Raw genomic sequence first — 144179 nt, forward strand, 5'->3', positions numbered from 1 at the left:
GAGTGTTTCTTTCTGCTTGGGTCGCACGTTTCGGCTCCCCTTCCGACATTACTTCTGACAGGGGACCTCAGTTTGTCTCAGAACTCTGTTCATCTATGGCTAGATCGTTGGGCACACAGGTTCATCATACTACCGCGTACCATCCTCAGGCTAACGGGCTATATGAACGCTTTCACCGTTCACTCAAGGCTGCATTGTGTGCCGCGCTCTCGGATGACAGCTTGGTAGATCGTTTACCTTGGGTGATGCTCGGTTTGCGTTCAGCTCCTAAAGAGGATTTGGATGCTTTGCCTTCGGAATTGGTCTTGGGTCAACTGCTTCGTGTTCCTGGGGAATTTTTGCCGGAAAGTGCACCCCCTTGTACCTTTCCTGCCAGAAGTTCCTTTTCGGCTGGGTCCGCTCTGTCTCCATCCCCCATGCTCCACTGTTTTCCGCGGTCGTTTGTGCCGATGGAATTGGCAACGGCTCGTTTTGTTTTCCGCATGACGCCCACCGGTCACCCCTTCGCCCTCCGTACGATGGCCCATTCCGGGTACTCGAGGCGGGGGCAAAGAGATTCGTGTTCGATATGGGTGGTCGGTCGGAGCGGGTCACATTGGATAGGCTGAAGCCTGCGCATTTGCTGGCTGGACAGGATGTGTTGCCGGCTCAGACCCCCCGTCGGGGCCCTCGTCCTTCTAAGGTCCAGAATGTCCTGTCTGATGATCTTTGTTCTAATTTACAGCCTGCTGTGGACTTTGTTTCTCCTGCCTGTGACTCATCTGCGTTCCCAGAAGAGGGACGCTGCAGCTATTATGGCAGGCTGATTAAACTCCCTGTCAGAGACTGATATATAAACTTCCCCCCCCCCATCTTTCTGCTGTTTCCCTTCTAGGTGTGTGTGTGTGGGGGGGGGGTTGTGGCGGACACATAGGGGTGTATCTCACACCCAGGTGATGCATGGGGTGATGGGCGTGGTTAGCCCTGGAGTTAATGCGCTGTTCGACGCGCCATATTGTATTGTCTGGTGGATGCAGAATAAAGACGTCCAAACCATCTGCTCTGTCCGAGTCGTTCCTTGTCCTGCCACATTGGTAACCCCTTTTGAACATGTTCGAGGCAGCAGACGACTGCCACAATAGTAGATTTGAACTATTCTGGAAATCCATGTTTGTTAACAAAGACGAAGACCTTAATGCACGCATGCTAACTTGACAAGCGCTACCGTATTTTCGCGACCATAAGGCGCACTGTAATAAAAGGCACAGTCTCAGTTACGGGTGCTATATCTGTATTTAACACATACATAAGACGCACCGTATTATTAGGCACATGCTAAAACATACAGTAAAAAATGACAACGGAAGTAAAACAGTGAGTTTCGACACATTTATTGAACAAAATATTCATTCTTCCGCCACAAAACCATCAAAGTTTTTATCTTCTGTATCTGAATTAAACAGCTGCGCTATTTCAATGTCCAACATCCCAAATTCCTCTTCTTCATCATCTGAATCAGACTCACCGACCGGTTTCGCTTCAGCGTTGATGCCGGCTTTTGTGAAAGCTCTTACAATACGATAATGACGGTATCATAGCCCATGTGTCTACAATCCACCTGCATATAGTGGCATAACTTGCCTGCCGCTGCCTCATAGACTTTGTGAAGGAGTGTTCGACTTCCGTCATCCAGCGCTCCCATGCAGTTCGCAACTTGACTTTAAAAGCCCAGTTCACACCAAAAGCAGTTGGAGTTCCTTTGTAAGTCCTCCCTGGATGATCGCGAGCTCTGAATTCACCTGCTTACTGTGTTGTTTGACGCTGTCTGTGAGGTGGGCGTGCATGGAATCAAATAGAAGCAGCATACACTTCCCTCAGCCACTCTTTCATTTTTCTTCGTCCATCCAGCTCTTTTGATTTGCAATGACCACAACTCCGGCAGGAAACGCTTCTTTCGGCAATGTTTCTCTCTTGAAAATCACCATTGGTGGCAATTTCTGTCCGTTTCCGTGGCAGCCGAGGAACCACGGTGAACGACGACTTCTCGTACCCCGTTGTGCGTAACGCCACCGTGCTGGTCCCTTTTTTATCCACTGTGTGGGTCAAAGGGATGTCAAAAGTCAGAGGGATCTCATCCATGTTGGTGATGTGGCTGGGCGCGGCTATCTTGTTGCGGCAGTAGGTGTGGAAGATGGCCACTTTCTCCTGGTAATCTGCGCAACAGTTGTCCTTGTGCGTATGGAAAGATGCCGCCTCCTCGTAAAGCGAAAACACCAATACGGACATCCTTGGAAGTGCTCAATGTCCATTTCTTCAGCAATCGCTTTGGCCTTTTCTCGAATGGTGACAGTAGAGACGCCCCTTCCAGTTGTTCGCTGTTCCACAACCAACTGTTCCACTCAGTCTCACCGCTCGGGCCACCTTGCTTTGTTCCTGTAGAAACTCAGCTTCGTCTTCCTCACTTTCGTTCACTTTCTTGTTTTCTCTACTTTCTGACCATGGACTCATTTACATTAAAATGTCTTGCAGCTGCTCGATTGGCCATTTTCAGGCGCATGTGTTTTAGATCCACGTATTCCTTCTTCCCTTAGTGGTGAAGACTTCATGAGCTTCTTCACTGATAAAGTTCTAGCTAGCAGAGAAAAAGCTAACCAGGCCATCCCAACAACTGGACCATCACCAGATGTGCTGACTGTGGGAACATACAGGTTCTCCAACGAGCCCTTAAACTTCTTCAATCAATCAATCAATCAATCAATCTTTATTTACATAGCGTCTTATACAATCAAAATTGTTTCAAGGCGCTTTCCAGAATCCCAGGGCCTAACCCCAGACAAGCAACAGTGGCAAGGAAAAACTCCCCTTTAACAGGAAGAAACCTTGAGCAGGACCAGGCTCATGTAGGGGGACCCTGCTGCTGATGGCCGGCTGGGTAGAGAGAGAGAGAGGAGAGGGAGAAGGAGAGGAGAGGAGAGGAGAGGAGAGGAGAGGAGAGGAGAGGAGAAGGAGAAGGAGAAGGAGAAGGAAAAGGAAAAGGAGGGGGAAGAGGAGAGGACAGGAGAGGAGAGGAGAGGCACAGAGCACAGAAACACACACAAAAATACACTATACAACTGGTCAGCGGGGCCGGAGGTCATCATGCAGCTCCGGAAGGCGGCGATACCTGTAAATAAACAGAGAGGGAAGTGGGGGGAGAAGCAGAAAAACTACACAGGAATCATCATAACTAGTCTGCTTCATGAGGAGGAGGAAAGGAGAGGAAAGGAGAGGAGAGGAAACCATGACCCAGTGGGGTGACAGAGGCCTGTCAGGTGATCATGTTTCCGGACCCCGGCAGCCTTGGCTAGTAACTGGAACTACAAAATTAACAACAATAAGCTTTTTCAAAGAGGTAGGTTTTAAGTCTGATCTTAAAACTAGCAATGGAGTCAGCCTCCCGTACCTGGACAGGGAGCTGGTTCCATAGCAGGGGGGCCTGGTAGCTAAATGCTCGGCCCCCCATTCTACTCCTAGAAACTCTGGGAACCACAAGTAGACCAGCATTCTGAGAGCGGAGCGGTCTATTGGGCTGGTAAGGTATCACTAGCTCCTCCAGGTAGGACGGAGCTAGGCCTCTGAGGACCTTGTAGGTCAGAAGAAGGGTTTTAAAAATTATTCTAAATTTAACGCAGCCAATGAAGCGATGCCATTAGAGGAGTTATGTGATCTCTTTTGTCAATACCTGTCAGAACTCTGGCTGCACCATTTTGGATCAACTGGAGGCCTCTTAAAGAGTTGTTTGGACACCCTGATAATAAAGAATTACAATAGTCCAGCCTGGAAGTAACAAAAGCATGAATTAACTTTTCAGCATCATGCCACGTCAGTAGCTTCCTGATCTTTGAGATGTTCCTCAGGTGAAAAAAGGCACTTCTAGAGACTAATTTAATGTGTGAGTTGAAGGAGAGATTTTGATCAAAAGTTACTCCTAGATTCCTCGCAGAGAGACTAGATGTTAATGAGATACCATCTAGAGTGATCATGTGATCTAATCCATCCCTGAGAGGTTCAGGACCAAACACCATGACCTCAGTTTTTCCTGAGTGAAGGAGGAGGAAATTTGAAGACATCCAGGACTTTATGTCTTTAAGACAGGTCTGGAGCTTCACTAACTTCTCTGTCTCCTCTGGTTTCATGGATAAATAAAGCTGAGTGTCATCACCATAACAATGAAAATTTATCCCATGCTGCCGAATAATGTTCCCTAAGGGAAGCATGTACAAGGTGAAGAGGATTGGTCCAAGTACAGAACCTTGAGGAACCCCATGGCTAACCCTACTGTATGAAGAGGGAGTACCATGGACATGAGCAAACTGGTATCGATCAGATGAATATGATCTAAACCAGTCTAGTGCTGTCCCTTTAATCCCAATCACATGTTCCAGTCTATGTAGCAGGATGCTGTGATCCACTGTATCAAAAGCAGCACTGAGGTCCAGCAGAAGCAGCATAGAGACCAGTCCATGATCTGAAGCTATGAGAAGATCATTAGTAACTTTAAGAAGTGCTGTTTCTGTGCTGTGATGAGCTCTAAAGCCTGACTGAAACATCTCAAACAGGCTATTCCTCTGCAGGAGCTCCATTAACTGAGTCACCACCACCTTCTCAAGAACTTTAGAGATAAAAGGAAGGTTCGATATTGGCCTATAATTTGCTAATACATCAGGATCCAGTGATGGTTTGTTAAGCAACGGCTTAATCACTGCCACCTTGTAGGACCGGGGTACATAACCTGACACTAAAGAACCATTGATCTGGTCCAGGATAGAACTGCCTATCACTGGTAAAACATCCTTTAACAGGTGTGTTGGGATTGGATCTAAAAGACACGTGGTGGTCTTGGATTTCTGAATTAGCGAAGACGCCTCAAAAAAAAATATAGGGCTGAAGGAGTTAAAGGGCTCATTGGAGAACCTGTATGTTCCCACAGTCAGCACATCTGGTGATGGCCCTGAGAGCATCCATCTGAGTATTCACTCAGATTTCTGCTGGTAACGTCACCCCTATATATTTTTCTGAGGCGTCATCGCTAATTCAGAAATCCAAGACCACCAAGTGTCTTTTAGATAGATTTACCATTGATAGGCAGTTCTATCCTGGACCAGATCAATGGTTCTTTAGTGTCAGGTTATGTACCCGGGTCCTACAAGGTGGCAGTGATTAAGCCGTGGCTTAAAAAAACATCACTAGATCCTGATGTATTAGCAAATTATAGGCCAATACCCAACCTTCCTTTTATCTCTAAAGTTCTTGAGAAGGTGGTGGTGACTCAGTTACTGGAGCACCTGCAGAGGAACAGCCTGTTTGAGATGTTTCAGTCAGGCTTTAGAGCTCATCACAGCACAGAAACAGCACTTCTGAAAGTTACTAATGATCTTCTCATAGCTTCAGATCATGGACTGGTCTCTATGTTGGTTCTGCTGGACTTCAGTGCTGCTTTTGATCACAGCATCCTGTTACAGAGACTGGAACATGTGATTGGGATCAAAGGGACAGCACTAGATTGGTTTAGATCATATTTATCTGATAGATACCAGTTTGCTCATGTCCATGGCATTCCCTCTTCATTGAGTAGGGTTAGCCATGGAGTTCCTCAAGGTTCTGTACTTGGACCAGTCCTTTTCACCGTGTACATGCTTCCCTTAGGGAACATTATTCGGCAGCATGGGATACATTTTCATTGTTATGGTGATGACACTCAGCTTGATCTATCCATGAAACCAGAGGAGACAGAGAAGTTAGTGAAGCTCCAGACCTTCAGGCCGAGCATTTAGCTACCAGGCCCCCCTGCTATGGAACCAGCTCCCTGTCCAGGTACGGGAGGCTGACTCCATCGCTACTTTTAAGATTAGGCTTAAAACCTACCTCTTTGAAAAAGCTTATTGTTACTAATTCTGTAGTTCCAGTTATTATCATAGACAGACAAATTATCATACTTAGGGGGTCGTCTAATCATTAGGTTAACATCTTAGCTATGCTGCTATAGGCCAAGGCTGCCGGGGTCCAGAAACACGATCACCTGACAGGCCTCTGTCACCCCACTAGGTCATGGTTTCCTCTCCTCTGCTCTCCTCTCCTCTCCTCTCCTCTCCTCTCCTCTCCTCTCCTCTCCTCTCCTCTCCTCTCCTCTCTCTCTACCCAGCCGGCCATCAGCAGGAGGGTCCCCCTACATGAGCCTGGTCCTGCTCAAGGTTTCTTCCTGTTAAAGCAGAGTTTTTCCTTGCCACTGTTGCTTGTCTGGGGTTAGGCCCTGGGATTCTGGAAAGCGCCTTGAAACAATTCTGATTGTAAAAGACACTATATAAATAAATAAAGATTGATTGATTGATTGATTGGCATATTTGATGGCCTGCAGTTTAAAGTAAACCTCATACGCGTGTCGCTTGACGGTTCCATTTTAGTAGGTCCTTACGCATAGGTGTGCCGCTAATCGATGGGCGGAGTGTTTACCGTAGTGCACCCACCAAAGGAACACAGCAGATTTTGCAACTCAGTCCACACACAAGGCGCACCATGTTATAAGGTGCACCGTCGTTTTTTGAGAAAATCTCAGTGTTTTAGGTGCACCTTATAGTTGTGAAAATACAGTAATTAGCAGAACCCAACTGTGATTAGTTCTCCAAATTCCACACAGCTGCATTCGGACAGACCGGAAACACACAAATGACAACAGACAAGAATCAACACATTCTGATTCATTTTGAAACTTCCCACTCACCCACTCATTCACAGCAACCTCCTCAACACTGTGTTGGGTGAAATAGTGGAACAGAAGGAACGTGGTTCTGATATAATCTGCTAGGTCAAACACTTCCTCAACAGTGGACATGGAAGATATATTACATTTGTCCGGCCGAGGCTGTGTCCATGAACATCTCTTTGGTCCCAGTCATGTGTCACCTGCTGCGTAAACACTGGAAGGACTGATGAAGAAGGGCTCAAGGCGTAATGTGGTAAAAAACATATATCTGGGAAAGGAAGGAAAAACTTGCACACAAAGACAAAAGAAAGGAATAGTGAGATGAGAGATGATGGAGAGAGAGAAAGATTGAGCAGGGATAGCTGATGGAGAGAAGAAGAGCAAACTTCAAGGTCTGTATTGAGTTGGTGGTAGCAGCACCAGAAGTCCTGAACAGAACAGCCTTGGCATCGCCTCCTTGGCCAATTAATATGGAGCTGTCTGGGTCCAGGGATGCTATTAGAGTCTGGGAGAGAAAAACACATTAAAAAGGAAGAAAGTTCAGCACAGCTTCCCCACAGCTGCCTCTATGTAAAGCTCCTTGTTTTTCTTGACTGAATAATAGTCTTCATCCTTCCATACCCTCCCTTTTCAAAGCCTGTGGATGTGGGCAGAACATCTCCGCTTTATTAACCGTCTCACTAGAGACGGGGGCGCCCCCGCCGACGAGCAGCCGCCTTTATTAAAGATGCCGCCATGGAGAGGCCTGAACATTGAGATTCAAATGGAGGGAGACGGGAAAACAGCGCGGCTGAAGCTTTAGTTAGTGAGATGAGAGGAGAATTTGTATAGCTGCTAATCAAACTAGCAACTGTTTTTTTTACCTTCACGTTTAATGAGCAGCCCGGTCTCACCAGAGTGTGTGTGCACATCTGCAGAGGATTATTGGGTACACACAGTACAGTGTGTGTGCATGCGTGTCTGTGTGAGTATGTGTGCGCCTGTGTTTGTGAGTGTGTGTGCACACAGACACTAGTTAAGAAGAAGAAAGAAACCAAAATATTTGCATACCCCAGTTAGTGACAGTGAATTTGACCTGTGCATTTGACCGCCCATGACTTCTCACCTCAAAGCTGAGAGGAATCATCTCCTCTCACAGATCCTGCAATGAGTTTGGATTCTTGTGATGTTTCCACTTCAGTGGAATTGATTTAGTTTCAGTCTGAAATTCAAAAACTCTCTAATGAAACTAAGGTTTCGCTTCTGTCGGTTTTCATTGTATACTTTTAAACCTGATTGCTTTAGCTTTATGGAATTCAGGACTTCAGCCAAAGTTCAGATCAAAGTTGATGGAGCTTCCCCTGATCTGAAGATGATCTGACAGATGAGAAGATCTTTATAGTTGCTAAATGTTAAAAGACACCAGGAGGTAATGTTGATGGACAGTCTGGAAAAAATGCTGGATTTTCTTTAATTACTGTTTATTTACTGTCAGATTCAGCAGTTCAGCCTGTACAGAACATTCATTCATGCATGCATGCATTCATTCATTCATTCATTCATTCATTCATTCATTCATTCATCATTCATTCATTCATTCATTCATTCATTCATTCATTTTACCCAGGTTGCAGCTGTGATTTCCAGCCTTTTGGGTTGTTAAACTAGCGTCCCTCCTGTAGCTGCACCATCTCAGAAGGGTGAACCGCAGATAAAAGCTGAGCCTTCATCCAGGATCACTGCTCACATGTGATCCCAGTGCTGGGCTTCAAGGCAAATACTGGTGGGAATCCACTCAGTACTGCAAACGATACTCTCCAACTACTTTTATTCCCTGAGTTGCGGTAAATTCAGTCAGTTAAGTATCTTAATGCACCTGCATGGTCCTTCATCAAGAGGCTCTCCCAGCACCAGTGAAGGGATACCTTTCAGAGGTGTTTGTGTGTGTGCATGTGTGTGTGTGTGTGTCTTTGTGTGTGTGTGGTGGGGTTATTACAGAGAGCCTGGCATGGCTGACAGCCTGATGAGGAGCAGTGATTAAGGTCTCAACAGCGTCTCAGCTCTGGACCTGCCAGCTGGGCTCAGACGTGACGGTCGTGCTGCAGTGAGGAGCCGTCGGTGTTACTGAGACAATTCTATAAAAAGATGTATCACATCTGAGTCAACCACAGATTGTCTCTCAGCAGAGGTTCGCCAGCAAATACACTCATGTGTCTGAGGAGTTGTTAAGAAAATGGATGGACGATAAATGAGTGTCTCAGCAGGAGCATCCCTGGAACCTGTTGACTCACGCTTCATCCAAATTGAAGCAGTCTTTGATTGAGTCTTCATCTCCCTGGTTTGTTAAAGACAATGATGCACAGAAATAAGCTAGAAGACCTGCTGGTTCAGTCAGATGGCTCGAGCTGCACGTCCTCATCATCTGTACCCGTTTGACAGCAGGAGAGTTTTGCCATCTCTCCCACTGCAGGACTACGACGAAGAAAAGAACCGTGGTGAAGACAAGAGTGATGAGATGAGGGAAGAAAACAGCAAAGACAAGTAAAGACAACAGTGAGGACCAGTGAGGACAATGTTGAAGACAACATTGAGAGAAGGGGGGAGCAGAGGAAACCATCAACCACAAAGTCCATCCTGATGCAGATGAGGACACAATGTGACCCAATCCTCACTGGTTTTGGAGCTTTGGTCCTGTCCAATATGAGCAGCTGTGGTTGTTATTGTCTCATAGACACTAAGTTTGTGTGGTTTAATACATCATTGAGCTTCTGCAGACTAACATGTCCTGCTTCATCGTTGTGCTCTTAGTTTAAAAGATTTGATTGGACACAAAAAATTCAAGCTCTTATGGTTAAAGCTGTCCTGTACGAGTCTGAGAACAGCTCATTTTATGTCTTCTCGGAATATTATAACAAAAGGTGTCCATTCATGCTGCTTTTAACCATCCATCTGACCGACAACTGTAGTCAGAATGTGGACTCAAACAGTCAGCAACATTGTTGTAATGTTAATCTTAGAGGTAATGTGTGTGTATATGTGTGTGTGAGCGTGTGTGTCGGAGGTTACTTTATTTAGACTATATGACGGTTGCTGGAGAGACAGAGTAGAATGTGTTTAATAAATACCTTGAACATTTGAATCTGATTATACAGTTTTAATAGCACTGCCAAGGAGGAAAACCAGCCTGGGATGATAGATGGGCCTTATTGTTCAGGAAATTAAACAATAAAACAGCCCGCTAGGGAAGCTGATGTTTTCCAGCAGCTTTTGGTGAAACCACAGCCCACCATTACAGTTCTGCTTACACTTTTACCAAGCTCTGGTTTTCTCCTGAACACATGATGGCCTGAGCTGTAGGAAAGAAGCAGCAGATGTTCTCCTGTGTAACTGCTCGGGTATTTATTAACTCATACTTATCAACACTATATAACACTTTCTAAGCATTTAGAGTTATTACAAATGTTTCAGGCTCCAGGATCAGCAGGTTGGTTAGAGATAGTAAGTAAGTAAGTGAGTGAGTGAGTGAGTGAGTGAGTGAGTGAGTGAGTCAGTCAGTCAGTCAGTCAGTCAGTCAGTCAGTCAGTAAGATGCTGTTGTGTGCTACTCCATCACTAACACCTCAATTTCAGCACGGCTTTTTTTCTTTTTTATTAAAATGCTTTATTTTGTCACAAAGTCTGGAGCACTCAGGCTCTGAGGGACTAACATCTAAGGAAAATAATATTCTATGAGTTAGGCGTCAGCACAAAGAGACTTAAGATCAGAGGATCAAAGCTCCTTTGGATGATATTTCATCAAACATCAAAGGAGTTCATTTTCACCATCACCATTGAATGCAGTAAGACAGAAACGAGGTTGTGCACGTGGGCAAGCTTCATCTGGTTGATCTTGCTGTAGGTAAAATACAATCTTTCACAGGAGAAGCTATAGATGGCTCCTCAGCAAAAGCTCTGACTTCTGCAGTTAGCGTTCAGGGGTCGGAGCGACAGAGCAAGAGTGGAGCCACCAGTCACCGTCTGAAGGAAGTAACAAAGATCAACCTCTTGCTGTTCACGCTGGGTAGCGTCATCACTGCCTTGGCAGACGGCAAGAGCACATAAATACCATATCTGTCACTGATAGTAAGAACAAAATGGAAGCTGCTCATATTTGCGCTTCTCCTGTGTAGCAGATGACAGAGAATTATGTGCACTGGAATGAAGACTCGGGAGAATGGCACCTGGTGAGCTGAGTCTGCAGCATCACTCTGGTTTCCATAGTTCTACAGGCCCTACAGAGCTCCGCACTAAATCTGCTTGAATATGTTTATTAGAAATGTGCAGCATACACCTGCAACTTACGGAAACAAACACCTGTTCCAGACCAGAATTTACACAATGTGAGTTATTAGTTCATCGTCTTGAAGAGAATTGTCTTTATTTTATTATCATGTGTTGTACCATATGTTTCTGTTTTCTGTTAGAAGCACTTTAGAAGTTAGGAATGGTAAAATGTTTAGTAAGTGGAATAAAGATAAGCAGTCAGTTGACTCTTCCTTGACATGAATGTTGTTTAGACAGTTGGAGGCAGGAGGAGACAGTCAGATGGAAAGAGTTAAACCCCCATCATAAAACGTGACAGAATAGTTTACTGGTGTTGATAAATTCCTCTGCAAGAAGGTGAACTTTGAACTGGCCATTTGGGAGGCAATGGAGAACAAGGACTGTGTAAGAAGAAGACGAGGTCATCCAAGAAGAAGGGCTGGATTGGACTGAATTAGCATCAATCATTTACATATGTGTTTCTATAAAAGATTGGGTCAAGGGATAGTTAGGTGGTCAGACTTCATGCAATGGACTCTGTTATTGTAGGGTTATGAAGTGGCCCAGGGCTCTGTAATATTTGTATCTTGAATTCATTCTATTGTTAAGTACATTTTGAAATTGGCATTTCTTGAAGTCTTCATTCAAAGAACACGTGGATTGGCAGTGACACACGAGAGGTATCGCAATCCAACAGTCTCTGTCATTTTCTCTTTTCATTACGGTTTTTAACTGAACTTCTATCTTGTTTCCTGGAGCCTTTTGAGATGGATTTATTGAGTGTGTATCTGAGCTACTCTGAGGAGATCAAGTGTAAGTTCAGATGAACAAGAGACACCCAGAACAGCACAGAGCAGCAATAGTGGTCTGAGACAGGAAGAGAAACAGGAAGAAGAACAGGGACAGGGAATGGAACAAGAACAGGAACAGGAACAAGGACAAGGACATTGACAGGAACAAGAACAGGGACAGGAACAGAAATAGGAACAGGAATAAGAACAAGAACAGGAACAAGGACAGGGACAAGGATGGGAACAAGAACAGGAACGAGGACAGGGACAGGAACAACAACAGGGACAGGGATGGGAACAAGAGCAGGAACAATAACATGAACATGAAAAAGAACAGGGACAAAGAGAGGGACAGGAGCTGTGCCATGCTACCATGATTCAACAAACTTTTAGTTATGTAGACTCTCCACTGTGTTTCTGGTTTTTATACGTGAATCTACACATGAACCCGACCACACACAGTGCACACAATCCAACAATAATTAATAAGCAATTATCGTAAATTCCACACTATAAGTTGCTACTTTTTTCTGACGATTTGACCCCTGTGTCTTACAGAGCAATGTGACTTATTTATTGATTTCCTCAATTGCCCCACAGGCATAAAGTTTTTTAAATTTGAATGGATATTTACGGCCAAGCGGCCACTAGCGGGCGCACATAACAGCATAAAAGCACAAAAGCAAGACAGATGGGTTGAAGAAATATGGTAATGCACTGACGTTAAGTTAATGAACAGTCTTTTTGTGCTTCATGTACACACCCTTGTCATGGATAACAGGAAGAAATGCTGATGATACAGCTTTTAAGTTAAAGGCTAACAATCAACACCTAGTACGCTCCTTATTTTTTTTCAACTGACATGTTACTGTGTAGTCATTTTACAGTTGTGTTACTGTTGTTTTTAGTAATTATAGTCAGGTGCGGCTTATGTGTATTTTGCCTTAAATTTTCTGAATTTTTGGTGGTGTGGCTTATTGTCAGGTGTGCTGTATAGTGTGGAATTTACAATATATTTCAAAGAAAAAGCTCCATGATGTGTTTGGTGACTTCTGCTCATTTCACCAAGGAACCAGTCTGCAAACCCCAATGTTGTAATGGAACCCCTTCTTCAGTGACGACAATCAGCGTTTATGTTGTCTATGGAGGACATAAAATTGATAAGATGATGATGTAAATAATCGCATGTGTTGGAAATGAGAAGTCATTTGTCCTTATTTGAGTGATTGAAGTTACTGTACTCTAAATACACTTTAATAGTGAATGTAAATCTAAATAAATCTGTCCGATTCCACATTAATCATAATAAATATCCTCGTCTTGAGTTACCTTTGAGTTATTATTACTTTTTAACTGAATTTAACTCAAATATGCGGACATCCTGGCCCAGAAATCATTTGTGGTCACAACATTTTATAACTAATTATAAACCTGTTTGGAACTTGTCCCACACACTTATCATACAGGCACCAAAGCACATTGTGCGATATGACTTTTGTGCCCAAATGTGATCCTATGTGAAGTTATCGTATCCTCCACCAGCTCATGAATTGGCCCCTGTTCAAGGACTCACTAGTCCACCACGCTTTTACCTGGTAACACAACTCGTAGCTTTGGGAGCCACCCTGGCTGTCGCACCAGTAAAGGTTTCCATGGAAACATGGACGTCTGTTAAGCAGTGGGGAGTCGAGCAAAAATTATGATACATGCACAATGTTTAAACACGCATGTGTTCCTGTCCCTGTCCAAACCTTCTGAAGAGTTATTTATCTGAATGTTATCTTGCTATCTCTAGACTGGAGTTTAACTGCAGCCCTTCAAGGTTTGAAGCCAGTGCCACAGGTGTAAATCTTCCCTTTTTGAGGCACTATTGACATAATCTTCTCACCGAAGGGCCTTTATCCTCACAAATCTCTGAGACAGACAGACAGACAGACAGACAGACAGACAGACAGACAGACAGACAGACAGACAGTAGGAACCCAGTAGGAACTCACAGCGTGTACTCCGCCTCCATTGAATGGTGGGTGATAACCGCTGGTTTCCTTTACCGCTGTTCACAAAGGTGCCTGACTCGGTGCTTTACACTCCCACAGCAATATTTTCGTGGTACATCTCCAGCCAGCCCACAAGCTAATTAATCCAACTTGCCTTACAACCAACTGTCAAGCACTTCATCAGCGCCGGTCAGGAGCTGCAGCAAAGGGTCAGTGCTTCTCAGCCAGCTGGGGCGCAGACGCGTGAACAGAGTGTGCTGAAAACAATTTACAAGCTCTCTCTCTCACTCTCTCTCTCTCTCTCTCACACACACACACACACACACACACACCACACACACACACACACACACACACACCACACACACACACACACATCCTTGTACTTCAATCTTTGTGAGGACGTTCATAGCTATAATACATTAGGCATGCAGCTTCAGTACATTTCATGCAAAAGTTAATTGAATGTGCTTTACATAGTATTAGAATATTCAACAAAACACTATGACCAACCAAAGATGTAACTCTAGCCATTCCAAACTGACCCCCCAACCCTAACCGAACCCTGGCCCCAAAGCCCGGTCTTAACCCTCAAAAAGTCCTTTAAAGGTGTGAGCACCAACCAAAGTGTCCGATCTTCTCAAAAATGTTCTCACTTTGATGGTGAATAAGTATTTTGGTACTCAAGTGTAGCATGTATGAAACACACACACAGAACCACACACACCTACTTTCAAAGTGAACTGAATCTTTTAATAACTTGATTAATTTTGCTGGGTAGAGAAACATTTGAGGCCTGCTGCAGTGTAATTTTTTTAAAAAAAATAAAAAAACATATACACACAAACTGTGTAGACTTTTATTTATTTTTTAATGTGTGCCTAAAGTTCTGCTGGACTAATTTGGAGCTAAAGATAGTGTGCAGGTGAAGTGCAGTGTTAAGGCTCAAGTAGACTTCCTTAATACTCACATGTAGCATCAGAGCAGGGGACTCTGACTCTAACCTGTGTTTTTTGGCCTTTGAGTATTTTCGCTGAAAAGGGAATTTAGTAAAAGTTTGCATTCTCTATTGCTTCTCAGTTGAACAAATAAGCATCTGGAAACATGTGCATTGTCTTCCTCAAATGTTTTGTTTTTCAACAGCACAAAAATATTTCAGAATTTTAAATAAAAGCATACATCATTTTAAATGTCAGTGTTTCCCCCTGAAATTTGCAAATATCTCAATAAACATTATTTCTAGCTGGTAATTGGCCTGATTACTGAGACCGTGGTCTCTCTTTTACTCTGCTCTGACTGGTAAATACAGTAATGACATGATGCATTCATGCAGCCTGGGTACCCCCTAGCTCTGGGAAACATTATGCATGAGTTCTGCCTCCTGCTGAACACAGGTGGGATGTGAGACCTACTTATTACAGTCCAGATGTGCCTGTAATCCATCACTGTCTCCCATGCCCCCATCGTGCTCTGAAGGATGTCTGGAACACAGGCACCTAAAGTGTGTGTTTGTATGTGTGTGTGTGTGTGTTTATACATGCCTGCTTGCTTGTATGTCCATTTGTCTCTATTTTTCTCTAATGTTGGTATTGAAACCATAATGTTGCATACCTTTTTGTCTCTAAGCTAGTTTGAATGTAATATTAATGACTCATTAAGGCTGTGCACATATTAATGACTGCTAATATTGATAATCTTCTGTCCACCTCTCCTTTCTAAGGTCTATAAAATGTAAATCATTTATGTGGAGATGACAGGATGTTAGAAGAAGTGCAGGAAGTTCTGCTCCCATGGAATGGGAGTCCTCTGCACTGATCACTTACCAACAGTCACACAGTATTTATCACAAGTATATTGACAATGAATATTAACAAACATTAAAACTATCAGAGAAATGATTGTCACCCTGGGTGATGCCTCATTCTTACCCCATCATGGTAAGAATGAGGAACAAGTCACATGTAACAATATACAGCTGGATAGATGGATGGATGATGAATGGATGGGTGGATGGATGGATGGATGAATGATGGATGGATGATGAATGATGGGTGGATGGTAATGGATTGATGATGAATGGATGGATGGATGGATGGATGGATGGATGGATGGATGGATGGGTGGGTGGGCGGGTGGAGGGATCGATGATGGGTGGGTGGATGATGAATGATGGGTGGATGGATGATGGGTGGATGGATGATGGGTGGATGGATGATGAATAGATGGGTGGATGGATGGATGGACAGACAATGGATGATGGATGGCTGATATAGATGGATGGACGATGCTTGATCATGGATGGATGATGGATGCATAATGGATGGGCGGGTGGAGGGATAATGGGTGGATGGATGAATGGGTGGATGACGTGAAACCCCCTGTTCCAGGTTAACTCAGATAATAAATTGATCCAATATTCCGTTTTCAGAATTCCAGTCTGACCATTTCTGGATTCTTGCCCTTGACTGCGGATCCGATCTGAGTTCTTCTCTCATTGATCCGGTTCCTAAATGCCATCATCTCTGTCTTCAGAGAGTGCTAGTTCAGCTCAAGTGAAGCTGAGTTAAAACTGTTGTTTACTCCCGCTTCACCCCCCAGTAGGAGTGACATATTGATTTCGGAATCCATTTAGAGTGAGCTGGTGACCAACTAAGAGTTTGCATCTCCTGGAGAGCCTGTCTGTTGGAGCTGAAGAGTCTCCAGGAGAGCAACACCAACCAATTAAGGCCCGACTATAGAGTCATCTCTTATGCTCCTCTGTGTTGGTTTACACTCTTCATTTCTGTCCCGGACTTGGCTCTGCTCCAGTCAAAGATGAACCAATAGATCTGCTCACACTAATGAACAAATAGTTACGGTGAAGAGGAAGTGGGATCAGTTTCATCACATTCCCAGCAAACTCTGGAGTGAGGTGACGTTCCCAGAGAGGGTGGGTGCTTGTTCCCTGTGTAATGAAGCTTCCTGGTAAGAGTTGGAACAGTTCCCCTTCAACACAGAATCATTTTCATGTTGCAACAACATCATATGCACATGTGTTTGCCACCCCGACCCCTCTGACCTGAGCTGTCTCATGTGTTGCAGTAATTGCCAGATCAATACCCGCTCCATCAATAGCGACATGCCAAGAGAGCAGGCAGACAAAACAAGCCCCCCCGGGTCTAATCTGTCACCAAATCAATAAGAATGATAACTCCAAATGACAATGGACCCGTGTGATATCATCTTTCATCTGGAGCCACCAAAGGAGCCCCTGATGTGTGTTGGGCTGTTCTCACCGTTGCAGCCAACATTGGTCAGTGTGTGAGGCTGTGGAGAATCTCCTTTAGAGGGCCTTTAGAGAGCAGCAAAGAAGGGGAACTGGCTGAATGACTTCGAAACATAAAATCTATTGGAGCTGAATAAGAGATGCAAGAAGTTAATTCTTCTGTTTAGATATTTGGGTAAAAAGTAAAAGAAAGTAACAAAGATCACAGACAGTCAGTGTGGATCCCCATAGATCCACAGTTCTCCTCCATTGGGGCCTTTACTATTCACATAGTTGGAGTCACTGCATCCACATGTAATGTTTAGTCCCAGTGTAGCCCAGTTCCACCAGTTCTACAAACTATGACCGAAAAAAGTTTCCTTGAAAGGTTCTGATGGCGAATCAAAGTGTGTGTGTGTGTGTGTGTGTGTGTTTGTGTTTGTGTTTGCAGCTAGGTTACTGATGACATCGTGGTGTATTTAATGGCCTCAGATTTGGGTTGTTTTTGTAAGTCTCAGCGGATAAAAGCTGTTGTGCATTTTCAGTTGAGTTGAGCATTTAGTTTTTTTAGTTGAGCTTTTTTTCAACCTTTATTAAAATGTGGGCGTAAAGCTGCACCAGTGATGTTCTGATGAAAACCATCAGACCCGTTGTGGATAAACAGAATCCTCTTGGTGAGATGGGTGATGATCAGATGATTAGAAAGTCAGATGATTAGATGATTAGAAGATCAGATGATTAGAAGATCAGATGATTAGAAGATCTGGTGACTAGATGATCAGATGATTAAATGACCAGATGATTAGAAGATTAGATGATCAGATGATTAGAAGATCAGATGATCAAATTATTAGGTGTGTTGAGGATCGGGAACCTGCGTGGTTTCCTCCACCAGAGCTGAAATGAAGACCTGCTTACACAGGCAGTCACTCGGGGTTCTGCCAGTGTTCTTTGATGTTGCGTCAGAAGGTCCGGTGTGAATGATGATGCTCCTGCTGCTCTGATGTGGCCTGATTGCTCCCTGACTGATGGGTCACCCACAGCTGCATTCTGTGCCTTCACCATCTGTTCACCTTTGGGTGAGGAGCCCTCTGGTCAATCTCAGAGAGGTTACCAATGTGTTTTATGGTCTTGCCTGACTGGAGTCTACTGAAGAACCCTGGAAGGAGGATGCTCTTTGAAGAGGTTGGTAAAGACGCCAAACTTTTTTATTTTATTGATTTTCTCAGAAATATTAAGGTTTTGGGAGGAAATATTTGTATGTGAAGCACTCAGAGCTGAGACACAACCTGCGCTCTTCCTGCTGGGGGCAGTTAAACATCATGACCCGCAGGGTTCAGCCTGCACATACGAGTCATTGGTATGTAACCCTCAGACCCACATCACCGAAGCCTGTGGCGACACTACCGTGTATCTGCCTGGTCTCATTTGCTGGGAGCGTCATGCACACAGCAGATTGAGTTGTGTCGGATGTCAGACACGCACTCACTGAGCAAACCCAGGATTTTATAACACGAGCAGTTTTAAAAGTGTTTCAGGGATGCAAGAAAAAGACATATCAATTTATCTATAAACTATAGAAGCATTAAAGCTTCCTCTTTGCTCACCTTTGACGCTGCTCTCCTCCTGCTGGAATCTTGGCTAACAAATGATGAATTTACTACAGCACAGCCGATAGCTCCACTCTCAGGAGCCATGTGCTACCTTTGCAATTTGCAATTGAGACATCCATCAGCCTTTGTTTGACTAGTTTATTACTGAACTGGCTGGAATTGGATTAAGGGAACCCTTTGTCCACCTTAATCTTCACAGTCTAGCAGAGTCAGCACATGCAGCTGATCAGAGGGATCTGGGATGTCACGGAAAAGGAGGGAGGAAAAACAGAGCTGGGGAGTTGCCTCCATTGTTTGTGTCTCCATCTGCTGTGTGGATTTCTTATTGATTGTGACTGTTACACACTTTACACATTTGCACATTATAGTTAACTTGTGATGACAACCTGTTGGTTTCAGTGTTCTTTACTCATTTAGGTTTGAGTGAATCAACACGGGTTTCTTTCCTGACTGACTGGTTAGCTGGAAGGCTTGTTGGCTTTTAGCATTTAAATGAGTTCTCCTATGTGACTGATGGTCCTGTGTCAACATCACAACAGAGCTAAACAACACAAGTCATGCTGGCTCATCAAAGTCTGAAAACATTAAAATGAAGAAACACAGTGCCTGCTGTCGTCAGTGAAACGCAGTCCTGTAGAGTTTGCCAGTGACTGAATGTTTAATGTCCCTGGAGGAATTAGTGTTGCTCATTTATTCAGGCACCATTAGCTTCTCCACTATTCACCAATATGACATGAATCACTCAAACAATGTCAATTAAACATTAAAGTTTAATCTACAGATGTTTCAAATGTCCAACTATTATCTTAATTTAGAATAATCTGACAGTTCATCAAATAAACAAACACTGGTTGTCATAATATTAAAGATTTGGAAATGATGATCATCCATATGAAGAATTGACACTGACATGGCATTGCTGCTGTTTGATGTAAATGCAGCATGTTCTCTTGTGGACAGTGAAAGACTCCAATCTGCATCCAAAGGTCATGAGTGCTTCTGAAAAACCAATACTGATACAACAACATTCAACTTGTAGAGCATAAGCGTACATTTTGGTAATTCTTTCCTTAAGGGTGCTTAAGGTATAATTTAAAAAAATGCATCATATGTTAGCGGCTCAATGTTTACATGACTTTCTATAATTCCACTTCACTATTTGACATCAGTTCATCAGTCACTTCAGCTTTTATACTGAACATAAACACTGAAACGTTTACTATTTAGAATTACTGTAATCTGATCAAATTCAACATTGAGAAACACCCCCGAAAGTGCTAGAGAACAAGCAGGCCAAGATCCTGGACTTCCAGATCCAGACTGACTGCTAATCAGCCTGACATAGCGTTGGTAGATAAACACCAGAAGACTGTGGTGGTGATAAATGTGGCAATCCCAAAAGCAATAGCAACATCAGGAAGAAAGAACATGAGAAGCTGGAGAAATACCATGGGCTGAAAGAGGAAATAGAGAGAATGTGGGGTGTGAAGGCAACAGTGGTCTCAGTAGTGATTGGGATACTATGGACAGTAACCCCAAGCTGAGTAGATGGCTCCAACAGATACCAGGATCCACATCAGAGATCTCTGTCCAGAAGAGCACAGCCCTAGGAACAGCTAAGATCCTGCGCAGAACCCTCCGACTCCCAGGCCTCTGGTAGAGGACCCAAGTCTGAAGGAGGCACCACCTGGGAGGGCGAGGAAGCGACTTTTTATTTACTGACTGGTTAACAAGAACAGTTTTGGATGGTTTTAAGTAAAATTTCACTGCAGGAAAGAAGGACTGAGATAACCAGGAACAGAATCACACACACCCTCATATTTCTATCTTTGTGAGGACTAGCAGCTAGAAACAGTATAAAATAACAGTGAAGTAACAGTAAGCTGATTTAAAGGGGTGAGTTCTGAGTTGGGATTTGAACAGACGACAATGAGGACCAAGGTTATGGTTGGCCTTAAAGGTATACAGAAATTTGAATTCTATTCTGAATTTGACTGGCAGCCAAAGTAAGTGCTTTCATTCCCAGCCCCTGACCCTCCCAACGAACACCCCAACCCTGACCTCTGACCCCTGTCCTAAACCCAGTTCAACCATAAAGCCCTGTCTTAACCCGCATACAGTCCTTTGAAGTTGTCAGGATCAGCTAAAATGTCCCCACTTTGCTAAAAGAATGACTATTTTGGTACTCAATCTTTAACAAATTCAAACACACTGTACATATAAAACCACTGCACATGTAAACAAGTACATGATAACAGGGGACACTGGTCTCTCTCACACACACACACAAACACACACACACACACATTTGTTCTTCATCTTTGTGCCTTCACAGGGAGCCGTCGAGGAGGGCTCCAGCTTGGATGCTTGATGGATGCGCTGAATCTCAGTGATGGAGTCATATTTTGCCTTCCAGCTCATCTGTCTGCCCCTGAGGGTGACCTCAGATGCACCACAGAGGAATCATGTCAGAGAGTAGTCTGAACCACTCTATGTCAGTTTCTATTGAAAGACAGTAGCCACAGTGTTAAACATAGTGTAAATCACTGTTCACTCTTCACCTCTCATGCACATGAGCTGGTTCACGAGAAGGTAGCACAATAATTTAGGCATGCATTTTACTAGTATCCATTATTTTATCATCAATGGCCAATGCTGAATGAATCAACACACACTATTCTGTACAGCGATAGAATGTTAAAGTACAAGTTAGTAATTTAAGCTGTAAATATAAAAAAATAAAGAATCCTAGGCCATTATTTAGAGCTCATTATGAATAATTAGGGTCAACAAGCTCCTACCTAGTAGAATAATCCACAAATCTTTACAGCTGCAGATACAAATTTATGTTTTTTGGCCAATTATGGGTCCATCTCCAAATAGGAATAATTGAGCCCAGAGGGAGAAAGCATTAAAATCTGCTCTGCATTTGAAAAAGGAAAACTTTAGATCAGTGAGGAATTTCCTTGTGGCTGTGCACCACTCAAGTCAGACTTGGTCAAATACATTAACACAGGATGACCGGACCAGAACACAATATTCCCCAGCCCTTCTCCTCATTGTCCACAGGCCTCTGGTCACATTTTATTCCACTGCTTCTATCCACAATCAATAATCTGAGCACAGTGATGCAACAAACTGCAATTATTTGTGTTAAAGGTGCAACAAAATGGAGTTTTGCGATGTATTGAGAACATTTAGAGATCGGTCCTGCCTGGTTAATCATTAAAAGGCAGTCATGTCACTGACATGAGCACTTTGATAATAATAACAATAATCATAATAATAACAATAACAATTATTATTATTATTATTATTATTATTATTATTATTGACTTTTGTCTGGGCGCATGCGAGTAACCTCAGCTGCTGAAATGTTTGTGGTCCGTGTCTGATTTTTCATATTGGGGGCTCAAAATGTGCACGGCCACAGACACACAAACACAGCATCTGTATCCACAGTGCACACAGACAGGACGGAAGGATAAAACCCTGAAGATGAGCAGCTGCAAACAGACAGTTGATGCATCCCACCATTACGCTTTTTGTCAATAGTTCACCAGACTAAATCAAACAAAGCTGAATTCAAGGAAAGTCATGCATCAATAAACAGTGAATATTCAGAACTTTAGCTTCTTACTGTCTCCACCTCCCAAAGAGTTTAGAACAAGATCATAAAGATGATGACACAAGTGGAGTAAAAACAAAGACTGAGAACACTTCAGGCATGACAAGGGATTACATTGAGGACTGGATGTATTTCAGCACCACATAAAAGACAACAGGTTTGTGATGTAAGGCTTAAAAGGAGTAGCTGATTTTAGAAAGTTGGAGAAGAGACGGAGGATTCGAGGGCACCGGGAGCTACAATAATGGCCACTTGGGTACTCACCCAACACCACACACAACTGGATCCACCAGAAATGAATAGATTTTCCACAAAAAAATGTCTAACCAAGGAAAGACTCTCATTTATGACACACAAGCAAGCACATGGCAAGCTCATTCATGCTCATGTTTATTATTATCAGCAGACAGAAAGCCAGCCTAAATTTATCTCCTCCAAATCTATCATCGTTGTCTGAGTCTCAGGTGTTTATCGAGCTGTCGCTGTGTCGCTTCATCCCTCCTCACTTCTCTGCTGCTCACTCACTCTGCTGCTTATTTTGATCCATTCTTACATTAGTTACTCTGATGTGACATTTGCTTTTCTGCTCATGAACCAGTTTGACCTAAGTCAAGATCCCATCCTCATTTCTCATCATGGCCATCATGCTAACAATCTTATATTACCGTATTTTCACGACTATAAGGCACACCTAAAACAATGAGATTTTCTCAAAAATCGACGGTGCGCCTTATAATATGGAGCGCCTTGTGTGTGGACTGCTGTGCGTCTTTGGTGGGTGCACTACGGTAAACGCTCCGCCAATCGATTAGCGACACACCTCCGCGTAAGGATCCATTAAAATGGTGCCGGTCAAGCAAGACGCGTATGAATGAGGCTTACTTTAAACTGCAGGTCATCGAATATGCGGCTGAAAAAAGGCAATCGAGCAATCTTAGTGTTTTCGCTTTATGAGGAGGCGGCATCTCTCCATACGCGCGTGGACAACTGTTGCGCAGCGGCTGCCTGCGGATTACCAGGAGAGGGTGGCCATCTTCCGCACCTACTGCCGCGACAAGATAACCGCGCCCAGCCACATCACCAACATGGATGAGATCCCTCTGACTTTTGACATCCCTTTGACCCACAAATTGGAGAAAAAGGGACCAGCACGGTGGCGATACGCACAACGGGGCACGAGAAGTCGTTGTTCACCGTGGTTCTCGGCTGCCACGGAAACGGACAGAGCGCTGGATGACGGAAGGCGAACACTCCTTCACAAAGACTATGAGGCAGCGGCGGGCAAGTTATGCCACCATATGCGGGTGGATTGTAGACGCATGGGCTATGATACCCTCTTCATGTATTGGAAGAGCTTTCACAAAATCAACGCTGAATCAATCAACGGTCGGTGAGTCCGATTCAGATGATTAAGAAGAGGAATTCGGGATGTTGGACATTGAATTAGTGCAGCTGTTTAATTCAGATACAGAAGATGAAAACTTTGATGGTTTTGTGGCGGAAGAATGAATATTTTGTTCAATAAATGTGTCGAAACTCACTGTTTTACTTCCGTTGTAATATTTTACTGTATGTTTCAGCATGCGCCTAATAATACGGTGCGCCTTGTTTGTTTTAAATACAGAAATAGCACACATAAATGAGACTGCACCTTTTGATACAGTGCGCCTTATGGTCGTGAAAATACGGTACAAGAATTTAAGTGTGTCATAAACAACTTACTTGCAGTTTCAAATCAGCAAATTTGGTGATTTAATTACAGCATTCTGATTCTGGCAACTATTACATAGGTTACCATATAGTCTACTATATAGCAGTTATATAGGCTACTATATAGGCAATTATAAAAGCTACTACATTGGCTACTATATAGGCAGTTATGTAGGCTACTACATTGGCTACTGCACTTTTTGGGGAAAACCTGGTCTGATTAGGAGAGACAGTGTCCATCCCACACGGGATGGTGCCTCTCTCATTTCTAGTAATTTGGCTAATTTTATTAGACCCAAAGTGACCTGACAATCCAGGGTCCAGACCAGGATGCAGAGTTGTAGTCTTACACACCTCTCTGCTGCTTCCATAGAACCCTCATCCACCAACAATAACATATTTAACACTATAGAGGTAGTCTCTGTTCCACGGTTAAAAGTTCACCAAGCACAGAGCAGGGGAGCGGTCACTCACCATAATCTTATTAAAATTAATACTAAAGCACAAGTTGGAGAAACTGATAATCACAATTAAGTGTGGACTGTTAAATATTAGATCTCTTTTGTGTAAATCCCTGTTAGTACACGACCTGATAGAGGATCATCACATTGATTTATTTTGTCTTACTGGCTTCAGGAGGAGGAGTATGTTAGCTTAAATGAATGGTGATTAAATGAATCTACTCCTCCTACCCATCTTAATTATCACATTCCTCGTGTTACTGGTCGAGGAGGGGGAGTGGCAGCAATCTATCACTCCAAGTTATTAATTAATCCTAGACCAAAATATGGCTCCAGTTCATTTGAAAGCCTGACTCTTGGCATCACCCATCTGAACTGGAAGACAGAAAAGCTGCTTCTGTTTGTAGTTGAGTTTGTAGCCCCTGCTGGGCCATATTCAGAGTTCCTGTCTGAGTTCTCTGATTTCTTATCTGACTTGGTCCTTAGAACGGACAAAGTCATTATCATTGGAGATTTTAATATCCATGTAGACGTGTGAGGGTGATGTTTGGTCACCCGCGCTGTTCGTTTACTAGACTCAGATCAACCACACAGACAACCGGAGGCCTTGCAAGGGAGAGCCGACGAGCAGTTCAAGCTTCCTCTCTCAACTCCGTCAGTCTGCTGCTCGCTCTCCTCTTTTATTTGGTTCACACAACATTGGTATCAAAACAACTTCATGATTCCTTCTCCTCCTATCTCTACGACTTCCTCGTGTCCTTGAACATGATACCTCCCAGTGCTGGGAACATAACAGCTACAATACTTGAGTCAAACACTCATACATTCTTTTTGATTAAACATTCTAAATCTACTTACTATACTTACTATAGCATTGAAACGATAATAGTAATAACAACAATAATTCTTCTCACATTTCCCTCCTGTTTATCGTTAAATGCGTCTAGATTCTCATTGTCAGTATTACATCATTTCATTTCATGAAATTTAAATGCATTACGTCATTTTCCTAGAAACACATTTCTTACACTCAGAGTTCAACATGGGTACAGCTTAAGACATCTTAAACATTTCATTTACATCTTGCATCACATTTGTCCATTCTTCTTCTGATTCCTCTTCATCGTTGTCCAGTAGAGATCGTTCTTCCACCTGCAGCAAAGTACTAGTAACAGCTGATCCCACGAGTCGGCCAATGCAACCCCGAACAAGAGGTACTACACAGCAAGCTAGTATGGCTAATACTAGCAGCACTATCCCTATCATCATTCCTATCTTGAACAACAGTTCCCTCCACCTTGACAACATTCCTGTAAGCCAGTCTGGTGGGGGACTACCATCATCAATCATAGCTCTCTGTAGTTTAGTTAAATTTCTCAATGCGCTATCTATCAGGTGACCGTCCGCATCATTCTCTGGGATGAACGTACAACAGTAATCTCCTACCATTGCACAAACTCCTCCCTGGGGGGCCGTTATGAGATCTAAGGCCATCCTATTCTGCATGGTCATCAGTCTTAGCGCTGTCATTTCTTCCTTGACTCCTGTGAGAGCAACTTTTGTCAAATTAGTAAATACTTTCAACCTGTAATCAACTGTTTCCAATCTCAATATGTTCTTTCCTATTCCTAGCCACGGAAAGAGTGTCATGATCACTTTATTTCCGGTTGGCCAATGCTTAAACTCTCGTGGTACATCTGTGCCCCACACTGAGTCATGTGGTTTGAACTCGTCATTCAAATCTCTCCTGGAACGCAACTGTGGTGCAGATCTAGCATTAGCAGCATAAATTATGACTGTGTGATCCTTGAGATGTACTGGAGCACACACTCCTGACCAGTTTGCTGGTAGGTCTGCATACGCATTGTGTCCACATAACCACCATCCCTTATCCACTAATTGCGTGCCTTTGTCTCCTGGCGCGAAAGCGGGATAGTTACATGTACAGTTATAACCTTCTGGACACCTCTGTGTTGCTTCATCTAAGGTATATGCACCACATAAGTGCCGGGGATCATCAATACACTCCTGTTCACACTGTTCGGAACTTTTATTTTGCTGTAGACACGTTCTCCGATAAGGCCGACCAGTTGGAGTGTTAAACCTCACATCACGATTGACTCCCAGTGCGCATGACGTATAAACAACTTTACAGACATCCTTGTGTAATGACCCTAAGTCTCTACCACCACTCCGTGCATAACAGTATGTGTGATTTATTGCACCTAGCACAGGGAATCTGAATCTGTTGGCTTTCCCTGCCATTGTCCGTAGTGGCTCTTGGGTGCAGTTGCTGCGAGTGAACCACGTTCCGTCCAACAACTTGAGTGTGAAGTTCGTGTCACGGCTTAGCCCTATGTGGACAAAGCACTGTCCTACACTCCCTGTCATCGGTTCAGCAGTTACTCGCGGTGTATGCACGGAAACTGGTAGCATAGAACAAACATAACAACGAGAATGATTCTGTGTCCGAGCTGTGAAATTAGCATAGCGCCACCATGTATTCAAACTGTAAGTGTGTGAGGACTCTGGATCTTGTTCTAACCATGAATGTTCTAAGTGGCTAACTACGGTGCGTTTAGCGCGCGCGTAGCTCTCATCCTGTCTCAGAGCATCTTTCTGTTCCTGATTACCTCCCTCCTGTCGGAAGTTCCAAAGACCAAAACTCACGAGCCCTGCCGTCACAGCACTCACCACAATTAGGAAGAACAACTTCATTTCCTTTTAGATCCTCTTCACAGGTTCCGACGGGGTTCAGCCGTTGCTGGACCTATACAGGCCGTCAGCCGTTTACGGAGAGTCCGCCACTGCTCCCTCGCCTTCACCTGGAAGAATTTTCTGTTTTTTACAATGGGAAAGGTGTATCCACGACAGTTTCCCGTCCACTCGAACTGCAGTCTTTGTGGTCAGCTGTACTTGATAAGGACCTTCCCATCTAGGCGTGTTCCACCTCTTCCGCACAAACTTCTTCACCCACACGTAGTCGCCCGGTTGAATGGGTTCCTGGGGGGTGGAATCTGTGGAAGACACAGGACTAGGCAGAACATTTACTGTATTCACACATCGGTTAAGTAACACTTTTTTCAGATAATCTGCTATTGTTTCTTCAACATGTTTTAGCTCATTTGTTGTTGCAAAGTATGGTAGGCAATAAGGCCGCCCATATAATGCTTCAAAGGGTGTGATGCCTGTTTTCTTGTGTGGTGTTATGTGCATCCATAATTTCACCAGGTCGAGACAAAACATCCAGTTCTTTCCTGTCTCGTCCATACATTTCTTCAGTCTGTTCTTAATAGTACCGTTGACTCTTTCAACCAACCCTGCACTCTGAGGGTGGTATGCGCAGTGATTCTTCAAATCAATGTCCAAAGTTACTCCTACAGTTTTCACTATCTCATTTACAAAATGGCTTCCATTGTCGCTCCAGATGACCTTCGGGATGCCAAACCTGGGAATGATTTCTCTACATAAAACTTTTGCTACTGTCAGTGCATCTGCTTTTGCTGTGGGGAAAATTTCTACCCACCTAGTAAATCCATCTAACACTACTAGACAATATTGTTTACCTTCACATGGTGTTAGCTGAATAAAATCTAGAAAAACTGTGTGAAATGGATGATTTGGTAATGGTGTAGTGCCTGCAGGGGCCTTAAGGGCTCCCTGTGGGCTGTGTTTTACACAAATAGCACATTGTGAACAAAAATTTTTTGAGTAGGTATGAAATCCTATAGTGTAATAATGTTCATTAACCATCTGTACCATCCCTCCTGTTGAGACATGGCATGGCCCATGGCTCACTAATGCTGCCCATTTATGCATATTCCGGGGAAGGATTGGCTTGTTTCCTATGGTTAACAGTCCTTTATCATCCAGTTTGGCTCCTCGCTTCTTCCACGTGGCCTTTTCTTTTTCTGGAGCACTTTGTTGCATTTCTTTTAGAATATCATTATCTGCAGGTTCTAAGGTAAATGATTCCTCATTATCAAGAAGTGTGTTGTTATTTGCTGCAGCCTTTGCGGCTCTGTCAGCAAAGGCATTGCCTTGTGAGACTGCGTCTGTGTTGTTAGTATGTGCAGTGCATTTACATACAGCTATTTTACGTGGCTGCTGTACTGCAGCTAATAACTTTTTTAACAGTTCTGCATGCATGACCGGTTTGCCGGTCGACGTTTTCATCCCTCTTAAATTCCATTGTTGAGCAAACACAAACAGCGTGGAAAAAGCATATTGACTATCTGTGTAAATGGTAACATCTTGTCCTTTGCTTAGTTCACAGGCACGTGTGAGTGCGACGAGTTCTGCAGCTTGAGCAGAATAGGAGGAGGGAAGTGATTTCGCCTCCACCACCTCAGTTGCTGTGACTACTGCATAGGCAGTTCTAGTGCGTCCACAGTCATCCTTTCTTGATGATCCATCCACAAAGAGTATCCGTCCTGTAGTCAACGCGACATCACTAAGATCTGGTCGCGGCAGGACCTTGGTGGAGACCTCATCCAGCAGTTGTGCTGGTGTCCCTCTTCTGCGGTGGGTAGCAGCGTTGCTGGGTTTAAGGTCGTGCAGCGTCGAATCGTCAGATTCGGCTGAGACAGCAACACTGCCATGCAGGAAAGATGACGTGCTGGCGACAGGAATGCTATCTTACTTTGTAGCAGCAGTATTGACACTGCATGTGGAACTAGCAAAGTTAGCTCATGATATAGCACCACTCCTGCGGAGGCTTTTACTGCCTCTGATGCTGCCACCACTGCTTTAACGCATGGTGGGAGTGCACAAACTACGGGATCTAGCTTGTGGGAGTAGTAGGCCACTGGCTGCCTCTTATCTCCGTGTTTTTGCAACAAAACTGAAGTCATAAAATTACCTTTGCAATCTACGACCTGCTCAAAAGGCTTCTGATAGTCTGGCAGCTTTAACACTCCAGCACTTACAAGGGCCTGCTTTGTGTGTGTAAATGCTTCTTCAGCTTCAGGGGTCCAAGTTAACACATCAGTCATTGCTAAGGGATTATCATACATCAATGCTTGTAAAGGGGCAGTTATTTTCGCATAATCTAAGATCCATGATCTGCAAAAATTCACTAGTCCTAAGAATGACATCATCTGCTTCTCTTACCCACAGATTAACCATTCTATCTACAGACCAAATCCCTTCGGCTGTGGTACGAATCATCAACTGAAGCTGAGAGATAAGATCTCTTCCTAACAGATTTACGGGACATGTGGTGGAGATCACGAAAGGGGCTTTAAGTGTGATTCCACTTACAGGGTCGCAAACATCTACAGGAACTGACATTCTTTCTTTAGTTATGAGACCATTTGCTGATCTCACAAAAATCTGTGTAGAAGTTGGTGCCAGGGCTATTGGATCTCTAATTACTGATTTACCTGCACCCGTGTCTACTAAGAATGTTAAAGAATTACCTAACACGGTCAGTTGTATTTCTGGTTTGCCTTCAGCAAACAGGAAGATGGTTTCTAAGTCTAAAACATCTTCTAAGTCATCTTTTTCAAATTGGTCAAATTTTGTGCCCTGATTTGTTTTAATTTTTGTGACATCTTTTTCCGGTTCTAGTCATTGTTGAGGTGGATTAGAACCTTGCTGCTGTCCTCTATTGTATCCCTGGTCACGTTGTTTCTTTTTGCAATCACGTTCCCAGTGTCCATAATTTTTACAATAATGACACCGATCATTTTCACGGGAGTTGCCTCCTCCTCCCCTTCCGCCTCGGCCTCGCCCACGTCCGCGGCCTCGGCTTGGGAGAGGGTTGGCATTGAAAAACATGCCTGTTGATTGGTTCTTACTTTTTTGGCATTGTCTTTCAGCATGCATAGCATGTTGTTCATAGCGGTTTAGGTTACTAGTTCCGAAATCAACTAATTGTCTCTCTACCCAGGTTTTTATCTCTGATTTTGATCCCCCATGTATAGCTTGCTTTAACTGCTGTTGGTAGGGACCTTCTGGTTCTTCCGCATACGGAATTCCACTATTTTTTCGGAACACATCTTTCATTCTCATACTATAGTCTTCAAAACTTTCGTCAGTCTTTTGTCTCGTGGCCGTAATGGCGCTGTAGTCAGCTCGTCTGGTAAAAGTAGTTCGCATGCGCTCGTACAGTCTGTCAAGTCTGTCATTTAGTTCTTGGCTGCCAGGCTGCCATGGTTGTTGAGTGGCTGGATCCACTGGGACCCAATCTCCTCTAACAGTGCCCCATTTCTTGCCATTAACGCACATGAGGACTTGCTGGTTTCAGTACCGTTAGTATGGTAACTTCTTTTAATTTTGTAATATTGCCTGGCCTGTCTAAGTTACCATCCCAATCGAACTTAGTCATCCACAGCTGAACATATGAGCATGAACCTGGATATTTGTCTTCCATGTGTTTACATGATGCTGGGTTTTTGAATTCAGCACCTTTTGTGGAATGTTGGTTGCCCATGTTTGCACTTTATTTCATCAGTTTTTATGTATTTGAATGGAGACGCCTGATCTCCCGACTGAACAACCCTCAATCCATACAGGATATCTAGTTCAGTCCCTCCGCCGTGGCCTTATAACCCCTCTTTTTTAATCAGGAGAGTATACACCAAGCTTCTACCTCCGAGGAGGCGGGTGTATCTTGCCTCTGCTTCTCTCCTGATGACCAGGCAGGTAATACCGCGGTATTTCTGTGTAGCGCTTTTTGTGTCTTATACTCACTCCGTTGTCGCTATGGTTTCTTTCTGAGTTGTTTTAGTGCCTTCTTCCCGTCACTGGAGATGGTCGCCCTGGGAGGGACGAAGACCGGCCTTCCGTCAACTCGTGATGAAAGGTCTTTCACTTCGGACGTCCTTTTGACTCCGGCTGTGCACAGACTTCGGCGTTCGGTCGTCCCACGGCGCTCCTCTCCAGGTCTTGGGATCCGGCTCGAAGGACCAATTTTTGTGAGGGTGATGTTTGGTCACCCGCGCTGTTCGTTTACTAGACTCAGATCAACCACACAGACAACCGGAGGCCTTGCAAGGGAGAGCCGACGAGCAGTTCAAGCTTCCTCTCTCAACTCCGTCAGTCTGCTGCTCGCTCTCCTCTTTTATTTGGTTCACACAACATTGGTATCAAAACAACTTCATGATTCCTTCTCCTCCTATCTCTACGACTTCCTCGTGTCCTTGAACATGATACCTCCCAGTGCTGGGAACATAACAGCTACAATACTTGAGTCAAACACTCATACATTCTTTTTGATTAAACATTCTAAATCTACTTACTATACTTACTATAGCATTGAAACGATAATAGTAATAACAACAATAATTCTTCTCACAGACGTTGTAAATGACAGCTTTAGAAATGGCTTCATTTCATTACTTGAGTCAGTTGGTTTCCTCCAGCAGATAAACCAACCAACTCATAGCTTCAACCACACCTTAGATCTAGTCATGATTTATGGTGTTGAGGTAGAACATGTGTCAGTGTTCCCTCAGAACCCACTCCTGTCAGACCATTCTTTGATCACTTTCACATTTATGATTAAGGATTCTTCTATTCTCAGAACAAAGTCTTACTATAGCAGATGTCTTTCAGATAATGCTGTAGCTAAGTTTAAGGAAGTGATCCCTGTGCTAATCCCAGGACCACCGTGTGTTTCCCCAGGGATAAATCATTATAATCTTAGCCCTGCTGAGGTTGACTCTATTGCTGAAGGTGCAGCAACCTCACTGAGAATCACGCTTGATTCTGTTGCCCCCCTGAAAAAGAAAATAGTAAATCAGAGGAGGTGTGCCCCCTGGTATAATTCACATATTAGGACCCTCAAGCAGAAAGTGCAAAGACTGGAAAGGAAGTGGCATTCTTGTAAAATAGACAGCTATCATGTAGCCTGGAAAGACTGTCTATTAGTTTACAAAAAGGCCCTCCGTAAGGCTAGAACAGCTTATTTTTCTTCTTTAATTGAGGAAAATAAGAACAACCCCAGGTTTCTTTTCAGCACTGTGGCCAAATTAACCAAGAGTCACAGTGTTTTAGATCCACGTATCCCTTCTTCCCTTCGTGGTGATGACTTCATGAGCTTCTTCACTGATAAAGTTCTAGACATCAGAGAAAAAGCTAACCAGGCCATCCCAAAAACTGGACCATCACCAGATGTGCTGACTGTGGGAATAGTCAGGTTCTCCAGCGAGCCCTTAAACTCCTTCAGCCCTATATATTTTTCTGAGGCGTCATCGCTAATTCAGAAATCCAAGACCACCACGTGTCTTTTAGATCCCATCCCAACACACCTGTTGAAGGATGTTTTACCATTGATAGGCAGTTCTATCCTGGACCAGAACAATGGTTCTTTAGTGTCAGGTTATGTACCCTGGTCCTGCAAGGTGGCAGTGATTAAGCCGTTGCTTAAAAAAACATCACTGGATCCTGACGTATTAGCAAATTATAGGCCAATATCGAACCTTCCTTTTATCTCTAAAGTTCTTGAGAAGGTGGTGGTGACTCAGTTAATGGAGCTCCTGCAGAGGAATAGCCTGTTTGAGATGTTTCAGTCAGGCTTTAGAGCTCATCACAGCACAGAAACAGCACTTCTTAAAGTTACTAATGATCTTCTCATAGCTTCAGATCATGGACTGGTCTCTATGCTGGTTCTGCTGGACCTCAGTGCTGCTTTTGATACAGTTGATCACAGCATCCTGTCACAGAGACTGGGACATGTGAGTGACATTAAAGGGACAGCACTAGACTGGTTTAGATCGTATTTATCTGATAGATACTGTTGGATTGCAATACCTCTCGTGTGTCACTGCCAATCCGCGTGTTCTTTAAATGAAGACTTCAAGTAAACAAATGTCAATTTCAAAATGTATTTAGCAAACAGAATCAATTCAAGATACAAATATTACAGAGCTCCGGGCCAGTTCATAACCCTAGCAACAACAAGGTCAATTGTCAGGGCATGAAGTCTGACAACCTAACTATCCCCTGGCCCAGTTTATATAGAAAGACATGTGTAATTATTGATGCTAATTCAGTCCAATCCAGTCCTTCTTCTTGGGTGACTTCATCTTCTTCTTCCTGCCTCATTTGGTGTTGGTGCAGTCCTTCTCCATTGTCTTCTCAGATGGCCAGGTCAGAGGTCTTATTCCTGTTCAGGAACTTATCAATCACCAGTAAATTATGCTGTCATATTTTACGATGAGGGTCTACCATTTCCTGTCTGCCTGGCTCCAACTGTCTAAGCAGTATTCATGTCAAAGAAGGGTCAACTGACTTGCTTATGTGTATTCCTACTAAAGAGTATATAGTATTCCTAACTTCTACACTAACTGTAACATAAAACATATAGTATAACGCATGCTAATAAGATAAAAAATGCTAACAAGATAAAATAGTTCTCTTCAATACCAGTTTGCTCATGTCCATGGTGTTCCCTCCTCATACAGTAGGGTTAGTCATGGAGTTCCTGAAGGTTCTGTACTTGGACCAATCCTCTTTACCTTGTACATGCTTCCCTTAGGGAACATTATTCGCCAGCATGGGATAAATTTTCATTGTTATGCTGATGACACTCAGCTTTAATAATCCATGAAACCAGAGGAGACAGAGAAGTTAGTGAAGCTCCAGACCTGTCTTAAAGACATAAAGTCCTGGATGTCTTCAAATCTCCTCCTCCTTAACTCAGGAAAAACTGAGGTCATGGTGTTTGGTCCTGAACCTCTCGGGGATAGATTAGATCATATGATCACTCTAGATGGTATATCATTAACATCTAGTCTCTCTGCGAGGAATCTAGGAGTAACTTTTGATCAAAATCTCTCCTTCAACTCACACATTAAATTAGTCTCTAGAAGTGCCTTTTTTCACCTGAGGAACATCACAAAGATCAGGAAGCTAGTGACGCGGCATGATGCTGAAAAGTTAATTCATGCTTTTGTTACTTCCAGGCTGGACTACTGTAATTCTTTATTATCAGGGTGTCCAAACAACTCTTTAAGAAGCCTCCAGTTGATCCAAAATGCTGCAGCCAGAGTTCTGACAGGTATTGACAAAAGAGATCACATAACTCCTCTAATGGCGTCGCTTCATTGGCTGCGTTAAATTTAGAATAATTTTTAAAACCCTTCTTTTGACCTACAAGGTCCTGAGAGGCCTAGCTCCATCCTACCTGGAGGAGCTAGTGATACCTTATCAGCCCAATAGACCGCTCCGCTCTCAGAATGCTGGTCTACTTGTGGTTCCCAGAGTTTCTAGGAGTAGAATGGGGGGCCGAGCATTTAGCTACCAGGCCCCCCTGCTATGGAACCAGCTCCCTGTCCAGGTACGGGAGGCTGACTCCATCGCTACTTTTAAGATCAGACTTAAAACCTACCTCTTTGAAAAAGCTTATTGTTGTTAATTCTGTAGTTCCAGTTACTATCATAGATAGACAAATTAGCATACTTAGGGGGTCGTCTAATCGTTAGGTCACATCTTAGCTATGCTGTTATAGGCCAAGGCTGCCGGGGTCCGGAAACATGATCACCTGACAGGCCTCTGTCACCCCACTGGGTCATGGTTTCCTCTCCTCTCCTTTCCTCTCCTTTCTCCTCCTCATCAAGCACACTAGTTATGATGATTCCTGTGTAGTTTTTCTGCTTCTCCCCCCGCTCCCTTCTCTATTTATTTACAGGTATCGCCGCCTTCGGAGCTGCATGACGACCTCCGGCCCCGCTGACCCATTGTATAGTGTATTTTTGTGTGTGTTTCTGTGCTCTGTGCTCTGTGCCTCTCCTCTCCTCTCCTCTCCTCTCTCCTCTCCTCTCCTCTCCTCTCCTCCTCTCCTCTCTCTCTCCTCTCCTCTCTCTCTCCTCTCCTCTCTCTCTCCTCTCCTCTCCTCTCCTCTCCTCTCTCTTTACCCAGCCGGCCATCAGCAGGAGGGTCCCCCTACATGATCCTGGTCCTGCTCAAGGTTTCTTCCTGTTAAAGGGGAGTTTTTCCTTGCCACTGTTGCTTGTCTGGGGTTAGGCCCTGGGATTCTGGAAAGCGCCTTGAAACAATTTTGATTGTATAAGATGCTATATAAATAAAGATTGATTTGATTTGACATCACCCGATATGCTTAATTGGTAGTGGGCTTTCGAGCCTATACAGCTTGGAGTAAGACAACGTGCATAAAGAGGATGATGTGGTCAAAATACTCATTTGCCTAATAATTCTGCACTCCCTGTAGATATAGCCGAGTGTCATCAGCATAACAAAATTTTAATCCATGCTGCCAAATAATGTTTCCTCAGGGAAGCATGTACAAAGTGAAAAGGACTGGTCCAAGTACAGAACCTTGTGGAACTCCATGGCTAACCCTACTGTATGAAGAGGGAACGCCATGGACATGAGCAAACTGGTATCTATCTCATAAATACGATCTAAACCAGTCTAGTGCTGTCCCTTTAATGTCACTCACATGTTCCAGTCTCTGTGACAGGATGCTGTGTTCAACTGTATCAAAAGCAGCACTGAGGTCCAGCAGAACCAGCATAAAACCTGTCCATGATCTGAAGCTATAGGAAGATCATTAGTAACTTTAATAAGTGCTGTTCCTGTGCTGTGATGAGCTCTTAAGCCTGACTGAAACATTTCAAACAGGCTGTTTCTCTGCAGGTACTCCAGTACCGGAGTCACCACCACCTTCTCAAGAATTTTAGAGATAAAAGGAAGGTTGGATATCGGCCTATAATTTGCTACAACTTTAGGATCCAGTGATGGTTTTTTAAGCTACGGCTTAATCATTGCCACCTTGTAGGACCAGGGTATGTAACCTGTCACTAAAGAACAATTGATAGCTGATTGCAGAATGCACTTAACTATGGTCGCTGGAGTCGGCTTCATGTAGCGCAAAACAGCGTTGCAAATTACCAGAGTTGGTTTCTCAGCGGGTGTGTCGCCGATTGGGGAAAAACGGTTAGCCACGGGAATTGGTTGGTTGTCCACCGTTTGGACTACGCTTCCTGCAAACCGTCATCCAGCTGTCCCGGCTAGCCAGCTGCTAGGCTGCTACCTTCTCCTGGCTACCTGATGCAACTCCAGACAACCCCAAGCTGCGGAACCGTATCTCAAGCTCGCTAAGTCTTGCCTCCAGAGCCATTAATAAACTACACTTTCTGCACCTATTCCCTTCACTAAAGGAGGCACAAGAGTAACTAAACATTTCACACTCAGACACAGAGTGAGACACCAGGTGAAACAGACGGTGAGGCCATGCTAATGCTAATGATCGGTCGAATCGGCGGAGTCCTGTATTTGTTTAATATGAATTATTTCTCCTTGTTATCGAGTAACTAGAATTTCCCGAGTATTCAATTTTAAATAAAGTGAATCCTACACACACCATGCACAGGGCACCAAAGAACTCTATTGAGAAGACAGGAAGTGACGCAATACATTACCCAATGGAAGTTCCACAGCTCCCCTATATAGGCAACTATCTTGGTTACTATCTTGGTTTGACTGGTATCACACATGTTTCTCACCTATGTGATGTAAAGCTTAAGCATGAGGGAAGACAAAGTAGCTTTTCTCTGAAATTCAACAATCACTTCAAAAGGTTTGACAGGTGCAGAGGTTCATTTTATATTCAAAGAAGTGTCCGTTTGCACCTTTGCTGGGGCGGTGGGGGGGGGGGGGGGGGGGGGATAGGGAGGGGAGTAGGACTCTGCTCCACCCCTGCTCTCCTGATGCTGAGCAGAAAACACCTTCAGTAATTCATCAACGCATCTTTGGCCTAATACCTACAAAAAACATGCTCCTGCATGTGGAACGTGCAGAGATGACGTCACCAGAACCCAAACTTGCTCCAGCTGTCAATATCTGGACAGTTGTGACAGCCTTCTATTTCAGGCCATAGTTACACTGGTTGGCACAAGGAAAATTACTATCGTGTGTCCAGGACAGGATTGACATCTAGACAGCCGTGATATGAGCATCACTGGTACTCCGGGGAACTAACAGGAGAACGTTCTCTGTCCATCTGTCCCTCCGTCGGTTCATCCCTCCGTCAGTCCAACTTTTCCAGCTGTGTGAGTGTCTGAACACTAGAGCATTAATGTTATATACCATACCCCACACCTGCCCATCCAGTCTTATTATAAAACCTCTAATCCTCCTGCTTACATGCCCTGTTTCCTCCATCTGTTGCCTCTCCTGTTTTTCCCTGTCTTTCTTCCATTGTCGTGCCTCCCAAGAAGTCCGTGTGGGAAAGAACCAGCTCTCTGTCACTGCAGCCTCTCTTTTCCATATCCCCTCACTCTACCCAGTCCCAGAGGTTTCAGAGTTTGGTCTCCTGATTCTCTCTGGCCTATTTCTCTCTCTCTCTCTCTCTCTCTCTCTCTCTCCTGTCTTCATTCTCACTCTCCCAGGGGTGCAGGTAGTAAAGGATGACGCTTTACTTTGATTGCTGCATGGCTGCAGGCTTCCCCGGGGCAGAGTAGCTGTGGAGCTTCAGTCTGCTGGATGTAGTGGTAAATAATCCCAACTGGGGAGAGTGTGGAACAGAGACATGCTCTTGAGGGGAAGAAGGATTGCATGTGTGCATGTTGTGGAGGAGAATCTACCTTTTGGTTGGATGATAGTGCAATTAGAGCCGCATTTTAGTTGAAGCCATTCAGATGTAAATCAGACACATAAGAATGTTAACCATTGTGTTAGAATGCTGAATTATATAATGACTAAAAGGTAATTTATGTTAACTGCAATAACACATGATGCCTAAAGCATTGGGTATATCTAAGAATTACCCTGGAGCAGTCAGTCAGTCCAACAATATCAGATTAATATTTTGACAGTGGCTTTCTCTGTAATGCTTGTAGAAAATAAGTATTGAGTCAGTCAAAGTCAGTTGTAAAGTTTTATGATTAGACTTTTGATTTATGATTCTAATAACAATGATGGTGTTTGTTCTAGAGGAGAAAAAACTTACATTTTAGTCCATTTTAGTCACAACCAAGCTGCCATGTAAATGAAACCAATGTGAATGAAATAATAGCGAACAGTCCTAAACTACCTGGAAAAAGGTACTGTAGGTGCCAGAGACAAGGTGTCAGTGTTGATGTCACTTTTGTGATGAATAGACTGATTGGCCAGGAAGCCCAGGAGCCCAGTTTTACCCAAGTTAAGTTGGAGGAGGTGGTCCTGCATCAATGCAGATGTGTCCAAGAGACCTTTGGAGATTGTGTCTCCCCCCCTCCCCTTCAGAAAAGCAATCTTTTGGTTTCACTGTTTAATTTGCTCCATTTTGATTTAATATTGTTATTGCAGATTTGGTGTCATAATTAAAGCTGTTTCACAAACACACAAATTGAGGCAGACACCACAGGGTATGATACCATTGAGCACAGAGCAGTGGGTGGGGCAGGATATGTCCCAGGATGTCTCCTGTCTCTTGTCCCACAGCTCGCCAGATTATGACAAGGCAAAAATCAACTTTTCCTCCATTCTTCTTATCATTCTACTACACACACTTCATTTCACTGACATAGTCCAGCTCCTATTGCAGGCATCATGTGTTTTATTAACAGCGGTGCAGAATCAACCCCCACGCTGCTCCGGTTGGCACAGACCTACGTGTGTTTTTCGGTGTGTGAAGGCTTGTGTGGCAACAACACAGTATTATTGTTGTTGTTAATACTACTACTACTACTACTACTACTACTACTAATAATAATAATAATAATGATGATAATAATAATAATAATAATAATAATAGATTGATAATTTGATACCATAATGATAATTTGATACCACCATTTGGGAGAAGTAATTTCCTGTCCATGATTGCAGAATGTTTGGTAGATGTGGCTTAGGGGCTTAGATGTAAACATATAAACACTGGGGTCTCCATGGGTCAAATGGTGATGATATGAACACTGTGATCAATAAAAGAAGTGGAGAAAATGGAAAAGAATATCTTGCTTGTGCTCTAAAAGAGAAAAAGATGTTATTATAGACAGTAATAACTGCACAGTAAAAACATCAGCAAGAGGTCTGATATATGATACTTATATTAAAATGTATTCTTACCCTTAACTCAATAGGCAATAAAAAAGCAATATTTATCATATTAGAACACAATCCCTTGCACCAACAAACTCTATTGCTATGTTTTATTTATGCACAATAATATATGCTGATGTCATCGGGGTCATCGGCATATGACATATCAGCATAGACTAGTGACTTGATTTTAGAGGACAGGACACTCCGTCAAAAAACACCCTTCAGATCCAAAACTTAATCAGGACAAGTGACAACATACAAAAACAAGCACAACTGAGTTTGCAAGGTCATCTGTGTAATCCCATTTTTCTTCAATCCATGGTCGCACATAAAAACAAACAGATTGGTGATTGTATATTAGCTTATTTTTCTTCTAGAGCAGGACTGTTCTCTTATATACAAGAAGAATCCAGTGAAATGTTCCCGACATATCAATAATTAAAGGGTCTTTCTAAAGTTTCAGAGGACGCGCTCAGACGGATACTCAAAGACATACAGGAGTCAGAGACAAAAGAAGGGTCATAGAGGAACCACAGCTGCCGTCACTTCAGTTCACATAAACATCAAGTTCGCTTCATCAGAGGCAGAAAAGGTCATTTGAAACAACACCAGAGGCATCTCCCGGTAACACGTTCACTCTTATCTATCTTCCACATACCTGTGTGTTATCTGTTCTGTTATGTTGACAGAGATCCCTACAGTTTATGAGTGTTTGGCGATCTTGAAACATCCATTACTCCACAGATCACTGCTTGTTTTGGAGACATCCCCTTTTCCACAGCTCTGTCCTGCACAGCGATTATTGTGACACCTACAAATGATGTGTATAATGACAATAATAATTGTGAAATGCCCAAAATGCATTCCAGCCAGATGCCCAAACCACCTCAGCTCGTTCCTGTAGATACGGAGAAGCAAATTAAAATTCCAGATTCTAATGATTGTCTCAAAGACAAAACTTTGGACCCTGGAGAGCTTTTGCCTTTGGGATCCACTGTTACCAATTTGCTGGTTGTTTTAACCTCAGGATATCGATCAAGCTGAGACACAACTCCTTATCCTGGAGAAGCCAATCCAGACGTTTCCAGCTGAGAGCCATCATGGCCTCACACTGGCGGTGCTGATCTGCAGCAAACAGGTGTAAACCTTCCAAGTAAGCAAGTGAGTAAGTAAGTGAGTGCGTCAGTCAGTGAGTAAAAGGTCAGCACTCAGCCACAGAAACACCAACACAGGTTTTTGTGATCAGTATAGCATGGTTGAGGGGTGTATTCCATTTTCTGTTGCATTGTGTAATTCTATTGAGCACTGACACTTTAGGTGGTGAAATCACAGAAACACTCGCCAGAGAAATTGTTTTGATAGCAGATGGCTGGGAGACGTCTGTGTATCATTCCTCACTTCCGATGCTGTTAAAGATCAGGCCAAGTGTCTACAAAACAAGTGCTTATAAAGGTGTTCTGTCTGAACTAGTCCAGCTGTACCACATGTGGGACACTTTCTGACCCATTTCCCCATTTATTCCCACACTCCAAACACACATTAGGTCTATTAGAGACTAAAGGTTTCATCAAGTGTGTGCGTATTTGTATGTATGTATGTATGTATGTATGTATGTATGTATGTATGTATGTATGTATGTGTGTGTGTGTGTGTGTGTGTGTAACCATGGCAATTGGTCAAAATCCATGTACCGTATTTTCACGACCATAAGGCGCACTGTATTAAAAGGCGCAGTCTCAGTTATGGGTGCTATTTCTGTATTTAAAACATACACAAGGCGCACCGTATTATTAGGCGCATGCTGAAACATACAGTAAAAAATGTCAATGGAAGTAAAACAGTGAGTTTCGACATATTTATTGAACAAAATATTCATTCTTCCACCACAAAACCATCAAAGTTTTCATCTACTGTATCTGAATTAAACAGCTGCACTATTTCAATGTCCAACATCCCGAATTCCTCTTCTTAATCATCTGAATCGGACTCACGGACCGGTTCCGGTTTAGCGTTGATTTTGTGAAAGCTCTTAAAATACATGAAGACGGTATCATAGCCCATGCATCTACAATCCACCCGCATATAGTGGCATAACTCGCCCGCCGCTGCCTCAGTCTTTGTGTTCGCCTTCCGTCATCCAGCGCTCTGTCCGTTTCCGTGGCAGCCGAGAACCACGGTGAACGACGACTTCTCGTGCCCTGTTGTGCGTATCGCCACCGTGCTGGTCCCTTTTTCTCCACTTTGTGGGCCAAAGAGATGTTAAAAGACAGAGGGATCTCATCCATGTTGGTGATGTGGATGGGCGCGGTTATCTTGTCGCGGCAGTAGGTGCGGAAGATGGCCGCCCTCTCCTGGTAATCCGCGGGCAGCCGCTGCACAACAGTTGTCCTTACACGTATGGAGAGATGCTGCCTCCTCATAAAGCGAAAACACTAAGATTGCTCGATTGCCATTTTCAGCCGCATATTCGATGTCCTGCAGTTTAAAGTAAGCCTCATTCGTACGCGTATCGCTTGACCGGCGCCATTTTAGGGGATCCTTACGCGGAGGTGTGCCGCTAATTGATTGGCGGAGCGTTTACCGTAGTGCACCCACCAGCAGATTTTGGAACTCAGTCCACACACAAGGTGCTCCATATTATAAGGCGAACCGTCGATTTTTGAGAAAATCTCAGTGTTTTAGGTGAAAATACGGTACTGTATTTGCTTTTGTTTTATTTCCATTCTGTGTTGATTGAGCTTCAGTATGAAGCCATATCAGACCAGCTTAGTCCAGTTCAGTCCAGTTTAGCCTAATTTAGTCCAGACCAGGGTGACCCTGGTCTCTCCTGATCAATCAGAAGGCTGGAACACATGTAGATGGACCGGACCACTGCTTTAGTTACTCTATTGGAAGGTAAAACAAGAAGACGTGTAGTTACAGCAGCACACGCTTGTTATGATATAAGTGCTTTATGGCTCTCCTCTTTCTGTCCTTGCCCCCTCCCTTTCTCCACTTCTCCCCTAGCCATCTGTCCATCACCAGAAGGGTCCCTCTACATGGGCCTGGTCCAGCTAAAGGTTTCCTCCTATTAGTTTTTCTTTGGGAGGCCTTGGGATTCTGTAAAGCAAACAGAGACTATCAAGATCAGCACAGAGACTGATAAATCAAGATGAATAAACAACTTTATTATATTTACTTCTTCAAAGGTAAAGCCTTTCCGTCACCTTTTCCATACAATGTCTGGAAAATCCTCCACTACTCTTTCACAACCTCTTTTCTTCCTTCTCCCCTCTTATCCTTTGCTGCTACACTTCCTCTTGTAACTGGGGGTGGGGGGCAGCCGGAGGTGCAGGTATTCTTATATATTGATCTATCCATTTTTAATGGCCCCATGTTTCCCAGAGACAGAGACATCCTATTCAGGTTCCATTGGGCCAGTGATGCTGTCAGGGCTTGTTGTGCAACTTAAGAGTGAGAGTGTCTGACCTTGGAAGTGCATTAACAGCACCCCTAGGGGAATGAGACATGTTGGTCACTTCTTCACCCATAAGAAAAAATGGACTTTGGGCAAATATTTGTGAAGACTTGCTTAAAATCATTTTTAACAACTTAATAAGAAGAGTGTGCAAATTAATTTGATTTTGACCAGAAGCAACTTCACATGTTCTTCTGGAGATGTTCAGAGCACAGTTAGGGTTCCCATTAAGAGAAGGATTCTTGTAAAACCCTGAGAACCTGAGGCCACAGTGCGTAAAGGGAGGCGAGCTGAATATCAAACACTGCGTTAGAGCCATCACGCCATCCTCTGATCTGCTACCATCTGTGTCTACACTCATCCTTTCTTTTTTGGTCCGATTTCTTCTTTCATTTCAGCTAATTTTAACCCTCTAATAATAACACACCATCATTAGTGACAGTGCTAATGATAGCCTCACATGAAAAATAACCAATAAAAATTCTGGCTGACCCAAGATGGAAAGTGAATAATTGCATCAAGCTGACATGAGGACTTAGAGAGGAAAAGATTGGTGATTGAAGTGAGGGCACATGTGCAGAGACGTGAAATCAATTGTTGATCTGAGCTTAAATGCTTAAATATTTGTTTGTGTTTCTTAATAAGTGCCTTTACTCTCTCCTTCTTTAAAATGCAGATACGCTACAGACACAAAGAGCCTTTCAAGCACGTTAAAGATCATGTTCAGCCCACTGCAGGCAGCAGTTCTCTTGGTCTTCTGCTTTGACAGCGAGTCAGCTGGGCTTGTTCTCCAGCTGCTGGCTCATACTGAGTGAGCCACCAGCCTAATGAGATCACTGGTATCCAGTTTGATGAGGGTCAGTACTCATTTTGAGCAATTCATTTTTAATTGGTCTCAAATCTAATCCATTTTATCATGTCAGATCCTGCACACGTTTGGCCCCCAGGCCACTGAATGTGGCGACAATTCCCTTGAGCTCTGTGTTATTACAGAGAGTGGAATGATGGAAGATGTTGCCGTGTTTGGTTTGTGGTTGATTGTTGTCGTCACAGTGATGCTACGCTACCCAGGAGCTGCTCCGTTGTTGCTGACACCCTCCGGTGCTCGTGATGCACAGTGAACATGACACAATGGAGCTATTTATCATGTCTGCATGTGCATCATGGCAAGAAACACTTTTTTTGATTATATAATGTGCAGCATTTGACGACAATGCATTTCAATGAGAGCTGTGGAATGTTGAGAAAATATGTGACTAATGATACATGCTGTTTCCTCCAAAGACTATTTATTAAAATGCTATAACATTCACACAGATTCTGCACTTTTTGTGTGCCTTCTATTTCATTTTGCTTTTTGTGCTTCTTGGTGCTCTTTCTTTATCCAACTTGTGCAACCAGCTGTGTCTCCTGCTTTGCCTCTATCACCATGTCACATCTAATTTGCAGTTTGTGCTGACTCCGTACCTGCTAGCAATCAGCGAAGAAGACATCCATTAGGCCCAGGCGTGACAGGTCCCCTCTGACTCTCACTGGACCTTAATAATACCTGACAGAACACAGGTTTACTACTTAGCAAACTGACCCCCTCCCCGGAGACAGATGGGGTCCATTTGGCTATCACATCCTCTGGTCTTTGTATGGATTACAAGGACCAGAGAGAGGAAGATAACACAACAAGTTTTGTCACGCTATATAAGCCCTTTTTCAGGTAATTTGAAGACCAAAGGGCAAAAGATAACCTACAGTCTGTCTAGAAACTTGCTCATGAGTCAGGAACAACCCCTCTTATTTGCCTTTTATTTCTCCATTTTAGACAGCCACAGAACACCACATGTCCAACAACAGTTGTCAAAACTTTCAGTATCGACGTGGTTGGATACTCATCTGGCCCTACAAAACAAAAAGACACTCTCAATACTTCCATCTGAGCAATAAATTGCATGCTTGTAAAATTGTGCATGCTTGGATTACGTACATTTTGTGGATGATCTACTACGATAAATTGCCAAAGTAAATAAGGAGTTGTTGGTTTTTGCACCATAGAGAGCATCGAGGAAAAGCAAAAAAAGGAAACTGGAATCCGATCCAAATGAGTTGGAAGTGGTCTTAGAGGGGACAAAAAAACCTGAACTGAATCTCCAACAGATATCCAGGGTAGTTTTCTTTGTCAACTGGACTGTTTTTCCATCTCTTTTGAAGACGTTTTTGCCTTCTATCCAGACGTTTCGCCTTCAAAAGAGAAGAAAAACAGTCCAGTTGACAAAGAAAACTACCTTGGATAACTATGACCTGGATGATTGAGAATCTACACAGACAATCTCCAAAAGAGAAATCTCAACATTACAAAAATTAATCTGAGCGAGAGCCACATCTATACCATAGTAAACAATGTCGGAAAAACTGAGACAACATTGGGTGAAGTAAAAAGACGGTGGCTGAGGCAAAGACCCGGGGCGCAGAACAAAAGAAACAGTCTCCAACCTTCCATTACTCTAGAGATGCAAACAGTGTCCAATATGGCTGATGCACTCTGGTGGGACACTCGAGCCGTGTCTTGACTACTCAACCAATCTGGATACGCTTGGGAAGCCAGCAACCACATTTAATACAAGTCAGACCTCCAAGCACATCCAAGATTGTGTGGCTGCTTGGGAGATTGAATCAGTTCTTGGTGAATTTAACAAATGTGTCTCTGCTGATAAAAGCAGCAAATCCACATTTTGTTTGAAGATTCTGGTAGATGAATCATAGCAACTGGACTGTTGGAGTTTCTTGAAGACGCTTCATCAGTTCTAACTGACTCTTTGGGAGTTCCAGATAATTCTACTCTTCAGGAGCCATTAACACATTTAGAGCTTCAGTCAACTGGTGGTTGGTTACTCCACACCTCATTATGTAGGTGGTTGAATCTTCCCCTGAGACAATGAGCAGTTAGCAGCACTCATTGTTGGGTAGATGGCCAGAGCTGTTGTGGTGTTGCTAGCTACAGAGTACTCATCCTGTTCACAAACTGACAAAATGTTTTCCAAACTATTCACTCTGGAGCCCATTTTCAAAGTCTGCGGATTCAGGCCCTCTGAGCACCGTTTTCCTGTGAACCAAAGGAGCAAATGCAAAAGAACCTTTGTCCTTTTTCCGAATTTGCATTTTCTCCTCCAGTGTTTTCTCACCTGGGCTTAAATGGCCCCATTTTCAATAAGGCCAAAGCACTAAATGGACAATGCATGTCTGCTCACTTCAAAGAACTCAAGCTTGCACACGTTTTAGTGAATGCAAACCTTTAGTAAATAACGCCACATGATTCGCCACTTAACCATGTAAATTCAAAAACAAACAAAAAAAAGCTGGATCAAATAGACTTTTTTATAAAGAGGAAGAGAAATGCAACAGACATTTAGGTAGTTGAGGAAGACCTATCCAGCACATTTTCAGCCATTCAGCACCAGCTCCATCTCAGAAATGTTGTCTGGCACCAAAACTGGAAACAACCAAGTTCTGATTCAGCTTTCAATACAGTGATTTCAATTCAACTATATCAATCAATCTTTATCAATCTTTATTTATATAGCGTCTTATACAATCAAAATTGTTTCAAGGCGCTTTCCAGAGTCCCAGGGCCTGACCCCAGACAAGCAACAGTGGCAAGGAAAAACTCCCCTTTAACAGGAAGAAACCTTGAGCAGGACCAGGCTCATGTAGGGGGACCCTCCTGCTGATGGCCGGCTGGGTAAAGAGAGAGAAGAGGGAGGACAGGTAGAGGATAGGATAGATAGGAGAGGAGAGGGGTAGAGGAGAGGAGAAGTAGAGTGAAGGGGAGGTAGAGGAGAGGAGAAGGAGGAGGAGGAGGGGAAAGAGGAGAGGAAAGAAGAGGAGAGGGAGAGGAAAAGGAGGGGGAGAGGAGAGGAGAGGGAGAGGAGAGGCACAGAGCATAGAAACACACACAAAAAAATATGATGCACAATCACTTCAGCGGGGCCGGCGGTCATTATGCAGCTCCGATGGCAGTGATACCTGTAAATAAATAGGGGAAGCAGAAAAACTACACAAGAATCAGCATAACTAGTCTGCTTGATGAGGAGAGGAAAGGAGAGGAAAGGAGAGGAAACCATGACCCAGTGGAGTGACAGAGGCCTGTCAGGTGATCATGTTTCCGGACCCCGGCAGCTTTGGCCTATAACAGCATAACCAAGATGTGACCTAACGATTAGACGACCCCCTAAGTATGATAATTTGTCTGTCTATGATAGTAACTGGAACTACTGAATTAGTAACAATAAGCTTTTTTCAAAGAGGTAGGTTTTGAGTCTGATCTTAAAAGTAGCGATGGAGTCAGCCTCCCGTACCTGGACAGGGAGCTGGTTCCATAGCAGGGGGGCCTGGTAGCTAAATGCTCGGCCCCCCATTCTACTCCTGGAAACTCTGGGAACCACAAGTAGACCAGCATTCTGAGAGCGGAGCGGTCTATTGGGCTGATAAGGTATCACTAGCTCCTCCAGGTAGGATGGAGCTAGGCCTCTGAGGACCTTGTAGGTCAAAAGAAGGGTTTTAAAAATTATTCTAAATTTAACGGGCAGCCAGTGAAGCGACGCCAGTACAGGAGTAATGTGATCTCTTTTGTCAATACCTGTCAGAACTCTGGCTGCAGCATTTTGGATCAACTGGAGGCTTCTTAAAGAGTTGTTTGGACACCCTGATAATAAGGAGTTACAGTAGTCCAGCCTGGAAGTAACAAATGCATGGACTAACTTTTCAGCATCATGGTGGGTCAGTAGCTTCCTGATCTTTGAGATGTTCCTCAAGTGAAAAAAGGCACTTCTAGAGACTAATTTAATGTGTGAGTTGAAGGAGAGATTTTGATCAAAAGTTACTCCTAGATTCCTCACAGAGAGACTAGATGTTAATGAGATACCATCTAGAGTGATCATGTGATCTAATCTATCCCTGAGAGGTTCAGGACCAAACACCATGACCTCAGTTTTTCCTGGGTTAAGGAGGAGGAAATTTGAAGACATCCAGGACTTTATGTCTTTAAGACAGGTCTGGAGCTTCACTAACTTCTCTGTCTCCTCGGGTTTCATGGATAAATAGAGCTGAGTGTCATCAGCATAACAATGAAAATTTATCCCATGCTGCCGAATAATGTTTCCTAAGGGAAGCATGTACAATGTGAAGAGGATTGGTCCGAGTACAGAACCTTGAGGAACTCCATGGCTCACCCTACTGTATGAGGAGGGAACGCCATGGACATGGGCAAACTGGTATCTATCAGATAAGTATGATCTAAACCAGTCTAGTGCTGTCCCTTTAATCCCAATCACATGTTCCAGTCTCTGTAACAGGATGCTGTGATCAACTGTATCAAAAGCAGCACTGAGGTCCAGCAGAACCAGCATAGAGACCAGTCCATGATCGGAAGCTATGAGAAGATCATTAGTGACTTTAAGAAGTGCTGTTTCTGTGCTGTGGTGAGCTCTAAAGCCTGACTGAAACATCTCAAACAGGCTGTTCCTCTGCAGGTGCTCCAGTAACTGAGTCACCACCACCTTCTCTAGAACTTTAGAGATAAAAGGAAGGTTGGATATTGGCCTATAATTTGCTAAGACATCGGGATCCAGTGATGGTTTTTTAAGCAACGGCTTAATCACTGCCACCTTGTAGGACCGGGGTACATAACCTGACACTAAACAACCATTGATCTGGTCCAGGATAGAACTGCCTATCAGTGGTAGAACATCCTTCAACAGGTGTGTTGGGATGGGATCTAAAAGACACGTGGTGGTCTTGGATTTCTGAATTAGCGATGACGCCTCAGAAAAATATATAGGGCTGAAGGAGCTTAAGGGCTCGCTGGAGACCCTGTATGTTCCCACAGTCGGCACATCTGGTGATGGTCCAGTTGTTGGGATGGCCTGGTTAGCGTTCTCTCTGATAGCTAGAACTTTATCAGTGAAGAAGCTCATGAAGTCTTCACCACTAAGGGAAGAAGGGATACGTGGATCTAAAACACTGTGACTCTTGGTTAATTTGGCCACAGTGCTGAAGAGAAACCTGGGGTTGTTCTTATTTTCCTCAATCAAAGAAGAAAAAAATAAGCTGTTCTAGCCTTGCGAAGGGCCTTTTTGTAAACTAATAGACAGTCTTTCCAGGCTACATGGTAGCTGTCTATTTTACAAGAATGCCACTTCCTTTCCAGTCTTCGCACTTTCTGCTTGAGGGTCCTGATATGTGAATTATACCAGGGGGCACACCTCCTCTGATTTACTATTTTCTTTTTCAGGGGGGCAACAGAATCAAGCGTGATTCTCAGTGAGGTTGCTGCACCTTCAGCAATAGAGTCAACCTCAGCAGGGCTAAGATTATAATGATTGATCCCTGGGGAAACACACGGTGGTCCTGGGATCAGCACAGGGATCACTTCCTTAAACTTAGCTACAGCATTATCTGAAAGACATCTGCTATAGTAAGACTTTGTTCTGAGCATAGAAGAATCCTTAATCATAAATGTAAAAGTGATCAAAGAATGGTCTGACAGGACTGGGTTCTGAGGGAACACTGACACATGTTCTACCTCAACACCATAAGTCAGAACTAGATCTAGGGTGTGGTTAAAGCTGTGAGTTGGTTGGTTTATCTGCTGGAGGAAACCAACTGACTCAAGTAATGAAATGAAGCCATTTCTAAAGCTGTCATTTATAACGTCCATATGGATGTTAAAGTCTCCAATGATAATGACTTTTTCCGTTCTAAGGACCAAGTCAGATAAGAAGTCAGAGAACTCAGACAGGAACTCTGAATGTGGCCCAGCAGGGGGCCGATATACAACTACAAACAGAAGTGGCTTTTCTGTCCTCCAGTTCAGATGAGTGATGCCAAGAGTCAGGCTTTCAAATGAACTGAAGCTATGTTTTGGTCTGGGATTAATTAATAACTTGGAGTGATAGATTGCTGCCACTCCCCCTCCTCGACCAGTAACACGTGGAATATGATAATTAAGATGGGTAGGAGGAGTAGATTCATTTAAGCTCACATACTCCTCCTCCTGAAGCCAGGTCTCAGTAAGACAAAATAAATCAATGTGATGATCCGCTATCAGGTCGTGCACTAACAGGGATTTACACAAAAGAGATCTAATATTTAACAGTCCACACTTAATTGTGATATTAGTTTCTCCAACTTGTGCTTCAGTATTAATTTTAATAAGATTTTGGTGATTGACCGCTCCCCTGCTCTGTGCTTGGTGAACTTTTAACCGTGGAACAGAGACTACCTCTATAGTGTTAAATATGTTATTGTTGGTGGATGAGGGTTCTAAGGAAGCAGCAGAGAGGTGTGTAAGACTACAACTCTGCATCCTGGTCTGGACCCTGGATTGTCAGGTCACTTTGGGTCTAATAAAATTAGCCAGATTACTAGAAATGAGAGAAGCACCATCTCGTGTGGGATGGACACTCTCCTAATCAGACCAGGTTTTCCCCAAAAGGTGCTCCAATTGTCTATAAAGGCCACCTGGTTATCGGGGCACCACCGTGACAGCCAGCGACGGAGCGACGACATGCGGCTAAACATCTCATCGCTGGCCAGATTGGGGAGGGGACCAGAGAATGCTACGGAGTCCGACATCGTTTTTGCGTAGTTACACACCGACTTCAAGTTAATTTTAGTGACCTCCGACTGACGAAGCCGGGTGTCGTTGGCTCCGACGTGAATAATAATTTTACCAAATTTACGATTACGTCTCGCCAGCAGCCATAAATTTGCTTCTATGTCGCCCGCTCTGGCCCCCGGAATGCACTTAACTATGGTCGCTGGAGTCGGCTTCACGTGGCGCAAAACAGGGTCGGTTTCTCAGCGGGTGTGTCGCCGAGTGGGGAAAAGCGGTTAGCCACGGGAAGCGGTTGGTGGTGCACCGTGGGCCTTTGTTTTGGGCTACGCTTCCTACGAACCGTCACCCAGCCGCCCTGGCTAGCCGGCTGCTCGGCTGCTGCCGGGGGACCGCTAGCTGTAGCTACGCTAGGCGGCTCCGCAGCAGCTAGCTTCTCCTGGCTACCTGACACAACTCCAGCTAACTCCAAACTGCGGAACCGCGTCTCAAGCTCGCTAAGTCTCGCCTCCATAGCCATAAATAAACTACACTTTCTGCACCTATTCCCTTCACTAAGGGAGGCAGAGGAGTAACTAAACATTTCGCACTCTGAACAGACAAAGACACCGGGTGAAACAGACGGTGAGGCCATGCTAACGCTAGTGATCGGCGAAGCCCTGTATTTGTTTAATATGGGTTGTTTCTTACTGTTGATATCAGGTGACTAGAATGTCTCGAGTGTTCAAAATTTTAAGTAAAGTGAATAGAACACACCAAGTGTTCAATATTAAGTGAATACAACACACCAAGTGTTCAATATGAAGTGAATACGGCACCCCGTGCACAATGCAACCAACGAACGATAGAAGAGACAGGAAGTGACGCAATACTCACTATACAAATCAAAATTATGTGATGGAAGGGTTTGAGTTAGGAACACCTTTCAATATGATTCTAAACACAAAATAAACAGCTTTTAAACATTGCAGCTGTGTGAGTTTGACTTTAACGGAGTAGTTTCTGCTCAGCATGGTTTGGATGATCTACTTAAATGGACATGGAATTTTTTTTTCTAATGCTACTAGACTTCAGTTACAGTTGTCCTTTACTTTTGCTTTATTTGAACAATGTTCATTGCAACATGATGAATGACAGGCTAGCATAAAATCTAACAGGGAGAAAATTTGTAACACAGAAATTCAGCCCAGATTGACTTTAATTGCTTGACCATTGAACTCATGTGTCTATTTTTAAGGTTTAACCCCTTTACCACGTTTTCTTCCTTTTCCTTATCCTATTTCTCACTACTATTGTGCACTAAATTAGACACTACTCATCCTGATTAGCCAACAATTAGGTAATGTGAATAAATCATTAAAAATGACACGGGTTGCTTATTTTAATTACTTAGCATGGGCCTTTAGTCATAAGTCTGAGTGCTCATTATGTGCCCAACACTAACTCTCTTGAAGGCCTGAGCATTAAACTAACATCGCCTGAGATGCTTCCAGGCCGTGTGGAGTCATAACTCTGATATTACTGCTGTCACAGACAATTAAGAGAGTTGCAGAAACACCTACCACCACATTTGGCAAGAACAAGCTCCTCACAGACAGCCATCCTAAAGCAATTGTTTCAAATGATCCTACACATAAAGCAATAAACTAACAGGGCGATGAGTCTCTACACTCTAACTTTTAGCAGCATGATTCATTTGCAGTTCATTTTAAGTCAATTGCCAATTGTTTTTAATTACAAGGCACTAAAACAGATCTCTGTGTACTGTTACTGTAACTTTTACCATTAAATATGTGAAATTGAAATTCCAGAATATTGCTGCAGGTAAATTGGAAAGTCATTTATTTCATTTGTGTAAGTCAATGTCTTGGCCTTCAAGTCTCCAAATGGAAGTAGGAAAAACAAGAGCAGTGCTGAGGGTCCTGAAATAAAAGTGTGCATAACCTTCGGTGGGGCTATGGACTCTCCACATTTGAGACTTCAGGCCACAGTTCTGGCTGACCCTCTTACTTCACATCTAGATTTGTGAGGATCTAGTTTTTTTATTTCCATTCATCTGTTTTAGTGTGGGAATGTTCTGTTCTGTTGTAGTGAGTGAGTTTCTGCTAGCACTGGGATTTGTCCTTCTATTTCCACCGTTTAAAATTTCATACTGTAGCTGTAGATTTCTGATAACTAGTCTTCGTCTTCCACTAAAGACGAAGAACACTGAACTTTCTGAAATAATTGTATTCCTTTGTTAAGATGCCCTCACTCTGTCTCTGGTTTCCACTGTATCTTTTTCTAGGTTGGCAAACAAAAACATGGAAAAAGTGGAAGATTCTGTTTCTAACACATTGGGCTCAGTCACATCTTTCTCTTTACTTTCATTCTCTTTATTTATATAGCGTCTGTTACAAAATTGTTTCTGCTTCACAGAATCCCAGGGCCTGATCTCCCAACAAGCAACAGTGGCAAGGAAAAACTCCCCTTTAACAGGAAGAAACATTGAGCAGAACCAGGCTCATGTAGGGGGACCCTCCTGCTGATGGCTGGCTGGGTAGAGAGAGAGGAGAAGGGGGAGGATAGGTAGAGGAGAGAACAGACAGAGATCATACAGAGAACAAACAGAGATCTCCTCAAGGAGAGGACGCACGGGTGTCAAGGAGAGGAGAGGAGAGGAGAGGAGAGGAGAGAGAGGAGAGGAGAGAGGAGAGGAGAGGAGATGAGAGGCAGAGAGGCAGCCATGATCCAGTGGGGTGACTGAGGCTTGTCAGGTGATCATGATTCTGGACCCCGGCAGATGCTATAGACCTCGGCCTATAGCAGCCTAACTAAGATGTTAACCTAATAATTAGATGATAAGTATGATAATTTGTCTGTCTAGGATAATAACTGCAACTACAGAATTAGTGATAATAAGCTTTTTCAAAGAAGAAGGTTTTAATTTTATTCTTAAAAGTGGAGATGGAGTCAGCCTCTCGTACCTGGACAAGGAGCTGGTTCCACAGCAGAGGAGGCTGGTGGCTAAATGCACAGCCTACCTTTAAAGACCACAAGTAAACCAGGATTCCGAGAATGGAGCGGTCTATTGGGATGATAAGGTGTCACTAGCTCCTCCAGGTAGGATAGGGCTAGGCCTCTGAGGACCTTATTGGTCAGAAGAAGAATTTTAAAAATTATTCTAAATTTAATGAGCAGCCAATGAAGAGACGCCAGTACACGAGTAACGTGATCACTTTTGTCAATATCTGTCAGAACTCTAGCTGAAGCATTTTGGATCACCTGGAGGCTTCTTAAAGAGTTGTTTGGACACCCTAAAAATAAAGAATTACAATAGTCCAGCCTGAAAGTAACAAATGCATGGAATAACTTTTCATTATCATGCCGCGTCAGTAGTTTCCTTATCTTTGCGATGAGTTGAAGTACAGATTTTGGTCAAAAGTTACTCCAAGATTCCTCACAGAGAGACTAGATGCTAGGGAGATACCATGTAGAGTGATAATTTGATGTAATCTATCCCTGAGGAGTTCAGGAACAAACACCGTGACCTCAGTTTTTAGATAAGGAGAAGGAAATTTGAAGATATCCAAGACTTTATGTCTTTAAGACAGGTCTGAAGCTTCACTAACTGCTCTCTCTCCTCTGGTATCATGGATAGATATAGCTGAGTGTCATCAGCATAACAATGAAAATTTATTCCATGCTGCTGAATAATGTTTCCTAAAGGAAGCATGTCTGCACAATGTCTGCAAAGCTCCTTCCAAAAATTTGTTTTGAGGACCTTTGAGAGTCAAAAAATCCCAGCATGCACTTTGCTGCCAGCAGTGGAGGGTGACCTTGAGATCAGTGTCTCATTGTGACAATTATGAATATCACCTTTAGAAGGACTGTTCTCTCCATGTTGGAACATATTTTGATTGACATGATCTGTTGACTCCCTCACAGAGAAATTCAGACCAAGTCAGTCACAATTGATGGAGCTGCTCAAAATCCTGCTCATCCAACCTAAACAAGTCTGTAGCATTTAGATTAAGCACTAAAGCATTATGGACATTAATGGACATCAGGACATTAAAAATACAAAAGCCTATAAAGCAGTCCAAAAACTCAATTTTAAATGGATCCTGTGTCTTCAGGAATCTATTTTTTATTTCATATTTTACTGTGTCCTGCTTGATATCACAGTAGCTGTTTTTCTTGGACAAATAAAAGTCAGACTTCATCACATTATGAGTCCCTGCTACAGGAGAAATACAGACCTTGTGTGTTTAAACAGAACTCTGCCTGTGTGCACATGTTCCAAATGTTCTATGTGGTCATTCAAAGGTTGAATAGGAAATACATTCATGCTTTTAGGATCTTTATACTTTTTTCTTTTTTTTCTCCATTCAATTATGAACCAGATGAATGATACTGGTCAATGAATGATGGTTTATAACGCAGTCAGACCTGTAAAGAACACCCACACCAAAGTCCTGAAAAGTTTGTCATAAAAATCCATTTTCCTGCCGCTGCTGATCTCATCCAGCCTACCGAAAACATGGCATTTTCAATCAGCAGTAAAAACAAGACAGCAATCAACAAAAAGGACCATGAAAAGAATGAATCTGAATGGAGATCTTTGCTGTCAGATAAAATGAATATGAGAAAGATGAAGGAAGGAAGATGAGTTTGTAATCTAATTAGAGCATATTTTGTTTTGTTTAACCAGTTTAATTAACTGGTTGAACAAATTTAAATGTACAGATGGACACGGAGTGAATTGATGTTATTCTTATCATATGATTGTGCCTAATGAGGTGGCTCAGACAAAGTTACAATGGATGAGCAGAAAAAAAGATTTAATTACTATGCATGAACACTTACGAAGTAGTTAAAAGTTAAATTAACACTAAACAGCATCAGCCCAACTCTTTTTTGACAAAGAGCTCTCAGAAGAGGCTATAATTATCCCAAAGCACTTCCAACCTAGTGAGGACCCTTAATGCAGAAAAACCAGACAAGGCCCCTCACCCTGCTAAGAATTCAGTCAGGACAAGTCAGGACACTCAGATCCCAATCCTGCCCTGTCATGACAGGTGTACCCCATGCCTTGTTTTGGGCTACGCTTCCTACGAACCGTCACCCAGCCGCCCTGGCTAGCCGGCTGCTCGGCTGCTGCCGGGGGACCGCTAGCTGTGCTGGGACCTCTCCCCATCACTCTTCTTATTCATATCAGGCCCCTCTGCTATGGAACCAGCTCCCTGTCCAGGTACGGGAGGCTGACTCCATCTCTACTTTTAAGATCAGACTTAAAACCTACATCTTTGAAAAAGCTTGTTGACAATGGAAGCTTGAACTGCTGCTCAGCTCTCCCTTGCAAGGACTCCAGTTGTTTGTGTGGTTGGTCTGAGTCTTAACATAAGAGTAAAGAACAGCGTGGATGACAAACTTCACCCTCACAGGTTTCCGGTGAGGGTTGGTCTCCGCCAGGGCTGCCCTTTGTCACAGATTCTGTTCATAATTTTTATGGACAGAATTTCTAGGTGCAGTCATGGTGTTGAGGGGGTCCGGTTTGGTGATCTCAGGATCGGGTCTCTGCTTTTTGCAGATGATGTGGTCCTGTTGGCGTCATCGGCCCGTGACCTCCAACTATCACTGGATCGGTTTGCCGCCGCATGTGAAGTGGCTGGGATGAAAATCAGCACCTCCAAATCCGAGGCTCAACTGGAAAAGGAGGAGATCCTGCCCCAAGTGGAGGAGTTCAAGTACCTCGGGGTCTTGTTCAGGAGTGAGGGAAGAATGGAGCAGGAGGTCAACAGGCGGATCGGTGCGGTGTCCACAGTAATGTGGACTCTGCACCGGTCCGTAGTGGTGAAGAGATCTTCGTTGCTACCCTCACCTATGGTCATGAGCTTTGGGTAATGACCGAAAGAACAAGATCATGAGCTGGAAGAGGTAGCTGAGTAGAGGGAAGTCTGGGCTTCTCTTCTTAGGCTGCTGCCCCTGCGACCCGACCCCAGATAAGCGGTAGAGGATGGATGGATGGATGGATGGATGGATGGATGGATGGATCACCTGACAGGCCTCTGTTACTCCACTGGGTCATGGCTGCCTCTCCTCTCTTCTCCTCTTATCTCCTCTCCTCTCTTCTCCTCTCCTCTCCTCTCCTCCTCCTCATCAAGTAGACTAGTTATGCTGATTCTTGTGTAGTTTTTCTGCTCCCCCCCACTTCCCCCTTCTGTATTCATTTACAGGTATCGCTGCCTTCGGAGCTGCATGATGACCTCCGGCCCCGCTGACTCACTCGGCTGGCGGCTTGCATAAATAGTGTATTTTTGTATGTGTTTCTGTGCTCTGTGCCCGTCCTCTCCTCTCCTCTCCTCTCCTCTCCTCTCCTCTCCTCTCCTCTCCTCTCCTCTCCTCTCCATTCTATCATCTACCTGTCTTCCCCCTTCTCCTCTCTCTTTACCCAGCCAGCCATCAGCAGGAGGGTCCCCCTACATGAGCCTGGTCCTGCTCAAGGTTTCTTCCTGTTAAAGGGGAGTTTTTCCTTGCCACTGTTGCTTGTTGGGGGTTAGGCCCTGGGATTTTGGAAAGCGCCTTGAAACTATTTTGATTGTAAAAGACGCAATATAAATAAAGATTGATTTGATTTGATTTGATATATTTCGGCAAAGCAGATCTATATCTACCTTCATGTTGAGGACACTCCCTCCACCTTCTTCTTTACCTGATGGGGTTTCTAAATAAAATGCTGCTAATTTTCTCAAATTACACAGTAATAGAAACTCCAGCCTGATTTTACCATCTTCTGAATATACAGAAATTTCTGTCCATTATGCTCCTATAAAATATAATGGCCCCAAATACCTTTCCATTCCACAAAGAAAATAGTAAACAAAGAAAGAACAGCACATCTGCTATGCAAACTTCAGGTAAGTATGCAAGAATAAATATTCAGCAGGACTAAAGTTATGAATCAGCCTCTGCTGACTGCCACACTACTGTAATCACAGAAGATAAGTAAAAGTAATTTCAGATTTTCATTGTTCCATTAATATTTATGCTGCAGATGGTCAATCAGGGTCTGTTAATAGCCAGGGAGGGAGTAATCAACATATCAGTCAGAAAAGCCCAGGAAGGATGCTCCAGTGGGAGGACCGAGCCAATGATCTGGTCCTCTGACGCTCTCACCTATGCTGCCCTCCAGTTCTGAGCTTATCTACTCTGATCTTTGACCATGTTGTCAATTTGCATGTGAATTATTTAAATGGTCTACATCATTAAAATTGGATGAAAATATGCAGCTGGAGTTGGTCCTTTAGTCCCTGGTTTGAAACAACGGCTGCATAAATGGTGTTAGCCTATAACCCCACCACCACCACCACCACACCCCCAATAGATGCAACTGATATTTAAGGAGTATGTCATTCAATAAATCAATTTTTATTTATATAGTATGTCATTCAATAAATCATTTTTTATTTATATAGCATCTTTGTGAGAATAATTTTTATATTGTTATTTAAATGCATTTGTATGTTTAGCACCTAAGTACATGAAGAAGAAACAAAGTGTTTTTCACCACCTTGATTTAGTACACTTGTCCAGAGCACCAGATTTACGATGAGATTGTTATCTGAAACCCTAAAAGCATCTTGGGAGGAGGTGAAAATTCCACATGGGTAACAAGCTGATGTGAATAAAGGAAGGAGGTTTGCAGAGCAGCAGCAGAGCGACGGAGGGTGTTCCAGAGTGAACTGCTGCTCGCTCTCCTTTGCAAGGCTACCTGTGTTTGTGTCTTTTGTTGATTCATGCAGGGTTTTACTGGGTTGCTCTGTTTTAACTCTAACATCTTTTACAATCAAAATTGTTTCTAGGTGCTGTACAGAATCCCAGGGCCTAACCCCAAACAAACAACAGTAGCAAGGAGAAACTCCCCTTTAACAGGAAGAAGCCTTGAGCAGGACCAGGCTCGTGTAGGGGGACCCTCCTGCTGATGGCCGGCTGGGTAGAGAGAGAGGAGAAGGGGGAGGACAGGTAAAGGAGAGAGAAGGTAGGAGAGGAGAGGAGAGGAGAGGTAGAGGAAAGAATAGGCATAGATCATACAATACAATACAATACATACATACATACATACATACATACATACATACATACATACATACATACATACATTACAATAAGTAAAGTAAGGTGTAACAGTTGTTAACACTCATCACTTTATTGACTCCATCCAGTGATCACATTAGAACAGAGCACATTTTAAACTCCTGACACAGAAGTGGAGACAGACAGTAATTAAGTCCAAGATGTCCAACAAGACTCTAACTCTAATGGATCAATATGAAGCACATTTCAGCATTTGTGTTAACTCTTCTAGAAGCATCATATTTCAACATATTCTGCTTTTGTGCCATGTTTTACTCTCTAAAGAGCAAGAAATGGGGATGAAGTGTTTAATTTAAATACTCTGTGCAAAATATGTATTGCTAAAAATCTGCAGCCCTCTGACATGATTCAAGCAGGCCTGGAACATCAATAATCTTACAGTGGATAGTTTAACTTGAGGAGGCCCAGGGAGCACGGCTGTATTTTTAAGATAAAGACAACATCAATATTGCAGCAGCATGACTGTAAATTAATGCTATTTATAGAAATAAATCAGTTAAATCAGCATTTTTTCTGCATAACAGCAATTTGCTCATAGGATTATGAAAACACTGTCAGATGTAATCTGAATATTGTACATCAGTGATCCTTAAAGTCAAAGCTCTGCCCCAACTATAACCTTAATTTTATCAGGCAAAAGATAAAAAATATTGTTTGTAAAATTATTTGTTTAGTGCATTTAGCATTCCTGTATTTGTGCAGTAGGGTTTTGGACCAGCAACCATACCTGAAACATATTCTGTAGGTGGATGTAACTTCTGGATCTGACTCATGCCTGCTGACGACTGGATGGATGGATGGATGGATGGATGGATGGATGGATGGATGGATGGATGGATGGATGGACACAATTATACTTATCATGTGTGTTTCTTGGCAGGTGTGGAGTTGAAGATTTTGAAGATTAGACATCAAAGAGAAACTTGAATGAGCTGATGCAGAAGGACTTTGATATTAAACTGAGAAGATATGGAGCAGATGCTGAACCAACAGCTTCACCTTCATCTATGTATAACAACAAAATTATTCTATGTGATTCCATAAAATCATAGTAGGCCTGTTAAAAGGTCGCGTTGATCAATTTATAACTTTAGAGGTCCAAGCCTGCTGGCAGCGATGTGTCTGTGGGGCCAACAAGCAGCAGTTCCAATAAACAGGCAGAAATAAATGAAAGTCCTGTTGATGGAACAGTGTGTAATGAAGCACAAAGTGTGGCATAAATTGATTCCTCTCTGAAAAATGATGTTGTTGATAATATGTAGCGCATCGCTGAAGAGCGCCTATAAGGTGTTGCTCAAAAATATTCAGATGTTTCCACAGGCCAAAACTCTATTTTCAACTCATTCAGCCTCTTTAAACCTGGAGCACGAGCAGGTTTCTATGACACAACTTCATCTTGTTTTTATCTCTTCATTTCTGCACCTCTTAATCTTTTTAATCAGCGATAAAAACATCATGACTGCTGAGGAAAAAGGGATTTTTCCACAAGTGTTTCTAGTTATGATCTTCAAATTTACATTTTTTAACACAAACATTCAACAAGTACTGTATATGTGTCCAAATCTGTCCTCAAGTGTGTTTATTACATTTAGTGCATCTTTGGGGACATTGTGGAAACACACACTTGCACCAGTGGAGGGGAAGCGGGTCTGAATTTACTAAGAGGGGAGTCATTGTATGACAAGAAGGTGATTAATTCTATTAAATGTTTTAATAACACATCTGTATTCCATGTACAATACTGGTGAATTAGGAATATGTCATACACACTGGACATACACAGTTGACTTTAGCATATCTATATTTGACAAAGCAACTTTAAGAGAAAAAGAGAAAAAAAACAACATTAATTTATAGAGCCAGATGTGCAGCTGCTGATGGGTTTCAAATCCCTGGTTAACCTTAACCCTAACCCCAACACTAATGAGATCGAATCAGCATTTTTTGAGACAGAGAGAGAGAGCAGACAGACTGACTGACAGACCTTGTTTGTTAAGTGGTGGATGAGTTGAAGAAACAACCCTGAGTGTGGATGTTAGAATAAAACACACCACTGCTGCATCTATGAGGTGATTCATACACAGTGTTTGTGCTTGTGTGTGTGCATGTGCGTGTGTGTTAGTCCTTTCCAGTAACAGAAAATACATTCTATCAAACGAACACACACAGGACCATAAAAACACTAAAGTACACACTTTAAGGCCAGGAGGGCCAGCTAATAATGGAGGAGCATTCAGCTGCTGCCACACCTCATCTTCTCTGTTGCTTTTTCATTCAACAGAGGAGCTCTTTAAGCAGGAATACAATTTTTCCAGCTCTTGGCTCAATGCTCTCATCTCTCAGAAGGACATAGAATTTCATAGATGCATGCTGGAATATTATTTTTCCTTTATGTCATTTTCACATCACTTTCTCTAGCTCAGATCGAGTCAAAAGTGATTAACATGTTGCCGCCCTTCATCACCTGAAACGTTGAACGCCTTGGGGAAGTGAGGAATAATCTCTAACTAGTAATAATAATGCGTTTGAGTTCAGAACTGGGGAGCTTTGTTATTCAACAGTGAACCAAACTGTAGGATGTAAAATGTCTAAAGTTTAACATTCCAACAATGATGGTCTCATTAACTGCTCTTGGAATGTTGAACATTGATGCAGGCAGAGACGGTCCTTCAGGCTCAGGCTGTGTGTGCAAATCACTTACAAATGGCTCTCTCTTTAGTTTCACAGTTGAACCCATCATACTGGCCCAGTGGGTTCTTCTTCTTCTCTTCTTCTGAGGGGGATTTCATAACAATTGAAAGAAAGAAAGAAAAAAAAAAAAAAAGAAAGAAAGAAAGAAAGATTTTTTTAGATTTTACACAACCACTTTATTTACACAAATTCACACTCTGTTAAAAAAACCAGTGCTGCCAACAAAATAAATAGAATCAACAAAAAACAGTTACTCCACAAGGAGTTTGTCCACTGTCCGATTGGTCCAAAAGTGTCCTTTACACCATTCAAACACACACAAAAAAACATTGTCCCTCGCCCGGAACAGAAATGGGCACTGGTCTAACATAGTAGGATCCATCCTACAGAGGGAAAAAAACCGACGGTGGCCTGTCACACAGGCTCCAGCGGGGGGGCTCCATCCCTTCCCAGCCAGTCGGCCTACAAGCTGGTGCTCTTGTTGGACAGTTCTCTCAGTTGTTTCCTGGCTTTGCCCATATGTTTCCTCAGCCGGAAGATCTCAGGATCAGTCAGGTCCGACGCCGCTCTGTGTTTGATCCAATGGCCGGCTGACTGGATGAAGAGGAGCTTGTCGGGGAAGTAACTCCCCAAATCAGGGCCCCTCATGCCTTTGGTCCTCGTGAGAAAGTTCTTGATCATGCTCGGGGGGTACAAGTCATCCCTCTCGCTGTCCGCCACCGTGTTCGACAGCTCACTGGCATCGGACATGTACTCTTGGTCGCTGGTATCTGTGGCAGCGGCTGCATCCTCCAGCCGTCCAGCTTTTCTGTCACCACCGTCGTTCATTCCATTTTTCTGCTTTCTGCGCCGCTTTGCGGGAGCTGGCCGCCATTCAGGCACCCCCCCGCTGCCCTCACTTGTACCTGCACCTCCCTCACCCAGCTCACCTGTGCTAACGCTAACCTCACCCTGCTCACCTGTGCTCATTCCTCCCACACCAAGCTCGCCAGCCATTTTCCCTGTCTCCTGCCCCACGTCACCTACAGCTACACCCTGCTCACCGGTTTCACCCATGTCTCCCATCTCTCCTACCTCACCCAGTTCACTTATTTCACTCATTCCCTCCCCAGTCTCACCCAGCCCGCCCAACACTTCAAAAGCCACCCCAGTTGGATCCATTTCCTTCCCCGCCTCACCACTCTCACCAGTCACCTCCACCACCATCTCCACATTCTCCCTCGCTCCACTCACCTCAGTCACACGCACACATTCACTCCGTTTTCCCTCCGCCTTCGGCTCCATCTCCGCGCCGTCCGGAGCAGCGAGGTCCCCCTCCGCACCGCACCGCCGACGCCTCGCTGCCGGAATGGGTTCCGCCGCCACCGCGTCTGGGACGGCGCGGCTCGGACAAGCCCTGGCCAGATGTCCCTCCTCGCCACAGTTAAAACATTTAAGGGCAGAGGAGGTAGCGAATAAAACGTAATCGAAGTCGTCCACACGGACGACAAAACTATAATTAAACTCCTCCGCCCTGTTGTTTAAAATCATGTGGACCTGCCTACGATGATACACTACGTGTCTCAACAATGGCGACCGACACCCCGACATCAACTTCCTAATAGGAGACACCAGTTTCCTATGTCGGGACAGTTCTCTCTCCAGGAACTCGTCGCTGACGAACGGCGGCACGTTGGACAAGGTAATCCGTGCCGCCGGCTGCGTCAGCGGAGTCACCTGGACGAACTGCCCCCCTACGGTGATCCCCGTCTCCACCAACCTGTTGGCCTGTTCCACCTGCTCTACGAACAGCACCACCGCCCTGTTCATGCGGGCGGCGGACTTCACGGAGCCGTGACCGATTTCCTGGCCCACAGCCAGAGCCACCTCCTCCACACTGAGCACGGAGCCCGCTCCCACCTTCACTCCGTGTCTCCGGCTCAACCCGTTCAAAGTGGCGTTCGCCGCCATGACGGCCGCACGCGGTCGGCCGCCCCACACACTCACATACACACTCGTTAAACTAATAAATGTATACAAAATGCACAGAAAATAAAACTATATTCACTAACATTCACACTCACACAGAAAAAGACAGAAGTAGGAAACGCGTTTTTTCACAAATTCTCATTCGTTCTCTCTCTCTCTCGCTCGCACTCCTTCCACCACCGAAAGAAAGAAAGAAAGAAAGAAAGACTCTGCTGGCTCAGTGGGGTTTGCTCAGGGCTCCTTGATAGCCTTTGATTATCCGTGCATGCTGTTATTCACTCACACACAATGAAAGCCAACCAATTAGCCTTTGGCCTGCAGAAAACGATGCTCAGGACGCTTGTGTGGTGTTGTGAATAGAGTGGCTGTCACAGCTCACAGCAAACCCCCACTTATGGTGTCAAGTAGCCATTTGGTGTTTGATGCTGCAGATGGACCTCTAGTGCCGGAGAGTTCTGATTACAAATATTGGAACAGCTGCATAAACCGTGCAAGAAGTTCTCCAGATGGGTTAAGTCAGTGGTCCTGGGGATCCATGTTCAAACTGAGTCTGAGAGAAAACAATATTCATCAGAACACAAAGGAAGAAAGCAGCAAAAGGTTGCTGAAGTTTGATCGGCGATAGTTCCAAACACAGTCATTTGTTGTTCTCCAGCATGAGCTGATGAAACCAGATGAAACAGATGACTACAAGTAGCACCGCCTGATTAAAATATGCAAACTGGAATAAAAAACTATTAAGCAGCAGGTAAACTTCAGATGTGCAGACAATGATCCGGAATTGTGCTGTTTATGTGTCTTATGTAACTTCTGGATCTGACTCATGCCTGCTGACGACTGGATGGATGGATGGATGGATGGATGGATGGATGGATGGATGGATGGATGGATGGATGGACGGACGGATGCTCATCTGACACATCTTCCAATATCAGAATGATCTTCTAAGGCTTAAAATTCATCTTGAGATGACAAAAATCTTGTCAATCATCTCAGATGTTCTCATATCCACAAATGAATTATCCTTTATTTGCTTGTATTTAACAACTTAAAAATGAAAATAATTCCACTGTAATTCACAATGGTTATAGCACTAGTAACAATACAAGCAGGTAATGAAAAGCTGCAGAAACAGAGTTCAGGGGTGAAACATGTGCAGATGAACCTGCAGAGAAATGTTTTATCACTTTAATCCAGTTGTGGCACAAAATTGAAAAGCCGATTAACAACAAAACATCATTTTCATTTGTGTGTGTTTATGTGTGTGTGTGTGTGTGTTTAATCAGGAAGACAGATAAAAGGTTGATGTGTGCTGTGATTGTGTTTCCCAACAGAAAAAGCCTGAAATGAAAATGTCACCTGTTCCATAATCCTGATTAAATCCTAATCCTTCACTATTGAAGATGATGTCAGTACAGACAGGCCGGATTGGAACTAGGATGAAACAGCTGAATGATGATTTTGTAGCTCTAAATAGACCAAAAGATAAAGACAGAAAAACAACAGAGGCTCAGGGATCAAACTAGTGTTATAAGTAATGTTATAACTAAAGTTATACCACCATCATCAAGAGTTGCAAGAAAATGCAAAACTTTTCTGCATTAACTCATCAAAAAAATGATCTCATCCTCAATGTCAACAATATTAACATCATATAAATCTAATTTGCCTAAAATAATAATGAGACAGAAATCTTCAGCTTTTCAGTAATGAATGATGATCAAGGCTTTAGATGAAGGGGAACATTTCCTACCGGTGTATTAGCAGTCTATAAATGCTTTATTAATTATTAGTAGTAAATGGTGAATATGTCTTCTAATCTAGAGTCCAAAAAAGCATGTGAACCTTTGAGTTAATAACCTCAAACATGGTAATTGCAGCCAGATGTTGGGGCTTTCTAAGAAGCTGAGTCATGGAGTCACGCAGACACACTGTTTCTGTAGCTGTAGTTTCACTCTGTTCACTCATCTGAAGTCAAAAGCACAAGAAAAACAATTGTTCTAAAAGCAGAGGGTTCCACAGACCAACTCCACTGTTACCCAGTTATTAGCTAAGAGAGTAGATCCTGTCACACTCTGCTCCAGCCCATGGACTCAGTTCTTTTCCACTCCCCTGCTCACACCACACCCTCTGATCACACACCTGCTCTCAGTCACTGATCACACACCTGCTCTCAGTCACTGATCACACACCTGCCCTCACTCATCAATCAGTTCACCTACCAGTATATATTCTCCAGCCTCACACTTACTCGGTGCCAGATTGTCTCTGCTATGCATGACTTTCCAGCGTTTACCTGCCTGTCTTCCCGGAATCGACCCTGCCTGTTTACGACCTGCCTGTTCTGCCTGACCCCCGGTAAATTAACCCTGTCTTCTGTTTTGACCAGGAGCTCAGCCAGTCTCCCTCTGGATTGTTTGCCTGATTCTGCCTGCCTCCCGGTTACTGACTTTTTGCCTGCCTCGACCAAATCCACTGCCCCGCTCTCGAACTGTCCGTTGTTTGCCAGATTGCAGTTAATAAACCTGTTAACTGATCATCAGTTCTTTGCCTGTTGTGTACTGCACTTGGGTCCATACCATACCCGTCACAGATCCACTTCATCCTCCACAGCAATATTCCTGTGAACTGCTGCTATTGATGCAGATCAGCGGGCAGCTGTTAGCAGCCCTATGGTTATCATGTTGTCATCTAATTTAGTTAATAAAAATATAAATATAGATTATAACAGAACTTCTAGTCATGACCTCTGGGGTCATCATGGTTGACTGATTCCATATCTTTGAAATTCTACTATCCATCCATCCATCCATCCATCCATCCTCTACTGCTTATCCGGGGTCGGGTCGCGGGGCAGCAGCCTAAGAAGAGAAGCCCAGACTTCCCTCTCCCCAGCTACTTCTTCCAGGTCATCCGGAGGGATCCCCAGGCATTCCCAGACCAGTTGAGAGACATAGTCTCTCCAACGTGTCCTGGGTCTTCCCGGGGGTCTCCTACCGGAGGGACATGCCCTGAATACCTCACCAGGGAGGCGTCCAGGGGGCATCCTAACTAGATGCCCAAGCCACCTCGTCTGGCTCCTCTCAACGCGGAGGAGCAGCGGCTCTACTCTGAGCTCCTCCCGGATGGCAGAGCTTCTCACCATATCTCTAAGGGAGAGCCCAGCCACCCTACGGAGGAAGCTCATTTCGGCCGCTTGTACCCGTGATCTTGTTCTTTCGGTCATTACCCAAAGTTCATGACCATAGGTGAGGGTAGGAACGAAGATCGACCAGTAAATTGAGAGCTTTGCCTTTCGGCTCAGCTCTCTCTTCACCACTACGGATCCACCTGTCGATCTCCTGCTCCATTCTTCTCTCACTCGTGAACAAGACTCCGAGGTACTTAAACTCCTCCACTTGGGGCAGGATCTCCTCCTTGACCCGGAGAAGGCACTTCACCTTTTTCCAGTTGAGCCTCGGATTTGGAGGTGCTGATTTTCATCCCAGCCACTTCACATGCGGTGGAAAACCGATCCAGTGATAGTTAGAGGTCACGGGCCGATGACGCCAACAGGACCACATCATCTGCAAAAAGCAGAGACCCGATCCTGAGGTCACCAAACCGGACCCCCTCAACACCATGACTGCACCTAGAAATTCTGTCCATAAAAATTATGAACAGAATCTGTGACAAAGGGCAGCCCTGGCGGAGACCAACCCTCACCGGAAACGAGTTCGACTTACTGCCAGCAATGCGGACCAAACTCTGACACCGATCATACAGGGAGCGGACGGCCCATATCAGCGGGCCCGACACCCCATACTCTCGGAGGACCCCCCACAGGACTTCCTGAAGGACAAGGTTGAATGCCTTCTCCAAGTCCACAAAACACATGTGGACTGGTTGGGCAAACTCCCATGAACCCTCAAGGACCCTGCTGAGGGTGTAGAGCTGGTCCACTGTTCCACGCCCAGGATGAAAACCACATTGCTACTCTTGAATCCGAGGTTCGACTATCCAGCGGCCCCTCCTCTCCAGTACCCCTGAATAGACCTTACCAGGGAGGCTGAGGAGTGTGATTCCCCTATAGTTGGAACACAACTATTAATTGTGAAATTCATATTATAGTAGAATTGTGAAATTCTACTATAATATGAAAACAAAATGTGCTGCTAAACATGCTGCCTGCTGCTCCCATAGGTCAGCAGCGGAAGTGTATGTGGACCAATCAGACCAATCAACAAAACAGTGATACGATAACTCGGGCCCTCACTGAGACCTCTGTTGAATTCATTATCATGAGCTCTGGTCCCAGCAATCCTTAACACCCAGACTAAAGCAGCGATTATGGAAGCCATTTGTTGTGTCACTTGGAAAAAATTTTAAAGCTCATATTGTAACAAAGGAGCAGGAAACCAAATAAATCTGCTACATCAAACATGGCTAGAAGAACAGTTTGTTTAAAACAAGCTGCTGGAACCAAAGAGGACTCTAATGTCTGCTGTCCCGTCGATGTGATTCAGATAAAAGAACAGTGCTGTGTTGATGAATATAGTTACCTTCCAAACCTCCCTGGAAGACCATGAAAGTATCAGGTGTGCAGCAGGTCACATCATACAGGTAAACAGGAAATTAATTCATTTAAGTCCAGCCCCTGGTTTAGAAGGTATTTCTTCCATTATCAAAACCTAAATCATTAAGCTGAATCATAAAGCTAACCGGCACTTGAAGGCATGTCGGCCTGGACTGATTCATTAATCATCTCATTGTGGTTTCATAAGAACCAATTAATTTCTTTCAGGCATCTCAGCTCTGATCTACAGACCTCTTGGTTCATTATTTAGCTCTCTAACAAACATTTAAATAAAATAAACATCAACACAGGTATTATTTTAAAAGACGTGCAAAGAATAATAAGAGTGAGGATGAATGATTACTGCTTTTTCCAGTGAGGAGCAGTCTAATTTCAAGCAATAAAAACTAATAGCAGAGGTCCTCTTCATCCATGGTTGCTGTAAACTATGCAGGTGAACAGAGCAGCAGCTGAAAAATTAACTTTCACCAATTATTAGAAACAACCCAATAACAAACCAACAACCATACAACCAACCAACCAACAAACAAACAAAAGCCTCCCACCTGCTGAAAGCAGAATCAGAACCCAAGAGAAGAACTCAGGAGTCAATGATAAAGATTGTAACTGTAGCTGTTAGCCGACACTCGGAGACAGCAGCAACCATCACTTCACACCACTGAGAAGACCATCGACAGTGATAATCACAGAAGTACCTGAAATTACTACCAAGCGGGCCGTAGTGCCCATCTTTACCTGACCATTAACAGATTTGAATTTTTTCTTGGGCTTCTTTAGCTGCATTGAGCCTGTTCATGTTGTGTTTGTGCTGTAATTTAGAATCATTGGCTAGAGACAGTCTGAAGGGTGCACACAATCTCTCTTCAGCTGCTTCATCATCATTTCCACCATTATTATCCAATGGCTGTAATGAATACAGCCAATGGATCCGGGTGTCTTCGTTACATGGTTCAAACTGCGGCAGCATGTCTGAGGTCTAAGAACTGCCACCTGCTGTAATCGGAAAGTGCTTTCCCTGGGGTTGGTTTGCCGGTAGTGTGAGTGTGAGAGTCCATCTTTAATTTAAGCTGCACACTGGTGAAAATGATTAATGGAAATCCTATGTACTGGAATCAGTTCTCACAGGTCATTTAAAGGTATAATAATTCTGTACAATATTGCTCTGTGGTTTCTCGGTCATTAAAATAGTACCAAATGTGCCAGAAGAACATGAGCCGTTCATTTAAAACAGATTGCTGGTTTAGCACAGATCTGGGACCAGGACATCGGGGATCTCTTAAAAAGATGTCACATCTTTGATTGGTTGCAAGGAAGAAAAATGGAAACATTTAGCAAAGGTAATTTCTCACATTTTCTGGACAGTTCACACACGTCACAAGTTTGAGGGTTGTCTTAAACTTCCTTTTAAAACAAAAATACACACATTCCTGCTGGTATCAGGCTAATTGGACTGGTATTCATGGGGACATTTCCAGTCAACACCTTAAACAATGACACACATTTAAACACATCTCTACAGGGTCTTGCTCAAGGACACTTCCTCCAAGGTTCCAAGTAGTGGAGTGATCCCAACACCTGTAATGAAAATATAAATATAAAATATAAATACCTGCATGAGCGACTCTCCTCCCAGTAAGTGAAATTTATGTAAAAAAACAAAAAACAAACCCTTTCAAAGTTGAAACTTTGCTCTCGCCTCCCACTCCAGGAAGCAGAGCTCCTGCCTTTTGAAGCAGCTCTTTTGTCTTCACTCTCGAAACTCCAATAAATGCTCCATAAATTCCCTGTGCATCATTTGTCAAATAAATAAGAAACAAATTGTGTTCCTTCATTCAGCATAAAGTGTAGTGAAATTGTTGGGTGCGATGTCAGATTCAAAGTGGCAGGTTGCTGGTTGCCAGGGAACATAATGACTTGTTTATATTTAATTTTTAGCACAGAGTTTGCCTTTTTCCACTTTTCTGATGTTAGTTGGAACATTCTGAGTTGGAGTTTTCACCCCTTCGAGCTCAGTGATAAATTGGTTATCGCACTTGAAATTATTGATTGGACATTAGCTATTGGCGTAATTCTGTAATACATATTTGGCCTAAACTCAATCCTGGTCTTTCATTAAAGCTCTCTGGTTCTTCTATGTGCTGCGGGGATTGCATTAATGCACTATTAATCTGATGTGTCAGTGCAGCCTCCAGTCTATACATTTAATATTTCATGTAAACTTCAGGCTTTTAATCTAAAATGTATACAAACATTCCACATTAATGGGCACTGCTGAACCAGCTCCACAACTGTGAAGATGCTTCCTGGACTTTTCACAAACATGTGAATGCAAGACCTCTGGAGGTTCAAACCAATACATTATTGACAATATATAAAATATATCCACTGAATTATACACAGAAAGATCCCAAGAACAACAGGTCTGGGTTAAAGCCATGGAGAGTGAGGCTAAACTTGATGCCTCCTTGTTGGCTCTAAGCAGATAGGTTGAGATCAGGGGTTTCTGAGATACAAGTGTCATCTATAGGAGTGTAACAACAGCACATACATCAGGTCCCTCCTTCATCGGTCTCCAGCCTCCAAAAACAATAGCTTACCAAGGCTAACAAACCCCTGGTATAGCAATGAAACATGGCTAAATATGTTATATCTATATAAGAGCTGTTGTTCTTTCACTCATATAGCACTTATTAACTCCCAGATTTTCATTTGACTGTCTTTGAAGGCAATGAGAAGGACAGACAGCCCACATTTCACAGCATCTCTGCAGCATCTTCATATTCCTAAATTCATCTGTTTGAAGCCCAATTTCAAAACTTGCAGAGCAAGCAAGCAGAAGACAATATCCATAATGTGCCTCTTTAAGGAGTAATGGCCACCTCTGCTCGCTGTGAAGGTGACTCTGCTTCAGTAATGCCTGTCCAACCCACCTGTGTTCAAGCACAAATTGATTTGCTGTTATATTTTCTAGCTCTTGTGCTTGAAAAGTCATGCATCAGTTATTGCCATATATGCTGATGCCAAGGTCATTTGGAGCATCAGAATGATAGAGGCTGACGTGAGCCCCATCGCCTCTGAATGGGCAGATGCTTTGCTTCAGGAAGGAGGTTGCCAAGTGTCTGCTTTGATAACCCAGTGGGGCTGGCTGAGAGGAGCTGGCAGGCTTCAGGAAGCAGTGTAGATACACTCTGCTGCATTAGCATTTACAGCACAACAAACACACTACCTTGTTGGGCCTAGACTCTTATGTTAAGCTGATACCTTTTATTTGTGTTACCAGGAATTCTTAATTCTATCATCCTGGCATGAAACTCTTTTTCTTTTCTGGAGTGGCCTGGCTCAGGGGTCAATAGCATGGTCTTCTGTGTTAACTGCTTTCACCCAAGACCCCAGCCTCCTGCTGGACTAAGGACATTTTAGGACTGGTGTAGCCCTGCTTTAGAGAAGCAGATGCTAATGTTTATGTGGACACAAGGAGTAGTGAACCGATGCATGAGCATAAAAACAATGATGAGTTCAAAACCATGGTATCACTCTATCAGCTACCTAAACAGTAAAAAAAGGACAACTTAATGTCTAGATACAGTTGTGTTCAACTCTCCTTCTGGTTTTATGTCCAATCTGTTTCTTTCTGCCCCCCCCCCCCCCCCCCCCCCCCAGGATGTGAAAACTAAGCAAAAACATAAAATTTGAGTGATTAAAAGCACTAATAATAAAAGGGCCAGTTGTGATTTTTAATTAGTGATTGTTCATTGGCGCCCTCTCGCCAGTTCTCAGTACTTAAACACCATCTGTCAATTTCAGTAAAAGCTGTAAATTGGACTTCTTTTCCATTTTACAAATGTTTTCATCACACTGGAGTTTAACTGGAAGTCCTTTCAACTGACTCAGGCGGCATCAAAGCAAAGCAGTGTTGGCATTTGAGAGAGTCGTCCTTTCCATTAATCCTGACCGTCGTATTCAGAACATGTTCGGGGGATCAGGGCTCTGCTTTAGCCTTTGCAGATCTTTCTTTCATAGTGCTCACAGAGTCATCCAGCACTCTCTTTTTACATCGCAGGGTCAGCCTTAACTCAGTTGTCTTTTTTTCTCCTGTATTTTCTCTATTGATTTTCGGCCTTTGACTCTCTTGGTGGCGTCTGAGCTCATTTGAAGGCGTTCTTCTGTGTTGCCCTGCTCAGCTCTGTCCTTCTGTGTGTGCTGACCTCCTTTATGTCATAGTAGCGGTGGGCTATGAGAGCAGCTCCCAGTGTCTGCCTGGACTCCCGGCCGTTGATCCACCACCCAAACCCACAGACATGCTCTATCAGTAACATTCAGATAGATCCAATATAAAGCTAAAGGTTGGGATTAATTTTACATGTTCCATCACTTTTGAAGACCATTTAAGGTTCAAGAAGCAGCTTGTGTCAGATATCAGTTGCAACAATGAGCTGTATGTTGAGATGAAGTTTTTACCCAGTGAAGTCAATAATAAGTCTTATCAATTTCAGAATTAAATTAAATGTTCTCGTTAAAATAAAGCTAAATTTACCTTTGAGTCTGCCTGTTTAATACTCAATGCTAATTACTGCCTTTGGAAATAAATCATTGTGCAGAGCTGTCACAGATAGCAGATATTTAATGAGGTAAAAACTTGTTGAGATGAAAAATTGTTTATTGTTATTTATTCTTTATCTTCAGTCTTCTAACTCTCATCAATGAAGCGACTGTCAGAAAGCGCTGGGATTTCTGGTCTCTAAACTTTAAAATATGCTGGCTTCTCTTGCAAAAAGAAGCATTTCATTTCCTTTTCCTAGTTTCTTCTCATCTCTTCTGTTGGACCCTGTTTGATGAGTTTGGTTCCAGTTTGTAGAACTCATCAGTGAATGTCTGAGTGATGATCTCTAAATGTTTGCAGGGACACACGCTGGCTGCGATAGACAAAACCTTGGTTCACTTCCTTTACATTCCTTTTACATATCTTTAAAGAACTAAACTCTGCTGTGTCTTCTGTCCCTTTTCATGTGTCTGTTCCTGAAGGCCTCACTGGTTTAGGAGAGAATCTCAGCTCTGCAGGGAACTTTCCCAGAAATTATCCTAATGAGCTTCAACAGGAGAAGTTAATCAGTATTCTATAGATAAATAAGTTTGTTACATCTTCAAAGACAGCTAAAATACATTTATAAGAATATTTTTATCACTTCATTAAAACATACAGTACTTTGACAGATGTTAGTTGTTGAGTTTACTTTTTTTTTTTTTAAATGTACAGATGTTAAAACAATTGTCTCTATGGACAAATAAATATCAAATGTGCTGTGAGCAGCTGTAGATTTCCATAAAGGGTTTAATGGAGACATCTAAATGTCCAGAAGAATCCTCTGCCAGATGCTTAAACTCTTCTCTTCTTGTTTGGATACACCAGGTATGACTGACAAAAGCCTCCTGTCTGCTGTCAGGACAAACAATGAGCTGTAATGTGTTATTATAGCTTGTTATTTCATACAATGGGTTATTATATTCACATTAATCTGACTATATTTTGGCCACTGCTGCATGACAGTTTCACGTGTGCGCTGGAAATCTGTGTCAGGCTTTGGAGATTATTCGTTTAGACGTTGAACAATGTTGCCGTGATCGCACACCCACAGCAGAAGGAATGAAGTACAAATGAGACTGGGAATGGCTTGTGAAGGCAAAGGAAGGGTGATGGACCGGAGGAAAGAAAGAAATGTGTATGGACCACAGCAAGCTGCCGCGTGGCTCGCTCAGGTGCACGCTTACGCTGTCTTCTTAAACAGAGAAGCTCTGCAATCAATCCAAGTTTGGAAGCTGTGAGATGGGATCTGTTGTCATGTCAGATTAATTAACCGGGCATGTGTTAGGTTAGCCATTTATTTGTTGGGGTTGGTCAACACATGATCTTCATGAAAGTTCTCACAAAGATAGAAGTTCAAAGATGTGTGTGTGTGTGTTCAGTAGTTCCTCTTGCTTTGGACAGTAAAGCTGAAGAGACAATAAACACAATAGAGACATAATTACGTGATTCTATCCTAATGGAATCTGTATTTCTTTGCAACTCTGGTAACTTGTATGAATTAACTTCTAAATTTCAAATAAAACTTGTAGCACCACCATGTTGATAAAGACATTGAAGGTCATAATTAAAAGAAAGAGCGTGAAAATAGGTGAATTCAATTTTTCTAAAGGTTGTCTTATAAATGCCAGGTCACGATGATAAAAACCACTCGCAGTTCTGCTCAGCTGGTATTTTCGTTTATTTTCTGGAGTCTGTTCAACGTCTCCAGTTTTCAAATGGGACTGACGGTCAGTAAGTTCTGATTATGCAGTATATGTGATGCCGATAATGCTTATTGAGTTCAAGTGAGCCTGTGTTTCAACAAAAAAATTGTTGACACTCATTAAGGAAAAAATGAGCGCATTTATAGGGTGTCAAACTGCAGATTCTTGCAATTGGTCCTATGCAGCCTTTGGAGACCAGAAGACGATGTTTGTGGAAACATAGAGCAGATTTTGTAATGCTGTCCTGATGAGAAGCCTGGATTTGTTATCCAACCAACCCCTCGTACCATGGTCAAAGAGCAGCAAGAAATGAGACACCCGCATCAGCCTGACTGGTAAAATTTCTGCATAGAGCAGGTCAGGGTACCACACAGTACTTCTGCATGGGGACTGGAGGTAGGCGGGGGTCGCTGCACTAACAGAACTTGGCCTGTATGTGCACAGAGTTTGGATGAATGTGTTAAGCAGATTTCCACAAATAGAGCCAGTCCTTCATTAAATCAAGTCTTAAACTCATACATTATGTGTGTGAGTATATGTATATATATATATATATAAAATATGTGTGTGGGTGTGTGTCTGTGGGTGTGGGTGTGTGTGTTATAGGCTCATTTTGTCTGGGCTGCCAGGAGAGCAATGAACAACAATAATCACATCTATAACAGAGGCGGAGTCATCGGGATGAAGATGTGGAGGTTGGCTTTTATTTGCTGCGAAGACCCGAGTTCACTTAATAAGGTCCAGGTAAGACTGGTGTTATTAGAGCAGCCCAGAAACAGAGGTGGCTCAATGTCACTGGGATTTTCGAGGGGCGAAGCCAATCAGGATTTGGCTCTTCCGTTGAACTGCAGGCGGTCATCGGGAGGTTTTTAGTTTCGTGAGATGTTCAGACTGAACATGTCTGAGATCAGACACACTCATCAACCTTTTAGTGAGGATAAACCTGAACTCGTACCTGTGAGCCCTGGTTTCGGGCTGTTTTACAGCTTTCATTCCTCCGACTACCTCCTACTTCAGATGTAAATTTATAGGTTGCGGCTCATTTAATAGTCTTTAAAACTCACCATTGGAAAATAGCACAGTTTTATAACTTTTTTTCATCTCGGTTGAAATGGTTAAATTAAACCAATTTAAGTATGTAAATGTATGGAAAAGATCAATAGTTTTCCTCTAGCTGATCCGCGCTATGAACTCTGTGAGTGAGCTGGAATCTTTGTGTGACATGTACATTTATCAGACCTATTAATCTCTACTTGGACAGCTTCCTTCTATCCTTTACAGGAATTACTGAAATTAAAACCAAATTAAATGATGGCAAAAGAGATCTTAGTAACAAAACCTCAGTGCACTTTTGGTTCCACAGTTCAAATCTAGTTTATTCTCCAACCAATGCACCACCAGCACTGATTTCCCTGACCCCCACTGTAAGAGCCATAGAGCAGAATTGATGTGTGTAAAAATGATGTGCAATTTATGCTTGCAATTTGTATTTGTTTGATGCATGGTACATGTTATTGTGTAATTCATAATTTAAAAATGATTGTTGATGTAAAGTTTTGGATGACGCTCCCTGAAATTGACTTAAGAGAGCATGTGCAGTGCCAGGTCAGGAAGAGGAAGAACTGTCGTTCACCATGGTTCTCAGCTGCCACGGAAACGGACAGAGCGCTGGATGGTGGAAGGAGAACACTCCTTCACAAAGACTATGAGGCAGCGTTATGTTAGCAGGTTATTCCACCATATGCGGGTGGATTGTAGACACATGTGCTATGATACCATCTTCATGTATTGTAAGAGCTTTCACAAAACCCGGCATCAACGCTGAACCGGAACCGGTCGGTGAGTCTGATTCAGATGATTAAGAAGAGGAATTCGGGATGTTGGACATTGAAATAGTGCAGCTGTTTAATTCAGATACAGAAGATGAAAACTTTGATGGTTTTGTGGCGGAAGAATGAATATTTTGTTCAATGAATGTGTCAAAACTCACTGTTTTACTTCTGTTGTCATTTTTTACTGTACGTTTCAGAATGCGCCTAATAATACGGTGCGCCTTATGTATGTTTTAAATACAGAAATAGCACCAAAAAGTTCAACTCCATTGTGCTGGACTTTAAAGAGATACAGTGCCTTGCAAAAGTATTCGGCCCCCTTGAACCTTGCAACCTTTCGCCACATTTCAGGCTTCAAACATAAAGATATCAAATTTTAATTTTTTGTCAAGAAACAACAACAAGTGGGACACAATCGTGAAGTGGAACGAAATTTATTGAATAATTTAAACTTTTTTAACAAATAAAAAACTGAAAAGTGGGGCGTGCAATATTATTCGGCCCCCTTGCGTTAATACTTTGTAGCGCCACCTTTTGCTCCAGTTACAGCTGCAAGTCGCTTGGGGTATGTTTCTATCAGTTTTGCACATCGAGAGACTGAAATTCTTGCCCATTCTTCCTTGCAAAACAGCTCGAGCTCAGTGAGGTTGGATGGAGAGCGTTTGTGAACAGCAGTCTTCAGCTCTTTCCACAGATTCTCGATTGGATTCAGGTCTGGACTTTGACTTGGCCATTCTAACACCTGAATACGTTTATTTGTGAACCATTCCATTGTAGATTTGGCTTTATGTTTTGGATCATTGTCCTGTTGGAAGATAAATCTCCGTCCCAGTCTCAGGTCTTGTGCAGACTCCAACAGGTTTTCTTCCAGAATGGTCCTGTATTTGGCTCCATCCATCTTCCCATCAATTTTAACCATCTTCCCTGTCCCTGCTGAAGAAAAGCAGGCCCAAACCATGATGCTGCCACCACCATGTTTGACAGTGGGGATGGTGTGTTCAGGGTGATGAGCTGTGTTGCTTTTACGCCAAACATATCGTTTTGTCTGAAGATGAGGAGGAGGCTGATATTAAGAACTGTGAAATGGAATTTGATTGTGAACTGTAAATTGTATACAAAAGGAGGAAATTGAAATGGTATTTTATTGTGAAATGTAAATTGAGAGCAAAAGGAAGGGTTGAAATGGAAATTTAGGAAGGGTGTGGTGGAGACTGGGAGAACAGATGGAGTCCATTTGGTTCCTCATAATTTACAAGGAAACAAAGGTTGAAGGAAGACCAGCGTCAAACGACTGAGGGGGGGCATCCTCAGTCATTCAACTTCTTGCGCCAGCCGGAACACCCGCTGTGAAAGCACCAAACTCCTGAGGTGCATACAGTGCACACCTACTGTGTTGGCGTCCTGTGTCCTGTGCATGCAGCAAACACATGCTGTGAAGACGTCTGCACCTCAGAGGCGGGCCTTCAACTATATAAGATCAGAACTGTATACATTGAGTAGAGATCTCTCCGCATGCTTCTGTGTGTGTATCCTGACTGACTGGATTAAAACCATCTCCTACGCAGTAACTTAGATTAATAGTTTTTCTTCTCCAAACGGCTAAAAAATCCGCGACAACTGGTTTGAGCCTAAAATGATAGTAATCAGCAAGTTTACTTAAGAAACTGAAAAATGGATGGAGCAGGAGATTTCAAGCTTACGCCCCACAGACCAAGAAGACGAAGTAGAGGAAGAGATTGGGCCTGAAGATAGTGTATCACAAGTGGGGATAAATTCCAACCAGCCTATAAACAAGAATGGTTCGCGTGCTGTACGTTCAACTGTTATGTCTACTCATTCAGTTTGTGCTCTTGAAGAAGCCAAGCTCTGTGGTTTAGTGGAATGTGTTGTAGTTTTGCAAAAGAAACATGAGCTGGAAATGGAGGAAGCACGTATTAAAGCTGCAAAAGAGAGATTGGAACTAGATGCAGCTTTCGCAGAAAAAAGAGCCCAAGCCAGAATACGAAAACAGTATGAGAAATCAGAGGATGGCATGAACAGCTATGCCTGCTCTCAGCCAGCAGGTGGCGCACGAATAAAGAAGGAAGAAAGAACAAGCCATCTCTCCAAGAACATGCCTACTTTAAGAAGAAACCCATCATACATGCAGCCTTTGGAGACCAGAAGACAATGTTTACAATGCAAGATGCAGGATATCAGGACGCGACAGGAAACGTTGCCAGGCAACGGCATGATGGAAATATGGATGGCCTTCTGCAATTAATGGAAAACCAAAATAAGATTACTGAGATGCTAGTTAAGCAGCAGCGGAATGCTCAGTTTCTGGAAAAAGAGGTTGTAGTGTTCAAAGGCGATCCACTAACCTACAGATCTTTCGTAAGAGCTTTCGAACAAGCTATTGAACAAAAAACGGACAGTGAACAAGACAAGTTGTACTACTTGCAACAATACACTGCAGGAGAACCACAAGAACTTGTACGAAGCTGCGAGCACATGCCATCGCACCGAGGATTCAAACAAGCAAAGCAACTGTTACAGGAATATTATGGAGATGAGTTGGTGATTGTAAGCGCTTATATTGAAAAAGCTTTAAAATGGCCGCCAATCAAGGCTGAAGACGGAAAAGCACTTAAAGCCTATGCTTTAATCCTGACTGGCTGTCCTAATATGATGCAAGCAGTGGAACTGATGGAGGAAATGGATAATCCTACAAATATGAGGATGGTGGTGTCCAAGCTTCCTTATAAGATGAGAAGGTTGGCGCAATGAAGCCTTTAAAATTGAGGAAAGAAGAGGACTCAGAGCAAGGTTTGCTGACCTTGTTTTCATTGATCGGCAGTCTAAAGTAGTAACCGATCCACTTTTTGGTGACCTACAGGGCAAAAACCCATCTACAGCAAGAAAAGGAAAAAAAAAATGAGAAAGTGGTCAAGAGTGTATCAAAAGGAAGTAGCTTTGCAACTAATATGACAACAGAAAAGAAGAGTGCAGCTACAACACTGAAACAAAAAAACCCACCCAAAACAGGAAATGCTTTTGAAACACCATGTTTATTTTGTCAAGGGAATCACACATTGGAATCTTGTAGCAAGATCAAAGATATACCAAAGAAGGAACGTCTTGATGTATTGAAAACAAAGGGACTGTGTTTCGGGTGTTTAAGACAGGGGCATATTAGCCAGAACTGTAAGAAGAAAATAACATGCAAACCGTGGTCACGGAGACACCGAGGCATTCTTCATCAGAATGAGGAGACTAAGAACACCACATCTGTGACCAATCAAGGTAATACTCAGACTGAAGAGATGTCTGTAGCTCCAAGTTCTGCCAAGCAAGAGGTGTGTGGATACACTGGGGCCGGAGAAACAGAATGCTTGTTACCTATAGTAAAAGTTTTCAAAGTTTTCACGCACAGTAACATCCCTGTCCAGAGAGAAAATATTCCCCGTCAGCAACATCTACAGAAGTGGTCTTACCTGAGTGACGTTAATTTACCGCATATCAATGCTAATGTAGGCCTTCTCATTGGAGCCAACAACTCTAAATTAATGGAGCCCTGGCATGTAATTAATAGTCAGGAGGAAGGGCCCAATGCGGTAAAGACGGTTCTTGGCTGGATGGTGTGTGGACCAGTGAAGAATGAAAATACACTTTTCAGAGGTAAAACAGCTCATTACAGTGTTAAGAGTTGCAGTTGAGGTGGAACTGTTACTAATACAGCAGTATAACAAAGATTTTCCGGAGCATCTATATGACGATAAAGAGGAAATGTCTCAGGAGGACAAATTGTTTATGCAGTCAGTGCAAAAGACAACCAAGTTTACAGATGGACATTATTGTGTGGGGCTTCCACTGAGAGACAAGGGTGTGAAAATGGCCAATAACCGCTGTGTGGCCGAACAGTGAGCTGCTGGTCTGAAGAGAAAGCTAATGAAGAACAAAGTTTCTCAAGGACTACAGAAGCTTTATGGATAATATACTGGAAAAAGGTTACGCCATGGAAGTTCCTCAAGATCAGCTTTCCCGTGATGACAACAGGGTTTGGTATGTCCCACACCACGGGGTATACCACCCGAAGAAAAAGAAAATACGTGTGGTCTTTGATTGCAATGCCACTTTTCAGGATGTGGTCAGTGGTCAGTTGCTGCAGGGACCTGATCTCACCAACGCACTCATTGGTGCCTTAATGAGGTTTCGGGAAGAACCGATAGCGATGATGGTGGACATTGAGTCCATGTTTTATCAGGTCAGAGTTCCGGGGACAGACGCAGACCTGTTGCGATTTTTGTGGTGGCCGGATGGTGACCTTAGTGCACCTGTAAAGTAGTATAGGATGGTCATACATCTTTTTGGAGCAACTTCATCCCCTAGTGTTGCTTCTTATGTGCTATGCAGAACGGCAGAAGATAGAAGAGGCACTGCATCCCCAGAAGCCGTGGAAACGGTTCTACGTAATTTTTATGTAGATGACTGTTTGAAATCTGTGGCTACAGAGGAAGAAGCAGTTGCCCTGGTAAAGAGCCTCCGAGACCTGTGTGCTGAGGGAGGGTTTAGCCTCACAAAGTGGGTCAGTAACAGCAGGAGAGTCTTGTCATCCATTCCTGCAGAACTCCGAGCTACTGAGCTGAAAGACCTGGATCTTGCACAGGATGCCTTGCCCACAGAGTGAGCTCTTGGAGTGCAATGGTGTATGGAATATGGTACGTTTACTTACCGAATCAAGTCACAGGACAAACCCAAGACGAGAAGAGGAATTCTGTCGTAAATTCTACTGACAACCCTCTTGGTTTCCTAGTACCACTGATACTCCCCGCCAAGCTTCTTATGAGGGACTAGTGTAAAGAAAAGCTAGGATGGGATGAGGAATTCAGTGACTTACGGACAGAACGATGGTATAAGTGGCTGGAAGAGCTTACCCTCGTCTCAGGCTTCAGCATCAGCAGATGTGTCAAACCCAAGAATTTTGGAACCACAAAGGTGGCCAGGTTGCACCATTTTTCTGATGCGAGCGAGGTTGCATATGGCACAGCATCTTACCTCGTTCTGGAGAATGACCAAGGCAGGATCCGCTGTTCCCTTGTGATGGGGAAGTCTAGAGTTTTGCCGCTAAAACAGATCACTGTTCCAAGGTTAGAGTTGACTGCAGCAGTAGCTGCGTTGAAGGTGGACAGGATGCTGCAGGAGGAAATGCAGATCCCACTCCAGCAGTCAATCTTCTGGACTGACAGCACGACGGTCCTGAAATACACAGACAGCGAGACTGCCCGCTACAAGACCTTCGTGGCAAACAGGATTACACTCATACGAGAGGCCACTAAACCATCGCAGTGGAGGTATGTCAGGACGTCGCAGAACCCGGCTGACAAGGTGACCAGGGGTCTGAAAGCTAAAAGCTTGATGCAAGATAAAGACTGGATAAATGGCCCACAGTTCCTTTTACAGCCAGAAAGTGAATGGCCACAGAGACCAGAAAACATGAATCAGAACTTGCAGAATGATCCAGAGGTTAAAACCATTACACTAACCACCATCACAATTGATGAAAAGTTTGACTGTATGTCCAAATTACTTCAATACTATGACAGTTGGAACCGGTTGAAGAGGGCGGTTGCATGGATTATGGAAGTTAGAAAGTTGTTGATCCACCTGAAAAACAAAAGGAAAGAGTTTGACCAGTGAGACCAGTCAAACAGAAAAGGATCCAGAGAAGCAGAAGGTGATCGTGCAACAGAACATGGAAAGGTACAGAAGTACTATGGAAAAGAGATCTGTTACCTTTAAGCAGCTGATGACAGCAGAGGCGGAAATCATCCGGTACAGCCAAAGTCAATGCTTTCCTGAGGAAATTAGAGCTCTCTGCAGTAATAAGCCTGTCAAGAAAAGCAGCCAGCTGTACAGGCTCGATCCTATGTTGCGAGATGGCTTCCTGAGAATAGGAGGACAGCTGAACAGAGCGGCCATGCCAGCTGACACAAAACATGCTGTGATACTCTCCAAACACTCCAGAGTTGCAATTCTCATACTGAATGAAATTCATGAGAAGATCGGTCACTGTGGACGCAACTACATGGTATCACAGTTAAGACAAAGGTTTTGGATCCCTCAAGCAACCTCAGCCATCAGGAAGCTCATATCTAAATGCACGGTCTGCAGAAGACTTCGAGGACAAGTTGGAGAACAAAAAATGGCACCTCTGCTGGAAGATCGTCTTTTACCAGACAAGCCGCCGTTTACCAACGTTGGAATTGATTACTTCGGCCAATTCGAAGTGAAATGGGGCCGGAGCACTGTCAAAAGGTATGGTGTTATGTTCACCTGCCTCACCATCAGGGCAGTGCATATCGAGGTGGCAGATAGTCTTGACACAAGTGCTTGTATCAATGTCATCCGTCATTTCATAAGTTGAAGAGGACAGATCTCCATAATGCGTTCCGACAATGGCACCAATTTTGTTGGTGCTGAGAAGGAATTGAGAGAAGCTGTAAAAAACCTGGACCAATCAGAGATGGAAAAGGCAATGCAAGAGAGGGGCATCAAATGGATTTTCAATAGTCCAGCTGCCTCACATCAAGGAGGAATATGGGAGCGGCAAATACGCACAGTCCGTAGGATTCTCGGCGCTCTGCTAAAGGAACAGACCCTCACAGATGACAGTCTTTGTGAGGTTGAAAGTATAATAAATGGCCTACCCATATCAAGTGTGTCAGATGATCTACACGACATTGAACCTCTGACTCCCAACCATCTGCTGTTGATGAAGACCCAGCCCAACATGCCACCAGGAATCTTCAACAAGGATGACCTATACGCAAGAAAGCGTTGGAGGCAGGTACAGTATCTTGCGGATCTATTCTGGCGTAGGTGGACTCATGAATACTTACCCCTCCTACAGGAACGCCAGAAGTGGACGAGAAAAAAAAGGAACTTTGAACCTGAAGATGTGGTGCTAGTAGTGGACAGTTCAGCCCCACGAAACACGTGAATCATGGGAAGAATAGTACAAACCTTACCTGATTCCAGAGGAACTGTACGTCGTGTGAAGTTTCAGACAAAAAACAGCACCCTGGAGAGATCTGTGCATATGTTATGCCTTTTGCAAGAAGCCATGTAAACACAATGGACAATATGTAATAGGAGAAAATATTTATTTTAGTTATGAAAGATTATTTCTATTCTGTTAATAGTTTTAATTTGATGGCTCTTAGTTTTGAGTTAAATTGATAATTGTGTAATCTTACAGTTAAACCAATTAGGGGCTGGATATGTAAGAGCCATAGAGCAGAATTGATGTGTGTAAAACTGATTTGCAATTTATGTTTGCAATTTGTATTTGTTTGATGCATGGTACATGTTATTGTGTAATTCATAATTTTAAAATTATTGTTGACGTAAAGTTTTGGATGACCCTCCCTGAAATTGACTTAAGAGAGCATGCGCAGCGCCAGTTCAGGAAGAGGAAGAGCTGCATTAGGTTCGGGAGCACAAAGTTTTCTTACCGCCACGTCCTGTGAGTTTGTAATCTTTTGGAATTCATATAAAGACTTTTAAGAATGAAATTACATCTCAGGTCATGCGAGTGAAGAATTACTGTGTCCTTAAAAATGGTACGTTAAGTGAAGACGGAGTGCCATTACACCCACCATGAGACTCTTATTTGAGGGTCATTTAGCAGAAAAACATAAAAACTTTTCTTACTTAGTTACTCTGCAGATCAAATGTAGAATTCACATTTGTATGGTTCCTCCCTGCAGCTCCAGAGCACCAGGATACTCCAGCATATTCTGTGTGGCATTATGGAAGCGCAGCGCTCTCAGCCAACGCTCGGCATGTCTGGCAACGCTGACAATCTGACAGCAGTTATTCCACATTTTTCTCTCATCAATGGAAGCAATTTCTTCCCAGCCAACTGTCGTGGCGATATAATGAGCACCAGGCGGGGCAGCTGGTCCTCACCTGATGCTGGAGGAAATTGTTTGGATACGATTCAAAAATGTCCCACTCGTTGCAGAAACAAAGGTTCTGGGTTAAAATCCCAGCTCGGGGCCTTTCAGTGGCATTTGAATGCTAATTTTCCTCCCACAGTCCAATGTCATGCCCTGGGCAAAATTAAGCAAATTGCCTTCAGGTGTGTGAGCGAAGGCTGCACGCTGTGTGAAGACAGGCCGTGACTTTTGACCCTGAGCAGGGATCAGCTGTGGTCATCAGGGTAAAAAGGTTTGAGGATGCAATCTTGAATCTTTTTATAAATATTTTCCTAATTTATCAGTTGGCACAAAGAGAGTTAAAGCTCATCAGACCAGTTTAGGGGATTATGGAACACAATAATGTTGCAGCAATGAAATCAGTCTAGTCTGACACTGAGCAAATTAACTTTAGCAACACTTTGATGTGCTGCATGGTGCCACAATACTTTTGTCTGTGTGCAATCTCCGTGTGCAGTCTGAAAAATGCTGTGACCCCCAGCAAGCCCCCCTACTGTGATCTTGTATCGTTGGCTCCTCTTTTCTCTTATCACTGTTGTTGGATCAACACTTGTGCTAAACAAAAGCTGCCTTTGCTGCTCATTTCTGTTACTTTCTGTCAGAGTGTCGGAGCCTGAGATGGTCAGGATGGAAATTCCCTTCTCTCAATGCTAACAACACCATACTGCTAATCAAAAAGAGTGTTTAGCATCACCTCGCTTGATTCCAGCGATGCTTCAAACATAAGCTACGATCGACAGTCGGACCCTCTGTGGTTGAAGCAGCTCTGCTAACAGATCGTATCTCCCTCTCGTCTGAGCCAAAGCAGCCATTCCCTTCTGCAGGCTTGGTGCCAGACAGAAATCGCAAATCACAAAACACGTCTGTTGCTGCTGTGCAACTACAAGCATTGATTTCTGCTCTACTTTATTTCTCTAATCAACATTTATTGGCAGTGTGTGTCTTTTTTAGTCTATCCATGTATTAGGTCAACTGATGTGACTTTATTGGTGCTGAGAACTGTCACTGGGTCACTTTTATTATATACTCCTCAAAATATCAGATGTCTCATTTTGCCTCTGTCCAACCAAAATCAGTTTTTCTTGGAAGTTGAGCATGCTGAATGTCACCTTTGGACAGCGGGACTGAGTGCAGTCGCTTTCAGCCGTGCTATCAGTTTTTCCTTTGTTCAGCAGCTTTATCGGGAGTGCTGATGGCGTGATTGAGATTCGGAGGCCTCACAGGCTTTTCAAAAATCATATTCAGTCACAGTAACAATCTCAGTGCAGATCACAAAACCACAGACAAAGTCTTTTATTTATTTGTGTTCTGAACTCACTGTCCAAATAAAATTTGGTTTCATATTGATTTATTTTCCACCGTAAGCCTCCCTTCTATCTGGACATTGACTCATCTTTTATTTCTCTTATTAACTCTCAGCCCTGTCAATAGTTGCTTGGTTAACAGGTTCTTGCATCACCACAATGCCAATTCTGTTTGAAGAAGATTGTTAATTTAAATAGTCAGATCTGAGCTGTAAAAAAAAAAAATTAAAAAAATTCAAATTGAACTTTTGTTACTGAGTTGATGCCAAAATATACAAAAATGTAACAAAATCAAAAACTTTCAAATTCATTAATTTTACCCTTTAAATAAATATAGATGAATAAATGTGCCATGAACATTCAACTAAAGTGATGTGAGGATGAAAAGAATGTGCTTGTCATTTGTATTGTGTCTCCCTCATGATGGCCGGTGTCTTTCTTTGTAGTTCATCCTTCTTTCCTTCTTTCTCTATACTGTTACCCCAGTTCTCTCTCTCTTCTGCTCTTAGTAGTTGTCAATCAGGGGGAAGTACCAAAAGACATGTCACCATCCTCAATGGGTCACAGGGAGCAGCCACGAGCCACCCGTTGACAGCTGGCTGCTCATTATCCAGAGCTGAATTACATACCCTGCTGTGGAAGAAGTCGGCCCAGAGCTCCAGGTGTGGCTCTACAGATGCCCAGAATGGACGTCAGAGCAGGGCTGGGCAGAGTGTTGGGTGGGGAATTTAGCAAACTGGAAAGACTTAGAGTCCTGGAACATCAATCAGAGGAGGTAAACGACAAACTCTCAGTTCTTTGGCTCAAAACATGGAACAGGAGAGAGGGCCAAACGCAGGCTGGAATCCATTCTGGCTATCATCAATCATAAAGTTTGCAATTCTAATTAGCTCTAATATATTCCAAACAATAAGGACCGATTATTATCTCCAGAAAGAATGAAGTAAATCTAGAATGTGTACATGTCAAAGATGTTGTTAGCGTGATGTTAGCTAGCAGTGCTAGCTGCACCAGCAGCACCTCGGAATCTTCTCTAAAATAAGCAACATATGGTCACACTTGACGAGAACACCAGTTTAATTGTATTCCAGTCATGTTCTCTTTATGCCAGATTTTGATGCAAATAGACAAATCAGATGGGTTTAAACACCCAACATCATACGTTACAGGGGCACTCGATCATTTAGATGACTAAAGCTTAAATAGTAGTTTTGTATGCTTACAGAAGGATTAAATCTGTTAGACAGGAAAAAAATATTTGAACAGACGTCTGAATTCTCAATAAACTGTATTGATTCAGTAGCATGATAGCCATGGACAATTGGACAGTTGGACTGATTGGACAATTTCCAGGCCTCATTTGGATCCAGCAGCAAGTAGGTGAAGACTCCCCCTGTATGATGCTGTATGAGGCTCATGCAGAGTGCTGTTGTCCATCGCTGCTGTTAGGAGGGCATACTGCAATTCTCTGCCTCTACCTTTGATTTCTCCCCCTCTTCCTACTGCAGCCTTGTTTTGACAGCACTTAACATCCTTGTAGCTGAAGAAAAAACATTTCTCTTCTCAGAGGGAAAACAACGTGATCCAGTGAGGCCTGAAGAGAGAAAAGGGGACAGAGATCAGTGGGTGCACCATTAAGAAATAGCCCGTAAACTACATCTGACAATAGCCGAGATTGTACTTGAACCCAATTCATCGGGGTAAAGTGGTCGTTGGAGGAGGTGAGAGGGGGAATTGGTGTTCCTGCATGGAGAAAGAGAAATGGAGTTTAAGCATCCTGCTGCACCACCAAGGAGCTGCGAGACATCAAGATTTTGAGATTAACAAAAGGCTATTTTGTGCTAGTAGAACCTCAAAAGGCTGGTAGGTATTTAAGATATACAGAGCAGCATTTCTGCTGACCTAGCAACAACATTTACATATAGGATTAGATCGGAAGGGTTCCCATGGTTTTAGTGAATCATTTAAAAAATGAGTTCCATCTATATGTTTTCCCTGGAGTCTCCGTGTTTGCCTGAAAGGTGGCGGGAGGCTACTGTGCCTGTGCTGCTGCCGTTCTCCCAAAGCCCACCGGAGCTGGAATATTGACCATCACACAGATTTGCCTTCTCCTCAGTATTTCCCAAGCTGAACAATTTAACCATTTTGAAATCAATTGAAGCCTTCCTCTCATTAACACTGAGCCAGCCATTCCAACATACTGGATTTTCAGGAACATACAGGATTTCCGTGCATGTTCGTGCACAGATCAGACTTTATTCTGCTGCTGCTGCAGCTCTTGTGTGAAATGACCATTTAACATGATGAAGTCTTCTCCACTCAACCCATCAGCACAAACCCCGATCAGTGATCTGAGGCTGATGACCAAGGCATGTTTTTCTCATTGGAATTCACTAACCAGGAAAGTCATTTAATTAGATTTTGAATGGAACAATAATGATGCCTCCCACTATGAGAGGAAATTAGTGTCATGTTGGAAAACAAGGCAGGTTTTAGTTAATCAACATTAGTTAACGGTTAGTTCATGTCCAAGAGATCTTAGTTGTGTACCTGTTGTGTGTGCACCTACATTCATGCCAAAATGTAAACGACTGTGTGTGAACATCAGACATGGAGGTCTGGCAAAGAAATCCCTCTGTTTAAACACCATATCCCTGTCTAAATATCCACTCCATTTCAGCCCGTCCAGTAATCCCCGCTCTCACTCAGCTGCAGCTAATTCAGGGTGCACCAGGGAGGATTCTCTCAACCATCACTGCCATCACTTCCATTCAGCCATCGTGCCATTATTGGCAATATTTTACAACAGCATGTTCATTTCAGCAAGAAGGAGAGCGACTGCAGACAGAAACAGCTTGAATTTCCCAACTAATGATTTAGCATTAAACCAGAAGACGTTCAAATTCATCTGCCAGTTTCAGATACTGGCCGTGCACACAATCGCTACTCACCCTTCGTCCCATTTCCCTTCTCTCTATCTGGCACTCTCTGCTTTCTTGGCAGCCTGTTTCCCACACGACCAGCCCAGTTCTTGGCTGATGCCTTGCTCACTGTCTCACCCATCTGTTTCCATTCATTAGGACAGGATTCGCTCCTCGCCTATTCAGACATCTTTTCACATGGCATTGCACAGTGTAATTAAAGGCAGGAGGGGAGTTGGAGTTGCAGTAACCTCCTCCGACCCCTCAGGTCAGCACGCTGGGACGTGTTGCTCAGGTGCTCAGAAGGGTTTGATGTCATTACATGGTGGACAGTTCCACCTAATGACGGGCTTGGCTTCTGTTGAGCTGCAGTCTGCAGTCAACTGTGTTACGAATTAATGAAGTAAAGAAAATAACCAGAATTGATGGGCCACTTTTTGCCACACTACTTTTCAAAACTGTGTTCCTGAATCGCTTCCATTTTTCATTTCAGTATGATCTTAATCTTCAGTATGATCTTTATGGTCAGCCCATAGGTGATCCATCCATTCGTCAATCCATCCGTCAATCCATCCGTCAATCCATCCGTCAATCCATCTGTCAATCCATCCATCCATCCATCCATCCATCCATCCATCCATCCATCCATCCATCCATCCATCCATCCATCCATCCATCCATCCATCCATCCATCGTCAGTTTGTCCATATTCACATTTCAAGCAAAAGATTGTCACTTCCAAGCCCCGTGATGGACTTCTCACCTATCTCCCCTTTAACCCTGGATGGGTCAATGTCACACACAAAACAGCAGTTTGTTGTTGGGAGTTCATCAGTGCTGACATTCTCCTGGAAACAGTTATATCTATGAATCAACCACACAAATGGTTTTCAGTCATTTGTCTGATGAATAACAAAGTGTAAATTACTGAGATCTTCCTCACTCTTAAATTAGAACTCCTGCAGTTTGGAGCATGCAGTCCGCACAGTTCATCTCTCATAATGCCTATTATAATACAGTATTAGTGCAGTTTTAAGGGGAACATGTTGTACAGTTTGTGAGCAGAGCCAACCTTGTCCCTAAGAAGGACCTTGTGTCAGGAAAAAAACTCTTTATTTTCAATGAGGCTACTTGCATATGAATCATTTTCAGCACCTGGACCCTGCAGACGGAGCAGACATAATAACATGGCATTGATAACGAAGAGAGCTACTGTTGTGTTCAGGGTCATGGTTAGAAAAACATCAGTCATTTCAACCAGCCAATAGGAATGATGACCTTTTTGAGCGAGCAACCTTTTGTCATCGAACAGCAGAAAAACGACTGTTGTGAAGAACAACAATAATTGGTTTTGTGTCCGCTGTCAGCCCCAATTCTCATTTTCATGAATGCTGTCCCCACCCTTGAGTCTTGCACCACCCAGCCACCCACCCCCACTGTAGTCATCTGAACTACTTCCATCCTTCTGCGCCTCATCGCCTCCAGAAAGCAGAGTGAACATTCCACAGTAATTCAGATGTTTTGTACATCTTTGGATATTCATGGACATCTGTTTCTATTCCATCTGATTGAACTTCTGGTGTTTGGTGCATTTATTAATGATGTTTAGCTAAGAGCTTAATTATTATCACTTCAGGGTAGGTTATGATGCAGGTAAAATGCATTAAACTAGGTGAGAAACTAAAATGTTCTCTTAATTTAATGTTTTACTGTACCTCAACCAATCTTAGACATGTTATCCTAACAAGCATGTGCCCTAGAGGGCATGAAACAACCCAAATACCTAATCAAATGACCTCATCTGAATTTTGGAAGACAATAAAAGCAGAAGAGATAAATGAAAAGTTTAGGCTGAGACCAAAGGGATGAAAAGAAAAATCCATCAGGCAGGCAGGCAGGCAGGCAGGCAGGCAGGCAGGCAGGCAGGCAGGCAGGCAGGCAGGCAGGCAGGCAGGCAGGCAGGCAGGCAGGCAGGCAGGCAGGCAGAGGTGGAAATGTATTATCATGACCAGGAGCCAATATGACAGCCTGGTGAGAAAGACTCCTGGGGTAGGAGGGCAGCTTGTCACCATGGGAGGACTCACTGACATGATTTCTTCATCAGCAGGAGCCAACGTCCCCTGACACATGGACACATGCTGCAAGTATGCACACATTTTAACACATATGCACACACAGGCACATAAACACACAAACACAGCCATTTAATACTGTCCAACAAAGGTCTGGACCTTGTTGTCAAGGTTACATGCTTATGGACCCCTGAACCCTCCATCTGTCTCGTTGAACCTACGCTTAGCATCTTTGGAGTGTTCTTGACCTTTTTATATTGCAGTTTGATGGAATTTAAATTACAGATGCATACAATAATAACCTATTTGGAAAATCAGCAAGAGAGATACAGTGTGGAGCATCAAGTATAAAAGAGCACCTGAATGCATCATATATTCTGTGGGTGCCTACATAGAATATATGATGTTAATTCAGCCACTGATATTCAATAAAGGAGGTCAAAGTTCATTCTTACACAAAAACAAATTTATCAGGACATGAAGGCAAACAGACGGGTGATTCTTACATCTGGCCCTTAGGGGCCTCCTTTCACCTCTCCAGCTCTAGTGGCTCATATAGAGCCAGGTGTTATTGGTGGCACAGTCATTCCCTAAAGTAAACCATAGTAGCCATGAATTATGCATTCCCACATCAGTAAACAAGACCTTTTTGGACCTATGAAGGGCCACAGAGAAGGTAGATGCTTGACAAGACAGTTTCTCTCAATGCACCAGCATTCCAAATCAAGATCACCCAATATAAAGTATTTAACAGGCCTCTTAATAGCATCAGATACAGATATTTTGGGTTGGGCAAAGTCCACTTGGACTACTAACCTGCTTTGAGAAGAAATGGTGGTTTTTGAGGTAAAAATAGAACAGTGGATGCCAGATCAGACTTATAGAGGAAGAGAAAACAAAAGTAGCTGCAGGTATTAGTCACTGTCATATATACAGAAGCCTCAGAACCCCAACATTAATCACTGTTGCTGCAGACAGCTGTGGACACACTCAGTCTCATATCACCAGGAAACAAAAAAGCTAAACTTTACAAGAATGCATCTCTTCACGTTAGCTACAATTCATGGGGGTAGGAGAGGGTAATGTATTAGGTAATGTATTAGATGTAATATTTTTCAGAACCCTCTGGGACAGTTTAGTTTCATCTGCTTTCCTAAGTTATACTGTATTTGGCACTAATATCGAGTTGTTCCAGCTCTGGGAGGAGAATACAAACATTCAGATGATTAAGGGCATTACCAGGTGGGGTCAAGGTGTATACCGGTATTAAACATTTTTGTGGGTGAAAGGAACAAAATTGACCCATAGGAAAGAGATTAAAGGAGTTTTCAGATTATGTGTAGTTTTAGTTGAGCTCAGAATGTGTTTTCCAAAAATCTTGAAATATTTTCCTCAACTTTTGGTCAGGTTAGCTTCAATTATTAGTAGAGTCTAAAATTAGTTTTGGCTGTTACACCATTACACAGGTTATGCTGAATGGTTGTATGAAATGTAATTTATCTGTGCAACATATTTTTTTCAACTAATTTTGTTTTATAAATGTTTTTAAATAGATTGCTCTATGTTTATAAGACACATTTTGAACACCATAACTTTGGTCATGAAAACATGTCAACATTTCAGCAGTTTTCACACTTGATTTTCTGGAAAAAATACAAACTCTAAAGATCTTAAATCAAATTTCAATCACCTCCTTAGTCCCAGCTCCCTTTAATTCCATGTTGTGTGCCAGAATGACCTTTCAGAATAATGAGATTCTCTGAAGGTAAGTGTGAGATCGAGTCTTCCTCGGAGGCTGCGCTGAGATCGAGTCTGCAGAACTGAACGGGGAGGTGCAGTGCGTTCCCTCCTCTCTCTGAAAGGACCAGAGTCTGATGATTAACACCCACAGTTTGAATAGCAAGTTGTGTCGGCACATAATAATAATGAACTTCAAACTGCTATGTATGCTTTCAAAAAAGGTTACGCAGCTGTGAGAGGAAGACAGGTGGGTGGAGAATGACAACTTGGCTATATTTGACAGAATTCATGTGTAGTGCTCGTCCTATTTAAAAGTCTTGAGTTTTAAAAAATATATACAGGGGAACTAATTAGCTATTTTTACAGCATTGGAGAATATTTTAAGATGTACAAAGTGCATAATTAATATGGCAAGAAACTTAAATGGCTTCCAGGGTGCTCAGCATTAATTGCCTCTGTAAATTAACATATCAGCCCTAACGTTTTCCTAACTTTAAGAGTCAATTTGGATGTTGCTGCAAGGAGGCTACAATTCACAGCACACATGTAATAAAGTTTATGGGGAAAACAGAGAAACAACTTGTCTCTTTGCATCCTGTCTTTGCACCACTGCGTAATTACTGTGGAATTACTTCAGAAGTGGGTCTTAAATGGTTGCTTTAGACAGATCTACTAACAGAATTTAAAGTGTCTTAGCATTTCCTCCTTTCTGTTTTAAAGCTGCTGTGGCAGGTGGGGGGGGGGGGGGGGGGGGGGGGGGGGGGGGGGGGGAGGACAGAGAGGGCCATCAGTGCAGCAATTTAATAAACCAGAATGCACGAATGATGTCCGGTTAATCTACATAAGAACAAGGTCATTGGCTTAAAAATATAGGAATTAATCATCTTAATGGTCGTGGCCGGTGTCAGATGATGTGAAGTCCTGGAATTAAAGAACTCACCCAGACCTTTTATGTTTATTGGATTTTTATTATTTACACACACTTAATATAAACTAATAAAAAAAACCAAATTATATATATATATATATAAAATCTCTTCCTCGCCCTCCTGGGTGGTGCCTCCTTCCTTCAGACTCGGGTCCTCTACCAGAGGCCTGGGAGTCTGAGGCTTCTGTGCAGGATCTTAGCTGTTCCTAGGACTGTGCTCTTCTGGACAGAGATCTCTGGTGTGGTTCCTGGTATCTGTTGGAGCCATCTACTCAGGTTGGGTGTTACTGCCCCTAGTGTCCCAATCACCACTGGGACCACTGTTGCCTTCATCCCCCACATTCTCTCTATCTCCTCCTTCAGCCCTTGGTACTTCTCCAGCTTCTCATGTTCCTGATGTTGCTATCACTCGGGATTGCTACATCTATCACCACCACTGTCTTCCGGTGTTTATCCACCACCACTATGTCAGGCTGGTTGGCCACCACCATCTTGTCAGTCTGGATCTGGAAGTCCCACAGGATCTTGGTCTGCTCGTTCTCCACCACTTTCGGAGGTGTCTCCCACCTGGTCCCTGGGACCTCCAGCCCATACTCAGTGCAGATGTTCCTGTATACTATGCCAGCCACCTGGTTATGCCGTTCCATGTATGCCTTGCCTGCCAGAATCTTGCACCCTGCTGTGATGGGCTGGACTGTCTCAGGGGCATCTCCACACAGTCTGCACCTGGGGTCTTGTCTGGTATGGTAGACCCTGGCCTCTATTGCTCTGGTGCTCAGGGCCTGTTCTTGTGCAGCCATGATTAGTGCCTCTGTGCTGTCTTTCAGTCCGGCCTTTGTCAGCCACTGGTATGTTTTCTCGATATCAGCCACTTCCTCAATTTGTCGGTGGTACATTCCATGCATGGGCTTGTCCTTCCATGATAGCCCCTCAGGTTCCTCCTCCTTGGTGGGCTTTTGTTGCCTGAGGCATTCACTCAGCAGTGGGTCAGTGGGGGCCATCTTCTTGATGTATTCTTGGAGGCTTGTTGTTTCCTCCTGGACAGTAGTTCGGACACTTACTAGTCCTCGGCCCCTTTCCTTTCGCTTTGAGTACAGCTTCAGGACACTGGACTTAGGGTGAAACCCTCCGTGCATGGTGAGGAGCTTCCTTGTCTTGATGTCAGTGGCTTGTATCTCTTCCAGTGGCCAGGGTATTATGGCAGCAGGGTATCTGATTACTGGCAGGGCGTAGGTGTTTATGGCCTGGATCTTGTGCTTACCATTCAGCTGACTTTTCAGGACCTGTCTTAACCTCTGCAGGTATTTGGCTGTGGCTGACCTCCTAGCTGCCTCCTCGTGGTTACCATTTGCCTGTGGGATCCCCAGGTATTTGTAACTGTCCTGCACATCTGTGATGTCCCCTTCAGGTAGTTCAACCCCGTCAGTTGCGATCACCTTTCCCCTTCTACATATCATCCGCCCACATTTGTCTAGCCCGAATGACATCACAATGTCTTTGCTGTAGAACCTAGTGAGGTGAATCAGGGAGTCGATGTCACGCTCGTTCTTGGCATACAGCTTGATGTCGTCCATGTAGAGGAGGTGGCTGACGGTTGTTCCACTTCGGAACTGGTACCCATAGCCACTCTTGGTGATGATCTGGCTGAGGGGGTTTAGGCCTATGCAGAACAGCAGGGGGGACAGAGCTTCTCCTTGATATATGCCACATCTGATGCTCACCTGCGCAATTGGCTTTGAGTTGGCCTCCAGAGTTGTGTTCCACAGCTTCATGGAGTTCTGGATGAACTCTCTTAGTGTCCTGTTGATGTTATACAGCTTTAGGCACTCCAGTATCCATGTGTGCGGCATTGAGTCATAGGCTTTCTTGTAATCAATCCAGGCAGTGCACAGGTTGGTGTGCCGCATCCTACAGTCCTGGGCGATTGCCCTGTCGACCAGTAGCTGGTGCTTGGCACCTCTGGTGTTGTTCCCTATGCCTTTCTGTGCTCTGCTCATGTATTGATCCATGTGCCTGCTGATCTTAGCCGCTATCATTGGGGCTTATATATATAAGCCCCAATGATATATATATATATATATATATAGTATCATACATTACATGTACACACACATGCTTATATCTACACAATATGAGTTTCCATATTTATTATGATGCTAAAATATTAAATAATAAAAATAAGACACTAATGGCAATGGTATCTTTGTATCCTATTCTAGTCAAATATTTCAGCAATTTAAATTAATGATAACATAGAGCTGAAATTTTTCTTATTTTTCTCTTTTGAAATACAGGAAGTTTGTGCATTGATTTTTAGTTCATCACAATGCAATACACTATTCAACAGCAAATAATTCATTGCTTCCTAATGGACGATGTTGAACGTGAGTGCACATAAAACCTGTATATATATATGTTTTTAACCTTTCTTATCAGAGATTAATTAATTCACCATGGCTTTCTTTACTGTAATTATTCTGCACAAGACATTAAGTTATTTAAATGAGTATTATTAAGAATGGATTGAATGCAGCTCAAATTTATTTGACTGGACCCAAAGAGACCTTGCTATGTAGCCACAGCAGTGTGTCAACGTGCCAAGCCACTGTGCCAGCTCTGTGGGTGCAGCTTCCCTGTTGTCAGATGACCAGGTTGGAAATCATTGATCTGAGCAAATCAATAGTCAGCGTGTCCATCTCCTGGCCACACTCTGCGGGTTTCCATCTGTGTTTGTGTGTGTGCGCGTACGTATTTGCCTGTGCATATCCTGCCCGAAGTCATCGCGGTAGCCCATCAGTGCGCACCAGGTGGCCACCATCTGGGTCTTGCCACTTAACACACAGCATGGCTCCTGTGTAGGAAATGTGCTGGATGCAAGAAAGCAGCAGTTTGCATGGTAGTGAGAGAGTGACCATTAAATGCCACATTTGTGGGTGCATATCCTTGGTGACAGCATTGTGTGTACTGGAAGTACTGTAGAAATTACTCATGATCAGAGAGACAAACCTCCACAGATGAAGATCCAACATGGCAGCAGAGGTGTCGGCCTGCACCGAGGATGATTAGGCGATAAAGTGGGAATTTGCAAATTGCTTTTTTAGGACGTCACTAACTTGATGGTTGGCTGCAAAATTATTTGAAGTAGTCAGCTCGTGCGCATTATTTGGGCTAAATATAAATGGGTCTGTCTAATGTTTTAGACTTAAGTTCTTGATTGTCTACAAGGAAATTCAGCTTCAAGGTCTGATAAATCTACATTCATACGCAACAGCGGCTGAACTACATTACCCAGGGTGCATTACGGTATGTGAGACAAAATCAGACAAAACTGTTGTTAGCTGTTTTTTTTACTGTATTTTTACTGTTGCCGCTCAATAACCAATGTGCACTATGGCAGCTGCAGTTGCACAGGTTCCAAAGTGGAAAAATGAAATGTCAAAAATAAATCACATACTCAATCCCCACAAATAAAAGTAAACTGCTCATAGCCCACTGATCGGCAAAGACCAAACACTCTGGTGAAACAGTGACGGTAAGGGCATAAAGTCATGTGTAACCCACAGCTGCAAAATCCACATCTGAGATGATTCTGAATGTTAACAATAAGTCCTATAACTCACCCCTATGTCACAAGTTGGATTTTGGAGGTTTGTGATCTATCTATTTGTGGTCTTCCCGACTGTCCCCTTCAAATGGGTGAAGGATTGTGCAGGTAGAGGATAGAGGTAGGTAGAGGATTGAGCTGAAGATTTCAATTTTCTTTATTCAATGATCAGGAGACTCCACAACAGCAGCAGCAGGTGGCCGAATGCTGTTGCTCTTTATGAATAACTTGCAATTGAGTGGTCAAGTTTTGAAACAGAGTGAGTAGCTGTGTACGAACCTATGTGAGTGCATCATTCCTCCCCGGTTCCTGGGCTCTGCTACCACATAAAGCAGAGATGATAGGGTCATAGGTCATCTCTCCTCCCTGCCTCCTCCAGGTGTCAAAATTGGTCAGGAAGTTAGAGCTCTGCTTGTTGCCACACTGGGACTCATTTATCGGAAAGGCACAGCTGTTTTCCCTGAGAGCTCTTGTTGTACCCCTCCTGTTGCTGGGATTATTTCAATTTTGGTATCTGTCACATGTTCTGATGAATGTTTCAGAGAAGAAAAGGACATTTAAAATCTCGATTAATGAAAGACCATACTAATTCAGCAACATTTTCTACTCAGCAGTTCTCTGATGTTTGTGTTATCAGACCCATTCATCATCACTCTAAATAAAGACAATAAATCAGGGACACTTTGTTCTCCTTTCTAAAATATCCACATTTCATCTTCTCCAATGATGAAAAGGCACAAGCAACAATGCAAAATGGACTTCACTTAGAGGTCAAGTAAACAGTGTGGTGGTTCACCATGACTCTGCTGCATAGATAATGTTCAAGGTCTGTTTTTCTTTGGAGGAGATGCAGCCCTGACAGGAACTGATGTGTGTGACATTGAAAGAAACTCACTCATTTGGCTTTTGTGAAGTCAGTTTGGAGAAAAATAAGAAAAAGTGTTCCGGCATTAAAATGACAGAAGAATTCACTGGTCATGAAGAACCAAAGGAGTAACTGCAGAGCTGAGAGTGTGACGACCACTGAAACAATGCAGATATTGTGAGGTTTAACAATGAGGTGCCAGATGTTAAGTGCTGAATGTAAAGCCTTCCAAAAAGTAAATGCATCAATTTGTTCCTTTCAAACACGATTAAAGAGATTTTCACCTTCATCTCAGCCTGTTCTTATAAAAGCAGCATGACAGAAAAGCACTGACCAGCTCCTACTGATAGTCTGCCACAATGTTTTAAATGGTCAGACTTTTCTGTAAAAACACTATTCCAGCCACACGTAAGCATCAGCCGTACCCACAGACTGTAGGATGACTATGCAAGATGGGAGAGAAACCACATAAATTACCTTATATGTGGGCCTCATCTGCAAGAGCACAGTTAAGAATCATTTTACAAAGATTTAGCTACCATTTATTTTCAGCAATATGCCTACAGCCTGGTTTAATAATTCAATAGTTTGACATATCAGGCATCACATATTTTAAAATTTACAGTGATTTAAAACTTTGAATTTCAGCATTACTAGGGGATGACAAAATCATATTCGGCCATTTGTTTGTGTACTTTTCCCTCCTGACCAATGATGATCATATTTGACCAGAAATGCCTGAGCTGGTTTGAATCTGCAAAAGTATACAGCCATCTGTTGAATGTTCTCAGTCATCCAGGTCAAAGAAAACTCTGGAGTGAAGGCTTCTTCAGGTCTAAAGCGACTGCCGGCAATCTCAGTTATATACACTGTGCTGGTTTACTGAATGCTGTTGTAAGTGGTTGTTACAGTCATCAGGTGTTTTCATCCATGTAACATCACAGTGACCAGGAGGCGCAGCCATATTGGAGGGACTCAGACATCCACACTGTGCTGGATAGATGTCCGAAACCACAGAAAAGTGGTTTACAGTAGAAAATTCCTAATCATTACATTTCACTAACCAGATAAGAAAAGGGCCCGAACTAATTCGGACGTTCAGATTTTTGCCTCGTGGAGGTGCAACAAGCGCTTCCTTTCCCTTTGATGACTGTTGACGTTTTCTTGGCTTTTGGATCAAATTGGCCAATATTTCTCGTCTTATACAATTTATATGAGAAGCAATAATGTTTAAATTCCAATCAATGACGTCAATTTTTTGTGGATTTTCAATGTTTAGTACGGTCAATAACAAAGGGATTTAAGGACATATTGCTCCTTAACATAATCAGATTGTGTTCTGGTTGTTAGGTTTTGGGTTTTTTCTAGGACCCAAAAAGCAGGCAAAACACAGTAGTAAAAAGTCCAAATACTTAGTCTTTAAGCAAAGAGCAATTTGGCAGTCCTCCTGGACCGCGGGGAAGCACTTGTGTCTCCACGCCTCTTGCAGGAAGAAACACACAGGACCACAACAACACACGACCTGGAACCCTGGACCCCAACACTGGTGACGTAAACTCATTGATTAGCCCCCAAAATTCTGATCTCACAGCAGATACTCATCGTGCGAACCAACGGATCTCTTAGGTCAGCCGCTTGGAACATCATGATGGAGGCAGTGAGCTCAGCAGCACGTGATTCATACAGAATGTAGGATTTATTCTTAATCAAATGGAACCTTTCTCTTGACAGATGTTCCTATCATTTAAACCAACTCGCACATTTGCATTAGTAACTAGAGGGATTAAAGCACTAATGCAAATGTGCGAGTTGGTTTAAATGATAGTAACTACAGGGATTAAAGCACCCCTCCTAGGCTACCACCTTATCGTGGTGGAGGGGTTTGTGTGTCCCAATGATCCTAGGAGCTCCGTTGTCTTGGGCTATATGCCCCTGGTAGGGCCACCCATGGCAAACAGGTCCTAGGTGAGGGATCAGACAAAGCGTAGCCAGGACCCCCTAATGAAGATAAATAACATTGGTCTCAAGTTTCCCTTGCCCGGATGCAGGTCACCAGGGCCCCCTCCTGAAGCCAGGCCTGGGGGTGGGGCACGTTGGCGAGCGCCTGGTGGCCGGACCTCTGCCCATCTGGCCGAGCACAGCCTGAAGAGGCAACATGGGACCCCTTCCCGTGGGCTCACCACCTGCAGGAGGGGCCAGGGGGGTCGGGTGCATTGTGTTTTGGGTAGCGGCCGAAGGCAGGGACATTGGCAGTCTGATCCCCAGCTACATAAACTGGCTCTAGGGACATGGAATGTCACCTCTCTGGTGGGAAAGGAGCCTGAGTTGGTGCGCGAGGTTGAGAAGTTCCGACTAGATATAGCTGGCCTCATCGCGACGCACAGCAAGGGCTCTGGAACCAATCTTCTCGAGAGGGGTTGGACTCTTTACCACTCTGGAGATGCTGATGGTGAGAGGCGATGGGCAGGGGTGGCAATTCTCGTTGCTCCCCAGCTCACTGCCTGCATATTAGAGTTTACCCCGGTGGATGAGAGGGTAGCCTCCCTTCGCCTTCGGATGGGGGGACAGATCCTGAATGTTGTTTGGGCCTATGGCCCAAACAGCAGTTCAGCGTATCCACCCTTTTGGAGTGGGGAAGGATGCCGGCTCAAACGTGTTGTGAGGGTCTGCTGGGAAACGGCAGAGTCTCCTGTCAGAAGGAGCTTCAACTCACACCTCAGGAAGAGCTTTGACCATGTCCCGGGGGAGGCGGGGGACATTGAGTCCGAGTGGACCATGTTCGTGCCTTCATTGTTGAGCGGCTGACCGGTGCTGTGGCCACAAGGTGGTTGGTGCCTGTCATGGCAGCAATGCCCTCACCGCTGGTGTCAACCAGCGGGTTTGGGCATTGCCGTCTGCCGTCAAGCTGAAGAAGGAGTCGTATCGGGCCTTACTGGCCTGTGGGACTCCTGAGGCAGCAGATAGGTACCGACAGGCCAAGCGGAGTGCAACTGTTGCCGAGGCAAAGGCCCAGGCATGGGAAGAGTTTGGTGAGGCCATGGAGAACGACTTTCGGACGGCCTCGAAAAGGTTCTGGACCACCATCAGGCATCTGAGGAAGGGGAAGCAGTGCACTGTCAACGCTGTGTATAGTGGTGATGGTGTGCTGCTGACCTCAACTCGGGATGTTGTGGATCGGTCGAAGGAATACTTCGAGGACCTCCTCAATTCCACCAACACGCCTTCCAGTGAGGAAGTAGGGCCTGGGGACCTGGGGATAGGCTCTCATATCTCCGGGGTGTCGTGGTTGACTCGACTCTGCAACATTGTGTGGACAACGGGGGCAGTGCCGCTGGATTGTCAGACGGGGGTAGTAGTCCCTCTTTTTAAGAAGGGGGACCGGAGGGTGTGTTCCAACTATAGGGGGATCACACTCCTCAGCCTCCCTGGTAAGGTCTATTCAGGGGTACTGGAGAGGAGGGTCCGCCGGATAGTCGAACCTCGGATTCAGGAGGAGCAATGTGGTTTTCATCCTGGGCGTGGAACAGTGGACCAGCTCTACACCCTCAGCAGGGTCTAAGAGGGTGCATGGGAGTTTGCCCAACCAGTCCACATGTGTTTTGTGGACTTGGAGAAGGAATTCAACCGTGTCCCTCGGGGGGTCCTGTGGGGGGTCCACCGAGAGTATGAGGTGTCAGGCCCGCTGATACGGGCCGTCCACTCCCTGTACGATCAGTGTCAGAGTTTGGTCCGCATTGCTGGCAGTAAGTCGAACTCGTTTCCGGTGAGGGTTGGTCTCCGCCAGGGCTGCCCTTTGTCACCGATTCTGTTCGTGACTTTTATGGACAGAATTTCTAGGTGCAGTCATGGTGTTGAGGGCGTCCAGTTTGGTGACCTCAGGATCGGGTCTCTGCTTTTTGCAGATGATGTGGTCCTGTTGGCGTCATCGGCCCGTGACCTCCAACTATCACTGGATTGGTTCGCCGCCGCATGTGAAGCGGCTGGGATGAAAATCAGCACCTCCAAAACCGAGGCCATGGTTCTCAACCGGAAAAAGGTGGAGTGCCTTCTCCGTGTCAAGGAGGAGATCCTGCCCCAAGTGGAGGAGTTCAAGTACCTCGGGGTCTTGTTTACGAGTGAGGGAAGAATGGAGCAGGAGATCGGTGGATCGGTGTGGCGTCCGCAGTAATGCGGACTCAGCGGTAGAGGACGGTTGGACGGATGGATGGATTAAAGCAGCTGTCAATCTTAAATGATTATAATTTCTTTGTTGGGAATGATGTCTAACCAACCCTGAAGAACTACAGTCTTGTGTATTATTGGAGGAAAATTAAATATTAATGTTTTATCTATTTTAATTTCTCCTCCCTCTTCGGATAATAGAGTTTTCCTCTGACCCACCAGTTATTTGCTGCTCCTCTCGTTTGAGTCAGGCAGATTATAGTATCAGTTATCAGGCGTTTTAGCTATAGCATAATAATGATGGAAAAGAGACACACATCATCCTTGTTTAATGCTCCAGCAGACACACTTGCTTGTTTCATAAACACAAGAGAGCATCACAGCGTGAAATGAAAAGGAGTCCAGAGTGGTAAATGTTTGGTTTATGTTCCATATTAGCATGCAGAGTGTAATTAAAAATTGAAACAAACTACCTGCATGTGGCCTGTGAAATGGAGTGTGCTGATGAAGCCGCATTAAAGCATTGATTTTTAATTAGCTGTTCCCAGGAGTGACACCAGCTGAATCACGAGTCTGATTAAATATGTTTTTTGATTTTGCTGCTCCTTATTTAGAAGACCACAGTTTCGTTTCCTATTTGAGACAGTTATTATTTGTGTCAGCTTCGAGCTTCTGAAAGGCAATTAGCTGTGTGCTTTAATTTTATTTTCATTTCAAACACTCATTCTGCATTAGCATATTGAATCCTTACAGGTAGTTTATTAAATATACCTAACAGCATAATTACTGCTTGTACTTTAATATGAGTGTTGACCTGTTATTTTAGCATTCTGGTAATTAGGGAGTTATATGAAGCAATGAATTACTGTTGAGCTTTCTGGCCTTTCCATCAACTGAAACCACTTTCTGCATTATTGATATGCATTTACACTTAGAGACACTTTACACTTTTGCTGCTGTTACGCTAGCCTGGTCTAAATGAGATAGGCGACTGTTTCTATTTTATATCGCACTCTGCTCGAATTGATTGACTGTTTAACAAGTATGACTGTTTATCAAGTGCTTTTACAGTTTTATTGACTTTGAATGAGCTGCACTTTAAAACAAACATTTTCTGCCTTTTCATTATTCCCGACACCAAAGGGACTTTGTGTGTGCTGTTTCTGTGCAGTTGAGTTTGACTGAAGCCTCTAAATTGCTGTGGGTGTGTGAGTCTAGAGTGTTTACTCTCAGCAGCAGCATCGTCTGCACCCTGTGAAGGAACGTCAGCTGACAATGAGTACCGGTAGGTTCTATTCAAGTTCCTGTATGAATGGAATGGTTCATTCTGGCCGGGACCTTTAAATCTTCACCAGAGAGTCTCCTACGGTAGGCTCCTCACACTACAATCACATCACATGCACTCTTCATCTGTGAACACGTTTTGCAACAGCTACTGTCCTCTGTACACAATAGTTGGACCAACTCTATCTACCAATTCACTAGAGTCCATTTCTGCTTTAATGCAAAAACAAGCCTGCTTCCATTTCTAAACAATCACACAGAAAAGAGCAACAAAAAAGTCTTCCAGGTCTTCAGATGCTCCTCAGCTGAGACCTTGATGCTACACGCATGTAAGTGAATTTATGGCATCACACACCCAGAGACCGAACTGCATCTATTTGCTAAACTGTTTACGAGCTTTAAATCAGTTCTCTAATCTGAGCTTGCCAGTCACACCGTTACTGAAGCAAAGCGTGAGCTAAACACACACCACGCACAGAGCACATAAACACATGCAACACACAAACACATGTACACACAGAAACAGGCGCAGTCAGCCGGAAAATTGTTTGCTGGTAAAGTTCCTGTGTTGAAGAAGAGGAGAGACAGATCGGTGGAAAGACAGAAAAAGTGAGGCTGATGCCGACAAATCCCCGACAGAGACAGTCTATTATCTCTTCCCTCTCTTGTGCAGTTTTGTTTTCATGTGTCATTATGTCAGTTTTCTGAATGGATTCTGAAAATGCAATATTTATCTTGCAGCAGTTTGATGACGATAACGTGTCTAGCGAGCCATTTATGAAAAAGGCCAGGTGCTTTACTTTTGCACAATTAAACATGAGTCAATTTCAACATAATGTACATGTTCTTATAATAGCTTTAACTTTCTGTTTATGTGTCCCAGTGTGGCAGGGGGTCTAATCATTAGGTTAACATCTTACCTGTGCTGCTATAGGCCAAGGCTGCCGGGGTCCGGAAACATGATCCCCTGACAGGCCTCTGTCACCCCAGTCATGGCTTCCTCTCCTCTCCTCTCCTTTCCTCCTCCTCATCAAGCAGACTAGTTATGCTGATTCTTGTGTAGTTTTTCTGCTTCTCCCCCCCCCCCCTTTCTCTATTCATTTACAGGTATCGTGTAGCTTCAGAGCTGCACGATGACCTCCGGCCCCACTGACCCGCTGTATAAATAGTGTATTTTTGTGTGTGTTTCTGTGCTCTGTGCCCATCCTCTCCTCTCCTCTCCTCCTCCTCTCCTCTCCTCTCCTCTCTCTCCTCTCCTCTCCTCTCCTCTCCTCTCCTCTTCACTCCTCTCTCTTTACCCAGCCGGCCATCAGCAGGAGGGTCCCCCTACATGAGCCTGGTCCTGCTCAAGGTTTCTTCCTGTTAAAGGGGAGTTTTTCCTTGCCACTGTTGCTTGTCTGGGGTTAGGTCCTGGGATTCTGGAAAGCGCCTTAAAACAATTTTGATTGTAAAAGATGCTATATAAATAAAGATTGATTTGATTTGATTTGATTTGCACAGTTTAAGGGTTGTGTTCTTTGAGTTGAGAAGAGACCGCAGATTGTCTTTAAAGATGAGTGTGTAAGTGACTGGTGTCCAGGGTGTCACCCTGGGACTAGGCAGTGAATGTTCTCTTGCTGCTAATGTGACTCATCACAGGGTAAAAACATGGTGGAACCAATAGACGTGAGGGTAGAAAGGGGCTGTTAAAACCATGTCACCCTTTATGTCCTCTCCCAGACTTCCTGCTGCAGTTAACACTGTAGTTTGGAAGGCATGAGGCAGGGTGGTGATTTTGTGTTTTTAATTAAGGCCGTTGGTTATGTCTTCGGTTGATTATAACAGTGTGGCGCAGCACCGTTTGCGATGGAAGAAAGGAACAGCTTCCTCACATTGCTTCTCATTAGACGCACTCCCGGGGCCTCATCAAAGATCTCCCTCCCTCGCTCCCTCCTTTCCGCCACTTGCTTCTCTCCCAGCTTCCATAATGTGCCGTTTTCCCAGTACACTGCTCCCTACAGCTCCAGGACATGCTTAACAAACACACCAGCAAAACACTCCTCCTGATGCTAACTTTTCCTCATTTTGCACACAAAAAGAAAATCGCAGTCACTTTTATCCCCACTCTGAAGATCAGCTTTGCTTCTTTGGTAACAAATGAGGTTTGTCAGTGATGGAAGTTTGTTTAACATGAAAGGAGACCTAAAGTCCCCCTTTCTTAGGATGTTTTTTTCCTTCATATAACTTTTAAAACATAGTTTGTTCACATGATAATTTTGCGTGCTTGCATATTATTTTTATTATTCTTCTTATTATTATTCTTGTTCTTGTTCTTCTTCTTCTTATTATTATTATTATTAGTAGTAGTAGTAGTAGTAGTAGTGAAGCTCATGTAATGTTGTTCCTGGTTTGTTGTGGGTCTATATTTTCCATGTGAGACGCTGCATTAAAGAAGGCAACTGAAGAGATTTAGATCAATAAAGATTTATTGGAACAGGTGCTGCGGTGGTGCTTTTCTGATGATACAGTTTGTGGCAACAGCTTAAACAGGACACTTTGCAGTGGATCAGTGATGCATGAACAGACATGTAAACCTCTAATTCACATTTAGGCCACGTGAAGTTAGCCGAGGCCCCATTGGAGGGTGATCCTGCTAATTCAAGTGACTTCTGCTCAGTGGGGAGGCTCCAAAAAAGTGAGAAGAAAGAAGTGACTTCAGCTCTATAGCATACTGTCCTCGATGGATTGTGTGTGTGTGTGTGTGTGTGTGTGTGTGTGTGTGTGGCGGGGGGGGGGGAGATATGTGTTTGTTGAGTGTCATTAGGAAACAATGGTGCATGTGCAGAACTGCCAGACTAAAGCACTGTAGAATCTGATTCAAATTGAATTGAGCCTTTTTTAAGGTTTAAGAAAACACGTTCATATGAAAAGGAAAATATGTCCACAGGACACAATACTTCCTTAAAAGCGACTCATTGTGTGGTCTGATTGATTCTTGCTTGTGTGGTTGCACCACATCTGAGGAGACGTGACTTTCCTCCACAGGACTCCGTCCTGCAGTGGATCACATCAATAAAATAGCATCAGACCGTCTTGTTCAGTCGTGTCGATCAGTGAAGAGTGTGGCCAGTGTTCCCTCTCTTCTTTTCTATTCTTTGTATTCATCCACGGCAAATTGCTTTGAGACTTACAAAGCTCCTCATGCACAGATCTCACCTGGGAACAGGCCTGAGTTGGAGATCTATGCCTCGTGCTCTTCTAGCTCTAAGTGCGTCGCCATCAGCTCAGCCAATTAAGAGCCTTATTTCCTTGAAGCCCTGCTTCCACCTCCACACACTGGTCACTGGGAATGAAAATGAGCCAGAACTTGTTCTCCTGAAGCCAGAAGGGAATATTAAGGTTGTGGCTTGCGCTTAATCTGGAGTTTCCAGGGTAACAGGAATATGAGAGTATTTTATTTCTTTAGTCACAGATTGATAAATGATGGTGTGTTTTAGATTTGTAAAGGGTTCTCTGATGTCAAACGTGTTGGAGGTCCCCTTAATGTGATTTCACTCTCCTGCTTACCTGTGAATCCAATGACACAGGTTTAAAGCATGTTCACACGTGCAAGTGCAGGAGCCTGTTATATTCAGTCCCACAGGTTCCATCATTTCAAGCGGGTCCCAATAAAACACACAGCGTAGGAAGCTGTTTGAACATGGTTCATGAAGCTGCTCCAAGGTGGAACCACCAGAATAAAGAAAACCAGTAAGAAAATATGTCTCAAATGGAAATAATAATTTCAAAAATGTAAAAGTTTTTTGGCATATGATGTATATTGATATGTTCGAGTCACAGAGTATTTGTTCCATGTTTTAAAATTAGCAAGTATAAGATGGCTGTTAACTGGGTAAAAGAGAGAATATTGGCGTGCACATCTCTTCAGACTCTGCACCCGTATCGATTCATTTCCTCCTCCTCACTTTCCTGTGATATTCATTTGCGCTCTGTAATTATCTAAGCATATCTCCGTCATGATGTGGAAATAAAGGCAATTTAGCTCAGAAGGCAATTTAAGCTCGCTCACAGAGGAGTTATGCTAAAACAACGGATAGCAAGAGGTTAATAGGAACGGAATTAAAAGTGGAATTAGACACTGATGATGTCATGTAGATAGATTCAGAAAATGGAATGATGGATGGAAGAGAGGTGGAGAAATCAAGAAGAGATGGAGGTGAAGAATAAAGCCAAGTATGACAAACTGCCAAACGCCTCACACACACACACACAACACACACACACACACACACTCTTACCTCCTGACATTGAGAGCATGGTGTCCAACTGACTTTCTTTTCATTTTTTGCCTCGTCCATAAGAGTTTTCTCTCACTTTCTCACTCCCTTATTTTCTCATCCTCTCATTTTCTCATCCGCTTGTTTTCTCATCCGCTCATTTTCTTATCCTCGTGGCCGTCAGTGAGGCTTATAGCGGAATCAACCTGTCCCAGCAGGGAATGGTGCATCCAAGCTCTAACCCAGTCTTCATTGACTGTGTATAAGTGAGCAGTGAAAGGTAACTGGCAAATTAAAGGAAATGGAACAGATTAATTTTATTGCAGAAAAGATTTTTACTTTCTCGCTAATAATTATTTGCATTTGTTGTATTATTAGTTTAGATTACTATATATTACATTACTATATGCTGTATAAGGTAGACTGTGTAGTCTATATTTGTATTCTGATCATGTTGTTATAAACTTTATTAGTTCTTTAGAATTGAAATTGTATTGAAATGTATTTAGAAACATGCCATATTTAAATGTGAGCCCCTGGAGGAAGCATAATTAATCAGAAACATCCATCTTTGGGTTGAATGCTGTGTGAGGGTGATGTTTGGTCACCCGCGCTGTTCGTTTACTAGACTCAGATCAACCACACAAACAACAGGAGGCCTTGCAAGGGAGAGCTGACGAGCAGTTCAAGCTTCCTCTCTCAACTCCGTCCGTCTGCTGCTCGCTCTCCTCTTTTATTTGGTTCACACAAGATTTGTATCAAAACAACTTCATGATTCCTTCTCCTCCCACCTCTACGACTTCCTCGTGTCCTTGAACATGATACCTCCCAGTGCTGGGAACATAACAGCTTCAATACTTGAGTCAAACACTCATACATTCTTTTTGATTAAACATTCTAAATCTACTTACTATACTTACTATAGCATTGAAACGATAATAGTAATAACAACAATAATTCTTCTCACATTTCCCTCCTGTTTATCGTTAAATGCGTCTAGATTCTCATTGTCAGTATTACATCATTTCATTTACATCTTGCATCACATTTGTCCATTCTTCTTCTGATTCCTCTTCATCGTTGTCCAGTAGAGATTGTTCTTCCACCTGCAGCAAAGTACTAGTAACAGCTGATCCCACGAGCCGGCCAATGCAACCCCGAACAAGAGGTACTACACAGCAAGCTAGTATGGCTAATACTAGCAGCACTATCCTATCATCATTCCTATCTTGAACAACAGTTCCCTCCACCTTGACAACATTCCTGTAAGCCAGTCTGGTGGGGGACTACCATCATCAATCATAGCTCTCTGTAGTTTAGTTAAATTTCTCAATGCGCTATCTATCAGGTGACCGTCCGCATCATTCTCTGGGATGAACATACAACAGTAATCTCCTACCATTGCACAAACTCCTCCCTGGGGGGCCGTTATGAGATCTAAGGCCATCCTATTCTGCATGGTCATCAGTCTTAGCGCTGTCATTTCTTCCTTGACTCCTGTGAGAGCAACTTTTGTCAAATTAGTAAATACTTTCAACCTGTAATCAACTGTTTCCAATCTCAATATGTTCTTTCCTATTCCTAGCCACGGAAAGAGTGTCATGATCACTTTATTTCCGGTTGGCCAATGCTTAAACTCTCGTGGTACATCTGTGCCCCACACTGAGTCATGTGGTTTGAACTCGTCATTCAAATCTCTCCTGGAACGCAACTGTGGTGCAGATCTAGCATTAGCAGCATAAATTATGACTGTGTGATCCTTGAGATGTACTGGAGCACACACTCCTGACCAGTTTGCTGGTAGGTCTGCATACGCATTGTGTCCACATAACCACCATCCCTTATTCACTAATTGCGTGCCTTTGTCTCCTGGCGCGAAAGCAGGATAGTTACATGTACAGTTATAACCTTCTGGACACCTCTGTGTTGAATGATTCTGTGTCCAAGCTGTGAAAGTAGCATAGCGCCACCATGTATTCAAACTGTAAGTGTGTGAGGACTCTGGATTTTGTTCTAACCACGAATGTTCTAAGTGGCTAACTATGGTGCGTTTAGCGCGCGCGTAGCTCTCATCCTGTCTCAGAGCATCTTTCTGTCCCTGATTACCTCCCTCCTGTCGGAAGTTCCAAAGACCAAAACTCACGAGTCCCGCCGTCACAGCACTCACCACAATTAGGAAGAACAACTTCATTTCCTTTTAGATCTCCTTCACAGGTTCCGACGGGGTTCAGCCGTTGCTGGACCTATACAGGCCGTCAGCCGTTTACGGAGAGTCCGCCACTGCTCCCTCGCCTTCACCTGGAAGAATTTTCTGTTTTTTTACAATGGGAAAGGTGTATCCACGACAGTTTCCCGTCCACTCGAACTGCAGTCTTTGTGGTCAGCTGTACTTGATGAGGACCTTCCCATCTAGGCGTGTTCCACCTCTTCCGCACAAACTTCTTCACCCACACGTAGTCGCCCGGTTGAATGGGTTCCTGGGGGGTGGAATCTGTGGAAGACACAGGACTAGGCAGAACATTTACTGTATTCACACATCGGTTAAGTAACACTTTTTTCAGATAATCTGCTATTGTTTCTTCAACATGTTTTAGCTCATTTGTTGTTGCAAAGTATGGTAGGCAATAAGGCCGCCCATATAATGCTTCAAAGGGTGTGATGCCTGTTTTCTTGTGTGGTGTTATGTGCATCCATAATTTCACCAGGTCGAGACAAAACATCCAGTTCTTTCCTGTCTCGTCCATACATTTCTTCAGTCTGTTCTTAATAGTACCGTTGACTCTTTCAACCAATCCTGCACTCTGAGGGTGGTATGCGCAGTGATTCTTCAAATCAATGTCCAAAGTTACTCCTACAGTTTTCACTATCTCATTTACAAAATGGCTTCCATTGTCGCTCCAGATGACCTTCGGGATGCCAAACCTGGGAATGATTTCTCTACATAAAACTTTTGCTACTGCATCTGCTTTTGCTGTGGGGAAAATTTCTACCCACCTAGTAAATCCATCTAACACTACTAGACAATATTGTTTACCTTCACATGGTGTTAGCTGAATAAAATCTAGAAAAACTGTGTGAAATGGATGATTTGGTAATGGTGTAGTGCCTGCAGGGGCCTTAAGGGCTCCCTGTGGGCTGTGTTTTACACAAATAGCACATTGTGAACAAATTTTTTTTTGAGTAGGTATGAAATCCTATAGTATAATAATGTTCATTAACCATCTGTACCATCCCTCCTGTTGAGACATGGCATGGCCCATGGCTCACTAATGCTGCCCATTTATGCATATTCCGGGGAAGGATTGGCTTGTTTCCTATGGTTAACAGTCCTTTATCATCCAGTTTGGCTCCTCGCTTCTTCCACGTGGCCTTTTCTTTTTCTGGAGCACTTTGTTGCATTTCTTTTAGAATATCATTATCTGCAGGTTCTAAGGTAAATGATTCTTCATTATCAAGAAGTGTGTTGTTATTTGCTGCAGCCTTTGCGGCTCTGTCAGCAAAGGCATTGCCTTGTGAGACTGCGTCTGTGTTGTTAGTGTGTGCAGTGCATTTACATACAGCTATTTTGCGTGGCTGCTGTACTGCTGCCAATAACTTTTTTAACAGTTCTGCATGCATGACCGGTTTGCCGGTCGACGTTTTCATCCCTCTTAAATTCCATTGTTGAGCAAACACAAACAGCGTGGAAAAAGCATATTGACTATCTGTATAAATGGTAACATCTTGTCCTTTGCTTAGTTCACAGGCACGTGTGAGTGCGACGAGTTCTGCAGCTTGAGCAGAATAGGAGGAGGGAAGTGGTTTCGCCTCCACCACCTCGTTGCTGTGACTACTGCATAGGCAGTTCTAGTGCGTCCACAGTCATCCTTTCTCGATGATCCATCCACAAATAGTGTCTGTCCTGTAGTCAACGCGACATCACTGAGATCTGGTCGCGGCAGGACCTTGGTGGAGACCTCATCCAGGCAGTTGTGCTGGTGTCCCTCTTCTGCGGTGGGTAGCAGCGTTGGGGTTTAAGGTCGTACAGCGTCGAATCGTCAGATTCGGCTGAGACAGCAACACTGCCATGCAGGAAAGATGACGTGCGGGCGACAGGAATGCTATCTTACTTTGTAGCAGCAGTATTGACACTGCATGTGGAACTAGCAAAGTTAGCTCATGATATAGCACCACTCCTGCGGAGGCTTTTACTGCCTCAGATGCTGCCACCACTGCTTTAACGCATGGTGGGAGTGCACAAACTACGGAATCTAGCTTGTGGGAGTAATAGGCCACTGGCTGCCTCTTATCTCCGTGTTTTTGCAACAAAACTGAAGTCATAAAATTACCTTTGCAATCTACGACCTGCTCAAAAGGCTTCTGATAGTCTGGCAGCTTTAACACTCCAGCACCTACAAGGGCCTGTTTTGTGTGTGTAAATGCTTCTTCAGCTTCAGGGGTCCAAGTTAACACATCAGTCATTGCTAAGGGATTATCATACACATCAATGCTTGTAAAGGGGCAGTTATTTTCGCATAATCTAAGATCCATGATCTGCAAAAATTCACAAGTCCTAAGAATGACATCATCTGCTTCTTTGTTTTTGGTTTTGGGGCTTCAAGCACTGCTGTTTTCCTCGACTCGAGAATAGCTTTACCATTATGTGTCAAAACATGGCCCAGATAAATCACTTTCTGCTTCACCAGCTGCAGTTTACTTTTGCTTAATCTATGGCCTTGAGCGGCTAGCCAGTGTAGCAATGCTAGCGTGTCTGACCAACAATCTGCCTCTGTTTTTGACGCCATGAGGATGTCATCCACGTAGACGAGGATTTGACTTCCACACGGAGGTTTAAACTTAGCTAACGATGACATCATTACCTGAGAAAAGATTGTGGGACTCTCACAGTAGCCCTGAGGTAACCTTGTCCAGGTGTACCTCCGTCCTTGAAACGTAAATGCAAACCAAAACTGGCTGTCTGGATGTACTGGTACAGAGAAAAATGCATTGGATACATCGATCACCGTGTACCACTGATGTTCAGGGTTTAAGTCATTCAGCAGAGTGTATGGATCTGCAACTAAGGGAGACCTGGGGACCACTGCAGCATTTACAGCTTGCAGGTCCTGCACCATCCGCCAGCCGGTAGATGGTGGTGACTTCCTTACTGGAAATAGGGGTGTATTTACAGGAGACTCAGGACACTCTCTGATGACTCCTGCTTTAAGCAGTGAGTTAAATATCGGAACAATACCCTCCTGTGCGTCAGTCTTAAGGGGATATTGTCTCTGAAATGGTCTATAATCTGATTTAGGGATTATTTTTACAGGTTCTGCTCCTTTTATAAGACCTACATCTGCAGGTCCTTCCGACCATAATTCAGGGGGAAGCTCTTTCAGCTTCTCCTCTTCCTCCTGCGTGAGGAAGATGTTTTCTTCTCATGAACTCTGGTCTGTGAGGTGCGTTGCTGGATGTGTCAGCAACCATGTTTTAAGGGGAATGCGCCACACCTGGAACTGATCATTAAAATCAACCTCACCCTTAGGCCTATAGGGCAGGCTGCTCCAGTGTTTTACGTCACATCCCAAGTCTTGCCATCTTTTCTTAAGCGGTTTAGCAATAGAAACATGTGGTACAGAACCTGACACTTTGAATAGCGCTGCTGCTTCGGCGGAAAGGCTTCCTGCCGTGCAGACAGCTGTCTGACCACACACATATAGGTGCATAATTACAATCATTTGTGGATCTTTGAGTTTAGCAAACTTCTCTGCATAGCTTGATGTGCCGTGTGGGTCTGATTTACAGAATCCACCAGTGCGCTCCACGTGCATGGTTACATGCAGGTCAGCTTGATTGTGGAGCTGGGCTTCAGGCTGTAAGTATGACAGAGCTTTACCATATATCATAGTGATTGGGTCAGAAAATGGAGGGGGCTGCTTTTCAGGAATGTCAAGTGACCAAAATTTACTGCACATCTCTCCTTCTCTTACCCACAGATTAACCATTCTATCTACAGACCACATCCCTTCGGCTGTGGTACGAATCATCAACTGAAGCTGAGAGATAAGATCTCTTCCTAACAGATTTACGGGACATGTGGTGGAGATCACGAAAGGGGCTTTAAGTGTGATTCCACTTACAGGGTCACAAACATCTACAGGAACTGACATTCTTTCTTTAGTTATGAGACCATTTGCTGATCTCACAAAAATCTGTGTAGAAGTTGGTGCCAGGGCTATTGGATCTCTAATTACTGATTTACCTGCACCCGTATCTACTAAGAATGTTAAAGAATTACCTAACACAGTCAGTTGTATTTCTGGTTTGCCTTCAGCAAACAGGAAGATGGTTTCTAAGTCTAAAACATCTTCTAAGTCATCTTTTTCAAATTGGTCAAATTTTGTGCCCTGATTTGTTTTAATTTTTGTGACATCTTTTTCCGGTTCTAGTCATAGCTGAGGTGGATTAGAACCTTGCTGCTGTCCTCTATTGTATCTCTGGTCACGTTGTTTCTTTCTGCAATCACGTTCCCAGTGTCCATAATTTTTACAATAATGACACCGATCATTTTCACGGGAATTGCCTCCTCCTCCCCTTCCGCCTCGGCCTCGCCCACGCCCTCGGCCTCGGCTTGGGAGAGGGTTGGCATTGAAAAACATGCCTGTTGATTGGTTCTTACTTTTTTGGCATTGTCTTTCAGCATGCATAGCATGTTGTTCATAGCGGTTTAGGTTACTAGTTCCAAAATCAACTAATTGTCTCTCTACCCATGATTTTATCTCTGATTTTGATCCCCCATGTATAGCTTGCTTTAACTGCTGTTGGTAGGGACCTTCTGGTTCTTCCGCATACGGAATTCCACTATTTTTTCGGAACACATCTTTCATTCTCATGCTATAGTCTTCAAAACTTTCGTCAGTCTTTTGTCTCGTGGCCGTAATGGCGCTGTAGTCAGCTCGTCTGGTAAAAGTAGTTCGCATGCGCTCGTACAGTCTGTCAAGTCTGTCATTTAGTTCTTGGCTGCCAGGCTGCCATGGTTGTTGAGTGGCTGGATCCACTGGGACCCAATCTCCTCTAACAGTGCCCCATTTCTTGCCATTAACGCACATGAGGACTTGCTGGGTTTCAGTACCATTAGTATGGTAACTTCTTTTAATTTTGTAATATTGCCTGGCCTGTCTAAGTTACCATCCCAATCGAACTTAGTCATCCACAGCTGAACATATGAGCATGAACCTGGATATTTGTCTTCCATGTGTTTACATGATGCTGGGATTTCGAATTCAGCACCTTTTGTGGAATGTTGGTTGCCCATGTTTGCACTTTATTTATCAGTTTTTATGTACTTGAGTGGAGATGCCTGATCTCCCGACTGAACAACCCTCAATCCATACAGGATATCTAGTTCAGTCCCTCCGCCGTGGCCTTATAACCCCTCTTTTTTAATCAGGAGAGTATACACCAAGCTTCTACCTCCGAGGAGGCGGGTGTATCTTGCCTCTGCTTCTCTCCTGATGGCCAGGCAGGCAATACCGCGGTATTTTCTGTGTAGCGCTTTTTGTGTCTTATACTCACTCCGTTGCCTCTATGGTTTCTCTCTGAGTTGTTTTAGTGCCTTCTTCCCGTCACTGGAGATGGTCGCCCTGGGAGGACGAAGACCGGCCTTCCGTCAACTCGTGATGAAAGGTCTTTCACTTCGGACGTCCTTTTGACTCCGGCTGCGCAGACTTCGGCGTTCGGTCGTCCCACGGCGCTCCTCTCCAGGTCTTGGGATCCGGCTCGAAGGACCAATTTTTGTGAGGGTGATGTTTGGTCACCCGCGCTGTTCGTTTACTAGACTCAGATCAACCACACAAACAACAGGAGGCCTTGCAAGGGAGAGCTGACGAGCAGTTCAAGCTTCCTCTCTCAACTCCGTCCGTCTGCTGCTCGCTCTCCTCTTTTATTTGGTTCACACAAGATTTGTATCAAAACAACTTCATGATTCCTTCTCCTCCCACCTCTACGACTTCCTCGTGTCCTTGAACATGATACCTCCCAGTGCTGGGAACATAACAGCTTCAATACTTGAGTCAAACACTCATACATTCTTTTTGATTAAACATTCTAAATCTACTTACTATACTTACTATAGCATTGAAACGATAATAGTAATAACAACAATAATTCTTCTCACAGCTGCCTTCCTTCTGACTGTTCTCCTCGTCTCTGTTGTGGATCTGTGGCTTCTCTGGATTCCTCCCACACACAAAATGATGCATGAAATGAAGGCAGCAGCAAGAGAAGCTCTTCATACTGAGGTGAAATATTACTGCATAACAATGTGTGTGTGTGTGTGTGCGCGCGCGTGCAAGTGCCAGGATCTACAATGCCAGCTAGGATCCAAGGTGCAGGGTTGTCAGAAGTGGGATCCTGGGTATGTCCGTCGGGACCCGACCGAGGGGCTGGTCACCTGAATCCACCAAAGGCAATTCATCCTCAAACCCCGCAATCTTAAGGAGGAGGACCAGGGCGGTCCTGATCGACGGTCACAGGATTCCTCGCATTCCACGGCTGAATTTAATTGGTAAGACGTATTTATCCTAATATTTGGAACGAATTACTGCGTAGGAGAGACGCTAACCTTACTCTACTAACCAGCGACTGCCGCTAAACAGCTTAAATAAACACGAAATCCTGTGAGCCCTTTGAGACAACACCAGGTTACAAATATAAGTAAACATCAAAGGAATTCCTTTGAATTTATTAAAATAAGACCAGGTTACGAAACAAATTTCTGTGAGATCATTGAGGCAAGACCAGGTAACAAAACGAAAATCCTATGAGCTAGAAAATGCAAGACCAGGTATCAAAACGAAGATCCTGTGTAAATCCTGTGAGCTAGAAAGGCAAGACCAGGTATCAAAACGAAAATCCTGTGTAAATCATGTGAGCTAGAAAGACAAGACCAGGTTACAAAACGAATTAAACACCAAAGTAATCCCTGTGAATTCATTGAAATAAGACCAGGTTGCAATAAAACAAGATCAGGTTACCATGGGAACCTTGCAGACCGACTGTCTCCAGTAATGGACATAATAACTAAAAAGTACAGGCCGGAAAGTTGTGCATATGTAAGGTTGTGGTGTGAACAGTATGGGTTTTCCGAGGGAGGATCGTTAAGTGTGCGACAATTGTCCGCCCTGAGGGACAATTTAAATAAGAAAAGAATGAGATGATGAGCAGAAAGAAACTATCAGCAAAAGAATTACACGCGAAGATAGTTCATGATAGAAACCTCCCCCTTCCCCTTCTTCTCCCCTTTTCCGTCTCCGCAGGACAGCTGGAAATCCGACAATGGGCCATCCGCCTCTCTCGAAACTACCTACCCGCCGCCTTATCAACCACCACCACCCAGCCTGACTGCCCCCTCGTGGCCTCCTACACCACAACGGACCTCAAGCTCGCCTCTTCTGCCTCTACCAGGTGACCTTCACCCAACAAGAAGGACTCCACCCAACAACCTCAGGGGCGGCCTGTGGGGTGAGCCTAAGAACATCATTCTTCCCTATGGCCACCAGGGGGACGAGAGAACGGGACAACAGGCCCCTGGTACCCGCCTTTACCATGCCAATGGTTCAAGTGTGAGGCCCTCAGGGCAACCCAATGTATGTGTACAGAAGCAGACATCGTGGAAGCTGCGAAACACCTCCCTCGTCTGGAGAAAGGAGGAGCTACAATGGCAAAAGCTCTGACTGACTTCTTTCGAGACTATGTCCCGACATGTCGCGAAATGGCCAGAATAATGATGAAGGTCTGCTCACCCACACAGTTCGCGGCTGTAAAAAGCATCTTCAGTGGCCACTGGCAGCCTGCAACAATCAACTGGGCGTCAGCTGGAGCAGGTGATGACCCTCGTGACACAGCCTACAGGGACTTCACCACCCGCCTGATCACCAAGGTAACCGAAGACTTTAAAACACAATGTGATCTCTCCAAGGTTTCTGTGTGTGTTCAGGCAAAGGATGAGGGACCACGGGACTATGTCCAGCGTCTCATGATAGCGTTCGACGACCACAGCGGCATGACCAAGCCTGACCCTTATCCAGGCCCAGAAGTCACCCCGTATGAAACCCTCCTGAAACAACAATTCCTTCAATTCCTGCTGACACGCGACTCTCCATGGTGGTAAAGCACGCTGATCACCAATACAAACAACAGCAGGAAAGAAAGACCACTACAGAGGAAGAGGACAAGCATACAAAGAGAGCCCTGCAGCAGAAACAATTGGCTCTCCTTAAGTATCCTCCACCAGATGGCGCCAGACGACACGACAGAGGAGGCCCTCCACATGCCCCATCTCGAGGCCCACCACAGACACAACAGCAACCACCGAACCAGGGGCAGAAAGAATCAGACACCTGCTACTACTGTGGTTGGAATGGACACTGGTCCATGGACACTGGAGGAGAGGAAGAAGGCATGGCAGAGGGTACCCGCAGGGCAGAGGACGGGGACACTCCCATGCGCTGCGCTGTGTCTCTCAACTTGTCTGTGTGTGTCTGTCAACTTGTCTGTGTGTGTGTCTGCAACTGTTTGATGTTCAAACGCTGCAATGTCTTGAATCCAGCCACCCTCCTCCCCACCCTGGAGAAGGGCAACCCTCATGATTGCGTGGCAGAACTCTTGGTGTCTTGTTCCCCACGTCTTGACCTCATGGATCAACCTCTTATCAATCCTGATCTTGTTCTCTTTGTCGATGGGTCAGCATCCCAGGATCCGGACACGGGCCGGTGCAAAGCCGGTTACGCAGTCTGTGACTTCCGCGGCATTGTTGAATCTGCATCATTACCATCCAACTACTCAGCCCGAGCCGCTGAATTGGTGGCCCTTACCAGAGCTTGCGACCTCGCAGCCAACCAGTTGGTTACCATCTACACCAATTCTAGGCGTAGTTCATGACTTTGGAGCATTGTGGAAGCACAGGGGTTTCCTCAAGTCTGACGGCGCTCCTATCTTGAATCATCGGCTAGTTCTTTTGGACACTGTCCTTCTCCCCTCACAGGTTGCGATCTGTAAATGCACCGCTCACACTAATCTCTCTGACCCTGTATCTGGAAGAATCTCACTAAATCTCTTACAGAAATCCAGGCACAAGTGATAGAAGCACTGCCGTCTCCAGTGGACCGACAGCTCCATCAGTTACAACCAGGGGACTACGTGGTGATCAAGGACTTCCGGGGGACTAGGTGGAACCAGAAAAGGTGGCAAGGTCCATTCCAAGTCCTGCTGGTGACTCAGACCACGGTGAAAGTAGCCGAGAGAGCAAGGTGGATCCACGCGTCCCACTGCAAGAAGGTGCCAGAACCGAAGGAGCCGGTCAGTAGGGAGTGAAACTAGCATCCCTGCTGCTCCAAGTGGCAAGCCACCAACAAAAGAACGAGATGAGCCTCCAAGGAAAGCCTTTGCATCCCAGACGACGGACTGACCTGATCCTGAGGAAATTCCTGTGTGTCCTGGGTGTGATATCAATCGCAGCAGTACTACTCATCTTCTCCCTAGTACCACACAAGAAACCAGACTTTACAATTCATCCGAACGTGAACTGGAAGTAGGTTATAAAGATGGACTAAGTTGCTGATGTATATCAAGTATACTGTAAAAATCAGGTTGATCCAAGTAGGATAAAAAGGGGGAAATTGAGATGGAATTTGAGTGTGAAATGTAAATTGAGTGCAAAATTCCTGTGTAGTTTTTCGGCCCCCCCTTCCCCCCATTCATTTAAAGGTATCGCCGCCTTTGGAGCTGCATGATGACCTCCGGCCCCGCTGACCCGTTTGTGTGTGTTTCTGTGCTCTGTGCCTCTCCTCTCCAAGTCCTCTCCTCTCCTCTCTCTCCTCTCCTCTCCCCCTCCCTCTCCCCCTCCCCCTCCCTCTCCCCCTCCCCCTCCCCTCTCCTTCTCCCTCCCCTCCCCTCCCCTCCCCTCCCCTCTCCTCTCCTCCTCTCCTCTCCTCTCCTCTCCCCCTCCCTCTCCCCCTCCCTCTCCCCCTCCCCCTCCCCTCTCCTTCTCCCTCCCCTCCCCTCCCCTCCCCTCTCCTCTCCTCTCCTCTCCTCTCCTCTCCTCTCCTCTCCTCTCCTCTCTCTTTACCCAGCCGGCCATCAGCAGGAGGGTCCCCCTACATGAGCCTGGTCCTGCTCAAGGTTTCTTCCTGTTAAAGGGGAGTTTTTCCTTGCCACTGTTGCTTGTCTGGGGTTAGGCCCTGGGATTCTGGAAAGTGCCTTGAAACAATTTTGATTGTATAAGACGCTATATAAATAAAGATTGATTTGATTTGATTTGATTTACATTTGGAATATTGAAATAAAGGAGTGGAAGCAGTGCTCTTCATTAGCTGGTCCTTAGCATGCAGTGCGGGTGTTTGTGGGCCCTCTGCAGGATTTCTGCTCCTCTTTTATGCATTCATCCCTCTTGTTTATGTTGCTGTTGTTTGTTCACAGGCTTTGTCTTTTGTATTAGCAGAACAAATTTAATCAGAGCTAAAGGAATACAAATCAGTGCTCAACCACCAAACGCTATTTGGTCTCCTAATAAAGAACTGGGGGAGAGGATGGAGAGACTCATGAATGTGTTTTCAAGAGCTGAGGAGAAATGTAGAGGAATTTGAACCTCTTAACTAAATGATCCCAATTGTGGCACCGCAGGAAGGTTGAGTTGAACTGGAGGGAAGAGCAGGACAGTTTCATGTTCAGAGGAAGATATGACAAACACAGCTTATCTTTAAATACGGATATGAAATACATCTATGGTGAACCACATCAGTCTGACACTTGTTAGGCACATTTAACGAAGATCATATCGGCTTGTTCCATTTGCCCTTTCTGAAGGTATATTTTTATTCCTCACTGAATGTGCTGCTCTTCTCCTCCTCCCCCTCACAACAGGCGCACACCTTGACCCCAGCCCCCTCCCTTGCTTTCCCAGAAGTACGCTTTGTTTCTCACTGTTAATTGGCACAATCTTCCCTGTGTTTCATGTGTCCATCAATAAATTATTTAATGTCTGAGAGGTTAAAGGAGCTGTACAACTGGGAAAGTGTAGCACACAACACCAGTAATAAACATGAAAGACGTTGGGTTTTTTTTAACTTCAGAAGGCCAATATTTTACAATTTTCACATGAAAATGATCGGTAGCTAAAGCTTTAGAATAATGGGCAGCAACCTCAAGGCCACAATGCCTATACTGGAATTCTTCTTCTTCAGATCCAGATGCCAATCTTCAGATTGCTACCAAGGCCTGAAAAAAATGAGACGTTTGCCAACCTGCCTGCAGGTTTGTGGCAAACACAATTCCAGAAATTCTGGTACATTCCAGGTGCCGGTATAAAAAGATGTTCTAAAAAGTGTTAGAGGGTTGAAGATGGCAACCATTTTGTTAAATTTCATTTGTCATTTTGGTAAGAGCACTGGTTCCAGAACTTTTCTATGCCAAGGCCCCCAAACAGCATTAGCTTCTGTCCAGGATCAGAATCAGAATCAGAGTACTTTATTGATCCCTTTAGGGGGTGTCCATTAGGGAAATTAGCATCTCCCCAAAGAAACGTACAGCACTGTTTAAAATATTAAAAATAATAAAAATAAAAATAGAATAAAATAAAATAAAATAAGAAATAAAATAGAATAAATTAAAAATAGAATATAAATATAAAATATAAAACTATAGAAATGTAAATAAATGAACTGAATGAATGAATGAATGGATGTCCCAGTATTATGTTATTGCAGTGTTGTTCCAGTCCTTCTGTTGGCCCTCCTCCCCACCAGTGAGGAGTTGAACAGTCTGATGGCTCGGGGGATGAATGAGTTCCCCAGTCTGTTTGTCATGGAGCAGGGCAGAGAACATGGTACTGATGGAGTGTTACTACGGGAGTAACCCCAGCGAGAGAGGGTGCATGCAGAGGATGTGGGCGAGATGGGTACTTCGAAACCCCACATCCTCACTGACTAAGAAGCGGCTCTTAGCTCAGTGTTCGAATATCCGCAATAAGAAGCTGCTATCACAGCTAGAGATTGATAAGTCACGCCGGTGTGCCTCACCCACGGTACAAATATGCTACGGCAAGGGGGAGCCAGGACGCCAGGTCAGTTCATCATCACCCCACAATATCGAGATTGGGTACACAGCCCCAATGACAGACGGAATCGGGACAAGGGCAGCTGACCTGAGAGAGAGAATCATGGAGTCCTGGGGGAACCCAACTACCTCCCTGCCAAGGCTAACACACAAAGTACCAGACGAATCTCTACTGGAAGACTTGAACATGGCGCTGTCAACCATCCCTACCACTACCATCACTGAGACCAATCAGCTGATGTATGCAGCGGCAACGGTAATCCTACAGATGCTTGGCTATAAGATGAAGAGCATGAATAGCCATAAGGAGCAAATGGCCCCATGGAGGAGAAGGCTAGAGGCAAAAATCTTGGCAACACGGAGAGAAGTCAGCCTCCTAACAGAGCTGAGTAGAGGCGTGAATCTAAGGACAGAGCGGCCCAAGAAGTACAACAAACTGCCCATACCTGAGGCATTGGATACTGCTAAGCAAAGGCTCACAGCCCTGGCTACCCGACTAAAGCGGTACACAAGAGAAGTAGAGGAAAGGAGAATAAACAGGGTGTTCTCCACTAACCCAGCAAAGGTCTACTCTCAATGGCAGGGCAACAAGATGACAACATACCCCCCCAGGGCTGAGACGGAACAATAGTGGAAGAGTATCTGGGAGAAAGAGGCAACGCATAACACTACTGCCCGATGGCTGCAAGACCTACAAGCTGAGCACAGCCAACTCCCAGAACAAGACCCAGTAGTCATCACCTTAGCAGACATCCAAACAAGAGTGTCCAAAATGAAGAGCTGGACAGCACCAGGGCCCGATAAGATCCACGCCTACTGGCTTAAGAAGCTGACTGCACTCCATGAACGCCTGGCAGCACAAATGAACCAGCTGCTAACATCAGGGGACCACCCAGAGTGGCTAACCCAAGGCCGGACAGTCCTCATAATGAAGGACCCCCAGAAGGGCACAATACCGTCCAACTACCGGCCCATAACCTGCCTCAGCACCACAAGGAAGCTTCTATCAGGCATCATAGCGGCTAAGATCAGCAGGCTGTTAAGTCCTCTGAATTTTGTGTTAAGTCCTTTACATTTTTGTGTTATTTATCATTATTATAAAGGTTTAAATAGGCTATTTAAAGATTTAGTCATCTTTCATTTGTTTTGAAGTTGAGCATTTTAGTGTGAAAGGGGGGTGGTGACTTCCGGGTTTACGGTTACTCTCAAGCCGTTAAATTTGCTTTGGAGCTATACAGGACCACACTGCCCATTGGTAAGCTAATGTTAAGTTAGTTAATAGTATAATAGTATAATTTGTACATGTAAAAGATGATAACTGTTTGCTGTGATATTTACAGAATGTTTGTTCTAGTAAGCTAGTAAGTTTAGTAAGTTTGTTCTGCTAGAAGCTGATCGCTAATTAGCGTTTACGCTAATTCGCGCTAGCGCGATAAGCTAACTTAGTTAGCATCTCAGGCTACCTTTAGCCAGCTTTCTTCTGCATGTAAAATGTTAACTTTTTACTGGTAAATACTGTCTTGTGCTGTATAATTTAGTGATTTTGATCCAGTGTAATTCATTTAGACTATATGTGCAGCTAAATGATTACTGTCTAGTGACAATTTTACATAACTTTTCATTTTGGATTAATTTCACGTTTATGACCTGTGGTCACAGTGATTAAAAATAAAAGAACATCATAAATAACCACGAGTTATTACTTCCGTGTGCTTCCTGTGGGCCTTTTCGGAGGGCCAAGACTCAAAAGTCCGAACACAGGCACATGGATCAATACATGAGCAGAGCACAGAAAGGCATAGGGAACAACACCAGAGGTGCCAAGCACCAGCTACTGGTCAACAGGGCAATCGCCCAGGACTGTAGGATGCGGCACACCAACCTGTGCACTGCCTGGATTGATTACAAGAAAGCCTATGACTCAATGCCGCACACATGGATACTGGAGTGCCTAAAGCTGTATAACATCAACAAGACACTAAGAGAGTTCATCCAGAACTCCATGAAGCTGTGGAACACGACTCTGGAGGCCAACTCAAAGCCAATTGCGCAGGTGAGCATCAGATGTGGCATATATCAAGGAGAAGCTCTGTCCCCCCTGCTGTTCTGCATAGGCCTAAACCCCCTCAGCCAGATCATCACCAAGAGTGGCTATGGGTACCAGTTCCAATGTGGAACAACCGTCAGCCACCTCCTCTACATGGACGACATCAAGCTGTATGCCAAGAACGAGCGTGACATCGACTCCCTGATTCACCTCACTAGGTTCTACAGCAAAGACATCGGGATGTCATTCGGGCTAGACAAATGTGGGCGGATGATATGTAGAAGGGGAAAGGTGATCGCAACTGACGGGGTTGAACTACCTGAAGGGGACATCACAGATGTGCAGGACAGTTACAAATACCTGGGGATCCCACAGGCAAATGGTAACCACGAGGAGGCAGCTAGGAGGTCAGCCACAGCCAAATACCTGCAGAGGTTAAGACAGGTCCTGAAAAGTCAGCTGAATGGTAAGCACAAGATCCAGGCCATAAACACCTATGCCCTGCCAGTAATCAGATACCCTGCTGGCATAATACCCTGGCCACTGGAAGAGATACAAGCCACTGACATCAAGACAAGGAAGCTCCTCACCATGCACGGAGGGTTTCACCCTAAGTCCAGTGTCCTGAGGCTGTACACAAAGCGAAAGGAAAGGAGCCGAGGACTAGTAAGTGTCCGAACTACTGTCCAAGAGGAAACAACAAGCTTTCAAGAATACATCAAGAAGATGGCCCCCACTGACCCACTGCTGAGTGAATGCCTCAGGCAACAAAAGCCCACCAAGGAGGAGGAACCTGAGGGGCTATCATGGAAGGACAAGCCCATGCATGGAATGTACCACCGGCAAATTGAGGAAGTGGCTGATATCGAGAAAACATACCAGTGGCTGACAAAGGCCGGGCTGAAAGACAGCACAGAGGCACTAATCATGGCTGCACAAGAACAGGCCCTGAGCACCAGAGCAATAGAGGCCAGGGTCTACCATACCAGACAAGACCCCAGGTGCAGACTGTGTGGAGATGCCCCTGAGACAGTCCAGCACATCACAGCAGGGTGCAAGATGCTGGCAGGCAAGGCATACATGGAACGGCATAACCAGGTGGCTGGCATAGTATACAGGAACATCTGCACTGAGTATGGGCTGGAGGTCCCAGGGACCAGGTGGGAGACACCTCCGAAAGTGGTGGAGAACGAGCAGACCAAGATCCTGTGGGACTTCCAGATCCAGACTGACAAGATGGTGGTGGCCAACCAGCCTGACATAGTGGTGGTGGATAAACACCGGAAGACAGTGGTGGTGATAGATGTAGCAATCCCGAGTGATAGCAACATCAAGAAGAATACCAAGTATATCAATCAATCAATCAATCAACCAGTTAGTCAGTCAATCAATCAATCAATATTTATATAGCGTTACAATCAAAATTGTTTCTAGGCGCGTTACAGAAATCCTGGGGCCTGACCCCCAACAAGCAACAGTGGCAAGGAAAAACTCCCCTTTAACAGGAAGAAACCTTGAGCAGGACCAGGCTCATGTAGGGGAACCCTCCTGATGATGGCCGGCTGGGTAGAGAGGGAGGAGAAGGGGGAGGACATGTAGAGAAGAGAATAGGTAGAACATAGTAATACATTATATTAAATAAAATAAGCTCTAGTAGAGTTGAGTGGATCAGCGGGGTGAGAGGTCAGTAGGTCAGTAAACGACTTATGAAGACGGCGATACCTGTAGATGAATACAGAAGGGAGGGGGGGTCAGAAGAACTACACAAGAAATAACCTCGCTATTCTACTTGGTGGGGAGGAGAGGGGAGGAGACCATGACCCAGTGGGGTGACAGAGGCCTGTCAGGTGATCATGAGTGATGTGAGCTCACAGCAGACCAAAGAGATGAGCTCATGAGAAAAGCATCATACAAAAAGAGAAAGATGCCATTTATTCTAAAACATGTATGTTTATATCGTATTGTACTTCCAAATTTTGATTTTATGCCTTTCTCTAGCATTAATGTAACATTCAGTGGTTCCTGTTCCATCCATCTTTCTCTTTTGCTTTTCATCATATTTTTTTTAGATACTCTTGGCTTTATCTTCAGGATAGAATGGCTTGAGAGTGGCTTCCCTGAGTTCCTGTGCGTATGTTTGGATGTTGGAGTGTCACACTCTGCTCCAGCCCATGGACTCAGTACCTTTCCACTGCCCTGCTCACACCACACCCTCTGATCACCACACCTGCTCTCAGTCACTGATCACACACCTGCCCTCACTCATCAATCAGCTTACCTACCAGTATATATTCTCCAGCCTCACACTCACTCAGTGCCAGATTGTTCTCTGCTATGCATGACTTTCCAGCGTTTACCTGCCTGTCTTCCCGGTATCGACCCTGCCTGTGTACGACCTGCCTGTTCTGCCTGACCCCTGGTAAATTAACTCTGTCTTCCGTTTTGACAACGAGCTCAGCCAGTCTCCCTCTGGATTGTTTGCCTGATTCTGCCTGCCTCCCGGTTACTGACTTTTTGCCTGCCTCGACCAAGTCCACTGCCCCGCCCTCGAACTGTTCTTTGTTTGGCAGATTGCAGTTAATAAACCTGTTAACTGATCATCAGTTCATTGCCTGTTTTGTACTGCACTTGGGTCCGTACCATACCCGTCACATGGAGAGCTCAACCAATGCCTTTTGTGCTTCGACTGTATCTTTACAGTCCTGCAATCACCTTGAAAAAACCTTGAAAAGGAGCAGAAATCCTGCAGAGGGCCCACAAACACCCGCACTGCATGCTAAGGACCAGCTAATGAAGAGCACTGCTTCCACTCCTTTATTTCAATATTCCAAATGTAAATCAAATCAAATCAATCTTTATTTATATAGCGTCTTATACAATCAAACTTGTTTCAAGGTGCTTTCCAGAATCCCAGGGCCTAACCCCAGACAAGCAACAGTGGCAAGGAAAAACTCCCCTTTAACAGGAAGAAACCTTGAGTAGGACCAGGCTCATAAAGGCTGGGTAAAGGGAGAGGAGAGGCACAGAGCACAGAAACACACACAAAAATACACTATACAACGGGTCAGCGGGGCCGGAGGTCATCATGCAGCGATACCTGTAAATGAAAAGGGGGGGCAGAAAAACTACACAGGAATCAGCATAACTAGTCTGCTTGATGAGGAGAAGGAGGAGAGGAGAGGAGAGGAGAGGAGAGGAGAGGAGAGGAAACCATGACCCAGTGGGGTGACAGAGGCCTGTCAGGTGATCATGTTTCCGGACCCCGGCAGCCTTGGCCTATAGCAGCATTGCTAAGATGTGACCTAATGATTAGACGATCCCCTGAGTATGATAATTTGTCTATCTATGATAGTAATTGGAACTACAGAATTAGTAACAATAAGCTTTTTCAAAGAGGTGGGTTTTAAGTCTGATCTTAAAAGTAGCGATGGAGTCAGCCTCCCGTACCTGGACAGGGAGCTGGTTCCATAGCAGGGGGGCCTGGTAGCTAAATGCTCGGCCCCCCATTCTACTCCTAGAAACTCTGGGAACCACAAGTAGACCAGCATTCTGAGAGCGGAGCGGTCTATTAGGCTGGTAAGGTATCACTAGCTCCTCCAGGTAGGATGGAGCTAGGCCTCTCAGGACCTTGTAGGTCAAAAGAAGGGTTTTAAAACTTATTCTAAATTTAAGGGGCAGCCAATGAAGCGATGCCATTACAGGAATTATGTGATCTCTTTTGTCAATACCTGTCAGAACTCTGGCTGCAGCATTTTGGATCAGCTGGAGGCTTTTTAAAGAGTTGTTTGGACACCCTGATAATAAAGAATTACAATAGTCCAGCCTAGATTTAACAAAAGCATGAATAAACCTTTCAGCATCATGCCGCGTCAGTAGCTTCCTAATCTTTGTGATGTTCCTCAGGTGAAAAAAGGCACTTCTAGAGACTAATTTAATGTGTTGAAGTTGAAGAAGAGATTTTGATCAAAAGTTACTCCTAGATTCCTCACAGAGAGACTAGATGTTAATGATATACCATCTAGAGTGATCATATGATCTAATCTATCCCTGAGAGGTTCAGGACCAAACACCATGACCTCAGTTTTTCCTGGGTTAAGGAGGAGGAAATTTGAAGACATCCAGGACTTTATGTCTTTAAGACAGGTCTGGAGCTTCACTAACTTCTCTGTCTCTGGTTTCATGGATAGAATAACAATGCATAACAATGAAAATTTATCCCATGCTGCCGAATAATGTTCCCTAAGGGAAGCATGTACAAGGTGAAGAGGATTGGTCCAAGTACAGAACCTTGAGGAACTCAATGGCTAACCCTACTGTAAGAGGAGGGAACACCATGGACATGAGCAAACTGGTATCTATCAGATAAATATGATCGAAACCAGTCTAGTGCTGTCCCTTTAATCCCAATCACATGTTCCAGTCTATGTAACAGGATGCTGTGATCAACTGTATCAAAAGCAGCACTGAGATCCAGCAAAACCAGCATAGAGACCAGTCCATGATCTGAAGCTATGAGAAGATCATTAGTAACTTTAAGAAGTGCCGTTTCTGTGCTGTGATGAGCTCTAAAGCCTGACTGAAACATCTCAAACAGGTTGTTCCTCTGCAGGTGCTCCAGTAACTGAGTCACCACCACCTTCTCAAGAACTTTAGAGATAAAAGGAAGGTTGGATATCGGCCTATAATTTGCTAATACGTCAGGATCCAGTGATGGTTTTTTTAAGCAACGGCTTAAGCACTGCCACCTTGTAGGGTACATAACCTGTCACTAAAGAACCATTGTTCTGGTCCAGGATAGAACTGCCTATCAATGGTAAAACATCCTTCAACAGGTGTGTTGGGATGGGATCTAAAATACACGTGGTGGTCTTGAATTTCTGAATTAGCGAAGACGCCTCAGAAAAATATATAGGGCTGAAGGAGTTTAAGGGCTCATTGGAGAACCTGTATGTTCCCACAGTCAGCACATCTGGTGAAGGTCCAGTTGTTGGCATGGCCTGGTTAGCTTTCTCTCTGATAGCTAGAACTTTATCAGTGAAGAAGCTCATGAAGTCTTCACCACTAAGGGAAGATACTGAGTATACCTGTAATTCACCATGCCTCTCTTGTTCAGTAAATGATTTCAATTACTGTCATGGGTTCATGTAATGCTCTTAAACATAACCTTTTCAACTTAGTGTCGTGCACTATTTCACCTCCCATTAAATCCTGGAAGCATTCTTTAGTCATTCTACATTTCTACCCAGTTTTGCAACATTTCACTAACAAGGTCAGAATTTAAAGTAAAAATTAAAGGTAAACTTTATGCACTTATACAGGTTTTATTTCAAATCTCTAAAATACAGACAACAGTAATAACCAAACTCCTCTTGATTTACTGGATAGTATAGTTGTTTCTCAATCCAATTCCTTCTAATGATCTCCTATAAAGTCATAAATAAATGTCCAGAATGTGGTGGTACATCTGGTCTTCAATCACTGATGTGGATCCACACCAGCCCATTGCTGGTGGAGCTCCACTGGCAACCTACATTCAATTCAAGTCCTTTCTGCTGACCTACAGAACACCAGCTCAATCTGCTCCTCTTCGTGGAACAGTCTTGTTGGAGTCCATCTGCCCCTCCATTTGCTGCGATCCTCACATGAGCCTCGCCTGGTAAAACCATCATCTCATCCCTTGTTCCTTGATGGTGGAGTGACCTCCAGAGCTCTGTCAGAGCAGGAACCATACCCTCTACCTTCAGAAATCTCTTGAAGAAGCAGCTCTTTTGAGAGCTTCTTCTGTCCTAACAGCACTCCTCTCTCCTTCTCTCTTTCTTATATTCCTCTTGTCTCCCCCTCCAAAGCTCTGCTGTGGTAGTTGGTAGTTGTTCCAGGTAGTTTAGGTTAGCTACTCTTTTATTCACATTGATCTCACTTACATGGTGGCTTGGTTGTGTATCTTACCATAAGTCACTTTGGACAAAATCATCTGTTAACGGTCTAAAATGTAAATACGTCTGACACTTTACATGTCCTGAAACTTCCTCTGAATCTCCTTTCATAAGCATTTTTACTGAATAACTGAGAAGATGAAATGTTAGAAAAAAAAGCAATGAGTGGAACTGGGTCATATATCCCTGCCTTGTTTTACAGAATTTAATATTCAAAATATTTCATTGGTCCAACATTGTTAAAAGTATTGTGTAATAAAGCCTCCATGATAGATGAAACCTCCACTGTTTCTGCAGCCCTGTTCTGCTTTTAAAACCATTTTTCACAAGGTGGCTCGGGAATTAAAATGGTCAGCGTTGCTGCAGAACCATCTCTGCCCTCATCACTGTGTACAGAGTAGAGTTACATGGTGAACGTGACTCTTTCTCTGAACCTTTAATACACAACATGACCCCCTGCTCCCTCCACTCTGTGTGAGAGGACCAAGCAGCTCCACGGAGCACTTCTGGTACAACAACACAAGAGCGTGAGTCTTCATGGTTCTAGTTCATGTATTCTGAATATTTGTTGTTTTCCTTCTCTTCCACTCTACTATCTTATTACAGAACTATTGTTAAAGAACTTATACAGTACAACAGAATAGTGCATCATGGGTAGATTAGTCACGAGTAGTAGTCGTAGGAAATATTTCAGCCATGCTTTGGCCAACATTTCGCATAATCCTGCCTTGTAAGGAGAAGATGTTGATGCTCAGCTCAAGACAGGGACCAAGCCACGGACGGTCCTGCCACACTCCGACGACATGCAGTTGGGTAGCAGGTGAATTGGCTACTTTAAGTTGCCCATTGGGTCAGAATTGAGTGTGAATTGCTGTTTGACTTCATATGTTAGCTCTCTGATGAGCTGGCAGCTTGTCCAAGGTTAGGTTAGGATTAAGGTTAGGGTTACGGTTCTGGTTAGGGTTAGGTTTAAGCGTTCAGGGTTTGGTTTGAAACTTTTTTGTATTGGCCTACTGATCGGAGGAATGGAAGAGTGTGGAAGAGAGGCGGAGGCCAAAGCTCCTACAGCTGGGGACCCGGGCTCCAGACCAGGCCCAGACACGGAGATGGAAGAGATCGGGATCCCCCAGTTGGACGTCAAAAAAGCAATACCTGTAAATGAGCCAAAAATATATTCCCTCTTTTTACAAAATTATTTGGTCTTTGGGTAAATAAGTTTATAAAGAGAGTAAATATATTTTAAGGGTTAGGGCCATAATAAAAATAAAACATTTTAGGTTAAATAGATAAGATTAATTATTTAGTAAAAATAAATAAATACATAAATAAATAAATAGGGCTAGTTAAGGTTTATTAAACAATTAGTAATTAAATTATCAGAGATGGACGACCGGGGGTAGGCAGCTCTGACAGTGTTCCTTGAGATTGTGTTGATGAGCCTAGTTTGGAAATCCACATCTTTTAGGGTTAGTGTTCGGGTTTGGGTTAGAGTTAGGGCTGGGTTAGGGTAAGAGTTGGGGTTAGGGTTTTGGTTAGGGTTAGTGTTAGTATTAGTATTAGGGTTAGAGTTGGTGTTAGGGTTAGGGTTACAGTTACAGTTACAATTAGGGTTGGGATTAGGGTTAGGGTTACAATTAGGGTTAGGTTAATGTTAGGGTTAAGGCTTTGGTTAGGGTAAGTGTTAAAATTACGGCTAGGGTTAGGTTAGGGTTACAGTTAGGGTTAGAATTGGGTTAGGGTTACAGTTAGGGTTAGAATTGGGTTAGGGTTAGAGTTGGGTCAGGGTTAGGTTTAGGGTTGGGTTAGTGTTAGTGTAAAACAAACCTAATATTCACACCATTTCAGGAGACCTATCGACTCACCACCATGTGAGCCAGCAGACAAAGGGGAGACACACCAACTGAAACTAGTTTAACGACCCTACCAAAGACCCTGCCAACGAATCTCAGGTGACAGATCATTAGCATGCTAATGGTCCACAAGAGCTATATTTTCAAGCTCTGTCCCCAGCGAGTCCAGAACTGAAGAAACCTTCTGGATAGAAGGCGAAATGTCTTCAAAAGAGAAGAAAAACAGTCCAGTTGACACAGAAAACTACCTTGAATAACTATGACCTGGATGATTAAGAATCTACACAAACAAGAAGAGGAATTATATAAAAACAAAATTAAAATCTCTTCCTCACCCTCCGGGACAGTGCCTCCATCAGACTCGGATCCTCTACCAGAGGCCTGGAAGTCTGAGGGTCCTGTGCAGGATCTTAGCTGTTCCTATGACTGTGCTCTTTTGGACAGAGATCTCTGATGTATTTCCTGGTATCTGTTGGAGCCATCTACTCAGCTTGGGGGTTACTGTCCCTAGTTTCCCAATCACTACTGGGACCACTGTTGCCTTCACACCCCACATTCTCTCTATCTCCTCTTTCAGCCCTTGGTTTTTTTCCAGCTTCTCGTGTTCCTTCTTCCTGATGTTGCTATCACTTGGGATTGCTACATCTATCACCACCACTGTCTTCTGGTGTTTATCTACCACCACTATGTCAGGCTGATTGGCCACCACCACCTTGTCAGTCTGGATCTGGAAGTCCCACAGGATCTTGGCCTGCTTGTTCTCCAGCTCTTTCGGGGTTGTCTCCCACCTGGACCCTGGGACCTTCAGTCCATACTCAATGCAGATGTTCCTGTACACTATGCCAGCCTCCTGGTTATGCTGCTCCATGTACGCCTTGCCTGCCAACATCTTGCATCCTGCTGTGATGTGCTGGACTGTCTCAGGGGCGACTCCATACAGCCTACACCTGGGGTCTTGTCTGGTATGTTAGACCCTGGCCTCTATTGCTCTGGTGTTCAGGGCCTGTTCTTGTGTGGCGATGAGTAGTGCCTTTGTGCTGTATTTCAGTCCGGACCTTTCCAGCCACTGGTAGGTTTTTTCGATATCAGCCACTTCCTCAATTTGTCAGTGGTATATACCATGCAGGGGCTTATCCTTTAATGATAGCCCCTTAGGCTCCTCCTCCTTTGTGGGCTTTTTTCACCGGGGGCATTCAGTCAGCATGGGGGCCATCTTCTTGATGTACTCTCGGAGGCTTGTTGTTTCCTCCTTCCTGTAGTTCGTAGACATTTACTAGTTCTATATATCCGTTATGTTATATATCCGACTAGATAGCTCAGTGGTTCAAGCTGCTGACTCCAGTTGGGCTCTTAGGCAAGGCCCTTTACGCATATTTGCCAATACCTCGGAATGAGTGGAACTATAAATGATAGAGTCATACCGGCTCAGACGTCACCCAGGACAACAAGGTCCACATCAGGGGTCAGGGAACCAGGGGTGCCTGATGTCAAATTGGTTGCTGGAACAAGACATTCGTGGAGCAGGGCAGAGAACGTGGTACTGATGGAGTGTTACTACAATAGTAACCCTAGTGAGAGAGGGTACATGCAGAGGAGTTGGGAGAAATTGTTGGTGTGAAACCTCACATTCTCACTGAAAAGCAGCTCTTAGCTCAGTGTTCGAATATCCATAATAAGAAGTTTCTATCACGGCTCGAGATTGATGAGGTACAGCGTTGTGCCTCATTGACGGTAAAAGTATGCTACAGCAAGGGTAAGCCAGGATGCCAGGTCAGTTTGGAAGTGATTTCATCATCATTAATATATCGAGACTGGGTACAAAGCCCCAATGACAGATGGACTCGACACAAGGACAGCTGACTTGAGAGAGAATCATAAAGTCCTGGGGGAACTCAACTACCTCCCCCTAGGATGGAGCCAAGCCTCTGAGGACCTTGTAGGTCAGAAGAAGGTTAGAAGAAGAATTTTACAAATTATTGTAGTATCTGAAGCCTGTGTATCTATTTTGTGCAGGCCTTTACTTCTGTAAGGCCGCAATGTGTTTAGCAGCCAGCCTGGTGCCATATTAGGATATGGTCCACATGTGTCCTGTGTCTTCTGCCTTACTGTAAGATCGCAATGGAAGTCTTATTGCTAAGAGAAGCTGCTTAGAGATGACATTGGAGCCCGTAGGCTCCTGGTTGTTCTCCATATGAGGATGTGTAGCATGAAGCCTTTCTACTACTGCCATTTTTGGTAGTAACTGAACTCTTTGCCATTGGGTTTGCTATATTGTGTATCATGAGGTCATCAGAAAAGAATGTGTTTACTTGTTAGATCCATTATATTAAAGTTATCTCTTATTTGCTTTTACCTTGTTATATTCTTTATTCTTGTTATATTGTTTCTCATTACTTAATGTTTCTTATTATTTGATAATGCTTAATATTCATGTTGCTTGATATGTCAACTCGAACTTCTCTGGTCAAGGGCGACAGAAATGCAGCTGCTGTGCGGAAGTGACATTGACTGGAGATAGAGCTGCAGGCATGACACAGGAGGTGTTCTTTTAATCTGTCTGATATGGAAGAATGTGCTGTGTGTTTTCCCTTTAGGCACATTTAGGCACAATAATGTAAATATACATCCTCTTTGTATATTCCAAATCCTATTCTATTTGATTTTATCTTATTTTTCTCTGTGTGCTCTTGCTGTTGTTGCACTGTAAATTTCCCCGTGTGGGACAATAAAGGATCTGAATCTGAATTCTGTTTAACTAGGGACCTCCTAATTTCAATAAAAGAAGGATGGCGGAAGTTGTGCGTCAGAACGTGTTGGAGATCTGTAACTGAGCACATCTCTCCGTTCTCCTTGCAAGTAAAATTCAAAACTGTTGTGTTTGCCTCATTTGTTTTTCTCATGTTTCAGGTCATTTGAACCTAACATTTTGGTCCTTCAAGCCGGATTCCAACACACCTGAAGGGTCCAGTGGGTGAGGCTGAACCTCGGGAAAGGCCGCCTCAAAGCGACCTAAGATACCCTTTCCGGGACTGGGCTTCGGCTCACTGCTTGGACCCTGACAATTGACGGAATTCCAGGAGGAAAGACAACAGTGGTGAGCATGTTTTGAATTCAAAAGTGTTGACATGTGATCTCATACGTTACTGCACTGTTCTGTGTAAATGTGGGTTTGTCAATAAAGTTTCCGTTAGTTCCGGTCCAATGGTGACTGAGTGATAGGTGTGATTTCTTCCTCCGTCGAGAATACTAATAATGCAAGTTATTCCTCGCAATGACTGCGCCACAAGCGCCAACAGGTTATGGGCCCAGGCGAGATGTAGGTAACTGATGGGTGAGACTGTGTTTTGACGGAGACGAGTGAAACTACGAGCTGTGGGAGACGAAGCTGTTAGCACACATGCGGCTACTGGGGCTAAAAGAAACTCTTCTAAATGAACCCGCCGCGGACAACGTGGAGGCGGATATCCTGAAGAACGAGGAGTCGTATGCCGAAATGATCCAGTTTTTGAACGATAAAAGTTTGTCCCTTATTATGAGAGAGGCGGCTGACAACGGGAGAAAAGCCCTTAAGATATTAAGGGACCATTATGCCGGTAAAGGAAAACCCCGTATTATAAGCCTGTACACCGAGCTAACATCCCTGCAGAAAGTGGTGAGTAAAAGTGTCACGGACTATACAGTCATGGCCAAAAGTTTTGAGAATGAAAACTATTAATTTATACAAAGTCTGCAGTTTCAATTTTATAATGGAAATTTGTATATACTCCAGAATGTTATGAGGAGTGATCCATCAACTGCAATCATTTGCATAGTCCCTATTTGCCTTGAAAATGAACTTTATCACTAAAACCACATTTCCACTGCATTTAGCCCTGCCACAAAAGGACGAGCGAACATAATTTCAATGAAACACAGGTGTCACACACATTAACACAGATGTGGGTGTTCATGAGGACAAGGCTGGAGATCAATCTCTCAGGATTGAGTGACTTGACACTTGTTCCTCATCTGTTAGTCATGGTTACCAGCAAGGAAACACGTGCAGCCATCACTGCATTGCACAAAAAGGGCCTAACGGGGAAGTTATTGCAGCGAGTAAGATTGCACCTCAGTCAACCGTCTATAGGATTATCAAGAACTTCAAGGAGAGAGGTTCAATTGATGCCAAACAGGCTCCAGGGCACCCAAGAAAGTCCAGCAAGCGGCAGGACCGTCTCCTGAAGTTGTTTCAGCTACGGGATCGGGCCACCACCAGTACAGAGCTTGCTCAGAAATGGCAGCAGGCAGGTGTGAGTGATCTGCACGCACAGTAAGGCGAAGACTTTTGGAGGAGGAAGGCCTGGTGTCAAGGAGGGCAGCAAAGAAGCCACTTCTCTCCAGCAAAAACATCAGGGACAGACTGATATTCAGCAGAAGTTACAAGGACTGGACTGCTGAGGACTGGGGGGTAAAGTCAATTTCTCTGATGAATCCCCTTCCGATTGTGGGGCATCTGGAAGAAGGCTTGTTCGGAGAAGACGAGGTGAGCGCTACCATCGGTCTTGTCTCATGCCAACAGTGAAGCATCCTGAGACCATTCATGTGTGGGGTTGCTTTTCGGTCAAGGGAGTGGGCTCTCTCACAATCTTGCCTAAAAACACAGCGATGAACAAAGAATGGTACCAGAACGTCCTCCGAGAGCAACTTCTCCCAACCATCCAGGGGCAATTTGGGTGATAAATCAAACGGTCAATAAAAGCTTTGATACTTCTAATTGCTTCTAATTGTATGTCATTATACCATAGAAACATCTGGCAAACACCTAAAAACCCTGAAGGAACAGACTTTGTGAAAATGTAATATTTAGTCATTCTCAAAACTTTGGCCATGACTGTATTATCCGGGCTGAGACGGCAATAACAGCTCTAAGAAATGCTAACGAGACACTCAGTGATGGGCTCTTGATTGCCATGGTGTTAAAAGGATTACCTGAGGCCTATAAACCATTTTCCATCCATATCACTCAAGGAGATGATAATCTAACTTTTTCCGACTTCAAGACAAAGCTAAGAAGTTTTGAGGACACGGAAAAGTTTCGCACGGTTTCTGAGGACAACATCATGAAAGTGGCTGCACCTGTCTCAGATTGGAGACGCAGAGAGAAAAATGCATGTCCAGAGATTACATGTTACACGTGTGGCGAGTAAGGACATAAGGTGCGTGTATGTCCAAATGAGCGCCAAGAAAGGAAGACACAATGGTGTGGATATTGTAAAAGTTCGACACACAAGGATGCATCCTGTCGACGCAAAAAGAAGGATAACATTAAACAAGCAGCAGATGACATCTGTGAGGAACAATCGTACGCATTTAAAGTGAGTGAATGTCAACTTGTTGGCCTGAAGCACAGGGGACTCATGGTCGACACTGGAGCGACTTCGCATATAATAACGGATGTACAAAAGTTCCTTAAGTTTGATGAGTCATTCCAGCCCTAAAATCACACAGTTGAACTGGCCGATGGCACAAGAAACAAACGGTGTGTGGCGCTGAGGAGAGGCGATGCCGAGGTGACGCTGGTGGATCGCGAGGGCAAGAGGATTAAAGCCACGCTGAAGAAGGCGCTCTACGTTCCGACGTATCCACAGGACATTTTCTCCGTAAAGGCGGCGACGACCAATGGAGCCTCAGTCAACTTTAGAGAAGGCCACAGTGAACTCATCCACAAGAGCGGGACCAGGTTTGACATCAAAGAGTACAACAGACTCTATTATTTGAATACAGTAAATGATGTAACTGATGACAGTTGTAACAGTTGTACTGATATTCAGACATGGCACAGAATCCTCGGGCACTGTAATTATGAAGATGTTTGTAAATTACAGGATGTCGTAGAGGGAATGCAGATTAACGGTAAAGTGGATAAATCCAAACTGAGTTGTGATATCTGCACACAAGGAAAATGTGTCCAAACCAGGAACAGAGAGCCAGATACACGAGCAAAATCACCGCTTGAACTAGTCCATGCCGATCTAGCTGGCCCTGTTGATCCAGTTGCTAAAGATGGATTCAGATATACACTAGCATTTACTGACGACTATTCCAGTACAGTATTTGTGTATTTTCTCAAAGCTAAAAATGACACTGTAAAGGCGACTGAAAGATTTTTTGCTGATGTTGCTCCTTATGGAAATGTGAAGTGTGTTAGAACAGACAACGGCACAGAGTTCACAGGAAAAGAGTTCCAAGCTTTGCTTAACAAAAACAGCATAAGACACGAGTCCTCCGCACCGTATTCACCACATCAAAACGGCACCGCGGAGAGAAATTGGCAAACCTTATTTGACATGGCAAGGTGCATGATCATAGAAAGCAACCTACCAAAAGAGTTATGGACGTACACTGTAATGGCTGCTGCGGTGATACGCAACAGGTGTTTCAATACCAGGATGAAACAAACCCCTTTCTTCATGTTGACAGGAAAGAAACCAAACCTTTCCAAGATGAGGATTTTTGGTTCTACATGCTTTGCATATAGACATGACAAAAAGAAATTAGACTCACAATGTGATAAGGGAATTTTTGTGGGATATGACAAAAATAGTCCATCGTATCTAGTCTATTACCCAGATACAAAGAAAGTAATGAAGCATCGACTTGTCAAGTTTGATACAAGAAATGTTGCTGAACAAGAAACCCAGACTGATCTGACAATAATTGGCGATGATGTTGACAGAAGAAGAGATGAGTCTACCATGCCAAGTGCAGATTTAATGGAAGAAGAGAAAGGAATTTCTCTGACAGAGACTTCTGATGAACAGCAAATTCAGATAGAGGGAGGAGGTTGTGAGTCTCGATACCCTAAAAGAGAAAGAAAAACACCGTTGTACCTCTCTGATTATGTATCTGAAATAAGTGACCAGATGTTAACAGAGGATATTGACTATTGTTACAGAACATACAATGTGCCCCAAACCTTCAAAGAAGCTATTAGTTCATCCAACTCAGATGCTTGGGCTAAAGCTATGAAAGAAGAGATAGACTCTCTTAATGAAAATGATACATTCACATTGACTTGTCTACCAGAAGGTAAACATGCAGTGGGGGGTAGGTGGGTCTATGCCATCAAAAATAGTGCTGATGAAACAAAGACCTACAAAGAAAGATATGTTGCTAAAGGTTATAACCAAGTGATGGGAGTAGATTACAAGGAAACTTTCTCTCCAACAGCAAATCTGACTTCGATTCGTGCTTTGATGCAAGTGGCAGCACAACATGATCTTAATGTACATCAGATGGATGTCAAGACAGCATATCTACATGCTCCTATCGATTGTGAACTGTATATTGAACAACCCAAAGGTTTTGAGCAACGCTCAGACATTGGTGAAAAACTCGTGTGTAAACTGAACAAATCACTGTATGGCTTGAAGCAATCCAGTAGGAATTGGAACCTGATGCTAAGTAACCACCTATGTAAAAATGGTTTTGTGCAAAATCCAGCCGACCATTGTGTGTACACTAAGCAAGCAGGAAAAGAGAGAGCAATATTAATAATATGGGTCGATGACCTTATTATTGCTGCAACTAATGATGAATTACTATCCGATACCAAGAAAACACTTGCTGCAAAATTCAAAATGAAAGACCTAGGAAAAATAAGACATTTTTTAGGCATTGACTTTAAACAGGGTGAAGGAGTTATAAAAATGAGCCAGAGCAAATATATCAGTAAGGTACTGGAAAAATTTGGAATGTTTGACTGTAAATTAAGGTCTACACCATGTGAACAAAAGCTCGATCATCACAGTGAAGCTGATCCAGTTGATGCAAGGATGTATCATGAATTGACGGGAAGCCTTATTTACATAATGACATGTACAAGACCTGACTTATGTTGGATAGTGAGCAGATTATCACAGCATTTGTCTGAACCAAATGAAAAACACTGGCTAACTGCCAAACATGTACTGAGATATTTGAAGGGAACAATGGATCACAAGCATTGTTATGGAAAATCGAAGACAAACCTAAAATCAGTGCCTACAGCGACTCTGATTGGGGAGCCGATTTGAGTGACAGGAGAAGCACCACAGGGTTTTGTGTGAGCTTAACTGACAGCAGACTGCCTATTTCATGGAAATCTAAGAAACAGGTCACTGTTGCCGAGATCCAAGTCTGAAGGAGGCACCGCCCAGGAGGGCAAGGAAGGGATTCTCAGTGTAGATTCAGTGTAGATTCTCAGTCATCCAGGTCATAGTTATCCAAAGTAGTTTTCTGTGTTAACTGGACTCTTTTTCTTCTCTTTTGAAGATGTTTCGCCTTCTATCCAGAAGGTTTCTTCAGTTCTGAACTTGCTGGGGACAGAGCTTGAAAATATAGCCCTTGTGGACCATTAGCATGCTAATGATCTGTCACCTGAGAGTCATTGGCAGGCTCATTGGTAGGGCCATTGGTAGGGTCATTGACCTAGTTTCAGTTGGTCAATCTCCCCTTTCTGCACATGGTGGTGAGTCGATAGGTCTCCTGAGATGGTGTGAACATTTGATTTGTTGTTAGGAGTGGAGGACTGCATTGTATGTGGGTGATAGGAAGTGGCTTAGCCCACAACCCACTGTTTAAGGATGGTTTTTCCAATTTGACATGGATGGCTTCCTTGACACCCCTCTCAAACCAGCGATCTTCTTATCGTTCCTCTCTGACAGAATTCCTCTTTTTATCAAACTATTTGGTCTTTGGGCAAATAATTTTATAAAAAGAGTAAATATATTTTTAGGGTTATAAAAATACATTTTAGGTTAAAAGATAATTATTTAGAACAGTGTTCTAACAGTGTTTGTTGAGACAGTTTGGTGTTGTGCCTAGTTCGGCAATCCACATCCTTTAGGGTTAGTGTTAGGGTTGGGTTAGGGTAAGAGTTAATGTTGGGGTTAGGGTTAGGGCTGGGGTAAGAGTTAGGGTTCGGGTAAGAGTTAGTGTTGGGGTTGTGTTAGGGCTTGGGTAAGAGTTATTGTCGGGGTTGGGTTAGGGTTAGTTTGGGTTAGTGTATTGGCTGGTTCATGGTTAGGTAAGTACCTCTTCATTATCTCCTGAAATTTGCAATGAAGAAATAGAAAATTAAGCCTCGAGTTTTGATTTAAAATCCATTAAATGTGAAAATACTAATGGACACAGCCACAGTTGTTTGGAGCATAAACTCTGTGGTAGAAGAAATAACATAGCAATAGAGATCAGAACCAAGCAAACGGGCATGATTTTCACCAGTCTAAGACAGTCATAAATCTCAAAATAATTGTCAGTCCAGAGCAACTTGAATGTTTACCAAGAAAGTCATTTACAGTATGCATCACTGAACATTCTTAGATTCTGAATCGAACGTGCTACTAACAAAATCTAAATAGTGCTAAATAATGAGACTGAAATAATAATCTCCAAAGGGTTATAAAATCATACCCTACCCATCACTGTTAGGATAAAGTCCATCTTTCCATGTTTTCTGTGAGTTAGCAAAATAACGTTTTGAATGGATTTTATTGACCTTTAGATTCTGAAGATACTTTGATCTTTGAAAGAGCAAGACCAAGGGTCTTTCATCATAAAGCAACATATGCTTTGTTATATAACCTTGTATAACTATTACCCTTATTCTCGGTTAATTTGTGTTTTTAAGTTGAACATCCTCTATTAAAGGAAGACAACTCATCTGTCTCCAGGTGCCTGATTTGTTGAGGTCTGCTCTCTGAGTGTTTTCTGGTCGATATTGTTTTAATTCATAATCATATCATTACTGTATGTGTGCCATTTAATGTTTTAATGTTTGTTATTTGAGCTTATGTTTGAGCTAATTACCCTCATAACTATACAGAACACTGTGGACTTACAACCAGAGATCACAGCTGCAACATGTTGAAGACTGATTTTGGAACCCAAACAGAAGAGCAAAGTCAATCCTCTGACCCCAAAACACAGGATTTCCACCCAGAGATCCTTAGCCTGAGGAGAAAACTGGAGCGAGCACAGGAGCGAAACAAACGCTCAGCTGAGGAAAAGTCTGAATGGGTTCAGCAAAGAGCAAAGCTCTGTTACAGGATCGACAGGCTCCAGTGTGACTTAAACAAACAGTTCAAGCTGATGAAATCTAAGGAGGAGCTCCAGAAGGCAAAGTCTGGGGCTATCCGGGATGAGACGGTTATGCAGATTGAAGCAGCCATACTGGACAAGCAGAACCATGTTCTCCAGCAGAATTACCTGCAGGCCAGAGTGACGCAGTTGGAGCAGCAGCTCCTACAGAAGGACAAAGAACTGCAGGACATCAAAGAGAAACAAGCGAATGTGAAACTAAATAAAGAGGAAAATGAAAACAAGTGGAATTTCTTCAAATTCATATTTAGGAAGAGGGAGACCTCCAGTCAAGACATGCCTGTGAAGAAGGGTGACCTCTGTCCTTTGCTCAGACTATTACGCAGCTGGACAAGGAGCTCTATGTCAGAAGAACTCATCTAATGTGGCTCAACAGTCTTTTGGTTGGGTGCACTGATGGCTAGCTACTTCCTCATTTTAGCACTGTTTACTACCTGAAAATAAAGTTAATTGTAGTTTATAAATCTAAAAATCTTGCTTTTGTATTAAAAACAGGAAAAACTGTTTAAAGTTCTGAACACCAACACAGCTGCACCTTTTATCTGATGAGGATGAGATTAAAAGTTTCTACGCAGCAACAAATGTAAAAGATAAGAGATCACACAGGTCATTATTGGGACTGTTATCTGTCTGTTAGCACCATAGCAAACAAACAGCAAAATGTTGGTTATCTGGTCAACACTGATGTGGACTCAACACTTTATAATGCTGGTGTGTGTACTTGTGTGTGTTTCAGTGGACTTGTGTGTGCACGTGAGCACAGTAATGGAGTGAGTGCGCAAACAGAAACAGATAAGAGGCCGATTCACTGAGTGTTTGTATGAGACTAATTCACCAGTATTAAAGCTGCTGGCTTAATTACTCAGACACAGCTTGTCTGTGGGAAAGATATGAATAAAAATTGGTTCACGGTCAGAAAATCAGAAAACAAAAGATACGAGACTGAAACAAAGTGGTGAAATTGAGTCTGAAGTCTTGAACTTTTAGTGTTGAATCATTCCCTTGTATTCCACAAACATCCTAAAAGTGAAGCTAAAGCAGCCATGGATAGTGATGAGTAAACAGAAAGACTACAGTAGTATTGCATGTGATGGCTCAAGGAAATATTAATAAAGTGTAATTTTACTGAAAGGTGTTTATTTTCATTGACATTTGTGAGTGAATGCTCCAATAATTACGATGAGACGATTTAAAGAAATGCAAACCAGTTGGAGTCTTTCATGTATAGTTTTCATACTGAACTGAAACCCCCCCACAATAAAACAAAGTTCCAGATGATCTCAAAATGAGATAAATAGAGTATTTGCAATGAGTCAGGGTGACAAAAGAGATTAATCTCTGATTTTCCATTTTTCTGGTGCACAGAGGACTAATTAGGAACCAAGATTAGACCAAGATGTTAAACTACAGAACTACACTTATTGCTGAGTGTTGAGTTGTAAGCTGCAGCCTGCAGTCACCAAATATTTCCTTCTTTACTTTAGATCCTCACTATTGAGGCTCTAACGAAGGGCTCCTTGTGTGCATGAACAGAGAAACAGTCAGCTGGCCTGAACTTCCTACCTTCATTCATGTGTGCGGGCATTTAGTCATTGATGGGGAGCTCACATTGTGGTTCATATGTTAATAAGGATGGATGACTGTTGTTTTCCAAAAGCCAGACTTGCTAAATGAAGCTACGTATGTCTCTTCGTGACCTCATTAAACTAAATACATGAAGCTTTTTTATTAACTAAAGAGGATGAAAAGCTTCATGTATTTATTTGAACGAGGTCACAAAGAGACAAACATAGCTTCATTTAACAACATTTAACATCTAACATTTTTTTGAAAAATTCAGTGAAATATTCCTAAAACAATATGTCTTCATATTGTTTAAAACAATATGTCTTCATATTGTTTTGGTTGCAGGATTAAACACTTTTGCATGTTTCGCTACACAAATGTGTGTTTTACATAAGTGCCTCATGGTAGACCTTAAGAAATTAAAAACGGTTGCAGTCAATCTGACACTTGCATGCCAATATCTGATCACCAGTCACTTACTGAGCTGCACTTGCTGATTGGAATCTTTGGTTTTCTACTGCAGGATGCAGGGATGCTTTTAAATGTCTTTGTCCTGTTTGTTCCGTATTAACCTGGGATTACACAGGAGCAGATCTAAAATGGATTGGTATTGTGTTGTAAATCCAAATGTGATTACGCTTGCTTTCTAAACAATGCAGCCTCTGTCTGTGTTGATCTCAGTCGTACACTTCCTGCTTGACCTTGCCTGAGTGGATCAATAGTTGTTATTATTTTATGGTTATGGAAGTCATTTTAATTCTAGTGAGATGCCAACATCTCCATCTGTATTCATGAGGACAGCTCATCATGTATTTTTCCAACCCTAAAAGAAAGTGTGACAGTCAGGCCTCTCTTCCTTTTGCACCATGATTCTTGACACATGGAACCCAGAGGAAACTCTTGAACATGCATTTGTGGAGCTTGGTCTAACAAGTGATAACATCCTCATGTTGACGCAACAATGTGATGAATAAATATTTAGCATTTTTGCCTCTACACTAAAGGACTTTACTGCAACCTAGCTAACAATCAGTAGGAGGCTTCTCCTATATCAAGAGGAGCAGACATGCATCTTCTTGCTGTTGCCTGAAAGCTGCTGCTTGGTCCAGGCTCTGGCTTTGATGTTACCATATCAAGGTCCCCCAAACTGCATTAGCTTCTGACCAGGGCCCTCCCCCCTCACAAACGCAGACAATGCTACAGAATATATATATAAACAGCAATATGCAAATGTATTTCCTTACTTTTTTCACTATTCACTCATATATGGCTCCAGTTCATTTGAAAGCCTGACTCTTGGCATCACCCATCTGAACTGGAAGGCAGAAAAGCCACTGTTTGTAGTTGTATATCAGCCCCCTGCTGGGCCACATTCAGAGTTCCTATCTGAGTTCTCTGATTACTTATCTCACTTGGTCCTTAGAACGGACAAAGTCATTATCATTGGAGACTTTAACATCCATGTAGACGTT

The 144179-nt window shown here is 43.7% G+C and overlaps 2 protein-coding genes and 3 long non-coding RNA genes across 8 annotated transcripts; 3 read left to right on the forward strand and 2 right to left on the reverse strand.

Annotated features, from left to right (window-relative positions):
* The first annotated feature begins 23192 nt into the window (after positions 1–23192).
* LOC130521584 (uncharacterized) lies at positions 23193–76141 on the forward strand. The gene is made up of 2 exons (XR_008949379.1): positions 23193–23459; positions 75798–76141. It is a non-coding gene; the product is annotated as an uncharacterized LOC130521584 (long non-coding RNA).
* On the forward strand, positions 30697–31632 carry LOC130521581 (uncharacterized). Its single transcript, XR_008949376.1, has 2 exons — positions 30697–31090; positions 31167–31632. It is a non-coding gene; the product is annotated as an uncharacterized LOC130521581 (long non-coding RNA).
* On the reverse strand, positions 61466–63454 carry LOC130521560 (uncharacterized). Of its 2 annotated transcripts, none has more exons than XM_057025198.1 (2): positions 62269–62929; positions 61466–62238 (listed from the first exon to the last, which is right to left on the reverse strand). In XM_057025198.1, exons 1-2 carry the CDS (start codon positions 62911–62913, stop codon positions 61786–61788), a joined length of 1098 nt encoding a protein of 365 aa, XP_056881178.1. In that variant the 5' UTR covers positions 62914–62929; the 3' UTR covers positions 61466–61785. The 2 variants fall into 2 exon arrangements, with proteins under 2 accessions (XP_056881178.1, XP_056881180.1); XM_057025200.1 differs by adding an exon at positions 62995–63454 and having other exon boundaries at positions 61469–62331.
* Positions 76142–86329: 10188 nt separating the features above from the next.
* Positions 86330–88944, reverse strand: LOC130521578 (uncharacterized). The gene is made up of 2 exons (XR_008949372.1): positions 88222–88944; positions 86330–87013 (listed from the first exon to the last, which is right to left on the reverse strand). It is a non-coding gene; the product is annotated as an uncharacterized LOC130521578 (long non-coding RNA).
* A 26322-nt stretch (positions 88945–115266) lies between these two features.
* On the forward strand, positions 115267–118979 carry LOC130521569 (uncharacterized). 3 transcript variants are annotated; one of them, XR_008949369.1, is made up of 3 exons: positions 115267–115646; positions 116398–118670; positions 118847–118979. XR_008949369.1 is itself a non-coding variant. In XM_057025224.1 (2 exons), the coding sequence occupies exon 2, from the start codon at positions 117242–117244 to the stop codon at positions 118019–118021; it is 780 nt and encodes a 259-aa protein (XP_056881204.1). In that variant the 5' UTR covers positions 115267–115646; positions 116398–117241; the 3' UTR covers positions 118022–118828. The 3 variants fall into 3 exon arrangements, 1 of the variants encoding a protein (XP_056881204.1); XR_008949368.1 differs by lacking the exon at positions 118847–118979 and having other exon boundaries at positions 116398–116964; positions 117078–118828; XM_057025224.1 differs by lacking the exon at positions 118847–118979 and having other exon boundaries at positions 116398–118828.
* The last annotated feature ends 25200 nt before the right edge of the window (positions 118980–144179 follow it).

The sequence above is a fragment of the Takifugu flavidus genome, chromosome 2 (genome assembly GCF_003711565.1).
Source record: "Takifugu flavidus isolate HTHZ2018 chromosome 2, ASM371156v2, whole genome shotgun sequence".
Lineage (NCBI taxonomy): Eukaryota > Metazoa > Chordata > Actinopteri > Tetraodontiformes > Tetraodontidae > Takifugu > Takifugu flavidus.

Coding starts and splice junctions, on each gene's coding strand:
- LOC130521560 (XM_057025198.1), bottom strand. CDS start 62,913: ATGTCGGGGTGTCGGTCGCCATTGTTGAGACACGTAGTGTATCATCGT. Junction 62,239..62,268: donor GCACAGGTGAGCAGGGTGAG/GTTAGCGTTAGC, acceptor GAGCTGGGTGAG/GGAGGTGCAGGTACAAGTGA.
- LOC130521569 (XM_057025224.1), top strand. CDS start 117,242: ATGGTGGTAAAGCACGCTGATCACCAATACAAACAACAGCAGGAAAGA.